Source organism: Homalodisca vitripennis, chromosome 1 (genome assembly GCF_021130785.1).
Source record: "Homalodisca vitripennis isolate AUS2020 chromosome 1, UT_GWSS_2.1, whole genome shotgun sequence".
Lineage (NCBI taxonomy): Eukaryota > Metazoa > Arthropoda > Insecta > Hemiptera > Cicadellidae > Homalodisca > Homalodisca vitripennis.
Genome location: NC_060207.1, coordinates 40661822 through 40806000, shown reverse-complemented (window position 1 = coordinate 40806000; position 144179 = coordinate 40661822). Strand labels below are relative to the sequence as shown.

Genomic DNA, 144179 nt, shown 5'->3' with positions numbered 1-144179 from the left:
ATAAATAAAATATATAGAGATTAAAAACAGTTAAAATACCTAAATTAATAAAAAGTGGTTTACAATTAGCCAGGTAGTGAGACTTGGTAATTATTCGAACAGCCTTCTTCTGTATCAAAAGGATATCTTTAAGGTTGCTGGAATTGCCCCAGAAAATTAAACCATAGCTAATTATTGACTGAAATAGACCATAGTAAACAGTAACAATATAATGTTTAGGAACACAACTAACAAGACGTCTTAATAGATAAATCACACGAGATAGCCTAGTTGATATCTGTTCAATGTGTTTTGCCCATGACAGCTTAAAATCAATGTACACGCCTATAAACTTAACACAATTATCAAACTCAATATCATCTGTAACAGGCATAAGACTAAACAGAACTGATTTAGTTTTGTCATTATTTAAAAGTAAGTTATTAGCTGAAAACCAATTTGAAGCTAGTTCTAAAATATGATTGACTTGTAATTGTAAATCAATGAATTTTTTATCAATAGAAAGAAAATTGGTGTCATCAGCATACATACAAGTTTTAGACTGTAGAATATTAATAGGTAAATCATTTATTGCTATTAAGAACAAAAGAGGGCCCAATATAGACCCCTGTGGAACACCACATCTAAGCTCCCTAGCTGAAGACCACCGGCCATCAAGATAAACAGTTTGACTCCTCTTAGACAGATAAGATCTAAAAAATTGTTTTGCAGATCCACTGACGCCATACTGTTCCATCTTTTCAAGCAACAAGTTATGATCAACACAGTCAAAAGCATGGCTTAGGTCAATAAAAGTGGCCCAGGCATACTCTTTGGACTCAAAAGCATTGAGAATCTCCCTTACTGCAGTATCAATAGCAGATATTGTTGATCTACCTTGCCTAAAGCCAAACTGTTGATCAGACAAAAATCCATGCAATTCCAAGTACAGGCTTACCTGCTTATAGACAATGTGCTCAATTACTTTACCAAAGACTGGAATAAGCGAGATGGGACGGAAACTTGCTGGACTTGTTGTAGGCCCTTTTCTAAATACTGGTATTACTTTGGAAATTTTCAGACTATCAGGAAATACACCCTGCTCCAGGCATAAATTAATACTAATGGTAAGTGGTTCTGCAACATGATCCACTATTTCCTTCAACATATTGCTAGATAGGCCATAGAAATCCTTACTATCTGTTTTTTTCATTTGACTTATAACAGACCTTATTTCAGAAACTGACACTTGATTCCACTTAAAACTATTTGGGTTTGCAAACATTGGGCACATTTCAGTAGCCAATACTGAGCTAGGCTTTTTTTATATTAGACCTTATTTCAGTTATGGAATCAATAAAATAATTGTTAAAACTACCAGGGTTTAAGTCCGAGTTCGACTTATATTTAACTGTATTGTTAATATCATTAACAATGGACCAGGGAATCAATAAAATAATTGTTAAAACTACCAGGGTTTAAGTCCGAGTTCGACTTATATTTAACTGTATTGTTAATATCATTAACAATGGACCAGGCTGCTCTACACTTGTTATTTGATTTTTCTATTAGATCAGCATTGTAATTTATTTTTGCTTCATCAATGGCTGCTTGATAAGACCGTATAAGTCTGGCATAACAATTTTTATCACATATAGACATAGAAACTTTGTACTTGTCATAAGCAACCATTAACAAAGATCTAAGATATTTTAAATCATCATTAAACCAGTTACCCCTGTTTTTAGTTTTATTATTGGGCATACAACTTAATTCCTTAAGAGGAAAAATATTATCAAAGATATACATAAATACCCTAAAGAACCTATTAAAAAAGGCATCAGCATCATTAAAACACTAAAACATAATGTATGATTCCAGTTGATCCTTGAGAGTTCATTCCTTAGTTGAAAGGTTTTGTCCCGTGAGTAAACTCGCTTCTTCACCGGTTGACTCCTTACAGATGCTGGGTGGACAGTTGAGGAATTACTGGTGACATAGACCCTGAACCATAGCGCGTTGTGGTCTGAATATGGGAAATGTTCCACAAAAGATAAATAGTTTTGAAGTGGGATATTTGAAAAAATATTATCCAAACACGCATTAGAACGAGTAGGTTCAGAGTTATGGCAATACATATTGAATTGTCTCAAAAGATTTAGAAATTCTTTGACAGACCTTACATCTTTGGTTACATCAAACTGAGCATTAATGTCACCACCACACACCAGTCTATAATTAGCCCACTTATCCGTCAAGAATGTCAAGAGACTTTCAAGTTTCTCCAAAAACAAACACTCATCACTTGCAGGAGTACGATACAAACTTATAACAATAATCTTGAGTTCGTCAAGCAATAAAGCACATGCCTCAAAATGATTGTCAACACAAAAAGACAAAATATCAATATTACAACATTTTAGCCTATTAGAACCATAAATAAGTGTACCACCAGAATTATTAACTTTTCTCTCATATATTGAAACTAAATTAAAGTGTCTTATGCTACAGGCATTAATTTCAGAACTTCTCAGCCAATGCTCGGATAAACAAATAATATCACAGTTATTATTCATAATCACAGACTCAAGAGCGTTTAGCTTACCAAGCAATCCGCCCTGAATGTTTAAAAATAAAAAGGACAAAGGAAAACAGTTCAAAAAACTAGACTCAGAACTAGTTGTTCCCAAGCCTCCTGACCCAGGGCCTGTGTTAAGCTGCAGATTTCTTATAACATTGGACTCAGTTCTTAATGTAGTCTTAGGTTCTACCGAAGAGGGGATCTTAGAGGACAAAAAGAGTTTCCCAGAGACATACATCCAATGTCTTTTTGTGACTTAAGAGCAGGACTAGAATTGTCCATCGGAATAAACTTAAGTTCAAAATCTTCTACTGCCTTAATTATTTGATTAGACAACCATTTTTTCCCTCTAAGATTAAAATGCATCCCATGTCTTGTATGAAGAGTCCTTTCAGCCTTACTAGCCTCTACTAAAACTAAATTTGGATATTTGCTACATAGTTCCTTAAGAATTGCGTTAGTTTTATTAACTTCCATGTTTACACATGACCATTCCACCAGATCATACCTTCTTGGTAAGTCTACCAAAACTATCTTGCAGGTTCCATTAACTCTCCTGAGAATATCAGAAACTCCATTGATGAGTACCTGTGTCTCATTCTTTGCCACATCGTTCGACCCACATAAGAGAACCAGAGTGTCTTCCTTGTGAAGTTCTTCTAGATTGTTACACATTTATATCACTTGTTTTGAGCCAGCACCGGGTCTGACAAAGCCAAAAGCCTTATGCTTATCCTGTTGCGAGTTTACATACCACGACAAATCCTTGCCATGGCTGTCAGCACAAATCCATATTTTATTTTCAGTATTTTGTCCGGAAGACTCAGGCCCCATACCAATCTGTATACTCTCTTTTTCAACCATATTTTCCTCTTCGACTTCCAATACCTCAAAACGGTTAGTGGAATTAAAACTATAGTTTGACCTTCTAAGCCTACGCTTAGACTGATTTAGTTTTAAATTATTACTTTTGTTTTGTTTCTTCTTAACTATACTAGAATAATGTTTTACAATAGGGCTGGTCATGCCTAACTCACTCATTTTTATTAATTCACCATTATCAATTTTTGGTGTTGAGATTAAAGTGTCAATCAATCTTTCATCATCTTGTTGTTGGTCTAGGCCATTGGCTACTTTGACGTCTTTAACTATTTCAGTTAATTGTTTTAATTTCCCTTCAAGTAATATGATCTTTTCTTCTTTTTCCAATACAAGTATTTCAAGTTGGCTATTATGGTTTCTTAGTTTTTTAATCTCATCATTAGTCAGGAGCAAATCTTCAGACATTGTCTTTATTATTGAGTCTTGATTTCTCAATTGTTCCATTAATTCCTCATTAACTAGATTATGATCTTCATCTTTCTTGTCATCAATTTTGGATGTAGTACAATCTGAACATGCCCATTTAATTTGTTGTTTTTTTTACTTTTTCATAAATGTTATTTGATTCATCAATACATTTACAGTGAATCCACTGTAAACAAACCTTACATAGAACTGCTTTACTGTTCTTAGAGACATTTTTTAAACATTTGCCACAGGAGTATTTGGGTCCTTTCTTCATCATTACCACTATATTATCTGTAACACAAATAATGTCCTGCTGTATAACTAAACAACAGAATATTCAAAACATTTTCACTTAGAATATACAACAATACTTATAATTTATTAAAAAGTGGACGGCTTTTCAATAAATCAATTCATAAATAAGTGTCAGTAATGTTCAAAATTTTCTTGTACAAAAATAAAAAATACTTTTAAAAAATTATTTAAATGGTAGTAAATTGCTAAAAGTTTAGCTAGATTACTGATATTCGGTGTAAAAATAAAAGTCCTCACTAGGATTTGAACTGATGAACTTCAGGTTGGGTGTCTACTACTCTATCAGTTGTGCTATCACTAGCTGATAACAGATAGTATCCTTCTCTTCCACCTGTCAGTTCAAGCATGTGCCATTCCCTGTGAAGTATTGTAGTTCTTAATAAATAATATTATAGTAAACTACATTGATTACAAAGAATTTTTTTTTTCTTTCTTTAATATGATAATAATTTGCCTTTATGGTGCTGAGTACATATAGTGAAAATTACAGAAGTTCAAACATACATTTCTTCAAAAATATTTGCTGATTAATCATAACTTTGGAAGTAACCTTCCGTAATTACATATACACAATATAATTTTCTAATAATTTTCTTTTGGCAATTTATAAATTAACTAGGGAAAAGTAGTTATTTATTTTATTCATTCGTTCAGAAATTATTTTTCTTAATTAGGAAAAAAATAAACAAACACTTTTTAAAAAGTTTTAATTATAAAAAATCTACAGAAGTAACTTTGTACAAACAGTAGAGTGATATGAAAAATACATATAATTTCAAATGGTTATTTTATGCTTAGACTATTCTGGCCTAGAGCCCTTTTTTCAATCCTGAAATAAAAATGTAAAAAATTCATACATCAATAATACAATATAGGCTGCTCACAAAGGAACTTCATTCATTTAAAGTATAATATATACAAGGTGTGTTAAAAGATAACAAGAATTTTAGGTTTCGTGGGTTTGGAGATTTTTTTTTATTACGTTGATACTATGCTAATCAAATATAATAAAATGTCCAGCTGTATTTATTGTTTACTTTTTCAGTGGCAGCTGATAAGGTTAGACATGTTTTATGAACTCCAACAATTTTCGTTTGTTAAAAAAAATTAATCGAAGAATTTGTGTCAAATTTTGGATAAAAATTAAAAAGTGTGGGGAATGTTAACAAAGGCCTATCTGCTATGAGTAAAACAAGGGTTTACGAGTGGTACAAATGTTTCACAGATGGTTGTGAAGACATTGAGCACTCCAGACACCCCAGCACATTAACAACCAATGAAAACGTGAAAAAGTGGAAGATATGGTTATGGTATGGTTATAAGTCGCTAAAGATGTTGGCTCATGCCATGTAATTTGTTGAATGTTTTGGGTATGTTAGGTATGTGTGGCAACAAAGAGAGAAGAGAATGGAAGTTCAGAAGTCACCAAATGAAATCAACAATGATGCAGAGTTACTCAAATGTGTTATAACATATGACGAAACATGGATTTATGAATATGATGTTGTAACTAAGGCTCAATCATCCCAATGGAGATATTCTGGATCGTCAAGACCGAAAAAGGCTGTACAAGTGTAGTTGAACATGAAGGTTATACTTACTGTTCTTCAATTTTAATGGTATACAACATTCATGATGAGCTTGTGCATCATGAATTCTTACCACAAGCTCAATAAGGAGTACTACTTGCAAGTTCAACGCTGTTTGCGTGAAGCAATCTGAAAAAAACGCCCGGATTTGAGACAAAACAATTCATGACTTTTTACCATGATAATGCACCTGCTCACATTCCATTGCTTGTTCGTGAATTATTGGTCAAAACAGTACTGTAATGATGCCCCAGCTTCCATATCATCCAGACATGCTCCATGTGACTTTTTACGCTGTTGTTTTACAAGCAGAGATAACATTAAAAGGACATCATTGAAAGAGCTAAAGGCTATCTCAAAGATCAAGTTTGAGAAGTGTTTCGAGGATTGGAAGAAGTCCTAGCACAACTGCATAATATCTAATGGGGACTAATTTGAAGATGACAATATTAATAAAGACGAATAAATAAATATTTTTTTTTTTCAAAAACAAATTCCCATTACTTCTTGAACATAACTCCCAAAATCAGAAATAATACAAAATAAACCAACATGTTCATTATTTACTGATTCTAAAAATATATATAAGAAATAATACAATGTACGTGTTAAAACCAGGCATTAATTCAAAAGATGTAATTGCTTACAACCAACATTGCAAACATTAATAACAAACCTCATAGATTTTTATAACGTGCTTCTGCTGCATGTGAGATGGTGGATTATTTGAGTTATTTGGAAGGCAGAAAATTTAAGTGATAATATTACAAACACATAGAAAAGAGACAAAAATATAGTGAAAAATCATGTTGTTATAAGTCAATGGCAAATTTAGACTATCATGAATTCATGAGTGTGGCAATTAAAAAAACCCATCTGAAAAAAAGGAATTTCTAAGTTTCCTAGTAGTAGTTATCTCATGGAGCCAGTTTTAAATTAAACACTAGTATACATCTTTCCAAATTATCTTATAATTATTCTACTATCCTTGATGTGACATTACTATCTATTGGGTTTTAATTGCATTTTCTTTAACTACCATACATGCAAAACAAATAATGTTGAAACAATAAAAGGATCATCGTTAATAATTTTTGCAATGTAAATACAGTTTTCTTTACATTAAATAAACTAAGAATAGATATGACAATATGACAGATCACACTAACATTAGTTACACAACAAAAACAAATGTTTTTAGTTCATAAGCTGTAGAACAGTATGCAGGAAACTTATTAATCTTTTCATATAACTAATGCAAAACAGAGATCAATAGATCTACAACAAACAATGCCACAGCCCCCAACTCCGCCTTTGGTAGATTACCTCACCGGCAACAGTTGAAAATGCATTGTAACTAAGGTAATACCATCAATTTAGTATAATAGTAAGTATGAATTTTATACATATTATATATATATATATATATATATATATATATATATATATATATATATACAGGGTGTCAATTAAGTCTGGAACCTCTTTTTTAATTTTTGAACCATAATAGAAAGAAATACCAAAGTTCACACGTGCTTACTGGTGATAGTAATGCACACATCTGCCCAATTACCGACCAGATAATCCCTTTGGGGGACGGTCCACAAGGAGTCAGACAAAATTCTTAAATAGCAGCATAGGTCTAGTTTGGTATCAAATTAAAGGTCTTACTTAGCAGAGTACAATGCCGCAAACCGGATTTCAAAAGGTGGATTCATTCAGTAGTTATGGCTATTTGAATTTTAAAACAATTGAACAATGTAAATTATTAAGTATTACAAGTAAACACCAATTTTTAAGTACCTGTGATCAAAGTAAGTGTTCAAAATGTTCCCCTCCCATCATCTGACAATGTAGTAATCGAAGCCAGGAATCAATAATTATTACCAATAACACAACTACTGTTAGAATGTGAAAGTGGCAGATTGAGTCATACACAGTATCCACAGAAACTTAACCTTTGGGCAGGTATTATAGGAAATCAAATTATGGGCCCATTATTTATCAATGGTAATTTAAATGGTGACTCTTATCTAGCAATGCTCCAAAATGAGATAATTCCTGCACTACAAGCTGGTCTTGGGCGACAATTTCAAAGAATTTATTTCCAACAAGATGGCGCGCCACCACACTTTGCTCTCCTTGTTAGAGAATACTTGGATACAATATTCCTTCACAGATGGATTAGAAGACGTGGTGCAGTAGAGTGGCCTGCTCGTTCCCCTGATTTATCTCCGCTGGATTTTTTTTCTTTGGGGATACCTCAAAGATAAAGTTTATCGTACTAAGCCTCGAGATTTGGCGCACCTAAGAAATCTCATAGTCCAAGAAGCTCAAGATACTCCTCGTGACTACCTTCAAAATGCAGTGGATGGCTTTTACAATCGCCTAGGACATTGCCAGACGATGGTAGGGGAACATTTTGAACACTTACTTTGATCACAGGTACTTAAAAATTGGTGTTTACTTGTAATACTTAATAATTTACATTGTTCAATTGTTTTAAAATTCAAATAGCTATAACTACTGAATGAATCCACCTTTTGAAATCCGGTTTGCGGCATTGTACTCTGCTAAGTAAGACCTTTAATTTGATACCAAACTAGACCTATGCTGCTATTTAAGAATTTTGTCTGACTCCTTGTGGACCGTCCCCCAAAGGGATTATCTGGTCGGTAATTGGGCAGATATGTGCGTTACTATCACCAGTAAGCACGTGTGAACTTTGGTATTTTTTTATATTGTGGTTTAAAAATTAAAAAAGAGGTTCCAGACTTAATTGACACCCTGTATATAATACATACATAGATTATATATATATATATATATATATATATATATATATTATACATATATATATATATAATACATACATATATGATATATATTATACATAAATGTGTGTATATACATATATGCATGTATTTAAGTATATTTGTATAAATGTCGATAGCATAGTTTGATTTTTCATAAACGTAGATCACAAATTAATAAAAAAGGTAATGAGTCATTTGACATCATTGGTTAACTCTTTCAGTTGCAGCTTTGAGAGATTATTTTATCTAAGGGAAGAGTCTAGGACTCTGCTTAACTCTTACTTGTATTTATTCCTCAAATCTGAGGCATTTGCAAAAACCAAATAGATTATGGGGGGGGGCTTCAGTTCTCTAATATCCTTTGGGCTTAAGAAATAAACCCCTCGGAATTTGTCCTGGTTTTACAAACAGCAGAACAGTTCAACCATATGTGCTCCACTGATTATTCTGCCTCCCTACATTCATTATTCTGGCTCATCTTCTGAAGAGGGATACGTCCTGTTAGCTTCCTTGCTTGGATCTAGGAGCATAATACCTCCTTTATCTGAGAATTAAAAGAGTTATAGGCTTCAAATATTGCATGCAACCTTAGCAAAGCTTGTTGCATGACACATGGTGTGGCATACTCTTACTTTGTAATATAATAAAACATCTGTAATTCCAATTTTTTTTTAAATAACATAAAAATGAAATAAACCTAAAATCTGCTAGTGGTCATACAACAGTACACCGGAATTTGACACTCAACATTTGTTCAGTTTGCCACCCGTAAGGACATATATCATGGCACACTACCATCAATTAATGCAGAACCTTGAAAATTGTCTACAAATGTTTGAGCTAAACATCCCCCCTGGATCTTCGACTCATTTTGTTCCCTTCTTTTTCTATGGGGCGGCCTATTGTCATGCACTTAAGCCTCAAGGGCCTTTTACACACCCCGGAAGCACACCATGAGGCCTACCAGTCTATGATTTACCGTCCCCTATACATTGCCATATAGATTGCACAGTTTAGATTTGATTTTGGTGAGATCCCTTTGTACACAGATTTTTCCTTTTATATGTTTAAGATAAACTAAACATATACTGTATTATTTCGTGTTCCACCAAAGAATAAATTTTCATATAATATTGTCAGTGATGGCTTTTACATAACGTCAAGCAATGCTGTGATGCTGAAACAATCCTGTTTGGTCTGGAGTCAACTCCATGGCACTTATCTTACTGAAAAGTGTTCAGTATAGTTGTCTATTGTCTATTGTATAATTTTTTTAAATCATCAGTTTTTAAAATCAAAATGTAATTTATGTCCTTACTTACACTCTATAATACTCTATCTTATCATTACTTCTAAGTATATACTTCTAATTTTTACAATTAAATAATGATGTATCTATATCTTACTAAAGAAAAAGAGCACTGTTTGTTTGCAAACATGTACTTGATACTAAGGCAAAAATACAAACCGTATCAAGGCTTATAACCTAAATCTTATATACAGAAAACAAGCATTTTTAAAACATGTAACTTTAATACTCTACACATTAACACACAAAAATTAACATAACAATTACAAAACCAAAAATCCACTTACCATCTAAAATAAGTAAATAAATACCTGGTATAAGGAAGATTTTCATTTGAACACAGTCGGCATTACAAATAAACAAAACTACTATCGACTTCACAATTTTTTTAATAATGAAATTATGCATAAAGCTAATTTAATCTTGATGAAATAAATTCTAGTGCTAGATAATATGAAAACCAATTAAATTAATAATAGTGTTTATCGTGTGTAGGGTGGAATTCTGGAACAGTTCAATAAACTCTACTCACTTATATTATTATGGGGTTCTTATTCTCATGGTACTTTTATGGTGTCACTTTGGTGTATAGAAGCCCATATGTTTTAGGTTCATGTTCTACATAACAAATATAAAACTTTTTGCTGATTTTTTTTCTAGTCCTGACTGTGTATAAAATATAGCTAAAGTAAAATAGCAAATGATACTTGATCATTGACAAGACGTATCAAATTTTCAGAACACAAATTATCAAATTAATAAGAAACTTTTTTAAAGCGTCATGTTACTTACTGTAGAATATGGAGTTTATGGAAAATATTAAACCTTGGAAAGACAGAAAGAGAGAAGAGTAACTTGTAATATGAGGGATACAAGTTTCTAAACCTAAAAACATTCATCCAAAACTTAATTTAAGCTGTCACACATCATGTAGGTCTGAAAAAGTCACATCACCTGAAAATATTTGTGTTTTCTATGAAATAATAATGTTCAATGATATAAGATCAAAAGTTTAATTCAAAATTAATGAAGATAAGGCTTTTACACATACGTAGCCCTGAAGGTTTCATATTTTCAATAAAAATACAAGTTTTTCCATGAATTCATATTTATAAAATAACACAAAACTTGTATATTTAGTCTTGTTTTAAGTTGATTACTCAAACTCTGAAAAGTTAACTCTAGTCAAAAAAAAGTGATTATGTTCTATGTTCTGCATTACTATTTTGTTATAAACCATCAGGATTAAGAAAAAACATTTCAGATTAAAGTTTATAATTTTTTTAAACCAAACAACATAAATCCATGGTGAAAAATATGAGTTCAAAAAACCAAAATGACTATAAAAACCCATAAAATCCTCATGAGAAGTATAACCACATAACATGAGTGGTAAGTTTGTTCAAACCTTACATTTTTTTTTTAACTTTTTACTCTTAAGTTTGTTCTTGAGGAAATTTAGTGTTGCAGGACGTTTGACTTACCTTGTCTACCTGAAATTAACATAAAATCTTTACATGCAAACATAATATAATTTAAACATTAATAAAAACTATGAAATTGCATCAAACAGAAATAATTGCACCATGGACAAAATTTTAAGTACAATAATAATTAATATTCAACATGCTTAAAATAACATAACAAACTGTAAGATTGCCCAGCTATAATGCACACAATTTAACATAGTGATGGAAGCCCCACATAAAGAAACAACGCTTTAGAATTGTATGTTTTTTAGATACAATTGACCAGCAACTTTTAAGGTGACTTCTGAACCACTACCAATTTGGTAGGGCAAGATGAGCTGCTTGCAATAATGGTTAGGATCATTATCCCAGTGGTTATTAATTTATTTAAAGGACAGTCATGCTCTTTGTTCCTTTACTCGGTTATCTTACAATAACCAATCTACCTACTAAATAGGCCATTTGACAAGTTGATCAAGAAAATTAAACTTTTCAAGCACTTCCTTGGTTATTAAAATACAGGTTCTTCGGTTAAGTGGAGCTCTGGGGAGTTCTGAAAATCTATAAGTTGTGTGGTAACCTGACTGTTCCAGTATAACACTTATGGCAGCACCAGCCTCACTAGTACCCCCTTGGTCTAATTGTGGTAAAATTAACTTGTTAAACTCCCACTCGCTCCTCTCTCTTTTTGCCATGAGAAAAAATTGTTTGTGTATTAAGGAGCTTTTACTTTTGGGCATTTCTTATGGAATGAAAAGTCAGAAGATAAAAAGCGAAGTAAAACAACATTTATTTACTGTTGATTAAAGAGGAATTTTAACCACAAACTTAACTGCAACATACTACATTGCCCTTCTAATTGTATCCAACTTTGTATTAAAAATTGTTCATAAACAATCTTTTTATGTCTATTAAATTATTTTATATTAACAATCAGGGCTTCTCTTATTTTTAATTTCATCTAGAAGATGTATGATATTTTTTTTAATATAGTATCTGTAACAGTAGAACTTTAACAGAAGACTCCTAAAAGCTACATAAAAAGAGAAGCTTACCAGAAAGCTTGCAAGAGTCACATTGCCTTGCCGGATGGAGATAATTAGGAATACTAATGCTTTACTGGTGTAAGAGAAGTAAATATGATAACTACAAAGTTCCACACTGCCTTTGCGTGATTGTGTGATTACGAAAATTAACTGGGTGCTCAATTATCGACTGTAATAAAAAGTGTGAAAAATTTTTGCAAAATGGAAAATTTCTGGTGACAAACAGGCAATCCCAGAGGATCACACACAAGAGGATTTACTTGATCTGGAGTCTGTTGATGAATAGGATGTGTATAGAATGATTTGGCCATTGTGGTCATAGCAATCTCTCTACTGCCCAGTCTTAACCAGTTCAAGTTGTTCAGTGTTTTGACACCGGACTTTCAGCTACCCATGCTGTTATGAAGAGACATCTCTAAATCTATAAATTCCAGTACGTGGTGGATAGCAGCAAAGTCATGATTCCACACAATGAAAATCACTAGAGCTGAACTCAGTAGCCCCGGACACTAATGTAGATCATTAGTTGAGTCGTGGTCTGTACGGAGCCACTAATGCTGCATTTGTGGATGGATACTGTATATGATGTCAGGTATATCAATAAGGTGCATCACAAACTTCCTTCTCAACCCCTCCAGAGAACGATCAGCTAGATAGTGCAGAGTGGAGAGTGGGTTGTAAAAACTTTGCAAACTAATGTACAAGTACTCAATCTAGACCACTCAACAAGGAATTGAAATATTTACATAATTTAAAATTAGGACTCAATATTACTGAAATATGTGATACAAATATTTTAGATTTGCTATATTATACCAGAAATATGTTTATTAAGAATTCAACAGGTCCTTCTTAAATCACATCTGCCTATAGAGTATTGTCACCAAGATGGTTAATACACCATACCAAGGTGTATACAGGTTATTGGTACCAGTAGGATAATGTATGTTAAAATCATGCTCTCTGTCTGTCTGTGCAATAACTCTTAATAGAGAGATCCTAGAAACTTAAAACTTGGTACATAGATTCCTCTTGGTCTAAGGAAGAACCCTATTTTACCCTGACTTTTAGGGTCAGGGTAAAATTTAAAGGTAAAATTAAAATTCTAACATTTTTACATTGGTCTTATAAGATATTGTAACCATGATGGTAATGAGAAAGTCACAGAGTAAACAATAGCTGCATTCAAGGTTTCATATGTAATAGTGAAAAAAAATTAGCTATAATTACTCCTAATCTAAAAGATCATTTCAATTAACAAGTAACAAAATGTCATAACATAAATCCAACAGGTCACACAAGAACAATGTGATTATTTTCTTTACAGAACAATCTGTGTATAAACTAGGGCATACAAAAATAAAGCTAATAACTTCTCTTGAATAATTTAAAACATTTTCATGAAACAATTGGATTATCCGAGATAGCAATGCACTCACGGCGAGGTTTTCCTATACATTTTACGATATGTTTATCACATGTCTGTTTCCACTTGAAAGACTCACCACAGCGAGAACAAGAATATGGCTCCAATCCGGAATGGATACGTTGGTGAGTTTTCAAAGCAGTTTTCTGACCAAAAGAACGACCACACTCTTCACAACTAAAAGCACGTTCTCCTGTATGAACCACCTTATGGTGCTTAAGAGTCTGGCTGGTTTTGAAACCGATTCCACAAACATCACAACAGTACTTTCTCACTTCGGAGTGCACTATCCGCTTGTGCACTCTGACAGCTCTGGGGTGAGGGTAACTCTTACCACAGATGTCACACTGTACTGGGGAACTGGCACTGTGAACCCACTTGTGGGAGTTTAAACAACTTCTGTCCGGAAAAAACTTTCCGCACACTTCACATATTATTTGTTTAACACCATCTGAATGTTTGCTCTTTGTGTGGCCCATCAAGGTCATTTTGTTTTTAAACCGCTTTCCGCACAAGTCACAGTCCACCGGATTCTGTGGAGAGTGATGCCTCAAAATGTGAATGTTAAGGTTATCTTTTTGAGCGAATAGTTTTTCACATTCTGGACATGGAAATGGTTTTTCTCCCGAATGTAAAACTAAATGCTTCATCAAATTACTTTTCTGGGTGAATAATTTTCCACAGACCTCACAACGATGGTATTGATGGCCTGTATGTATTCGCTCATGTCTTTCTAGCTGTTTCTTCAACTTGAAAGCTTTCCCACAATAAGTACAGACATGAGTTTTCTCTGTAAAGTGAGCAATTCGTAAATGAGCATTCAATGCACTTTTATCTGTAAAAGTTTTAGAACAGATAGTACATGCAAACGGTCTTTCTCCAGTGTGTGTACGAATATGTGATTGTAAGTACCAACTTTGTCTGAAAGTTTTATTACAAAAGGAACATTTGTAAGATTCTTTTGTGTGCAGAGATTGGTGTTTTCTCAAACTAACAGGTTTCTCAAAATGTTTATCACACTTATCACAATATGTTATTGTCATAGTTTTAGATTTAGATGATATTTCATCAGACTGTAAAGGATCATTGTCCTCATAGTCTTCTAGATTACCACATTCATCATTGTTGTCTTCCTCTTCATCATCATTATTCTCACCCTCAATTTCATTTGATTCAGGATGCTTGCATGTATCCAAAATTGCAGTTTGATCAATAGTGGTTTCAAGTGTATTATTTTCTTTACCCTGGTCTAGATTGTAAAAATTCTTTACTTTTTCAGACTCTTTGATGCTTTCTAAATCCAAACCATCACTTCGACTAAAAAAGTTATTTATGTAATAGTTCTCAGTATTTTTTCCTCTAACTACAACATTTTTTCCTGTTACACACCCTTCTCCTAGAACAGAATCACTGTTTTGACTTCTCTGATGTTCTCCCTGAGACTCACTTGGTTGTTCAGTAGTTTTATCATCTTGCTGTGTCAAATCTAAAAGTGATTTATCTTCCTCTTTTTCTGCTCTGGCCAACTCAAATGCTGGTTGGGAATCCTCCACCAATACATCTGTTACCTCCTGCAACAAAATAATATATATTTACATACCCCAGGTTCACTGATTAATTTAAAACTATTTATATAATTTAATTACATTTTTCATCATTTATATAAATTAAGAGTTGATTGAAATTTTGGTCTGTTTCATTTTATCTCTTTCAAAAATCAACACAAAAATATATATACGAGGGTAATTCGGAAAGTAAGGTCCGTTTTTTATTTTAAAAAAAACCACAACAGATTTTTTCAAAAAACTTGTTTTATTTGATTCCTGACATCAATCACTATTTTTCTACATAATTTACACTTTTGTTTAAACACTTGTCATAACGATCTACAAGTTTTTGAATGCCGGTGTCATAGAAGTCGCCCGCCTGCAACGATATCCAGTCTTGTACTGCTTGTTTCACCTCGTCATCAGTGTCGAAGCGCTTCCCGCCTAGGAACTCTTTTAGTGGAAGTCGCTTGGCGCCAAGTCTGGGCTGTATGACGGGTGTCCTAGCTGTTTCCAACCAAACGATTTGATGAGATTTTGGGTTTGGTTGGCAGAGTGGGGTCTGGCATTGTCATGCAGTAACGAAACTCCAGCTGTCAATAGGCCACGTTGCTTGTTCTGTATTGCTCGTCTAAGGTTAGTCAGAGTGTTGCAATAAGTGGCCGCATTTATTGTTGTTCCTCACTCCATGAACTCGACTAGCAATATCCCACATCTATCCCAAAACACTGTCGCCATAACCTTGCGTGTGGACAATGTTTGTTTTGCTTTCACTTTAACCGGTGACGTCGAGTGACGCCACTCCATCGACTGGCGTTTCGTTTCTGGGGTTATGTGGGAAACCCATGTCTCGTCACACGTCACAATGTGGTCTTAAAGGTTATCACCTTCCTGATGATATTGGATCAAAAATTCAAGAGCAATACCCATTCTTTTTTTTGTGTTCCTCAGTAAGCAGTCTGGGAACCCAACTTGAGCACAATTTGCGAATATCCAAAATTTCAGAAACAATTTTAAACAATGTGGTTCTACTCACGTTTGGAAATTCTATTGCTAATGAAGAAACAGTGAATCGCCGATCTTCATGAATTTTTTCATCAACGGCTTTCACCAAATCTTCGGTGATCACTGACGGCCGATCAGATCGTGGTTCGTCATGGACATTTTCCCATCCATCTTTAAAAGCTCTCACCCACTTCTGCACTTTGCTGTCACTCATTGCATTTGGACCGTACACTTCATTTATCTGTCGATGAATATCCGCTGCTGAAACATTCCTTGCTGTCAAAAACCGTATTACAGACCGTATTTCACAGTCGGCGGGACGTTCAATAGTTTTAAACATTTTAAAAAGGCACAGACAACAGCAGACTACAACGATTTCACTGCAAATGGCGTTGTTCAGCGCGCAATGCATGCCGTGAGTCAGGGCGCATGCGCATTTCGCTGCTCGCTTACTGTTTGTCTGGTTAACGCAAATCGGACCTTACTTTCCGAATTACCCTAGTGTTTTGAGGCCTGACAGCTAATTTATATGTAAAAGAACACAACCTACCATTTTTCAGGAATTTGAGAGAAATTTCTCATATAAAAGGAACAATTGACAGTCAAGCTTGTTTTGGAAAAAAATATTAAGAGTAGAAAAAGGATTTAAAATGTTTAAAAATGCTAATTTTTCACATCTATGTTTATAGCATTACACTTAAAACTAACTGTCAGATGCGTTAGTTATAGTACAATTTAACAACAAAGTAAAAAACAGTGAAAGTTACTATTTTCAGTCTCTTTGTATCATTAGTGAGTTAATTTATTAAAAATATAAATAATTTATTAATCATTTCAACTCCCTTGCCATTCATAAAGCAATTGGCTCTCACCTACCAGTGTAATGTAATTTATTATTTTTATTAATGGTGGGTGGTCTCTAGTGATTACCTTAAAATTCTAAAACTGACTAGTAGATGAGTCCAATAGTGTCTATTATTAGACAGAAACAACAACTAATAAGCTGAATAAATAATGAAAACACTTTTCTGATGTCTTGCCATGTCCTATCTTGAATAACAGATCATGCCAGACACATCAAAACATGAAATGTGTTACTGATTTCTTGTTTCACTGAACAATGGCAAATGTCCGGAAAATCCTGCTCCTTCACAATCCTTCCATCGTCGAAAATAAACTTCAAACAAAGAACGAGTTTTTTGTTTTTGCCTACTCTTTGATTTGTGAAACATATGTTGTTTTAAGGCCACTATTTTTGGACGTTTTCCTTATTGGGGATAAAATAAATTACATTATTAAAAAGAACAGACTTTCTTTAACCTACTTTGAAATTTACAAATTATTACAACAATCAATGAAAACAAAAACTAAAAGAACAACGATTTATTATTCGATTCATGCGTCTAGGCCTACTTGAAGGGTCTCCAGTGTATGCCTATTTGCAGACGATTTGACGATAGGAAGTATGACTCATCGAGTATTTGATTTATTATGGAAGAAGGAAAGTACTAAGAAACTATAATAAAGTTTATTTTGGTTTCTGATAAGGAAAACTCGTCCAAAATAATGGGCTGCCATAATACCGAAGTACCTCTGCGATGATTTTGTCTTCCAGTCACAACGTATTGAATGAGTACTATGTTGCGAAACGGCCATTCTTGTTGTTTATGTGCCAATATCCAAGCATTTCAGTAAACACAAACTAAAATAGTAACTTATACAGTGTTTTACCATATTTCTTTACAAAAGTAATGTAGTGATTTGAGTTGTGTCCAAGCGAAAAACGTGTGCTTTCAATGTAAAAATAATAGGGTTATTTTAATTTTTACAAAGTTGCTGACACCCATACAAAAGACATGTAAGCAAGTATTTGTCTCTGCATTTACTAATCATTTATTTGTGTTGTCTTGATATTTCATTTGTTGTGAAAACTGCACTATTACAATGTAGTTTCTAAACTCTGACAAATAAAGTACAATTTAAAAAATGTCGGTATCGGGAGCATTCTGTTGATACATATAATTGTAGAATCATGTATTATACATGGGTTTTATTTAAAATTTTGTGGCCGTTATCATGGTATAAAGAAAAAATATCTTAAAAATACTGTATACACTCAAATTAGGTTCAAACATAACTTTTTATAAAAAAGTAAAAAGATTTTTATGTAAAAACTGAAATTTGTATAAAGCAAATTTTGCTTGTAATAATGTCTCATATTCTTCATTTAACAAGAAAAAACCAACACAAAAGTATTAAAATTTGTTAGATAGTTGTTTTGAACAGCTTTTTACCCAAAAACTTACAAATGTGCTAAAAAAAGCCCGGCACTTTATGCACATGACTTGGGAAAATTCCGGTGGCACTCAAAGGATTAATCTTCAATAAACAGTTCTCAATCGAACCCTTTCAATATTTGAAGAAAAGAGGCACGTCAGTGAGTATCAGCTTATCAACTGGCAGACCATGTGAACTGTCCAATACTCCCACACATACCCAGCAGAGAAAGGGTAATTCGATAGGTATAGTCTGCTGCGGAAGATGACTGTTGGAGTTTGTGGGGTTCGTTCCCTAACCTCAGAAGTTCTTGCTAGCCTCAACATAAGGGTGTGCCACCTCCTGCCTACTTTGACTGGAGAGGCTGGTTCAGAGCTGGTATCCCCTTCTTTCGAGGGGACATGACTTGAGATTAGTGCCCTAAATACTTCCTCATACATCTTGATAGGAGGTGGTCCATACCATCAACCTTACCCATCCAGAATATCCTGTCACTCCGGAAGCAGTGCAAAGGTAATAAGACTAGGTGCAATTTATAAGCTTCTTGTCCTAAGAGAATAAAAATGTTTCTCAATGCAGGATCACAATATGATTTTAGGAAGTTCATCTAAAATGAACCGATAAAAGAAAGTATGAGGGCTATCAGACCACACAGCACAACTAGCCACAGTAATCACCAAAAGAACTGCCAAAAACAAAATTAAAGAAAAAAAAACGAATTTTCAACAAAAAAGCAATAGACCTACAATACAACTACAGGTACAAAACTGGGAAAGTGTGATTCTAACTCATGATGCAGATGAAGCCTACAACAAATTCCATAACATAATTCAGTCCATACTAAACTATGCATGCCCACTGAAAACGTCAAGAGCCAGACAACCAAAGAAAACTCAGTGCTGGGATCAAGAATGTACTAATCTTAAGAATAAAAGCCCTGGAAATGGAGCAGACTACAGAACTAGCAAAGTTAGTTAGAACAGCTGCAAAGAAAAAGGAATATGACCAACACCTAAAAATGCTAAGGAAAGAAAATGCTACAGACCACATCAACAGAGCAGAAAATAAATCAAAAGCACTGTGGCATACAATACACTGTGAAGTTAAATGCAGTCCAGACAAACCGCTTCACTTACAAATTAACAATAAAATAGTAGAAGACCCAATAGAAGTTTCAAGCTATCTGAATGACTTTTTCTCAACAATAGCTGAAAGGACACTTCAAAATAGTAATAACACAAGAATTAATATGTTACCAGACTCATCAACGACAAATCATATCTTTCAGCTCAGACCAGTCACGCAAGACGAAGTCCAAACAGCCATTGACTCCCTAAAACCAAAAAACTCAGCCGAAGTTGATGAAATATCAGCCAAAGTGATAAAATCTTGTAAATATGAAATATAAAGGTAAAATACCTTACTTTTTACTGTTTAAATTACAATGTAGAATACTTCAATACGTTTTGGATACTAATTTATTTTAAAAAGAAAGCAAATTCTAGCTGTGATCATAAATAAATCATATGATGTTTTTAAAAAATCTATAATATGTCTACAACTTAGTTGTCAGTTTGAAAATATGTCTCTGATGAAAGACCTCTCAGTATGGAACATGCATTAAGCAAATTGCCTAGTTGCAAAAGGGTTAATATCTAATAAAAAATATTTTATACACATCATATTTTTTTACCTTGACAGACTTAATAAAGTGACCTGTATTCTTCAGTGCAGTTTATAATGATTAGTGATCTTAGAAATTGTATGCATGGAAGTGAAACAAAATATGTATCTTGTGATTTCTAACTTATACCAATGCATGCCATACACTTGTGGTATGGTTTTTAAAATCTAAATTGTAATACGATAATAAACTATCCAACTGAGGAGGAGATCAGATAGCAGATCTTGGAGCACATTTACTAATGTTTTGTATCAATAAATGATGGAAAATGTTTAAAAATTCCTGTTACCTTCACAATCCTCCAATTGTTAAAAACAAACTTTAAATTACATAAGGCGATTAGAGAACTTAACTGTTAATAATGGAATAAACTTTAACCTATTACAGTGATCTTATTGACTCTATTTCTGCTCACCTGAGGAGCTGGTATAGCAATGGTGTCTGTCAGAGACTCACAATTCTGTAGGGAGGTGAAGCTCTGTACACTGTCTGGCCATATGGCATCAGGCATGTATACACCATTCTAAATAGGAAAACTCAAGTTAGGATCCATACAGAATAATAGCTCTCCTATATCTATAGTTTAGATCTCAGATATGACTGCTTCCCTTAGAAAATAATGTGTCTATATCATTTTGCACATACAACAACACTTTCATTACACATTTTTCATTAAAGATATATCTTTTTTTAGGATTGTAGTAAATCTTTCCGTACTGTGACAAGTAAATTAAACTTGTACTTCCAACATCCGGGTGTATGGATATTCACTAAACTAGCCAGTGTAAAATTGGATGTCAGAAATATACGGTTTAACCGTTAGCATTCTTTTTTGTGTTAAAAAATATTTTAAGGTACACTAGCAGTTGCAATTCATTTGGAGCATTGCGTTTAAAATTAAACTTTTTATAATTCCTACGAGCAACTACATTATTTCAGTAATTTAAGTTTTATGTGTGTGTGATATTTGTGGAACAAAATTTACAATTGAAGGATTTGCATTACTTCACAATTATTAAGTACACAAAAATGTTAAATATTTTTGTGTTGGTTCAAAATGTAGTGTGTGTAGACTAACAAGTTTATAAGTAATACTGAGCTAGATCTTCGATATCTGTACAAAGTCCAACTCAGAAACATAATACCACACATATAAAGGTAAAATATCTTACTTTTTACTGTTTAAATTACAATGTAGAATACTTCAATACTTTTTTAATACTAATTTCTTTTAAAAAGAGAGCAAATTCTAGCTGTAATCATAAATAAATTATATGATGTTTTAAAAAATCTATATGTCTAAAACTTGGTTGTCAGTTTGAAAATATGTCTCTGATGAAAGACCTCTCAGTATGGAACATGCATTAAGCAAATTGCCTAGTTGCAAAAGGGTTAATATCTAATAAAAAATATTTTATACATATCATATTTTTTTTACCTTCAAAGCTGGTAATGGTTCACTTTTAACATCTTCAGACGACTTTTCTACAGGAGCTGGAGGTAATGGTTCAGCCTAAAAGAGAAAAGTATTATTATTATTTTTTATTTAAGGTATTGATCTGTATACGTTCACAGGATCAGTACATACCCTCCACTAGAACACCAGTACTTTAACTAACTGAATGATCTGATCCAGATTCCGGGTGTATATGGGAGATGGGGATTCTGGGTATTCTTGAAAGTTTCTACTGCATGAATAAAAGTTTTACACATAAAAACAATGGAGAATGAATTTAATGCCTTAGATATTTTACAGTTTAAATAACCTTAATCCCTACAATAAAAAATACTGAGAATATTCAACTTTTCTTAATCTTTCAAGATATAAAATATCCAAAGTAAATAATGAGGTGATGTTAATTAAGACTCTTAAACTACCACACTTTGACTACTGTAATATCCTGGTGAATGACATGACCGTGAGCGATCGGACAGACTCCCTGAGCGTGCTCAGAACTACTGTACTAGATTTATTTTTAATCTTCGACGTCATGAGCATGTTGCACAATATTTTCAGTAATTGTCGATTCTACATTTAACTATGAAAACCAAATATCCTGTTTGTCTGTCCGATCGTTTAAAATTTATCTCTGATATTAGTGAACAACCTACAAGAAGGGGAGCCACATTACTATCAATTCCAATTCATCAATCAACAATTTTTGATAGGTCCTTTACTGTTCAGGCTTGTTGTCTATGGAACGCTCTCTCTGATGATATTAGATGTATTGAGGACCATGCATGCTTCAGGGCGGGGGTTAGGGGCTTGCTGCTTGGGGGCTTGTGGAGGTGACAGGTGGTGCTGCTTGTTGCAGTCACATGGTCAGTCGATGTATGAGAGTGATTGAATGTATCTTCTTGTTCTTCATTTTAGAATTTTTCATGTTTTAATTACAATATATAAAAACTTTTCTTTTGTATTTTAAGTTTTGAATTCATTTCTATATATAGATTTTTACTTTAAGTTTATTTAATTTTGTATATGTTAAGCAATTTTGATATTTTATATTTAAAGTATAAGTTAATAATTTACAGCAATTGTATCATACTATTGTAAACAAGAGGGCTTGATAGCCCTAACTCCACCTCTTTAATAGAAGACATTTTTCATTTCATTTAGATAAGAACTTCATGTTACATTCCTTTTACATTTAGATTTATACCCACAATTGGCATTCTGACACCTAATATCCATTTAAACAAACAGAGCGATAAGCTCTTAACTCAAACAATGATTTGAGTCCAAAAAACTTAACATACAAACAAAGTGTCAAGGCTATTCACCTTACTTGAGCCCTTATGGTCATTGTGTTTTTAATTCAGATAGTGATGCTCCATCATGCTGGAGTTAGTAAGTTAAAAGTTGTATCCCTAGTCTGTTAAAGAAACAGCAATTTTATAAACCTTTTGAGATGATATTAGCTACAACATTTCCTGTATAAAAAGACCATTAATGTTGTTAAAAAACTCAACCCATGCTTTAAAGCCTATTTAATTTTTCTTCTAGTCTCCAATGGACCTCACTCATTGAACAAAGTATGATTGTACAGTACATAAAAAATAGTATTCTTAAAGATGAACATACAATTTTAGTTTCATAATTTCTTTCATTTGGAGTGAATTTCCATATCTAGACTGTACACATTGCTATGTATATGTATATATAAATAAAATTGTAGTTCCCAATTAAAATACGTAATCTACACTTATTTTACAACATAAGGATAAGCATAAAAATAAACAAATAAATATCTATAGAGCAGGAAATCACAAAAATTTAAATCTAAATTTTTCACATTAATATACAGTATGATTTACCTGGTAAGAACAAACTTGCTGTCTTAAAAAATAGTCTGACTTTTCAACCTGAATTTTAAATTGAAAATATCCTTCTACCCGATTCAAACAGCCTCGACATATCAGTGAAGGTAATCCATCTCCTTCATACACCTAAAACATAAATATGTATCAAATCTTAGACTCAGTGAAAAAATTATATGTTGAAAAAAATACTTATAACTAGAATTGGATTATTTAAATTTCTATTTTCTGTGTTTAGGTAGGAATTTGTTACTCTTGTTTTAAGACATTTTCTCACTTTTATTTAATTAATATTGAGATCCTAGTCACTTATTGGGAACTTTCCCAAAGTAATCCAACACCTTGAATTGTGTCTCTGAGTAAACTAATAGGCTACCCTTAATTCAAATGTTTAGAGATAAACATATATTTTTTTATTTATTTTCAAACTGTTTACGGTGACCATTTTTATTTTATGTCATTTTTAGCATTTTCAAGTATTATCTGTTTTTCAAATCCTTTAAAACTAACAGACTTATAAAGAGATCTAATAAAAAGCTTAAATGTAGAGTGTCATCCAATGTCCAAAAAGTGTGTGTCAAGTGCTTTTGTTTTGTTTTTTAATGTTAGAAGATGCCTAAAGATCAATATTACAAACGATAAAAGATCAGTATTTAGGGTTTTTTCTTTGAGATGTGAATTTCCATCTAAATTTTGGCATAGATGGAGCAAATTTTGGCATATAATTCACTATGTACAATTGCTATTTTTTTAACATTTAAGATCTGTTTTTCGTTATGATAGATATGGTATTTTGCTTTTTAGTACATTAGTCTTTATTAAATTAGTAAAAACTCTACCACCAATTACTAATGACAAAATCTAATTTTTGTCTCTCTGTACAGACGATAACTATCAAACAAATTAACCTAGATGATTGAAATGTTGTGTGAAATTTAACATCGGTATTGAAAATGGTAAACATTATTTCATTAAACATCCCAATTTCTATCAGTCGAGAAAGTGACCCCAATTACATCTAGCTTATGGGTAACCATGTTGTTAACAAGAAAAAAAAATAGGCTAAACAAATTAGTAAACAGAGTTTATTGTGAAGGTTAATCATATACATTTTTTAATAACTTATCAACACGTCATGAAGCCACTTTGTTGGATTTTGGTAGGTTTCATACAACTGTCTATCTATCATTTCCTTTTCAATTCAACTTACCAATCCATGATTATCGTTTGTCTTTCTATATATGAAAATGAATGTTAGCTAAAATCGAACGATCGCAATAAAGCTAAGGAGTTCGAATATCATTATTTACTGCTGTGATGAAGTGGTTCTTCCACGGGAACAATGCTCTAGGTAGTCTGGCGGTTAGCGTGTTTAAACGAGCAGGTGACAGCCTTGGTAAATAAACAAAATCTGTTCAATTAAATCTGTATTAAAAAATAAAATGTTTCATACAAAATTAATCGCACAAGAAAATGGATTGAAAAGCTCCATAATGTGACTTTATCTAATCCCCCGGTTAAGAATAAAAGTTACATTAGTAGTTTAACAACCATTTTTGGGTCATTATATGTCAAATTAACCAATAAAAATTAGTTTTCAACTTGACCATTTCAGATTTGGCTGAAACTTGGGTTATGCACTGAATACCCTCTAAGAGCCTGAACTGAAATAACATTTTTTTAAATTCTATCCCTCGTAGATTTTAATTTACAAATTTTCAAATATCACAATATGCAGTGTTCTTTAATGTGTGCTTAAATCTAAAATTTGCTACAACTAGTTCTATTAGTGCTAGAGAGCTGAGAGATGCTCATTTGAAAAAAGGGTTTATGGGCTTTAACTTGAACACATTGGCTAAAACATAATTCTTTATTAAAACTCAAAAAAATGTAGTTGACAAATCTTTGAGTTGGTGTTTTTTTAATTTTAAAAAATGTATACTTTTTAATTCACGATTTTGTGAATGCACCATACAAATTCCAGAGTGTGCCCATGATAGGATCAGGAGATATGTAAAAAATACATCAGTGATGTCCAAACTTTTTCAGAGTTATTGATATAGCATTTTTTACAGTCTGCTTTTAAGATATAATTACAAGTGGGTAAACTTGTGTCAACTCCATTTTCTTTGTTATAAAACAAAAAATTATGCAAACCAATTTTTTAAAACAATAACAAATATTTGTAACAGTTAACTATATTTAAAAATAAAATAAAAGTGATTTAAATTTAATTTTAAATAATTTAAGTCATGTAATTCTATTGATTTTTTAAATGTTGGTCTTCAATATAGAAATGATATTGATAGTCCATGTGTGAACAATTGTATAAGGATTGATTTTGTTTATCACGCTTGCTTTTTGTTGATCTGCTGATATTGGGTGAAGTGAATAAAAAGTAGTACTTGCTTCGTTACACTGATTTTGAAGCAATTACTTCGTTTCAAGTGAATAAAAAAGAAAGCGCTACCAAAGGGTAGTACTTGCTTCATATTTCCGGACCCCGTAGTATTTGCTCCAGATTCATGTGAATAAAACCTAGCAACTACTACCTTGCTGTAGTAACTGCTTCGTTTTTGTGGAGTCTGGTGTAGGTCAGACTTCGTTTTAGTTCAGTCGGCATCATGGCGATGTTTATGCACGTTCGTGAACGTAAGTTATATCGTGAGCGTCGGCACGTCAGTGACAAACAACTTTTACGGTTTGAGGATGAAAGCATTAATTTTTTGACCGCTGAATTTCTGCCTGAAAGTGATGAGACAAAAGGAGGGGCTTTGACACCAAGGGGGAAAATGGAAATTTTTTTACGCGCTGTGGCTGATCCAGGATTTCAAATTGGAGTGGCTGAAGATGTCGGAGTCGATCGCTCAACGGTTTGTAAAACCTTTCACTATGTTATGGACTGTATTACTGACCGAGCACATCATTGGATTAAATTTCCGAATTCAGTGAGAAAAATAAATGATGCTCAACTCTTGTGGCAGACCCGTTTTAGGCTGCCTTCGGTTATTGGTGCACTTGACTGTACACAGATTGAAATTCTGAAACCTAGATTGTTTGGTGATGAATATGTGTGCCGGAAAGGATACCCGAGTATAAACGTGCAGGCAACTTGTGATGCGACCGAACAATTTACCAGCATCTGTGCAGAATGGCCGGGTAGTGTTCACGACTCGAGAATTTGGAGAAATAGCCAGGTAAGAGAGGTTATCGCCAGATATGATGGGGCTGCTTGTCTGTTGGGAGACTCGGGGTATGGCATTTCACCTTGGCTTATTACTCCCTTCAAACCTCCCCGCAATCAAGACGAAATACAATTTAATCGGCTGCACGCTCAAGAAAGAGTTATTGTTGAAAGAGTTTTCGGTCAAGTTAAAAAAAGGTTTCCTATAATAGCAAACTGTGTGAGGATTTCTCTGGAAAAAATTCCCAAACTCATTGTAAGCTGTGCAGTTCTACATAACATAAGTAAACATTTGAATGATAACTTTGACTACCAGCTTGAAGAAAATCCTGCCCTTGAAGAAGAACAAGAAGAGTTAGCTGCGGAAGAACAAATAGAAAATGCCGTAACAAAAACTCGAGGTGTTGAAAAGCGTCAAGAGATTATCCAAATTCTGTTTTAAATAATACTTGACATTTTTTATGCTGCAAAATGTATATATTAATGTAATTGATGGTTGTTTTTAGTTGATTTTTAAGGCTTGTTTAGGCGTCTGTTATTATTTCATACTTAACTTTAATTTTATCGAGCATATTTGTGAAATCTGAAGTTAATATTTTGCATTATTGATGTACTCTTATGTTAAATGTATGTTGTTCTAAAGTATTATAAAAAAAATAAAAAAATAATATATATATATATGTATGTATTCTTTGTTTAAAGTTTGTTATTGACGATGGATGATTTGAAGGAATAACAGGATTGCGGACATTTGCCATCTTTAAATGTTACAATAAATGATAACACTACGTTTCGAGGAATGGAAATCATCCTCTTTTTCAGGTGTAAAAAACTTAAAACATTAAAATGTGGGCTGTATTTTTGTCACGTTTTATTGTCAAGGAGGTGACATCAGGTTCTATTTACAGGTTAATTCTATGTTTAAAGTTAATTGTTGACGATGGTTGATCTGAAAGGAATAAAAGGAAATTCCGGACATTTGTCATCGTTAAGTGTTACAAATTAAACACGACGTTTCCAGAACTGGAATTTGTTCTCTTCTGCAGGTAAATTAACTAAAAGATTCCAGTTTTCTAAATGTCTTGTTTAATCGACGATCGCAGGCACACATGATTTTTATAGTTTTTTTGTTTTAATTATTATTTTTTATATAATTTTTTTTGTTTTTTAATTTTATTATTTTTTATTTATTTATTTTCTTTTTATATGGGGGGATAGGATTTGGAACTTACAACAAATTATTTATTAATCAAACAAAGAAAATAAGTCTTCCGTGTCAGTTGAAGCATCATTGACAGTCTTCTTCAAATTGTTTAGCAATATTCTTTCTTTTTCTATCTGGATTTTTTGGAGTTCCATTTGTTGCAGCAACACTGCACGCTGTAATTGCGGAGTGGACATATCCCTTGTTTCGTCCGTTTCTAGCATTGACAGCCTTTTCGCTCCTTTTCTCACAGCTACCACAGGCTGCTTTGATGTAATCACTGAACAACTTGGCTGGTGTTCTACTTCCATGTTATCAGCTCCCTTCTGTTTAGATGAGGTTGTGTTTTTAGCAGATTCGCCTTCACAAATTCCTACTGAAGCAGCTCCCGGCACCTTTTTAAAAACAGGATTTTCTTCTTGTGTAAGGAGCAGTAAGAACTCTTTCTCCCAGTCATTAAGTTTAATTTTTTTGTTTCCAGTTGCTGTTCTATCAGTTTTTTTCTTTATTTATGTTTTCATGTTGTTCAGCATTTTTGAGAGTTGCGCCGGAGTAACTATTTTCCCGGTGGCTTTAGAATATTCTGAACATATGATATCCCAAGCTTTCTTCTTAGCACACATGACACTTGGCACTTTAGACTTTTCTATGACAACTGAATTTTCACTCAATAGTCGCACAAAAAGTGTTCTGTTAACAACGTCCCGCTCAACGTCAGCACAGTCACCGGCCTCATCACTTGACGACATAGTCAGCACCCAGAATGGTAAGTGACTGACAGACAGCAGACAAGTGAGTCATGCACCGACGAGCCGGTACATGGATATCCCAGATAAACAGAACTCCGTAGGAACGTTGAGTTTTGTTCACCAACATGCGGTGAGGGGTTATCGATAAGAGAAGGAAAATAAAAGTGAAGTAAGTGCTATAGGGTAGTAAATACTACGGTAGTAAATGCTTCACCAAATCCGGACGGCCCGAAGTACTTACTACCCAGTGGAAGTATATTATTATTCACATCGTTCTGAGAAAATGCTACTACTTCGAAGTATTTACTTGAAGTAAATACTACTTTTTATTCACTTCACCCATTGATACTTGAACAGACATGTCCAAGCAGGAAGAAATGATGATAGTGTTAAAATGAGCTAATAGAACTATAGTTAGAGCAGATTTTAGATTTAAACACACGTTAAAAAGCACTGCACATTACGATATTTGAAAATGTTTAACTAAAGAACTATGAGGGATAGAATTTTTTAAAATTATATTTTAGTTCAGGATCTCAGAGAGTATAAATACACAACGTTTCAACTAAATCTGAAATGGTCAGGTTGAGTGCCTTGTTGGTTTGAAATGGAATGACCCTTTTAATATAATTCTACAATCCTAAAACCACATGTACTCAAAAACAGGCAACTTGAATCTTTTTTAAAAACTAGGTTTTAATCAGATCGCAAGTTTTAGAATTGTTAATTTTGAAAGTTGCATTTTGGTTGAAAAATGTAAAAAAAACTCACTTTTTCATAGTTATCAACATAAAACTGGAAGATATTTTTTTGTTTTTTTTTAATTATTATTAATATTTGCCATATATGACTAAATGCAGAAATAAACAAGCTAAATTAAACATTAGTTAAATAATACTAAATTAAATAAAAATGTAACTCCTGTTATCATATTATCTACATGTTAGATGTGGTTAACTCTCAAACTGAGATATCTCAACATTTTGTTTAGAGAGTAGTTATTTAAACACATTGAAAATAATTTGCATATATTTTGCAGAGAGTAAAATGGGTGTATATTGTTTTTGGTGGATTTGACTTAGGAGTAAATTTGACTTACGGCCTGTAAGGTAGTAACAGAGATTTAGCTGGGTCTAACCATTGCTAACAGAATTTGTTAGTTTTATGTGACTAATTAAATCAGTTTTTGAGTAATAAGATTGTAACACATAGACATAGACACAAAAAAGTCATATACAACCCTATTACTCTCAACAAATAAATTATGACACATTATTTTTTGAACTCATAAAAGGTTTGATGAATGACACTTCATTATATTTATTCTTATGGTACCGTACTTGTTAATCATAAAGATACATGGTTTTTTACTAGGGAAAACGAAAATATACTATAAATTTAGATTATTGTTGGTTGTCTACATTGTTGTAGAGTCAAGTAGTACTAGTCAAGGTAGCTGCCAGGCATAAGCAGATAATGCCAAGCCAGGTCAGATCAGATAACACTGATAAGTCTCATAGCTGCTAGTAGTAACCCTATAAGGATACTGTTTCTGCAGCAGTTGTGTCGCTTAGTGCAATTTATTTCTGTATTCCTATTTGCATTAATTTAACATTTACGAGTACTTATGTTATCTGAGCTTAATTGAGTTACTATGTCACGGGATTTTTTATCACCAGAAGTGCATGGCAGAAGTGCATGGTGGCACCTGGGACGATAGGCGTATAAAATTTCAAACTTTAAAATCTGAATATCTCATAACATAAATAAAGTCGCATACAACCAACTATTCTTGAGCTAGAAATATAATACCTAAACAGATAGAAAATAGAATTTCCAAAAATCACACTTGTTATTCTATAAGTTTTATTTTAAGTTAATCTAATAATTTGTCATCACAAGTAAATTATAGGCTATACTTATTAATTATAATTTGAAATTCAGGTAACATAGTCTCAAAATCTGTAATCCAGCACTGCATGTAATAGTCGTTAAAAAGTTCACTCTATTAACTCACTTTCTAACTTAAACATCCATATGAGTCTGTGCACATGTGTAAGATAATACCCTTTAAAGAGTGGGATTATCTTCAATCACCCCAAAATCATTGTTTATCAATGGATCAATTAGATTTCCGTCTTTGTGTATGTCCTTTGTATGCATGATTATTTTAAAACAAGTTAACTTATTTGGTATGATACTCCACCTCTGCTACTTTTATAACAAAACTGGTAAACAGTGTTCTGTTGGGAACCAGAAGGATATTGTCCACTATGGACAAAGAATTATCCTATACAGACTTGAAGATTGGCATGCGTTTTTACCTTTACAATTCACCTAAGAAAAGGGTGAAAAACATTGGCACCAATGCATTTTCTAAAAGTAAATTGTCCAATATAAAAATACTATAGCTGCAATATAATAAGCAGCCACAATCAGATGTACTTTTATATGTAAAATAAATGTATTTGTTTCAGATTAAATAAAATAACTTAGCTTTATCTAAAGGATGGTTGAACAGCGTATTACTTACGATTACTTTAGCCAATCTAAAATGGTATTTCTGCAGTTACTGAATGCCATCATAAAAGTACTTTCATTAATAAAAAAAAGTAATAGTTTTTATTATTTCAAATAAAATAGAATAAGATTTTTCATTATATTTACAATACCAAATTTAGAATGTCCAAAACAAAGTCTTCTCAAGATCGTTTTTAGATACATTGTGTTTGTTCTTACTTTTCTAGCAGCGAAACACTATTTGATTTCCACCTTTAATTCTAGTTTTCATCTCATCAATAAAAAACTGGACAATTTGGATTTAAAGGAGTAATGTCGTTATCTTGTAACCATTTAGAATATTTCTGTGTTTATAAAAACATTTTGAGCCAATATCTGTAGGTCAAATGTTATATTCAATAGTATTGATATTTAAAATAGATACTCATAATGTAATTGTGTTGGTGGCCGCTTATTATACTGTGTAGCCAATACTATGACGCCACTGTGGCATATAACTTAACACTCCAGTAGTTCACATTTAAAACCCTCACAAATTAAGTTGAATAATGAACTCTAATTAGCCTATATAAGGTAATACCCTAATATAGTTCAGTAATAAATCATTTCTTTTCCAGGCTGAAATTACACCATGGACTTTGTGAAAACAGCAGATATTATATTAAAACTGAGTATAATAAATAGCTAACGGTTTATAAACAAGATATCCCACTTTATAAATCCTCTTTAAGAACACTAATCTGTTAAGCTATTTATTTCTAAAACTAGAACCTTAAAAATATATAATCTCCGTTTGGCTGAAAAAAATAAGTGTTAGCCTTACCTCTTCTCTTAAACATAAGGAAATATGCTTGCATTAAACTGGTACAAGTTTCTTATCAACCAGTCATAACCTATAAAACATACATCAGTAAAATTATAGGTTACACGTTACCTGTACATTAGCAATTTGCATAATTTTGTGAGCCAGATATCCATTTCTATCGGCATCATAGTTTGTAAATATTGACACATTTCCACTAGCATCAAACAAGCATAAACGGCAAATTAAATTATTATAGTTCATATTTCAATATTTATATCTAGAAAACATTAGATACAAAGATAATAGAAATTTTATAATAAATTCACGTCCTAATTGTAAGTAAAGATTTCAAGCCATAAAAGCTTAGGATACAAATATTTTAAAAAATACAACAAATGGAAGAATGTCAAGAATTGTGACGTCCTTGACCTCAACTTCTCTCCAGATCAACTATACTATACAATGATCAGCTGTTCTTGTTCAAAATCCGTTTTTAGAATCTGGTAAACACTCTTTCCAACTACGTTGGGCGTAATGTGTCAGAACTTTGAATATTTGAATATCCACTATTTCGATGGGTTCGATTGGTGGAAAATTTGAAAAATTGATAGTGTGTGTCAACAATGGATGAATTAGGAAAATAAATGCCTTACTATATTATTACCAAATTACTATAATGTTTAGAATATTCAATCGATGTGTAATTTTTGAATATTTGAATATCCACTATTTCGATGGGTTCGATTGGTGGAAAATTTGAAAAATTGATAGTGTGTGTCAACAATGGATGAATTAGGAAAATAAATGCCTTACTATATTATTACCAAATTACTATAATGTTTAGAATATTCAATCGATGTGTAATTTTGTTAGTTTATATCCAAGGTGCTATCAGCCTCTAAATTATATAACTTGAGAGTTTACCAACTATCCCTCCGATTTCAAAAATTCCTATTTTTACTGTTCATCTTCGATTGAATACTGGAAGAATGATTACCCAAAAAAGGGAAGAATAGTTATCAAGATACGAAAAGAATAGCTCTTTCGATGTTTATGATTTATAAAGTACATTTTTCTGTCTAATAATCATCTAATTTGGCTTCATTTAAGTAATTCATTTCGTATTTAAAGATCAATTTACTATGTTTGAAATATATTTTACAAAATTAAATATTCACTTGTATTTAGGCCTATGTTTGGTAGTGAGTACAGATAATATTTTTTTTTTAATTGACAACAATAGTTGTTAATATATACATCAGTGCACAAAAGAAATAACAAACCTCGTTACTATACCGTGGACATGTTACAAGAAAATCACTAGTATAATTTTATACTGTTTTGAAAATATGTATTTATTTAATTATGATTTCCTATTTTACAAAAAAAATTATTTACAATGTGTCTAATGAGGCGTCTGAACATGGGCCTTATTATTTTTTCCAGAATGTTTGGTTCAGATATTTGATTTTGTTGCCCTATAGCACCGCAGAGTACACCAAGAAAGCAATGTTAGATCTACGTCCGTAGTGACAGATTAAAGGCTTACTGAGATTGTTCAGGACAAAAATGTCTTTAGCAAAAGAACCTATACCCAGAGCAACAAAGAAGTCTGTTGGGGTCCGGCTTTAGTCACTGTTTCCATGTCCATTTGCACCCGGCAAAAATCTCTCATATGGTGGCTTAACTTTTTATTAGTGGAATGATATTAGACGATCGGAGAATAAAATGAATGCATGACTTGGCTGTAGGTATTTCAATCGAACGGGTACATCACATTTTACACTAATATTTGGACATGGAAACTCTCCGTGAGATGGGTGCCGCTATTGCTCACACTCGATCGTATTGGTCGACAGCGCAACCGTGTGACCACTTCCAAAGAGTGTTTAGTGATGTTCAGCCGTAGTCTGGACGAGTTTTGGTACCGTTTTCTCAACTGTAGAGGAATCATGGATTCATCACAACGCGCCAGAGACCAAAGAACAATTGAAACAGTGGGTTGCTCTGGATGAGCGTGGACCAAAGAAGGCCAATGTGAGTCTGTCCGTCATCAAGGTCATGCCAAGAAGGGTAAAACAATAACTGGCGGTTATTATTCAGAGCTTTTGGATAGATTCGACGGTGATTTTAAGCAAAAACGGCCGCATTTAATAAAGAAGAAAGTGCTGTTCTGTCAAGACAATGCTCGTGTGCACACTTTAGTTTAGTCACGATGGCCAAAATCCATGAATTTGACTAAGAACTGCTACCAAATCCAGCATATTCTCCAGATCTAGTTCCCTGCGACTATTTCCTCTTTCCAAACCTAAAAATTAATTGCTGGACGGCAAGATATTTAGGTTAAATGAAAAAGTCATTACAGAAACAAACGCATATTTGAAGCCTTGAGAAAACGTATTATTTTTAGGGAATAAAAAGTTATAAAAACGCTGGACTAAATGTATTAAGCTAGAAGGTGATTATATTTAAGAGTAAAATGTTTAATTGCCGAAAAAGATTTGTTTTATTCAAAAAAGTCACTGACTTAACAAACCGCCCTCGTAATCTTTGAATTAATTCCAAAAGCTCGCACTGATACAAACATATTGTAAAAAGGTAAGTTATGTTACTTGGTTTTAAAATAGTTAACTGTCAAGGAAAGAAATCATCATAATTTCTCGCCTGAGACTGAGCCATGTCAGAGTAAACAGTAAGTTATTAGCAATAAAAAATAATGTTACTCCATTATGCACTGTACTTTGGTTGTAGAAGAGACAATTAACCTTGTAGTAATACAATTCCGTAATTCTGAATATGCCAGAATAATAATATCGATTGGTGTAAATCAACTGGAGATGTGTACTTCATGAGAGATCTTATTAGCTGGTGAACTCCCCAACCAGAGTGGATCTGGTTACTGGTAGAGCGTCACTTCTAGACTGGGTTATGAATAATATAGCTCGGCATGTGGATGTTGAGCTTGTTCCGTCGGGGCTTTCAGACCACCCGGCTCATATTGTGAGAATTGACCGGTCGGCGTTGAACGTGCCCATCTTCCGCACTGTTCGGTATTTAAAGACTGAAAATTTGGATTGTTTTAATTATCTTCTAAAAACAAGAGGTGGGGTAATACTTCCAACAATACATTAGTAGATGATCAATTCATAGGTTTCGGAGGTTTTTAATCACCATATAAATGTCGCATATCCATATATAACTATAAACTTTGATAAAAACAAGAACACTTTTAAGAACTGGCTTACGCCTGGAATTATTAAATCTAGTCAAATATTGAAGCCTCTACATGCAAATTTAAAATATAACCCAACTTAAAACAAAATATCTTATTATAAAAACTACAAAAGAATATATAAGAAAGTTATGACATACTAAGGGAAACCACTTCTCTGTAAACATAAGAGTTTCAGATAGTAATGAATCTTGCAAAATAATTGAGCCTAATACCTCCGACCCTGTGGTACCAACAAGTAACATGTCGCTTAAATTGGGAAATATTTTTGTTAACAACGAGCTTGAAATTTGCAATATTCTAAATAAACCGCCCAAATTGCCTGTAGACGTGCCGGCACGGTTGCCTTACCCATCTCTTACACTGACTGTGGTACGGTCTGCTGAAATAATTGAAGCTATCAAACTGCTTAATAATAAAACTCTTCCAGACTCGATAAAATTCGAATATGTTGTTGAAGGCATGTTCACAACACATTTCTCGTCCCTTATTGCAGATTTTAGCGTCTCTTTTTTAACAAGACACTTTCCCTCAATATTGAAAAAAGTTTTAGCCATACCACTCTTCAAAGGAGGACAGAAGGGCTCTTTAGATAACTATCATCCTATTTCAAAGATATCGTCTTTCAGTAAATTATTTGAAATTGGGGTTTTAATAGTTACCATTTATTAGATACCATTTATTAATAAAAAGCATATTATGTCCGATGCAGTTCGGGTTTTGAAAATGAAAATCTATAACCGAAACAGTTGCTGAGTTGGTAACACAGGCAGCGAGTAGTCTGGATAAACGTGATAGCGTGGTAGATGTGATGATGGAGGTTATTTTAAGGTTGTGGCTAGGTGATGGAGCTGTAATATGACTGGACTCGTATCTTTCTCAGCAAGAACAGTGTGGAGGCTATGAACCAACGATCGGACCGGCAGCCAATCTCACATAGAGTACCACAAGGCTCTGTGATTGAACCTATTCTCTACAATGTTTACATTAACAATCAACTGAAATTAGTCAATTATAAAAAAAATCACAAAGTACGCTTATGACATTGCTATAGTCTTTTCAAGAAAAACATTAGAAAATATCGAAGTTAACAGTAATTTAGTTATGTCAGACATATTTCAATGCTTAAATAACAGAAATTGACATTTTAACTTAACAAAACTTTGTTTTATTGAGTTGTCTCACGTTCAAAAGTCAGATTATCCATGCATACATATTCATTAGGAATTGATAGTTCAGGCTTCTGTTGTAAAATATCTTGGAATTCAAATTGATGAATGCTTAAGGTGGGAGACTCATATGAATGTTATGCAACATCTGATGAAACTTATCTACCACGCACTGATCGAGTCTCGGATGAGATACGGTCTGATAATCTGGGTCTCAGCATCACAGGCGCTGTTGAAAAGAGTGTTTGTGTTGCAGAAACGTGCGGTTCAGTTGGTAGTTGGATTCAGGAGAAGTTCATGTAAAAACGTCTTTACAGATTGAAGTATAATGACATTTCCTGCTTTGTACATTTATGAAACAATATTTTTTTCCAAATTCAAAAGCAAAAATACATTGACAGGTAATTACATGCATGAGCACAACACTAGAGCTGGCATTAATTTACTCCAGACTCCTCATCGTTCAGCTTTAGCTGGCAATTTACCGCAAAATGCTGGAGCGAGGTTTTTCTCTTGTTTGCCCCGGAATATAAAAAACGAACCCATAGAAACAAGATTTAAAGATCACCTAAAAGAGTTATTGATCGGTGGGGAGGGGTTTAATCGGTTGGGGAGTTATTTTACACTAGTTTAGAGTTTTAGTGTGTTTTTTGTAGTTGTCTGGATTCTTTTGTTGCTTTATTTCGTCCTGTGTTAAATGGTCCGTAACTTTAATTTTATATTTGACTTAAGATTTTTTTTTAATCTATTTACTTTAAAATGTTTAGATATTTTAAGAATTTTAAAATTTGTTAAGTTTAATTTTAGTTTTAGTACAATATTGTTGTATGTAAAATGTATTAGTTTATAGATATTTGTACCATTGACTCTGTCATACACAACTATGTGTCAGTACGACAATAAAGTAAAGTAAAGTAATATCAGTTAAGTATAAACATTTAAACTATGACATAAAGAATGTTCTCAAAACCAATTATTTGAACATATATAAGGAACTAGCACAATGTTTGTTAGAATAAAATAAAAATGTACATTTGAAAACGATCTTCTTATCCACTCTGTCACATAATTGTTACTTCACCTGGGAGTTCTAAGAAAATAAAAAACCGAGGTCCAAACCTTTTCCGATTAGGAAGTTGGTCTGATGGACCCCTGGACATGATTCTAAACAGAAACCTTGTTCTGTTCTTATTATGTACTTCCTTAGACATCAAAATCCTCTTTTAAACTAACAAAATTACATAACATTTATATAAATCCCACTACTTTAACATTCAATAGGTAAAAATACAAGTTGAAAAAAATTATGGTTGCCTGTAAAGTCGGTTTTACGGGCGAAGATTTTACGTGACAACGTCTTTTTCTCGGTAGAATATTTATTCATATGAATATTATTAAATTGCACAATAGGAACAAGGAATTGAATGAAAATAAGAATTGCACAAATTTTAACTATAGATATATATTTTATTTACTAAAACATTGTACATAATTTGAAATTAATTAAAATTTGTTATTGTAAATGGTAAAGTTGAATAAAACATTTACTAAAATTGGAATTTGAAATTCTTGCTAAACACAGTTAAATTTTAACTCCGCGCGTGGTGATTGGTCGGTTTAGTTCGTTTGTTTGGTCGCACTGTTATGACAGGTTAGAGGTTATAATTTGTTATTTTAAATGTTTGACTAGCAATACGCGCTGTTTCTTCTCAATCGACTGAATTACGATTGATTGCAGAGTGATTTAAACTAATAATTTACTTAACACTATCAACATTTGTCAATAGTATGACATAACCTATAAACTCAGTTTCTCAACTTTTGTGTCAATCTAACAATTAATCAATCAATCATAGTTTACGATAATGAAATATCAGTGTACAATTATTTACCTTTATTGTTGTAGTTGTTGTAAATGACGAATCTAAGCACTCCACATTTTCACGAATAAACATAGTTATCTGCTTTATCCCGTGCGGCGGACCCACTGGACGGGCATCGTAACGTTACCGGGCGTTACACTTTTTCATGAGTGACTCCGAGCCGCAACCTAATTTAAGACGTTGTCACGTCAAAATATATTATCCAACTACAAGACTGCATGTTATTACGAAGCCTGCTCTTTTGAGCAAACCTAGAAGGAAAAAAAGTTAAAACGTGTAGTAAGTAAATTGGAGTGGATATATGTCCGGTCACCGGTCTTGGTTTCAAAGAACGGGAACGACTATGACGTCACAGACTGTGACGCAAAGGTTTTGAAGTAGCTTTAGCACTGTGCATTGTTATTAAAATGGCGGGTTGTAGAAAGTTTAGTTCTATTGACCAGTTCAAAACTTTTATCAATAATAAAGAAAATACGAACCATATTCAATTAAGAATTCGAGGTTTGCTATATACTTTAAACTGTACCAATATCCCTTCTATAAGAACCTACAGTCCTGCTAAAGTCCGATAATACATAATAGATTAATAATAAAACTATTTTTAATCGGTAAATGGGAGAATTTAATTTTCAAATATCTCAAGACGAGAGACTAATTTCCCTCTTACCACTTACATACAATATACTATGAAATCATAACCATTTGAGTGTTATTAGTAAATAAAACAAATATTCCAGTTATTTTAGGCAATTAAATGACACATATTTAATATGACAAAAATTATTTATAATTAATTATGATTTCTCTTAATGACTATTAATTGAAACATTCCAGTAAAATTGCGAGAAACAAAACTATAGAAACTACGAAGTGTAGATTCTGGTACATGGTTAATTTTTTGTTGTATATTTCTTCTTTTTAATTTATTTAAGCTTACGCTTTTATTACATTACCATTCAATACATTAATGGAGCAATACAGTAATAACTGTACAATGTTCAAACATAGATATTACAGTGTTGTTATCTACTCGACTGAATGATAACTTATCAACCAAAGCTATTATATGCTAATATATTCATGCAGATCAATGGAATTTGTTTTGTTATATTTTATTAAAAAAATCAAAAGCTATTACATAATATGCAATTAATAAAATAGTCTACAAATTGTGTTTTTTATATTTCTAAGGCAGTGGTGTAAAGGTGACGGTTATGGCCGCCCTTTCGTTACGTCACGGTTGACGTCACCATTCATCGCCCGTCTGTCTAATTTACGGACGGTAGTCGGCCATATAGCCACAGCGTAAATAAATAGTAACGGAGTGGCTATATGCCCGGTCACCGGTCTTGGTTTCAAAGAACGGGAACGACTATGACGTCACAGACTGTGACGCCAAAGGTTTTGAAGTAGCTCTAGCACTGTGCATTTTCATTTAAATGGCGGGTTGTAGAAAGTTAGTTCTTTTGAACAGTTGAAAACTTTTATCAATAATAAAGAAAATACGGACCATATTCAATTAAGAATAAGTGATTCGAGAACAATTGCGTTACTTTACATCTGTCTGACTCATCCAGACGTGTGTATAACTGACAGTATTTTGCCGAAAACAATAGAAAAGTAAAGTAGTGATGTAGACTGTATGCTATATACTTTAAACTGTACCAAAATCCCTTCTATAAGAACTTACAGTCCTGCTAAAGTCCGATAATACATAAGTGATTAATAATAAAACTATTTTTAATCGGTAAATGGAAGAATTAATTTTCAAATATCTCAAGACGAGAGACTAATTTCCCTCTTACCACTTACATACAATATACAATGAAATCATAACCATTTGAGTGTTATTAGTAAATAAAACAAATGTTCCAGTTATTTTATGTTATTAAATGACATACATATTTAATATGACAAAAGTTATTTATAATTAATTATGATTTCTCTTAATGACTATTTATTGAAACATTCCAGTAAAATTGCGAGAAACAAAACTATATCTTAATAAACTACGAAGTGTAGATTCTGGGTACATGGTTAATTTTTAGTTGTATATTTCTTATTTTTAATTTATTTAAGCGTACATTTTTATTACATTACCGTTCAATACATTAACAATGCATAATATGTAATTAATAAAATAGTCTACAAATTGTATTTTTTATATTTCTAAGGCAGTGGTGGAAAGGTGACAGATATGGCTGCCCTTTCGCTGTCACGGTGACGTCACCACTCATCGCCCGTCTGTCTAATCTACAGACGGTAGCCGGCCATATAGCCACAGCGAAAAGTAAACATAACCTAAACCTGTAGACAACGGTATGGAGTGTGCAATATTTATTTTGATCTAGACGTATTTGATTGATTACTTTGAAAATCGAATTAAAAACAATTGCATGTAATTACATAGATTTATCGCATGACTATTGTGATCATCTAACTAATTGTCAAAGATTACACGCAATTAGATATTTTAAAAATTGAAATTGGTAAAACCTAAACATAAGAAATAAGAATAACCAAGCTCAATGGCAGTTGTAAAAATTAATTTATATAATAACAGGATTCTGTCATGTGTTTTGCTAACTGGTGTTAAGAACACTTCTTATCTCAAGAAACAACTAATCACTGGAAAATTAAAGTGTGCTTTAGTTAAACCCTCTCTTATTGTGGATTTATTTCAACTTAGCATTGCTGCTAATAAATCGGTTTTAGCAGATTCACTAGGAAAACTTACAACCAAGTCAGTTTATACTGAAATATTGTTCAATCTATCCATATCCAAAAATATCAGCCAATCTTTGGTGAAGTTTGGGATTGATGATACAGATTCTGACTTATTAGTTCTCTCATTTGGTGATGATTCTGAAGTTGCAGATATTATAATGCAAATTGAAGGAGATACTATGGACATGGCAAAGTTAAAAGACTTCACAAATGAAAATGTTGTGCGTAAGACATACAAAATAAGTGATAGTGAACTGAGCGCCTCAAGTTTAATAAACCTAGTTGTGAGTAAAATATCAACAAAAGATTTTGTGAATTTCTGAAAAAGGAACATTATGTTGATGTTGTTTGTATGGCACTTAACTTAATTTTAAAATTAATCAATTTTGTTAACGTAAAACTTTTGTATTAATCAATTTAGGGTAGAATAAGATACGCAGATCCGGTTTATATATATCAAAATTATAAACGATATTGAATAATTATACCCATTTATATAATCAACCAATAGTAATTGATTTGAACAATATGTAAATCATCTGCACTAACTGTAAACTCATTTTTAGATTCTAAACACAATTTCTTCCTGGTGACTTATTTCATATAAAAAATTAGTTCCTTTGTTATTTATGACATTAGGCCTACATAATTGTTTATATTATTACAACTAATTTGAAACATTTGACTTTTATTTAGTATTTTAGATACATGATATCAATTGATAGTTCTGGTATTCAATATGTAAGGAATTGATTATTGTGATTAGCAATTTTAAATCTGGATCTGCTTATCATACTCTGCATTTAAATTATTAGTCTGATGATATTTACACATTGCCAGAATTGAACTGTGAAGTAGTCTAGATCTTCTAAATATTACTGTATTTGTTTGGAATAGTCTTCTGTACCTGCATAGGATTGAAAAGTATGTGTATTTTTATCCAAACTATGGTACAATTTAGCCTTTTATTTCAAGGCTACACAAAAATTGATATCCAAGTAGACCTTTAAAATCAAGCACAAAATGCCAAGCCTTTTTCTAAATTAATAATAAGAAAATCTAAATTTTGGGCATATTTTATATAGCCTTGAAACTTTTGTAAAACTACAAGTTCTTATACTGGTCTTTAACCATCTAAAAATATTAGTGACTTTTGAGGATAGGCCTAGTGTTATTTTTTGGAAATAATTTAAATAAATTGGTGTATATATTGAAAGTAAGGTGTTCTTCTTTACATTTTTTATACTTTATAATTTTTCTAAAGAATTAACACTCTGTGAAATGCATTACAGTAATTCCCTCACTTTTTTGCTGCATTATAATAAGTAGCCACTACCACAATCAAGTCATCAATATTCATGACTTTGTGACGTTCAAATTTAAGAAACAGTGAGATATGATTTGGTTGCCTACATCAATAACAATGGATTTGAAAGACTATCTATAAATACTGAAAACAAAATATCTAACCAATTATGTAATGGGCATTTAAAATAAAAATATAGTTCAGCTGGTTTTACATCTTAAAAATTATTATATTAACGATAAATAAAAAGTTATCTAGGCTATGTATATTTACAAAATGTTATAACAAAACAATGTAACCATTCTTTTTACTATTTTCAAAGATAAATGTGTGACTTCTTGTGACACAAGAACACACGTACATTGCCATTATAATTACAGATAGGCAGTATTAGTGCAACAGGTTATTCGGTGGTAAGGTATTACCAGAATACTGATATTGCAGAAACAGCTAGGCTGAATGATTTGGTGTTCTTATTACGACTTTCTGGTTTTAGGTTAATTGGTAACCATAACAGCCGCGGGCATTTCGTGCAAGCTATGAGGCTAGAAATATTACAATATATAAATGTTATTATGCGATATAAGTAGATTTGGATTAGGTTATCGTAAATATGTTACTAGTAGTACCGAAGTTAAAGACAATCTTTGCAAGTGCTCACGTAATCTGAGCTTGAGTTTGAGTACTATCTTGAGGGATGTTTTTTTGCCAGAAGTGTGGGGTGGTGCCTACCGAAGTCCGCACTGATGGCCAGGAGCATTTCCGATCAGTACTTTTCCGTCACACATTGTCCAAATTCTCCGACATCAGATCACGTTCATTAAAACAAGTAACTGGAACTTAATACCTTAACACATTATTTTGTCATTACTCAAATACACTGGATTTAACTTTTGTTTGAATTAATTTGAAACAATAATGTGTAAATGAATTACGTTATAGACTTTTAAGATTGTATTATAGTGAAGCAATATTTTTATACGTAAAAGGAATATACGCATATTAGATTATAGAAAATAATACACCTTTATTTATACAGTACCAAGTTTGAGAAGCATAGAACTTACAATTATAGAGATTAAATACATCTGTCAGCATTTAAGTTTGGGGTGGTAGCCGCTTATTATACTGCAGCCTTTGGTATGTGTACTATTAAGAATTTAAAGGTCTATTTGAATATTAAAATAATTTTTGCTATTACACTATGTTTCATGCAGAAATATATTTAATATAATTATGAAAGCAAGTAAAATTATTGATTAAAATAAACTAACTTACTATGTTATTCTTCATACCATTAGTAACGTAATGAAACAATACACATAAGTGGGTATTCATATCTTTAATATTCTCCGTCAGAATCCTTTCATGTGCTTAAAAAGTGGTAAAAGATTCATAGTTTTCTTACATGTACAGGCCAATATTGATAACTTGTATTGTCATTATGTTTTAAAAAAATAAAACCAATATTTTCTTTGTATATGTATGTATATATGTAATCATTTTTTATTATGTTATCAGCTGTCAAACAATTGTGAGAAATAACAGACATAATAAAAAAAATGTTACACTCTTTTAATCACCAGATATTTATTGGAACTAGGCCTATTACTCAAAGGTGCCTAAGTGGTTTTCAAATAAATCCAAAATTCCTGTTATTTTCAGTTTTCACATAAATTGTAAAAAATTCATAGGTTTGTTAAATTTAGGCTAATAGTTTTCTTGCTTGTATGTTATAAATAAACCACTTTAATTGTGAAGCAGATGATAATTATTTTACTTGACCTTTTATATCCACTTATATTACTGTGCCAACTTAAAACCAGTCACGGATTGATAGTGTAACAACTAGGTACTGAGATTGATTTTCTTTGTAGATTTTTCTTTCCTCTGCACACATATGACTAACAGCATTGTCTTCATGGTATTACATAACATTTTCTACTTCTATATCTAATATACAAGTTAATCATTCATACAATAGATATTCTGTGACAGAGATGCCTGAACTGACAGGCTCTATATAATATTGTGTCTATTTTAAGTTAAAATATAAAGTTTTCAATTTTCCATTTACTTTAACAGTGTTTTACAAGTTTTTAACTCTAGTGATACCTTTTGAAGACATGGACCCCGACCGTAAGACTATTTTGTACTGAAAGTTTTTTATAACCTCTTTAAGTTTTAATATAACATCACTCTTGTAATAAAACATTTTATTGAAGTGTCTCTCAACAATTTTAATAATTCTGACGGTTTCAATAAGGTTTAACAGTAAACATTTTTGAATTTGACAGCTTATCAGTTAACAATAATATTTTGAAAAGCCCCGTGTGTTAGATAAGAAAACCTTTTTTATGTTATCAGTTCTCCAAGCTGAGCTGTCAGTGTTTTTCTGGGCAGTGTTAACATAGCCAGGTAGCTCACTTGATATTGTGGTGGACTTCCAGTGTAGCTGACCTGAGTTCAAACCCTGCCCTAAAGCATATAATTTTTGTGTCCTCAACTCTTCTGTTTATAATTTTGTCTTGTCTGTACATATTAACTGTACTTTAATTTTAAACATTTCTTGCGCGTTAATGGATTTAATCAGCGCAATATAATATCACTTTTATAGACAGTTTCATATTTTCTTACTGCACACTGATAGTAAAAATAAAATATCAGTCTTTTGGAGTCAAATTTGTAGCATACTGAACTTTTTGAGTGTGTTTTTTTATTATCCTTTAAACAATTAATGCTCATTTCGGTGTCACATGTCATTCACAAGACAAGAATAATGAGTAAACTTCCATAATCAACAATAATTCTGTGGTTTAATTTCTTTGTTGTCTATAAAAGTGATTTTCTTCTATAATGTACTCTAATTAGATATCTCATTGTTATAATTTTCTATATCAATAAGTGTGAGCTTAATTGTTTAAATTTGAAATTTTTATAAAATGTTCTAGAAATAAATTAAAATAACCTGAGTTAGTGGTAATGGCTGTTCATTTGGCATAACTTAAATTAAAAATTTAGAAATATTTTAAGTTTAATCCTGGCTAATATTTTGACTGATTAAATTATGGGAAAGAAAACAAATTGAAGCTTTTCGCAATTAAAACCTAGGATGAAGTCCTCATTAAGCAGAATATCTGACTCAAATATTTTTTTCCATAAAAGATTTAGTTTATGCAACAGTTAAAGATACCCTTACTGGCATTACCAGTATTGGCAGAGAAGTTACAAAAATGTGTTTGAATACCATATAAAATTTGTTTCAACATATTAGAAAGCAATCTTAAATAAAACAGATTTATGCCACTTGGTGAAAGTAAATTGAAATTTTCCACACAAATAATGGGGAATAAATACAATAGCTACAAGGCAGCATTGACAGAAATAAACAAAATTTCGGAGATGTTAAATCAATCCCTGAAAATAAGTAAGGTGAACATGGTAGATAATTTGTTGAAAACTCCTTCAAGCACAAGTAAAAGGTTCTCTCTAAATTCTTCACAACAGGTAACTCACACAGTAATAAATCCAGATGTATCTAGGCAGAAAGTTATTGATTACCTCAAGGCCTCACAAGACAAATTAGTTGGTACGCCAAGGGATATGGACTTAAAACACAACTCTTTGGTTGACAAATGCCTTGAACTCGAAAAAACTATCACACAGTATAAAGAGATTATTAAAAATCTCAAAACACAAAGAGATAAAGACTTAACAAAAATACTAATTCAGGAATTAAATTCTGCAAAAACCAAAATAAAAGACTACAACACAGTTGTTGAGATGCTGCAAAATAACAACAAAGTCTTGCAGGAAAAATTTGAAGCACAAGCAAAAACCAGAATGCAGCATTTGCTCATTGTGTGTCTGAAGATTTTCATTTGAATGCTGGGGTAGTTAGAGTCTTTAAGAGAAAGTTTGGCAAACCTTGTTTTGATTACTACTACTGCAGCAACATAACACATCAAAAGAATGCTTGTAGGACTTCGGTCTACAGCTTAGTAATGTTGCTAAGTCTATGTATTACCAGAAATCTAGAAAGGAAGTTTACAAATTGGCTTTTAAGCAAATGACAGAACACTTCAGAAAAAAAAATTTAATCTACTTGTATGCTTGCTGATGGGGTGCACCAGAGATCTTATCTCTATAAACCATTTCATTTTAAATATTGTGAAGTTTCAACATAGCACAGGTGCCTCAGTACTCATCGTAACCTCCAACGAACAGTCCAGAAAAGAGTTAAGGAACGGATTGACATTTTCTGAATTTTGCCAAAACCTTCAACAGGAAATCTTCAACTATGCAGAGAGGATGGGCATAACAACAGATGAAAGTGACCATTCCCAACCTGGCAGAGAGCCGAGTTACCAGAGAGGATCCTACAGTTTCTGCTGCTTCACATCTTCAGCTATTGAATCGGAATAACTACAAAGAAGGAGACAACCAGAGACACTTCAACTGCATCTCCCTCAATGGTGGCTACTAGTGTGGTCTGTTTTACACTATGTGTTGGACTCTTCTACTCCAACTGTGACAGACTGCAAATCTACCAGCAACCAAAGAGACAAGGAAAATAAGGCTCATGAACGACCTGGAGAACCCATGCACATCGCAAACAGACCTCAATGATCCACAAGGAGCAAACTACTTCAGAAATGTACAGCCGGATACTTCATTTTTAAACTCCCAAATAACCACACACATCACAGACAGATAGTCACTCTTAATGTACAACAATTTTTCATCAAAATATTCAAAAACTTAGTCATGTATAGAAACATTAGAAATAACTTTAGCTGAACTGAATCCTGATATCATTGTTTTAACATAGCATAATATGAGTCATGTTAAATTAAAACAATTTAAACTACAAAACTATTTTTATAATTTCACAATATAGTCACTCTACTACAACTGGAGGCAGAGTGACGATTTTGTCAAAGAAGAGTTTGAACATGATTGTTAATGATGGTTAATGTAAAAATAAATAATCTATATTAGGATGAATTGTTTTGAGTGTTGCTTAGCCAAATTTTAATTAAATGGTGTGGATTGGTAGGGATTTACAGAACCGCAAAATATGAAAGCTTAGAATTTTTAAGTAGATTGAACTTGAAGGAATTTTTGATAGACAAACAAAAATATATGGTTATAACGGGAGATTTTAGTACTGGTATTTTAAAAACCTTAACAGAAAGTAAAGAATTAAAAAACACTTTGATTCGTCATGGAATGGACTATCTGATTAACTTCCCAACTAGATTAACATCAACTACTAAGACATGTTTAGATATTTTTTTATAAACTTATACAGAAAAGATACCAAGGCTTGCAGAATTGTCATTGTTCTATCTGATTAAGAAGGGCAGATTTTGGAAATAAATAACATCAATATAAATAATCAAAATTTAAATTGCTCTGGAAGAAAATCTTCAGCAGAAAACATTAAACTATTTATATCGTCATTACAAAAAGAAGATTGGGAATCGGTTTTTTCTCTCCAGTTGAACAGAAATATAATTGTTTTCATAACTTGTTTAAGTTTTATTTCAAATCATTTATATTAAATTTAAAAAATAACGAATTTAAAGTTAAATATTCTATGTATGAGTCAAAGTTAGTAGAAACCAAAAAAAAGATTACTATGTTGATAAAAATAAAAAAAATCTGAAAATGTTTGTAAAACTTACTGGGAAATAATAAACAAAGAAAAGTAATGGTAAACTGGAAAAAAACTCGATCCTAGAATTTGATGATAAAATAGTTTCCCAACATCATAAGGTTAGCAATAGTTTTAATGATAATTTTGTAAGCACAATTGAAAGTATGTTGCAAGAAATTCCAGAGAGACAGTAAAATAATTCACCAAGAGAATTCTAAAAACAGACTTCAAATTTTAGATGCCCCCAATCAGTGAAGAATTATTATATATTTTTAAGAATCTAAAAAATAAAGTGGTTATGATGAGGTTCCAATTAAAATCATAAAATTAGCTTAAATTCCATTAATTACACTGTTACTACAATTGATTAATTCTTCTTTCATCTCCGGTATCTTCCCCAGTAGACTAAAAATTTCAAAAGTTATACCAGTTTTTAAAAAAGGGGGACCAAACTGATATTCAGAATTATTTTCCTGTTAAAATACTACCATCAATTTCAAAATTTCTGAAAGAGCCTTGTATCTTAGGCTTACTGAACACTTAGAAAACAATGATCTTTTTGATAAGGAACAACATAGTTTTTGTAAAAATAAATCAACAACCATAGTTCTTGTAAGCTTTACCAAATCTTTGATTGAATCCATTGATAAAAAAAATAATAAAGTGGCAGGAATTATGGATCTATCAAAAGCGTTCAATATCATTTCACACAGAAAATTAGTTAAGAAATTACAAAAATGGGACTCAAAAATAATTATTTGAATCATACTTAGAACATAGACAGCAGTATGTAGAGCTTTCTCAAACTGAGAATAATAGAATAGTAAAATTTAATTCTAAATTACAAACAATTCAATATGGGGTTCCACTGGGTCAATTTTGGGACCCCTTTTGTTTATTTGTTACATTCAAGATATGCTTGGTTTTCTTAACTCAGGTATTTATGCTCTAAAACGATCATTTCTCTGCAATTTATCACTCTGCATAAAATGCTCATAATCAGTCACATGTATCCTATGGAATAAGTGTCTATAGCAGAACCTCAAATCAAAATCTGAATAAAATTCTCTGCCTTCAAAAAAAGGGGTCTGGGAACAATCTTGCGATTAAGAAGTGATGATACAGTCAAGGAACATTTTACCAACTTAAGAATATTGACAGTTTATATAGCCAGTATATTTTTAATACAATCATTTATGTAAAAAATCACAAGCTCAATTTCAAAACTTTTAAAGAGGTACACTTTTACAATACCAGAAACAAAATCATTATATTCCCTCATCATAACCTAGACAAATTTAAGAAAGGCGCCACATATGCTGGAATAAAATTTTTAAACTATATTCTCAAAGCAATAAGAGGAATAAATTCATTTAAAAAATTCAAACTATTATTAAAAGATTTTCTTTTGCAGCATGCCTTTTATTCACTAGATGAATTATATTCATTAGGACAGTCAGTATAACTCATAAACATACAACCCAGGATGTAGTTAAATTTTAGTATTGTATTTCGAATTAAATTGGTACTTTCAAACAGACAATAATCAGCCTTGCAAGTTTAAGCTGAACTTGATATTTATTAGCAAATATTGAATACACTGATTTATTTATACCATAATAACCTGAATAATTCAGGTTTCCAGAAATTGAGGTTATGAACCAATGAAAGCCAAAACACCAAAATTAGGATCTGGCACTGATTTGTATACTAGGATAATACAATGAAACACTTTGTTACAAAAATCATATATTTTGATTTCTTTGGTAAAAAAGTACTAAAAAATAAATAAATAAGGAACATATTTACAACCTAGTATGAATACATTGTGGTAGAGTAATAACTATAAACTGGACTGTCGGTTAGCTTGAGATCACAGATGAGCACTCTTGCAATCGGACAGGTTTACCAGATACTATAACTTCGTCCTTGGGACACAAGTACAACCTGCAAACATATAATTGACATTTAAAATAGAGAAAACAATAACTAATTAACTAGAACTTTCAATATAATAATTAACATTTCTTAATAAAATCAAAATACCAAGAAATTAAGTTTAATTTTGATTTACAACAATTGAGTTTAGTTTTAATTTTATAATTTAGTTTTTACTCAATGCTGTTGATATTTTTAATAGCATCTCTATGAGAAAATGTTTCAAACATTACAACATTTAATTATAAGAGGTTTTGTAATATTTACACTGCTTTATAGTAAAAAAGAGGTCTTTTATAACAACTAATTTTTTAGTTTTATTACAGTTCTTCACAGTCATCTGCAAGGATCATATCCAGCACAATAAGTGAATTAGTCATTAAAGTACTGATATTTAGTGCTCCATCAAAACTCACACAATTTTCAAGAGGATTTCTAACATAGAGTTTATTGTCCAATGCCTCATACAGTAACCACTGGTCAGCCAACGGTTCTTCCGATTTACAAACAACTTATCTACATTAAATAATTCATTGTGTATTTGTAGAAATTCTTATTTTACGACCGTGACATAAAAATAAACATATTACAAAAATCGTTTGATTAACTTAGGACTTTTTAAAATATAGTTTTGTAAATGCAGGAGAATCGTACTTACGTTTGTTTGTGATCAAGGCTGTCAACACGCACAAACTTGACATGCAGAACGGCTCGTTTGAACCTCCAGCTCAGGATGTTAAATGTTGTGTGGTGTGTCCATCGGAGGATAGCACTGGTGACTGACCCAACATTCGGGCCTGCTACAACTTGTCGATGAGAGCTACCTGGTTTGTAATACTGCTCCCTGCAAACATTATTATACTTAACATATAGAATTTATAGTAAACTAAGCATTTCAATTTAGAGTTATGGTTATTTCAAAATATAAAATTGAAAAACCAGTAGCCAGTTAATTTTCTTGATTTTTTTTCTTACATATACTACACACATATAGGATGTTACAAAAATTAATTTTTTCCCAAAATCTTACACAAGGAATGCAGTACAAATATTTTAACAGTTTTAAAATGATTTATTCATATTTACCTGAAACTTTTTATGAATTGATTAATACATTACTTCATGAAAATTCAGACTATAAAATGTGTTTTGTGAGGTAGAGCAAGGGTGACTGTTACTAGAAGCCAGACTGTATTGTTGGTTGTAACGATGTTTCCATAAATACAACAGTAAATTGTTATGTCTATCAGATATTTATGTTATTTTATAAACTTTCCAACATAACAAAGTTTGAAAGTGCTGTATATACCGATATCTATTACATTGCCTTTATTACGAAATAATTTCATTTTGACTATAAATAGCAAACGTTGATCCTTGTTGTTTCCACGTACTGAGATTCTGCTACTCAGCTATTAGATATAAATAAAAAACGTTAACTCTCGCTGTAGGTCTGTATTGTATGTGGAGCAAACGTTGACCTTCACTATAGGCATGTATTGTGTGTGTGTGTGTGAGATTCCACTGCTTAGTTGTTAGATATAAATAGCGAACGATGACCCTTACTGTAGGCAAGTGTGTGTGAGATTCCACTGCTTAGTTGTTAGATACAAATAGCAAACGATGACCCTCACTGTAGGCATGTACTGTATGTGTGAGATATCGCTGTTCAGTTGTTAGATACAAATAGCGAACGATGACCCTTACTGTAGGCACGTGCATGTGAGATTCCACTGCTCAGTTATTAGATATCAATTCCAACTAATTGATTCGTGGCAGTCAGGCATATCTAAAATTTTGGCGGTCATCCAAAATAGACTTGATTCTAACAAACTTTGGATATTCATGTGTATGGGGAAAATATATTTTTAAGGTTACTTTTCTAATTAATGTAATTCAAATTTTAGTTCATAAAACTAATCCCAAATCTGTGAAGACAAGCACATACATATGTCAAGAAAGGTCTTACTAATTTTTCTTATAGTTCTATAGTTTCTTATAGATCTAGCTAGATTTCAGTTTTAGATATTCTTTTATCCGTGTTTGCAAGCAATAAAAAACTGGTGCAAAGTCAATATTTATTGATTTTTTATTTCTTTGTTTACATTCTATAGTAAATGACATCCATAACAAGAGTAGTAAGTCAATCCTCACAACTGATGTTTCACCAGAAATGCCAAAGAGTAAAAATAAAAATTATTGTATAAATTAATGAAGGTTCAAACTGAAAGGAAATTTTGATTGTAATATAAGTTTATGAATAATTTCACTCCTTTTAAAATTAAATTGATCTATTTCATATATTTCGTCCCACATGTACTGCTAAAGCCAAATGCCTGCAAACCTTAACTAATATTAAACGAGCAGAAAGGTCTTATGATTTAGATGTTTCGATGTCTGAAAGATATGCAGCAGTGTGCGGCACAACATGTGTCTACTGAAAATAACGAGCAACGAGAATACTGATTAGAAAAACAAAAGACATTGGGACAGAAGACGTCGTAGGACTTTAGAACTTATTAATTATTTACCGACAAATAAATGTGCCGTTACTGCAGCTGTGCATATCAAGCCTTGGGACCATTTGAAATTTTGTGTAACCATTGCGGTGCATTGCATTTTCCTGAGGAACGGGTTTCTAATTGCATAAATAGAAATTCTTTTGGTGACTGTTCTTTGCATGGACAAATTGTAATGGAGAAACCAAAATTTTCAAATTAATTAGTAGATCTTTTTTTAAACTGTCATCCATATTCGGAAGAGTTTTATACAAAAATAAAAAAACTTAAATGCAACTTTAGCTCTAGCATCCTTTAATGCAGAAGAAAACAGAACAATAGATAGCCATGGCATTTATAGTTTTATCGTTTGCGGAGAAGTATATCATAAAATGAATTCCAAAACACGATTTACCAGAAAAAATACAGAGCAAAGCTCGGTTTCCTGATATTACTATTTTAAGTACACATAAACCCTCTAACAATTTATTTCTATCTGACTGATAAAAAACAGTAAAAATGCAATTCTCAGGTATTTATCTGATCCCAACAAATAATGAGGTAATAAACATTTTGTATTTTCATTACCTAGTCTTAACAATGTCTTAACAATTTGGTGTTCTTACATCCGTTTATGATGTATCAATATTTTTTTTAAAGCTGCCATTTTACCTACAAATAGGTGTAGCGCATCAATTTTATGAAAGGCTTTTACATACGGATTTTCCCACATTTTGGATAACCAAAAGTTAAGAACTATGTTTGTAATTCAGCAAATGCCTTTTCAGAAACTAAAGTAATTTAAACCAAATCAGAAATAAAAGTTCCACATAAAAAATTCAAGTAAACCAACAATTTCTACACTCATACAGAATATATTTTTATATAATTACTTGTATAGGAGAATTGACTCTGTTTTGCCTGCAGTTCCTTGTATCTGGATGTCAAACTCGCCAATCTCTCCATTGTGTTCCCGACTGGATGTGGAATTTGAGATCTCTATGGTGACACGGTACAATGATCCTGCAGCACATTAAACTTAACATTTAGCTTAGAACACAATTTTTCTATCTTACTTTAACAATTTATATGGATAATTTACTTTTAATGATTAAACAATAAACTTGTTAACAATAAATTTATCCTGTTAAAAAATGTATTTGTAAAGAAAAATTAATAATGTTTTATTAGAATGTTAAAAATACAAAGAATTATTTTCAATGAAATTGGAAATAATTTGTTTTGAAAGTCAAAACAGAAACTGATCCAATATAAAAGTACACAGATAAACAATCTGAGTGTACTTACTGCAATAGGGCCAATCTGCACCAGTGATAGTGAACAATTTTACTAAACTTCTATCAGTCTTTTCCCAGTTCTGAAGAATGGACGTGTGAACTGACTGTACAGAGGTCAGTCCAAAATGAGCACAGACTGTACCATTTTTCTGAAAAATAAATAAAAATATTAATTTTTCAGTTTTAACAAACTATACTGACTGATACTTCCAAGTTATGTAAACATACATTAATATATATCCAAAGGAATTTAGATGTTAGGACTATCAATAAAACTAATAATAATCATATTGAACTGATATTTAATTGTGAACCAATATAGCATTTCATTATTTTTTGTAAATAGCTATTTGTACCTTATCTGACTCGCACTCAAAGCAGTCTCCAGCCAGGAACTTCTCCCAACTTTCACATTCCACCGCCAGAAAGTTGCACTGTGTATTGACGGACTCAATGAAGTACTCGTGGCTCCGGACATGGTCACAGCCCAAGAATGTACGGAGACCTGGTTTTGTCAGACCACAAATTGTGTTAGTTTGTATCAGACAGTTGAAATTATATAGACAGTAAATTATATCTAAACCCACAATTTATAATAGTATAGGGGAACATAGTTGTTTATTTTTTATTTGAAAGAAAATTTGAAGAATATTGGAGAGAAATAGGTATTGTCTTATTCAAATTTGTATAAACAATTTTAGAGTTTATTCAGACATTAGACTTATATTCAGATATGATATCTTAGAAAAGATCAATTAAAATGTTATTGGAGAAAACTATACACACAGCTGACATTTTTAGGCCAAAAAAGGATCAAAATATATGTTTTGGCCATTAAGTGTCCCCATCAAAAGTCATATGACTGAAGTGCCACTTGTTTAGAATTTGTAAATGTCTAGGAAGTATAGCAAAATAACTAGCAAGCCGATATTCAAAAATATTTTGTAAGATAGTGAATAATATAACCAGTATGTAATATTTTATAACACCATTTATTTTATGAAAATAGTAGATCACTTAATAAATATGAACTGTATTTCAACATGATTTATCACACAAGCACATGAATATGGGAACACAAATACAACACCAATGATGCTACATTAGAATAATATGTCAAACTGAAATAAAAAAAATTACAAAACGATTCACAGACCAGAGAGGAAGAAGAAAACTAGCATTAATCTTAATTAAAATATTACAAATCATTTTAGGCACTATTTGTACTGTCATTAATAATGACACACCACGACATTTAAAATGTTAAATTTTAATTAAAATATTTTTCTTAAAAGAAGTAGATTTCATATTTTTAAAAAATAAAAAATGCTTGATCTGTTAAATTTTAACTATGCAATGAGTTTAATGTAAGTACCTTTGAAAAAACTGCCCTTCTCTTCGTTTATGTATTTCATAACACCTTCATTACAACCGGGTTGATCAGCTCCTCCATTGGGATAGAAGTCCAAATGTCCAATTGGCTCTTCCATTCCAAGACCTGAAAACCAGTATTCATATAATTTAGAATAACCTTTCAATACTTTCACTGCAGCACTATACTGAGTGATCTGGAGTACTATGTGTTTCTATGCCATAAAGCGTCTGCTGGTCAATGTGTTTTAATGGAGTAACAAAACAGCTTGATACCATTTTAATATTTCAAACTAAACCGAATTAAATTTCTAATAGTATAGGAAAATTCAATTTGCTATTTAAAATCAAAGAATTATAAAAGTGCTTTTATTACACTCATATGAATATAAAGTTTTATTGGATAGCCTATATATGGCTTTTGATTTTGAGAAAAAAAGTACAAGGATTGAGCTTACATCACCCATCTGAGATTGTTTACAAATAGCTCAATTCAAATTAAGTTAATTTTTAAAAGCCATTTCCGTATTATACTTCAAATTAAAGTCGATCAGCTTCAAACATTCTAAGTATTTAGTAATATTGATAGTAAAATTGAATCTACATTGAAAACAACTTCTAAAAGATGACTTTGAGACAGATATTTTATTTACTATCCAAGTGTTTTAAATTTCAAAAAATATGATTGAGCTAGTCTCATGTACTTTTTACACTATGTTCACTTTTTACAATTTTTAAATTTTGGGCTATTAATTTTAGTATAGGCTTATGGCAAATCACTGCCAACAAAATACGTGGGTTGTCTTTTTTCAACCTCCGATCTGATGCCGTGATGGCCACACACGTGGCAGGTCCGTGGTGTGTGCAGTAGTCAGCAGTAATGTTGTAAGTAAGTGGTGTAAAAAGCCAAAGATGTTGACTGACACCAACAAAAATCGCCAAATGGAAAGCGATTCAGCTTTCACATTTGTTGAATTGATACTTGAATTTGACATTTGGCCTCTTTAAACTTTTGACACGATTACGCACAACACCATCACTCATAATGTTTTCTCTATAAACATGGCACATTCTCTAATGGATTTCTGCTGCACTATTCTCTTCTGCTTGTAGGAAAAGAATATCACTTCTCAATTTACATTTGGCAGGAGAATCAATAGAGGCGGCCATGTTTATGCAACTGCAGCTCACTGCAAACTAACTACTTGAACTAGACAGTGACAAATGTAGCAGGGAAGATGCGCAATCGACTTCCAAATGCACCGAGGACCTGCCACGTGTCTGGCCGTCGTAGTGTGAGATCGGAGGGTGAAATAAACCACTATTGTAGCATATATCAAAATTTTAATAGATTAACAAAATTAAATAAACTCACCTCCTTGAATAAAAGGTGTTGTGTCTGAGTGGATGATATCTACAAATATAGCATCTGAAGGGTCCAAACGTACAATTGGATCCGTCTTGCTGAAATGAGGCTCTGCAGGGTCCAGTCCTGAGGTCATATTCAAATGTGAATATTGTTACTTAATGTAACATTTTTTTATTTATTAAGTATCTTATTTACTAAGGTACATGCTAAAAACTCTATTGAACTGTTTATCTCGCATTATAATTAAATCATGACTAATAATAAAATGGAAGTATGACAGAAAAACTTCAGTAATGAATAAAAATGTCATTTATTTAATGGCTAACATGACATTACCAAATTTATGCTATTAATGAATATAGTGTCCACTAAATACAATACAGCATTTCAAATAGAATAAGTTGTAATATTATTAGCATAATAGATTTATTAAATTAACAATGAATTTTCAACTATAAAAAATAAATGGATAGCCAAACAAATATTTCATGTACTTTTAAGCCTTTACTTAATACAAATATTAAAAAAAAAAAATAATAATTATGTCCACTAAATAAAATACTGCTTTTGTTAACTGTTAGATAAGAGGATTTGCAATCATAGAATAGATCATCCTCTACCACCATCAATGTGTAGTCAGTATGTTTACGAGAAGTAAATACAAGTGAACTCTTGAGTACACAACAAACTAAAGTGAGTGCATCATGCCTAGATAAGAATATTTGACCACACACAACATTTTCTTCTCCAGTTCATTAAGCAAATTTTTGTATTTTTCCGTTACTTTCATATATACAGACACTGGCATGATGTGAAACACAAAAGTCAAACACTTGCCTGTTATCCTTCCTAGAGTTAATCCGAAATTGGTCTTGAGATTGTATCCTACATATCCAGAGAGGTGAGCTCCCAGACTGTGTCCAATCATATGACAGAACTCTGGCTTGACACCAACCTGGTCCTGTGTAAAAATGTTTCATGGTTGTTTACAAACTAGTATGTACACGGTATTCAGTGTTAGTTTAATGTACCAGATAAGGGACATGTACATTTAACAATTAGACTGAAAATTCAAATTTTTACAAAATAACAAGAAAATTTAATAATTGCACTAACTCCTCTCAAACTGATAATGAAAACTTACGTAATCAAGATTGTCTTTCATCAGTTAAAAGTACAATTCACAAAAGACAAACCAAATTGTTTTTCAGTAGTGACCTTCATTTTATCAGTTTCATAACTGATCCTAACTGACCTCTACTTTGTCAATGGAATTCTAAAATTTCCCAAACTGATTATGTTTGCATACTATTGCATTAATAATCATATTATGATTTAATTAAATAAAGATTTATCGATTTAATTACAAACTAAGAGTTTAAATTAATCAATATTACTGTATAATGAATCCATATTTTTTAAACCATATAATTTAAGAGAGGGGAAAGAATACATTAAAAATAAATTACTTGTGTTTGTAAATATACTGAAATGATAAAGTGGTGTATAAGAGTAGCAAAAAATATAATAGAATTAATCAAAATAAACTACTGGTACAATACAACAAGAATAAAAAATGTTTACAAAACATTTTAATATTTGATTTTCTTAAATCACCATAAACATTTTGAGTTTAAAAATTTGTTTTAGCTATCATTTGCATTTCATTGACATTAACCAGTGATTAATAACCAAGTTCATATAATACAAGCAAAACTAAACATAAAAAAGTAGATATTCTATTGTGAGCACAAACGAGAAATATTCCTAGATTTTATCATCCCTAAGTCATTAGTTGACAGAAGTCAGAGACTACTTACAGACATGGCTTTAATGAGCAAAGCTGTGATTGTGCCTACTAGTCGGATATTGGCCACTGCCTGGGTGTAGGGAGGTTCTGATCCTGAGCCCCAGTCCACCACAACTACATTGGCATCATACCGACGCAACAATTCAGCTGTCAACCTCTACAACACACATAATACTTATTATTTTTAGACTTAAGTGACCAGTGTCATAAAAACTAATATAAGTTTTCCGATTGACACCATGTCAAAACATTATTCAAAATGAAATTCTTGAAATATTTTGACCTCGCCTTGGGAGTCATCTACAGTCAAAAGATGCTGAAAGTGGCTCACCACAGCAAAGCCAATATACTTCAAGAATTTAATCATGTAAGCAATATTTTTGACATAGAGTGAACTGGAAAACTTAAATGTTAGATATGGATGTAATAGTTTTATAGAACTATTATCATTGTATTATATTTATTATCTGAAATGTTGTAAATATTAAATAGTAGTGCAGCAGGTCTATGTACTAAAACTAAAATCAAAATATTTAATTAAAATATAAACTGCCAATTTTGTTTGTTTTTTTTTCCTTTTTTGTCTAATTCATAAAGCTTTATAAACTTGGGTGAAAGGAAAATCAATCTATAATTTTGATGCTTCTTAATTTTGTTCTTTTCTAAATACTAAATACTAGATATCCAATGGTAATTCCATATGACACTTATGAATATTTCCATCACAATAGAAAACATTTCCTAATGTGTTTATGCACAAATTTACATAGAATTGGATTCTATTAGTCTAGAAGAATAATGAACTCTCAATCAAGGACACAGCTAGGTTTATAAAAGACTACTTTGCAATGTGATTTTATAACTGCTATCAATGAACAAATATTCTGTTTTAAGTTTTTTTATGATAAATATTTGCATTGTTAATAGACTGAATATTAATTAGGTAAATCTATAGTGATAGACTCTAGATAATATTAAAATAACTCACCCTAATCCAAGGACGGTCACCACCCTCTAAGAATCCATGAGAAATGAAATAAACCCTCTGAGTGGGTATGAGGTACGACTTGTAGATAGTACTTGGAATGGAATATGACAAGTGTTGGCACTGGAGTGGATTTTTCCGTGTAAAAAGACAATAGTTGGGAGCTACCTTCTCTGGACTTTGAGGGAAATTGGAGACAGGTCTAGACACATCTGTCCATGGATAGTTTATCGAGTAGCACCCCAAACCATCATAGCACCGTTCATCACCTTCTGTAAGACATAGGCCAAAGATAAAATAAAATAAAATTAAATTAATTATGTTCTTGTGAGAATTATAAAGAACATTATGTTCTCATTCATGTTCTTGTGAGATATATGAAAAAAGCTCCTGAATTAGAACACTCGATTGATATTATTGTTACAAAAATTTGAACTGTACTGCATCAAATTTTATGGTGACTATGAGTCATTAAACAAGATATTAATAAGTATTGCTTACTTAACCATTTTTTGCAGTATAAAACACAATACTGAAATGGAGTTCAGCACATTTTTCTCAACAGAAAATAAGTTTGTGAAAACAAAAGTCACATTTCAACAAATTTACTTCAACAAATTATAGATAATTTTAAATGTAATTGAAATTTAAATTACTATTATTAATTTAGGATTAAATACCACCAGTCACTAACATTGTTAACATTAATTTTAACCTTTAGTTATTTCACATGATTTTGTAAAATTTACTATATTGTTAACATGTAAATTGTACATCAATTCCTTAATTATGTACCTTATTTCGGCTTCTTAAGACTTTTGTGTGTTCTTATTTAGATTACAAAAACTCCCATTTTTAGTTTTGCAGCTTCATCTATTTATTATTATAGTATAATTAAAATGATAATCACTTAATTTTGAATTTGTATTATAAAATTCAAACGATTCATGTGTTTATCAAAAGAACCTCAGTTTATTTACAATATAAGAACTTATTCCCTAATATTGGATAAATATTAAAAGAGTTGAATTTTTCAATAACTTTTTTTATACATTAGAAATAAAATGTTCAAAAACAAAATCAATTTTTTAGTATATTCTACTTTTACACAACGTCACAAAATGACCCAAGTGATCTCTAGTGGACTGTAGACCAAGTTTTGGTAGATTAACTTGGAATAACAATTCTTATTTACGTCATAACTGCAAGTGAAGTGTGACTGATAACGCAGTTTAGCCTTTCCCTATCACTTGGGTACAAAGTACAGAAATTTTATGAACCAGTAAATGAATTTGATAGTAAAGTTTTTAAAGAGTGTTTATCATCCAAAATGATTTCTAAATGTTATCCTTATTAGAGAATATACAAATTAGGAAGTATTCTTGAGTTCTTATCAACATGCTTATTTTATCACAAGACTCAATTACAAGATCTGTGCTGACCATTACTTCTCAGCACTAGAGTGAGGGGTGCTAGCTCATATAATTGTGATGTCCAATAAAAAGCACTGTTTCTATCGTGACAAGACACTAAAAATAAATAAGCTTAAAAGCAGAAACATTTTCACGTTAAAAGTTATTATGAGAAGAAAAGTATTTTTTCTAACAAAATAACCATTTCTTGAAGCCTTATTATTTTACATACTTATTTGTAATGAGAATGTCTATATTAACACTTCCTTACCTTCACCACTGTTTACTTTATACAGTGTGTTTGATTCAATTTCTGAACTTGGATAATTCCATTTTGTATCATTAGGTGTGTTTGTATTTGCCAGATATAAAATTGTCTGAAGGAGAACTGCGTTTGTTCCGTTCAGCATAGTTTTAAAATTTATACTATGTTTCTATGTCAAAACAAAATTTATAGTGAAACAGCTTTTTGTATTCTGAAACAAAACAATTTCATAATATTATGAGTTACATAAAGAGATAAGATATAAACAGTGTACTTAAAATAGTATTTAACATAACTTTATTGTCAAAATTTACGTTTTATACTAATTTATTTTTGTAGCATTAATGAATTCAAAACTTAAAAGTTTTAAAATATAACAAAGATTTCTTATTAATGTTACACAATTCTATACATATTTCTACCCAATGTTTATATAAATTTATCTATATAAACTATAACGATACTAATATAAGTTTTGAATAAAATAGCAGAGCATAAAAGTAACATTTTCAAAATAGTTTCACTACTATAAAGGTTACATTTTACTTTTAATGTTTTTGATTACGGTAAAAAAATGTAATAACATATTTTGGGAAATTTGGTGATGCAGATTTAAGCAAGCATTGGAAGGTAATGTAATAATGAATAGAAATTATTTAACCAAAAATTATATATATAAAAAGAAAGTTAAATTATGTTTAAGGTCCATTATTCTCAATGATCATTAAAAAAGGTAACGTAATTAATGACATTTTCCATCAATGGATGGTAAATGTTTGCCAAAAAATTAGATGACGAAATTTGAACGTTTCATATACAGCGAATAATTTATGTATTAATAGTAAAGTTGTTGTTGAAAGTTATTTGACCGCTGCAGGAAATTTATATACTCATCTGTACTTGACTTCACAACAAAATGTCAGCTACGTATTAAAAACCTACAAATATGAAAAAGCTTTACATGTTACAACCACTATAAAATAACTTGGTTTGCTTAATAAAAGACATTTACTTTTTTTGAAGTCAATTCATGGAAAAAAATGTCTTACTTGTATTACAATGCAAGACCAGAAACTACATTAAGATGACTAAGCTTTTGAGAATTATAATAATCAAATTTTCTTAAATCCATTATCTATTATATCTTATTATTTATTTTAGAATGAAATATAAGGAGTTGGTAAGTTTAAGTTACCACAGTATATTTAAATGTGAGTAGATTTATAACAAAATTGGGTTAAACCATCTCAAATTTACAAAACATAGGAGAACTGGTTTTCAAGGTAGCTTGGGTGTTAGTCATTGACCTCCAAGAATTAATGACAACGCAGGTTTCATTCCTGACTGACGTCAATACAACTCTTATCTGCCCAGCACTGAATCTGCACACCATCTGGCTCACCTTTCATATGTGTGAGCTAATATATCTGTATTACATATGCCCACAAATATATGCCAGACATCAACAAATTTTAAAACTTATCACAATCTCAGATACAAGGGTTAATTGATTATTTTTATATTTATGTACAATTAGAACAAAATTTCCCATTTTTATAAAAATAATCATTCAAGTTTTGAAACAAAATACAAATTTTCTTAAATAAAAGTGAAAAATTTTCTTTGCTTGCTCAAGTACTACTATGGTGGTACCCATATAATAAGTTTTATGTAACAATATATAAAGCACATTATGTTCTTTAAATTTATGCAAACAAAATTTAATGTCTGTAATCTTAAATTTTGCATAGACCAGTTTAGGATTATAGATTGTGCATTTACTAATAAAAAACAATTTTCAAATACGGTACTTTCAAGAGTTAGCTATACGGTATAACAGCAGTTCAGTTAATGCAAAACACTATGTTAAAAATTGCCTACAAATGTACTTCAGTTAGGTATTGATAGGCTCAAATATAGCCCACCAACAACTAGTGGGTCAGGAATGTCATGTGATAGATCAGGTGTCCAGCCCACATCGTTTTTAACACACATCTATTCTCAACAACTGTTAGGAACTTCAACAAGCACAGTATTGTACATTGCTTACAACAAGTAAAATCATAAACTAAAATTAAGAAGTAAATTTCTGGTACGCACCACAAAATTAATGTTATTGTAAGATATTTACCTAAACACGTTTATAATGTAAATGTGTATGTAATGGTATTTCAGCCAATAATATATAATATATTTCTTCATCATATATATTATAATATATATATCATAATATATTTAATTTTATATTTAGTTATATGTTAGAACTTCACTATCTAATAGGACTACTATAACTAATATATTAAGAAAATAAGTAACCTTCAATCACTTTTATTGCCACTAATTATTGCACACACATGCCATGATCATATATCATAATATACGTATGTCTGTATGGAGTGGTATTTCAGCCAATAATATATAATATATTTCATCATATATATATTATTATATATATATATATATAATATATTTAATTTATATATTGTTTGAAATTCACACTGAATAGGACTACTATAACTAATATATTAAGAAAATAAGTAACCTTCAATCACTTTTATTGCCACTAATTATGCCATGATCACAGTCATAATATACATATATACAAGTCTGTATGGAGTGGTATTTCAGCCAATAATATATAATATATTTCATCATATATATTATAATATATATATCATAATATATTTAATTTTATATTTAGTTTGAAATTCACTGAATAGGACTACTATAACTAATATATTAAGAAAATAAGTAACCTTCAATCACTTTTATTGCCACTAATTATGCCATGATCACAGTCATAATATACATATATACAAGTCTGTATGGAGTGGTATTTCAGCCAATAATATATAATATATTTCATCATATATATTATAATATATATATCATAATATATTTAATTTTATATTTAGTTTGAAATTCACTGAATAGGACTACTATAACTAATATATTAAGAAAATAAGTAACCTTCAATCACTTTTATTGCCACTAATTATGCCATGATCACAGTCATAATATACATATATACAAGTCTGTATGGAGTGGTATTGAATATGTCCTGAAAAAGCCAATCCCATTCAATGAAATTTTAAGTACAGACGCAGTTTATATTAATTATCAGCTATTTTTCAATGTAGACAAACTTGTGTGTGTGTTTTTTTTTTAACTTACACAATGTCAGGTATATTCATGTCCATAATGGTGCTCTGCACATGGAGAGATATTTGTGATTAAGTCAATATTGTTTTTATTTCAAATTTACTGGCCTTTTAAGATAATTTCCTTGAAGGCTCCATAAGGAATTGTGAAATTTAATAAATGTGGTTAGTGCAAAATTAGTGGAATTGTACATATTGGACTATTATGTTATTACATACTAATCCAATATTATGAGAATCAGAGAAATTCAACTAAAGATTTAGTGATATGAATTATTTATTTAAATGGGATTTGAAACAAAAGACATATAATATGACAGTAAGTTGTTAAATATTGTATGTACTAACATGCATACAAAGAGCATATATCAAGATGTTATAATTAATAAGTACTATAATTATATTAAAATATTGTACAAATTCAACTAAACATAAAAAACACAATATTTAATGGTTAACACTTTTAACTCCTCAGATTTGGACGGCTCGAAAATATGCTCCTCCAAATTGGCACTGACTGAAATAATGTATATTAGGCATCTAACGTAATAGTAATATAAAAAATCCTGTTTCAAAATTATATAAGTATTTTCATAGCCTATTCATATTTATAAAAGATACATATTTTTATATTTACATTAAATATACTTACAATGCTGAAAAATAAGACGCAAATGTTATAACAGAAAAATTGCTTAGTATTAAAAACAACAAACAAAACTACTGTACACAATAACTGGTGCACTTTAAGTACCTCCTCCCAACCTACTGAATGTTGTGATGAGGGAAGCTCTTTTAAAAGGAATGCGTGACGTAAAAAAAACTAACAGATAGCGTGGGTAGTAATAACATTGCCCAATCAATCCACATCTATAACTTGAACTTCAGCCTGTTCAAAGTCTCTCTTTCAGTTAATAATACAATCAAAATTTTGCACACTGACCTTTATTATCAGCAATAATTTTACGAAAGAATTTGTGATAGTATTTGCTTAAAAACAATACAGTACAATAATATTGAAGATTAATTTTATAAACAACAAATTTATTTTATCGAATCGTATGTACAAACCAGATTATATCAAAATTGATCTTTGTTTGAGATTTTTACACAAATATTTTTAAAAGTACATTGGTACTGTAATTTAAGGATAATTACAGTCACTATTTATTCGAAACAGAAATAAAATTGTTTGGTAATAATTTTGTCATTCCAAGTAGATAAAATTAGAAAGTATTAACTTACATAGTTGTTTATATTTTATCAGATAAAGCATGACATTGGTGTAAGCATTCAACAAAACCATAACTTTTTAAAAGATCATTAAAACCCATAACCTACATAAAATTTTGACAATTAAGGCAGAATAATTTAATATCAAAGTGTTGTTACAACAGGCTAAAACAACTGCCAAATCTGTCACAACTTCTTACCCTTTACATATGTATATAAAAGTACTATAGGACCTAAATTTAAAAATCCTAAATAATACATTTTTTGGGTTAAAATGTTTTTAAATTAATCCTGTATAGATTGATGTTTAAATTTTTTAAGTATGGGATATATTTGTAAATTTTAAATATTATATTGTGTTTTTTACAGATTGGGTGTCATATAGGTGATGAAATGTAGATCTAACATTTATTTCAATCCATTTCATGAAATATACACCTGTTTAAAGTTGAAAAATTAAGTGTCAAGAAAGATTTTAATGTTTTCTTATTTTGATATCCTAAACTAATTTCTGTTATATTGGTTACTCATCCTGTACACAAAATTACATGATATTAAAAATAAATTAACTACCTGTAATTTATTGGTAATTTGTTTTACTTTATTTTATTTTACAATTGAATACTTGATTTTCATCAGCTGTTTACAACAGAAATAAATATTTCATAAACACTGCAATTTTCAACTTTTCAGTTACACAAGTCTAGTAATCTATTCTCAGAAATCAGACAAATACTTTTTCTAATTTAGGTTTACTAGATTCTCGAAATCAATCTGTGTTACAATATTATTGAAATCAAACGTCTGAATGATGTCAGGACAAGTAATGTTAGATGTGTCTGACCTCACAGTAAGTAAACATGTCACACTATTACAGTTACACACTACTGTTAAGAATGATTTTGAATTAATGGATTAAACTGACTAGGACACTTCAAAAACCATAACAGATTAAAACAAAACTTTAACAGAGGGAAAATATTACTTGATCACAAAAATACTGAAATCCTTATTATTAGAGAACACTTATGAAGACATAAACACCAAATACTTTAATGATTATTATAAAACTCTTGCATTTTCACTTCCCTTAGAGTTTTTAACCTTCAAAAGGCATACATATATTTTTTCCTTCAACAAGTACACAGGGATCTACTTGACCCAATTTTAAAAACACACTTAAAAATATAAATAAATTGTATTTATAAAAGTTTTGTTTGTTTTCTTAGACTATTAGTGTGTGCGAGCTTTAATATATTAGTTAAACACATTAAATATAACAATTATAAGTTTTTTTTTCTAAAAAATGCTGTTATTTTGAGGGAAAAATGTAAACTCTTTAAATACAGCCACGTATATGAGTTTTTTAAAAGTTTTAGATGCAAAGCTACACAGTAAATAACACTTTATTATATATAGAAACAATGTATAGATGTACTTATTCCATTGCAGTTATGACCTATCTTACACAAAATCACAAACATAAGCATCACTTTACCATACCAATATAGGCCATAAATTTCAAAACACTGGTTTTATAATTTTTTTTTTATTGGCTATTGATTAAAAATTGTCTTTGTTGAATAAGGAAAATTATATAAATTATTCAAAAAAATAACCACAAAAAGAACATTACAACCAATATAGTCAAATACAGACAATGAGGAAAAACATCCTTAAATTGCACACAGGGGCCACCAGACCCCAAGACAAGTAAAACTGTTGGTATTTATTTACAATACCGTGACCATGAAAAATGGACTTTTTTTCATGGATTGGGCATTTATAGCCAAGTATTATTATCACAGGTGCATATAAACTGGGGGGAAAGTATATCATTGTATTATATTGATGCCTTTCGGGCATTATTGCATTAAAGATGGAAAATAACCGACAAAATTTTGTCGAACAACACTTGGAGGGTTAAGGGTCAGGGGCATCACGTGATCTGGGATTCGAATTTTGCAAGCTCGAGTTAATTTTTTTTCTAAAAGAGCAAGCAGTGCGCAGCACTGCGCAGCGGGCAGGCATCGTTGACAGGATTAACGTCATAATTTCAGTAAAATTGCCAGAGGTACTATCAAAAACAGAGTTTTCAGAGGATTTCAAAAAATCGTAACTCCTTTAATTTTCATTGCCGACGAATTTTTTCTTCACTATTGTTTTCAGGGAAACTTGTAACTTAGTTTTCAGGAAAAAAAAATGAACATACCTTTCCATGGTCACGATATTGTAAATTGATACCAAACTGTTTATTACTCAGCTGATAGCCGGCAAGTTAGGGGGCCTAGTGATGCCAAATAAAATTACATGAGTATCAAAATTTTCCATGACAAACTTAAACTGAGATATATGAAAACAAAATTTATGTGGGGTCCTGTGGATCTCAGTGTGATTTTTAAAGGTTGAGGGACAGTGACTAGCCTATGCTGTTTTAATACTTTTGTACTTTCATTTAAATTACGTGTTCACAACAAATTTATAAATTTGGGTAACCCCTATTCGAATATTACACAAATTTATAGCTGATATCCCAACTAGCGAAGTGAGTTATACAATAGGTGAGTTATTTACTGTGGTCTAATATAAATTTCTTATTTTACTAAACAATAATACCTCAAACTCTTGACAGAAAAGAAAGAAATTAAAATGACAATACTTAATAATTAATCCACAACCGTGTTGAAGAATCTCTTAAGATGTTCACAACAGCGGCTTATTTCCGGACATTTTTATTTGCTGTAGAATTTTTCAATAATGATGACAAAAAACTGTAATAAAAAAAATCTAAATACGAGATAAATAACAAGAAATGTATGTAGGCTTCACAATTTTACACAAAAAACAATTATTTCAATATGTTTTTTTTTTCAATTTTTCTCTGTGTACCCTAAACAAGGGCACCTAAACAAATAATTTAACTCAAAAATTAAGCAATCGTGTTGCTGGAATGGGATACACGATAGTCTACGTTATTTATTTAAGCGCGGGACACATTTAACAAACAACCAAGACAGGCAAATGATATAACACAATAAGAAAATGCGTAGCAATGTCTACCCCCCAATGCGTTTTACAAAACTGAAAATTATGAACAAGGCAACTGATATCTGAGACTTACGAGGACGAGGAGTAAGTCTCAAACTTAATATCAAACCTAAGGAGGAGTTTGTGTATTAATGAAATATAAGCAAGATTCCCCTTCAACTTGATAGCCACCCTCAGTATTGTCTAACCTATACTAATCACTTCCTTATGCAAACCACTTTTAAAAGCAAGTTCATTCTAGCCATAAATGTAAAAGTATCTTTACCATTGAAAATAAAATAAATGAAATATTACTCTGAACATTGCTGGTGATGTAACCACTGGACTTATAATAAGAGTATGATAAGCGGACCCGGTTTTTTTAATCAAATGATATTTAATCATTATACCCATCAACCAATAGTAATTAATTTGAACAATAACTACATTATCTACACCAACTGTACACGCATTTTCATATTCTAAACACAATTTGTTTTATAAGTAGACCTAGGCCTAACTTCTTTTATATAAAAAAAATTAGAAAACTATAGAAAATAACACTAACACATGAGTGAACTGTTTCTTCCTTAGTTTCAAAATGTTTCTTTTATTGTTGTTTTCCTTATTATTTAAATGCCATTTTGTAATGTCTTAATTTTTTGTTTGATTTATTATATGGTTATGGTTTATTTATCATTTATAAATAATTCATTTTACGTAATTGTTTAAACTATTCCTTTTGTGCACAATTTGAAAAATGTCACTTTAATTTAGTTATTATATATATTCGATTTATGGTTATGTTATTTGATACAAGTATCAGTGATTGTAATAAGCGATATAAAACCAGGTCCGCTTATCGTACTCTACCCCTTATGTCTAACATTCTGTATTTGAACTGAAGATTGCAGAACACCTTCCCTGCTACATGAGACACATATACTACTGCCTAGTGGATAGTTGGAACATCTATTTTACTACCTGGTAGTCACTGTTTTTAATGAACTACACTATTGTTGAATTAAAATAAGGTCTATTTGAATCCAACGCAAGCAATGAGAAGATCTAAGAATTAAAGGCACAAGATTGGGATGTTGGTTAAAGACTAACAAATAACAATTAGTGATTTGTATCTTTTCATAGAACTATGCTGTAGCAAAACCAAACTTTGCAAAAGTTAAAAATAAATTTACAAGTAATAGGAAACATTTTGGTATTTTGCTTTATCAAATAAAATAAATCAACAAAACAAAACATTACACTCACCCAAAATAGCAGCCACGATCGTTCTAAAATATTAAGGTAACTAACTCTTGCCACTAGGAACTTATTTTCTTTATAAAAAGAATAAACATACTTTAATTACTAACACTAAATAACAAAATAACAACCTCAGTTCAGTTATAATAGGACGAAGACTAGTAACTCCTGAAGATTGAAGACTGAGCGGAATTGAAAGTTTTTAGTTTTGATTCAAGTTCCCCATCCCACCCGTCTGCCTTTCCACCAATAAGAGTGGCGCATTCTTTACATCACCTGATGTACAGTCACGACCAGTAGAGCGCCAAACCATTCAAATCAATCGGATTGGATAACCTTGAGCTGAATTGGAATGTACCTGAGGGAATGACGAACTAATCATGAATGATGACGTTAATTCACCTGATCATTAACTATTTCCAACCAGGTAAATTAACCATTGATACTGCTATTTGAAACAGATAATAATCCTTTCCATTCTTACGAAATGGAGAAAATTATAATATCAGAGGCAATTGATTGATAATATAAAGAAGAATTTATATTATTCATGTATTAGAATATGTTTTTATATTATAATAGCAAATGTCTGGAATTTTTCTGTAATTTCTTTAAGGTCAACTAGATTGTTTGTATGATGAAATTGTACTACAATTTTGTACAATATGGTGAGTAGTGATTTTTTTAATGCGCTCGAACATTATTAAGTCTATTACGTTGCCTATCTCCTTACTCATTCCTCTTCTCAAAATATAGTTGTATTAAAAATCGTATTTTCAATCATCGGTCATTGGTATTCAAATTTCCGAATTGGATCATTTTTCACTCATTGCACTTAGCAGGCTAACTGATATGTTTTATTCTTTACTCTATATGATAATCGTAAATTTTCATACTCTGTTATACCGTTATAACCTTTTCTCTTTACAATATCTGATTGTGCAAATACTTTAATACGAGTATTTGTATATGGATCGTTGTAATAGTACTTTTTAAATAGAATGGTTTGCGAGTACGTGAAATAACTTTTTATAGACTCGGATTCGGCCTATTTAGGAACTATATTCAATTTAAATTGAGTAAAAACATATTTTAAATGTGAACACAAAAAGTAGCAGAATAAAAGAAGGAAATGATTATTTTTCCTTCTTTGCTCTATAGTCTATGATAGTGATTTTTTATGTTGTACTTGTTAACAAATTTTCCAACTTGGTATACAGGTTAATGTTTTAAATAAATAAGAAGATACACAACACATATCGAGGTTAGCCTATTGGCTCCCATGACATAGTTTATACGACAGTGGTACGGTATTACATATTATACGGTTTAACCAACAATACAATGCAAGGATAGGTAATCTAGTTGAATTATTTATACCCATTACATAGACTTAATACAATAAAACTTAACAAACATAACAGGTTCAAACTTGGGAACAATTATTTATATTCATGTGCAACAAAGTAATCCATAACAACCTAAAGAGAAGCTAAAATGCATATAGTAATTAACAATACAATTTTGATAAACAAACATATAGGTGTGGAGCCGCTATAATTTAATCAAAACTAATGTATGCAATAACACAGGTTTAAATTATTGCAATAAATTAATAAATGAATAGCAGAAGTATTCTAAGAAAACAACTATAATATAAAAAACTGGAAACAATAAATATAAATTAGGTAACAACAACAATAACGCAACAAAAACAACGAGCAAAAATACAGTATTGAATATGGAATTTATGTGATTCATCTCACTTTAACAAAGGAGAGGACAACTTTGCAAAACATAAAGAGGAAGAATGAAAAACAACATTAAGCTCTCTGGTGGCCCATGAGACGTTCCCTGTAGGCTCCTATCGACTGGCTAAAGATGTCAGCACCGCTCCCAAGTTTATATAGAGAACACATCTTGAGTTAATCTAATAAGTTCGTTTAATTTATTTTTAACATATCAATGGTGTGCAAATTATACTGTTAACATCGCATACTATTCAATAAAGTTTATAAATAACTGCGTTGTTGAGATGTAGCAAATTATACGCAACAAATACAAATAAAAGAATATATTTTACCAACAAAAGTGGTATTTAGGAACAACCATAGACAATAAAACAATAAGACCTATATTTACAAAAACAAATATAAGTGAAGTAACAACAAATTAATATACTTAACAGTATAACAGAAACTATCCATAAGGGCAAAAATACCACTATGAACTTTGGCAAGAAACACAACAATGTGTACACTTTGAGCAATGCCGGTATGGCACATGGTACGTACAGTATGTATGTATGCATGTATAAAAAGATAATGATGGTATCTAAATATGTATAGTACCGTACTACAATTAAAGCTTCGATAAAGGAAAAATAAGAAGCACATACAAAGCCTATGTGATCTGGAAGCAGAGGTCCTCGTCTTGAGTCATTATCACAGAACAGTTATTTGCGTAGAAACTAAATACTGACGATCGTGCAAACACAGCTTTAGATCCTATGCAGAAGGAATGTTGAAGTTTATTCTTTGCAGAAAAGCCGAACAGTTGACTATTCCATTAATTTAGCTTGTATAGAAAGTTCCTTAATGGAAATCAGAAAGTGTCTTGATTCAAAAGAAAGCCGGTTTTGTTGACGAAATTTCATGTTAAGGAAAATCTAGGTACCCAAATCCAAGATGCGCGTCTTGAAATAGTTTGTTTACCTCTTCAATATTATATGTGTAACTGGTGAGGGAAACCATACCACATAACAATACGTAGGGCGTGGTTTGAACAGGCAACAGTATAATGTCTTCAAAGCACGAATGTCGGTAAAAGCCATACAGACTCTAAAAATAAGACGTAGAAGCCAAAAATCTTTCCTACATATTTTCACGACGTGCTGCTCCAAAATCAAGTGAGCCACGTAAAAGTAACACCAAAGTTTAATCTGGCCAATGATGAATCTATCACAGAAAAGCCAAATTTGCTTCAGTCTGTGTTGTGGTAAACAGTAACCGAAGAATATTTATTGTAGTTGTGAGACGTTTTACTCATACCACAACAAAATACAGCCAAGTTGATAACCACCAGGAGAAGAGCAGCTTCATGTTCAATTTAAATATTCAAGTGATCCCTGTGGGACGCCTGGTTTAGTAAGGAAGCCACGGGGAAAGGATTTCTTATATCTAACTTGAAGCCTACGCCCTTGTAGATCAATTTAAATTCGATTTAGAAATGATCACATAACGGATAAGCCTCAAGGATCAAACTGGAGTGGCTCAACCGGCTATAGGCTTTTGATAAGTCAAATTTAATTTAATTTATTGCTGTACTTGCTGTTTTGGTGTAAAATCTTCAATAATGTCGTTCTTATTTTAAGCCTTATTCTGGTACGTCCTCATACTGGCCTATTTAATACGGGTTTTGAAAATACAAGATTATTAGTAATACTTTTATTTGACAAGGAGCCAAGCTGACTTACGTGAGGCATTTTCTTCACTTTGAAAATAATTGTATTCAGTGCATCCTCTGAAAATTTTGGTCAGGATTTGTAAGATGGTTATAGGTCTAAAATTTCTGAGATCGCTGGCCGAGCCAGTCTTGCGACTAGGCACTTTGTGGCCAATCTTGAAGATTTTAGGGGTAAGTCCGATAGGTAACGATGTACTGAATAAGTAGGTGATGAGCTGTCTAAGCAGTTCCGTATAGTATTTGAGAACTGGTGTTAGAATTGAAGGTACTTTGGTATTATCCGGAGGCTGCTATTTGTGTATTGTTTTCGCGTTGGACGAACTGGCACGTGATCTGAGGTTGGGATTGCAAAGATCGGAAATGCCTCCTGGCCATCAGTGCGGGTTCTGGTGGTGCCTTTGACAACACCCCGTACTTCTGGCGAAAAATGAAAAACATCTCTCGAAATAGTTCCTAAATTTAAACTCAGATCACGTGAGTGCTTGTAAATGTTGACTTTAACTGTTTATTTATAATACATACGAATGTAGCCTAATAAAAATTAATAGCTGGTGTTAGGGTTGCCTCTTTCTCGCCGACATTGCTTCCTTTCGGGAGGCAGAAATCAAGAACTGATCATCAACATTACTTGTACTGTAAGCAAGTAAGGTCTGTTTTTCTAATAATGTAATATTTTAGGTTCTCGGTAAAAAAACTGTTAAAAATAGTGGGCTCCGGATAATACCTAAGTACCGAATTAAATGCTATAGTGAAGGTCTTTGGTAACGGATTGTAATTCCAATTGTCTCTAAATTTGTGACAGGTGGATGTCACATCATTAGAAGAAACATTAGAACATTCTATTCATAAAGTGTCATCACAACGAGAATATACTGATGTGAACAAGGCCGCAAGCATGTTGTCTGTATCCAGAGATGCATGGTTTTTGGAATTGATGTGATGGCACTTACATTTCATTAGATAGCTCCAAAAGTTTTCAATACATACTTAAGATTATTCTGGATATAAATTTACAGCACATTAATATAATACGGTAAACATGTTGCATTGTGTTAACTATGGCGAATTGATTGTAGCGTGCCCTAGATAAAGAGATTAATACTGTGTATAACGATTCTTTTGTAAATAATAATATTATTAAGCTCCTTGGAGACTCGAGTAGGTCCCTACCATACTTTGTAACAGATAAGTTTCGCACTATACCGTTATATATAGTAATAGCCAACACATAGAAACATATATGTCTTCATAACTGGTGATGTTATAGTATCCCAATCCAAGGCCTGAAGTTCTTGTGAGACCTTTTTTTGTCACCACCTTTCAGATTGTTGTGATAAGTAACGTTTGGATAACACAATGTCGGTAGTGATGTATACAGCGACATCAAAGAATGGTGGCCGTCCTTGGGAAGCATAGGTAAAGGAGCATAGGTCTCATGGGCATGGGAAGCATAGGTCTCAACAAGTCATATCTTGACAAGAGGAGAAAACAAGATCTAGTGTTACACCTATGTTGCTTACAACACAATTTAATTGTGTGAGACCAAATATGGTCACGTTACTTCACCATATCTTGGTTTTAGAAGGTCTTCTAATATCGAGTGGGATGTCTTGTAGCAAAGTGTTGAACTCCACTTAATTATGGTAGTTTAGAAAAGAAGTTATAAACTTATTTACAATGACATTCATTTGTAGCCATTCCTTGTGCATTGTGGATTTGAGTGCAAAGGTCACTTGAGACTGATCGTGAACATTATATTTGTCAAAGTCAGTATTTTTACTTCATTGATAAAGCAGTACTCCATAGCAGGCATACAACAGCTGATGTAGCATTGTTTTAAACATAACTAGCTGTATCCCGCGGCTTCGCACGCTGTTCGTAAGCTTTGCCCGTGTATGTGCACTTCTGGTTCAAGTGAATTATATTTCCAGTGCAGATGTCGAGTTTGCCTTGTTGCCACGATCAAGAAAATCTGTGTATGTTTATAGCCATTATACACTTACATATGTAATTTATTATAAAGTGGTCTAACACTCAAACTTTAAGTTCAATCAGAAATTTATCTTCAAGAAAAATATACATCATAACTTCAATATAGTGTTTGGTTATTTAATATACATAACTGTCTCGTAATTGCAGTCTTTTGTGTGCAGGCGCTTTGAAAACTTGTATCTTTTGCAGCACTGCCTGGTGGCGAATTACATCAATGGGCATAGTATATAAACCTTCTCTGTGGAAAAAATACATATACATACAAATTTTCATAATGGTCGGTTAAATAGTTTACGATTCCATAAAGGACAAACACACAAACATTCATTTATGTATATATGTATATAGATTTACTTTTTACAGATAAAGAAAATTCCTCGATGAGTACAGGGAACAATTATTTTTTATGGTGTTCCATTTGCTAAATCAATGTAAATCATGTGAAATTTGCAATTGCATTTTCTGTCAAAATAAACCTTCCAATACTTGATTCCCTAGTCTGAAAGGTTCCATTGTGTTTTATAGTTTTCTTGTCTGTGAAAGGTAAAAATCTTCACTTCACTCTTGATTTGGTTTAACGCCATTCTCCATTTTGTAAACAAAATTATGAGATTATTTAAGGATTATTGGACGTTCATCGTACAAGCTTGAATATGGTATTAAGTAGAGCAAAGAAAAATATCGTCGGAAAATACAAATGTGTATTTGTTAGACAGAGGATGAGATAAAATGGGTCTTGTAATACCTTGCTTGTATTGGTCTGGTTGAAGATAAAACTCTTTCAACTTTGACTGAAAATGTTCTGTCTTAAGAAACTCAATATAATTCTGACAAAATAATAAGGTGTATCGAGCTGTTTAAATTTAAATAACAATCCAACTGCCAATCATGATAAAAAAAAATTGTCTTTGTCAAGAAATAAGGCTGTGATACGATACGACTTTTCAAATCCTCTTATAACATAATCAGATACTCCCAATAGTTGATGAATCATACAAAAATGATGAGATCGGAAATTAAATTGATGATTAAGAATGAGTAAGGCATTATTTAGATATACATCTAGACCTTTTCAGCAACCTTTCTATTCAGTTTCGACAGAAGCTTGATTGTTCGATAACTGTTTACTTAAAACGAGAATCTACTAGGTTTACGAATCACAATAATTTGGAAACCTTTTTGTAGTCGTTCAAAAGATTGAGGTACTTAGGCAAGCGTTAACAGACACGCGAGGAAAGCGCTGATGTACATAAACGTGCAGTAATATGTTAGTTATATACAATATATAATATTACGTATATAGTAGCCTGAATAAATAAATTCCCAGTTTAAACAACAATCCTCATTTCATAGAAGTTGCATCCAATATCTAAAACCTAAGTGTATATGGTGACAATGTTAAAATCAACGAATTCCGACATTCTTGGCATGTCTCGGCAGCACAACACGAATAGTATAATAGGACCATTGATTTGGATTTGTGATACATTGGTTGTTCTGATAGAGAATTTTGAGTTAAATCTGAAGTCTTGGGGTGAGTTAAATGAGTACAGTTAATTTTTTTTTGAAACAGTAGCTAGTGTATATAGGATTGACGATGCTGGGTATTATGATTGATCTCTTAGATGATGTTACTACTTTTTATTCTAACGAAATTCTTATTTGTAACTATTAATGAGCTAGATTCAATATTTTTATCTGGTTTAGAGTTTATTTTTGATCCATTCGCGATTTTAGTCATATATAGAATGAACAGATACTGTGTAGTTCTATCTGCCTTTGAAACAATTGACCCATTTTGCACACCAAAAATTAAGTTTATATGAGTTTTTTGTGACATCAAAACGTTGATAACATGTTTAAGGATGATTATACATATCTGCATATCTAACCTAGGTTTTCATTTAAGGCCAATAATTATAACTTTGGGTGAAAACAAAATCCAGATAAAATATTTATACCAAGTTTAATATCTGGTAGTTTAACATATTCACAGCGACAAGGAAGAGTCATCTTTTCTTTACGGATAGGAAACTTTACGGGGTATTTATAGCTTTGTAATCCATATAATTTTTGCTTAATATGTGAGGGAACGTGAGATGTCAAGCATAAAAACTGAGATACATTTTTTTAATCAAATGGAATAATATTACATTTAAGAATTTAAATCATCGTTAGACAGCCCTATAAAGATCGACTTTTGTTGCTAGAAGTTGCAGTTTTTAGCATCTTTATCTCGTAGTCCGGATACTGGTATAGGCTAAGTATTACTTATGCGTTTATCTTTGTAAACACTAAACAAAGCTGCTAAAGGCCGATCTCCTTCTTAGGAGAAATTCCAGCATTATTAAAGAAACATTTGTATTACGGTTATTCAAAGGAAATTGGCTCTCGGCCCTAAGAGCATTATTCTTCCATAATTCAAATAAAATCATAATTTGATAATCAGTACCTTTGAAGTCGTTACCGCGATTTCTTCAAGTGCTAACATATAGCATTGTTTGATAGTGTTGGGTCTATGTACAGTTTTGTAGCTTTGGTGACATTCAGTGATCTTGAAGTTTGAAATGGATGTTCTAGAATGCAATGAGTATATATTATTAATTTGTGATTAAGTGAGCAGAACTATTTCGTTATAAATAGCACAATAATTTTCAAATAAAAATGGAACTAATGCAAGGAGTCTTAGAAAATAAAACTAATGAAAACTATGAATTTTCAATGAAGACACACAATTTAAATGATGATTACATCAACAGGTCGACAGTCAGTACCCGTTATTGTTCCCAACAATTCTGTACATGCGCAAACATGCTGCAAGGAGTTTCATTAATTCTAGGAACAACTTCGTTTGTTTGGTGCGGTTCGATTTGTGACTGGTTTAGAAACAGGAACAGGAACGTCAGAACAGCTAAGAAACACCAGTAATGATTAACAGCTGTGAGTCATCAATTTAGTATTTTTGTTTAGTTCCTGAATGTGTGCGTTTGTTTTCGTATTGTGAATTGAGAAGAGATTGTTGTCGTTTATTTATGTTAAAGTTTTTGTTTACCAAAATATACAAGACTTTGCTATGTGCTGTATTAGGGAGGAATTTTTTAATTCATAACATTTATTTTTATTTATAAGGGAAGAAAGTTTCTTGTTAGCTGTATCAGCAGATAGTTTTTGGAATTTAATACTCAACAGGAAGAAAATGATATCAGCATCGTTTGTTATCTTTTTGTCAAGTGGTGAGAAGAATCAGTGAATATGTAAGTAGTGACTCATTTTGTTCTGAGTTATTAATGCAAACTCAGAATTAATTTTGTTATAATTTATTGACAATACTATAGGGTTCAAGATTTAAATGGATACTTTGAATTGGTTATAAATATGTTTTAAGACCCAATATTTGTGATAGGACTATTCCAATTTCCATAATATTTAACCCTAGAAGGGGCAACAATGGGATTTCCAATGGGGTAGGGTCCAATAAGCAGACCCGGTTTTTTATATCGAATATAATCATCGATACCTAATATTCGCATATCGAATCATAGACTATCAATCGATATAAAAGTAATAACAATCATATGTTATATTAAAATGTGAATTTAATGATGTAACAAATAACCTTTACCATTACCTTCTTTTTTGCATCTGAAGACGACCATGTTAGCTCCTCTGACAGTTACATTTGTTACCTTTCCACAAATATCACATAATGGATTCTTAGGTACTAACCCAACATTCTGAAGCCATAAAAAACATGTTTTATCGTCTTTTAAAGCAATTTCGTGAAGCTTCCTAAGATTGACAGCCATTTTTAATACACAATGTTACTTATGTGAAATTTAAAATATTAATTAATCAGTATCGATTGATTATATCGATGGTTATGATTAAATAATATCGTTTGCCAATTTCGATATAAAAAACCGGGTCCGCTTATTGGACCCTACCCTTCCAATGTAATTCATTGTTCATGAGATGTCAGCCATCCGATTTCAGAAGATCCTGTACTGTTTTACTATACCTCATGATTTAATGCTGAAGGCTACTTTGTACCCTAACATAGCATAGGCATAGCATAGCATATATCAACGTAAAGACAAGATTCTAAAATTTCATTTTCATATATAAATCATAACCTAACTGTCCGTTCTTTATTTGGCTTTGAACCTAGTGCATGAAAAACAACAATATGTCAAAGTCTAAATTTACGGCAGTTGACCGGGTAGGGTACGATAAGCGGACCCGGTTTTTTATATTGAAGAATGTAGTCTTCGATACCTAATATTTGCATCTCAAATCCTAGACTATCAATCGATATAAAAGTATCTATAGTCCTCAATAACAATCATATGTTTTAAATTAAAATATGAATGTAATATTTACAGTGATCAAACAAATTATTATAACAAAAATTAGGAAAACTGAAGACGACCATATTTGCTACTCTCACAGTTACAGTTGTTTCTTTCCCACAAATTTCACATAATGGGTTTTCGTTACGAGTCCAACATGTTGAAGCCACAAAAACAATATATTTTATTTATGTCTTATCATCTTTCAAAGCAATGTCGTACGTAGTTTTCTAAAATTGACTGCTTTTTAATAATTGAAATTACTTATGTAAAATTGAAATATTACCCTACGTGTATTATTTTAAAGTGTTTACAGCTGTTGATATTGACTATTTAAGTTAATAATTCAAAATAATTAATCAGTATCGATTGATTATATCGATGGTTATGATTAAGTAATATTGTTTGCCAATTTCGATATAAAAAACCGGGTCCGCTTATCGTACCCTACCCCAGTTGACCAGTTGCATTGAAATAATTCAGAAAACGGAAAATTCCACAGGAGTTGTTTTTTAAGAAACCAGAGTGGCAACACTGAAAAGTTTAATTTCTGTAGCAATTAGACTATGGTCAATTGATTAATTTTTATATAGTATTTATAGTTTTCATGCAACAGATTTTAGAAATTGTCCTTATTTTTAACTATAAGCAAACAAGGCTAAGTAGAGTAAGCAGCCACCTCCAACATCAAATCAGGGAACCAAGTTATAGATTAGAAATACCTTAACTATCGAAAACAAAAACATTCTAATTATAGTTATTTACAATTTTAGGTACTTTTGTAGGATGCAGTATAATAAGTGGCCACTAACACAATTGAATCATGATTATCGATTATAAATATCGTTATTGTTGAATACATCATTTAACATATAGATATTCATAATTAATCAAAATTGCCAACTAAGCATAGTGGTGTAATTGCCAGCTGTTTTTATTTCATTTATGTTGTGAGAAGGCTATTGACTCCGGCAAGAACAATGGCGATGAATATGGAGTTATTGTTTTGAAATGTATTTTTAAACATTAAACAATGTTTTAAATAGTTGCGAGATAACGACCTTGCTCCTTTAAATCCTAGTGTCCAATTTGTAATAAGGAGATGAAAACTAGAATCAAAGGTGGAAATCAAATAGTGTTTCACTTCAAGAAAAGTCGGAACAAACACTTCGTATCAAAATTCGCATTTGAGAAGACTTTTTGAACATTCTAAATTTGGTATTTGAATGTATTGAAAATCGTGTACTACTTTAGTTAGAATTAAAAAAACTATGACTTTTTAATTAATGGATATAGTTGTGTACTTTACTAAAGATGAGAATTATAACATACAAACGAATACGGGATAGTTCCTTTCCCATTTTTTGTCAATTAAAGATATTGCCACTACAGCATTTATTTATTTTTAAGGTTCTGAGACTATTTTACATTAAAAGTGGTAACTTGGGAACAACGGACCTTAATTATGCCACCAGAAGCATAGATCGTCATATGTTCAGAGCACCAAAAGTTAATAAATCCATTTTTAAAAGATCATTTCTTTATAAGGGTCCGAGTTTTTTCAACAAATTGCCTTTCGAAGTCAAATTATCTGTAAATAGTAGAAATTTTTGTAACAAGCTTAGAACTTTATTATTTTTAAATGAAAACTGTAACTCATTTTACGAATAGTATACTACATAATTAGGTATAGGCTATATTTATATAAATTTCCAATAATGTAGGTAATGTTTTATTTCACTATTCATATGTATATAGCTTCTGTAGTCTTTAGTATATATAAGTATAATAATTTTTTTATTAACCATTTGCTCTTGTAAATAATATTAAGCATAGCAGTTGTGTGCAGTGAAAAGTTTCTGTTGAAACCATATCCAAGTGATAAGTGTTTAGACGCCACGGAGAGCAGCCAGGCTGATAACAACTTGTACTGTCTTTCTGGACTCAGATAAAAATCATGTATTGTTGTCCACTGACCACATTACTTGTAGAAGTGGTCAGTTAATTCCAAGTCAGTCTTATGTTTTGTACAATGTACTATTATGATGGAATAAATTCATTTATCATTTATCATATCATTTATCAGATATGTATACTAAATTAAAGCCTAAGATCTAAATTCTAGTTTATGACTACCTTTGTAATCATTGTAATTCAGGAATCATCAAGACATAGCTATTTCAAAAGCAGCTGTTTTGTAGGTTGTTGCATCAGCTGATACAAGTCAGTCAGAGGTCTAAAATTCTAACCAAAATATAGTTATATTTTCTCTTTGTTGTATACTTTGCTGTGTTATATCTTTTTTAGTTTGTTTTTGTAACCAATTAAAAAATTGTATTTCTTGGAAATTACAGTTTTTTTAGTCCTGTTTTATGCACACAGAAGGCAAAGAAATACTAAGGTAATGCTTATTAATTCTTTACAATTATTGTATCAACTGCAATTTTTATCTATTGAAATATATAACAAAGCGAACATTTTTAATAACATTGAAACGAGTTCATTGAGTTTGCATGTGTTTTAATCATATCTTCAATATGAGACCTAGACCATAATTCTACAACTAAAACTAAGAACATAAAAATATTTAATGTGTAAAATTGTTATCTTGGGACTAAAATCGAAGTGCCTGGCAGTACAAGTAATTTAATGTACATTTTGGAAACTATTGTAGACATTTTTAAGAAAAGTAGTTGTAATGACATGGAGGAAAGAAATTTAAATCAAACAATAAAAAGGCCTAAAATATAAAGCATTAGCAATTGTACTAAAAACATTATAAAATATATAGCTAAATTATTTGTTAAGTTTAATCAACTAAAAGATCTTTTATAAAGCAGTTTTTACTTTATGTTATTAAACTTATTGAGTTACCTTATGATATATACCACACATAGTTAAATGATTGTTCACCTATTATGCACATTCTAACTACGAAGGAACAGGAAGATGTCTTAACTGTGTTTGATTGTAAGTAAAGAGTTTTACGGTATTTTCATTTGTTTTTCATTATTTTGGCTCAGTTTCTACCTCTATGGTGAAGTTTATTCATAATTAATTCCTCTGTTTTTCATTATTGTCCCCTCCTCAACTTCATTGCGCATCCCAGTGTTGCTTTATTTTTTGCATTTCTTGATTTGTTACAGTTAATTTCAAGAGGCAGGTGCTGTTCTTTCTCTTTTGTGGTGATAACAACTAGTACAAGATTGTCAATTGTAAAGAAATGTAATCACAATACACATGCACGCACACACATGCTCTCTCTCACACACACGCACACACGCACACACACACACGCATGCGCACACACACACACACAAACAACACACACACACACACACACACACACACACACACACTTGGGTTTTCTTAACTAAATTTTCCAAATTTTTACGTTGAGGTCTAGATTACTTGCTACATTTTCCTCAATGATATTGTTAGTTCCACCCACAGTTATTAATAAGTCCTGTTCATTAAAATTTAGTATATGTTTATCCATTCCGTCCATTACTGATTCCTACTTAGCATGGCTTGACTACGGTCAGTATACTGATGGTTTTCCGAGGGTATCCTGCAGCTGAGATCCATATTGCCAACTGTGGCTGTCCGCTACTAGTAGAACTCCATAAATTATGTTTTAGTGGTAGAGTGCCAAAGTGTTTTAAGGTAAATTCTTGTAACTATTGGGTTTTTTCCTCTTTACTGGTGACTAATAAATACCATTTGATGATTTATTTATCAATATTATCTTTATAAAACCTTATGTATTTTAGCTTGACAGTACTATTTTCATATAAAAATTTTACTAATAAAACGTACCTGTCAGGCCAATATATATGATGGCTTATAGTTAGGAAATTTAGTTTTATTTGTTGGCAGCACGAATATTTCATATGTTTCTTGCTCTCTGGCTGCTATAGACGCATCAGCTGTCATGTCATGTGACTATTCCACTACAAGAAAGTTGATAGTCATTCTCAAAAATATTTTCCCGCCGTTTTATGGAAATCTCACTTTGTGTTTCTTTCTGCTAAGTGATGTTTCGCTGATTGTACTTAGTGCTTAGTTACTTAGTAAAATGAATGATCAACTGTGTTCATCTGAAATTTATCGAATGATTGTAATCCTTTGTCACTGGGTGATTTATATGCCGGTATAAGTGACGATGGTAGTATCGAGTCAATGATAGTTAGTGATATACACGATAATAGGGAGTGTGAACCAGACTTTATTCCCAGTACAGACTCTGACGACCTCACTGATGTTAATACTCAATACTTTTATTGACACAGTTAAATTTTAGTTTTTTGGTGCAAGTAAGAACACATGCAAGTTGCTTTAGATAAATAAAATACATTTAAAAATGAAGTAAAGCTAAAAATAATTTTTATACGAGGTATGTCCAAAAAGTATCCAACCTTGACGTCTGGCAGAACTGATGTTACTCGGCGGCAACGGCAATCTGGTCCCCTTCAAAGTACTCCCCTCCATAAGCCACTACCTTATTCCAAAGCTCCTCCCACTTCCGGAAACACTCCTTAAATTCATTTTGCGGAATGGCTAACAGGTCCTTCGTTGCATTTTGTTTTATTTGTTCAACATCGTAAAATCTTTTTCCTTTCAAAAGAATTTTTAATTTCGGAAATAGCCAGAAGTCACAAGGAGCTATGTCAGGACTGTAGGGAGGCTGTCGTAGTTGGTTGATGTTGTGTTTGACCAAAAAACGCTGAATAAGATTTGAGGAATGAGCTGGCGCATTGTCGTGTTGCAGGATCCAGTCACGGCTTGTCCACAGTTCAGGTCATTTCCTTCGCACTGCATCTCGTAGCCGCCTTAGGACCTCAAGATAATACTCTTTATTCACTGTCTGGCCTCTTGGAGCATATTCGTGATGAACAACGCCGTCCTGGTTAAAAAAAACTGTCAGCATTGTCTTGACATTGCTTCGACTTTGTCTTGCTTTTTTCGGCCGTTGCTCTTCGCGAGTGTGAAGATTGAGCCTTTGTTTCAGGGTCGTAGCCATAAATCCATGACTCATCACCAGTAATAACTTTTTAAATAGCCCTGGGTTACTTTTTATCAAATCCAGATTGTCCTGTGCGATTTCAAGTCGACAGTTCTTTTGGTTTTCTGTCAGCAGCCGAGGAACAAATTTTGCCAAAACACGGTTCATTTTTCAAATCTTCGTGTAAAATGTCACAAACTGACGATTTTGGTACTCCTAAATCTTCTTCCAGCTCTCGGACAGTCAATCGACGGTTTTCATTAATTGCTGCACGAACACGTTCAACATTTTCAGTGTTTCTGGCCGTTGAAGGCGTGCCAGATCAGTCATCACTCTCCACTTATATTCGGCCATTTTTGAACCGCCTAAACCACTCTTTTATTTGTGTATCGCCCATAGACACGTCACCATAACCTTTCCGTATCATAGTAATCGTCTCTGATGCTGAATGGCCGAGTTTTTGGCAAAATTTAATGCAAATGCGCTGCTCAACACGTTCAGTCATATTGAAATGTGACACACACACACACACACACACACACACACAGCAGTATTGTACGGAACAGAGCGCTGTGACTCACAGAGTGACCGGATCATATTCAATGCCTAATATGGGAAGGAGTAGGCTCGCCTTTCCCCTCCAATAACCGTTCGAGCCGGTCGGTTACGCCGCGGCTGCCTACTGGTTGGCAGTCGGATACTTTTTGGATAGACCTTGTATGCATGTACAGTTTATTTACAGTTTGATCAGCTGAGAATAGCTCATCAAGGACGTCCTAAAGACTGCAGAAAGCCTTTCTGACCAAGTGGGCTCTCAAGTGGAACTTGAACAGACTCGTATTTTTTACATGCATTGGTATTAAGTTAAACAATTTTGGTCCAAAGTAAAATATTGAATTTTTAAACAGAGTAAATCTAAATTTGTCTATCATAAGGTTTGTTTTGTGTCTAGTGTGATATTTGTGATAGGAACTGAAAATCTTTCTTTATGTTTATTAACAAATATTACTGTACATGATAAAATAAGAGACTAGCCAATGTAAGAATTCCACTTAATCGGAAATGTCCCTTACAACTGGTCTGCTGCTCCAAGGGCCAGATGACTCTGAGAGCCCTCTTTGGAAGGAAGAAAATTCTATTAAACAATACAGTATTGCAATAGCCCCAGAATTGAATGCTATATCTAAGCCTTGATTCAAAAAAGCCAAGATAATCCAGTTTGAGAACTTTGTTTGATGAAAACAAGGAAAGGGGCACCTCAGGGCAAATGTAGCTGAATTCAACTGTATAACCAATTTGGTTACATGAGAGTCCCATCTCAGATCAGAATCGATGAGGAGTCCAGAAAATTTAGTTGAAGGTACTCAGTCAAGATGATGGTTATTCAAATAAACTAGCAGAGATAAATTTAATGTCCTCTGAGTGTGAAATTCAATTATGTGCGTTATTGATACATTGAAGAATAGTTTATTAAAGGAGAAACAGACTGAGAGTCTTGATGAGGCTGTGAAAAAGTGCTGGGAAAAAGAATAGAGTCAGTGTGATTAAACAAGGGTCAAAATCAAATCAAAATTTTTATTGTCTTTAGGCATATAGCAATCGACATGGTCATCATTTTATGTTACAAATCATAACTTGTCATAGTTAATGTTTATACTACTTAGGTAGGACTAACTAGTGTAAATTGATAATATAAAACATCATTTTTGCTATACCTAATTCTTGAATTAAAATAACATTGATAAATAATATCAAATAAAATATTAAACTAAAATAAATAGTCAATAAATAAAATAAAATAAATAAATCTTACATATGTCACAAACTTACAAAACATTTATTTCTGAATGTGGCATGTTTAAAAATTCATCGATACTATAGAAGGGATGAGCAGCCAGCCATCTATGTAACTTACATTTAAAAAGACTAAAAGATAAATCTTTGGTTGAGAGTGGTAACTTATTATATAGTCTAATACACATTATAGTATGGCTAGATCTAATTTTTTCCAATCTTGTGAAGGGTACATCAAGACGATTACTATGCCTTGAGAGGTAATCAGCAAAGAGAGATAACTTAAGTGAATCTTCCGGGGTGCGCAAAAGGCCCTTGAGGATTAAGTGCATGGCAATAGGCCGCCCCATAGAAGAAGAAGAAGTGAATGTTTATTGTGATTATTAATGAGATAGTCTGGGAGATCTCATTAATAATCAAAAGAAACAAAAAGGGTCCCAGACAGAGACCTGAGGTACTCTGGTTTTTACAGCTGCAAAGTTTGATTGGTAGGTGTTTTCACAATTTTTGATTTGAAGATACTGAACTCTGCCAACAAGGTATGAGTGGAACCAGTTCAGCAAGAATCCACAAAACGTATTGAGCAGAAACAGATTCCAGTTACTTTTACGTTTCTGGCATTTCAATTACAACAAGAACCTAGGAAAAGATGGCCGAATTGGCAAAGTTAAACCCCTGCTGGTTACACTGAATAATTTATTTAGCAATTTGAAGGTAGCTGAGAAAGATTTACTAATGGACGAGATAATGATAACATTTTGTGGCAAGCTAGGTTTCTGGCAATACATTCCTGAAAAGGCGCATAAGTACAGCAACAAAATATTCAAGCTGTGTGATAAATCTGGGTATGCATATAAGGACAATAAAAATAAACATGTGGACAGGTACTGTATGAAATACCAAAGACAGCTCTGTTGCTACCAAAGTGGTACACGAGCTTATGACAAACAGTTTGAATAAAGATCATAATCTATATGTTGACAACTATTACACCTCTGTTGAATTTACCAATGTGATATTGTCAAATTAAACCTAAACTTTATGGAAAACAGTGTAATTGTATAAGGAATAATATTATTTTTAACTTAGAAAAAACATTGAGTAACATGTTATTAATTATATTAATGTATAATATACTAAATTTTACAGAAATGATCACACTAAATGTGGATTACACTTTAACAGAGGTGGTAAATCTGAATTTTGTACCATTTTAGCAGAGGGCATTAAGAAAAATGTTAGTCACAGAAAGAGATTGGTTACTTCTAAACCTTCCCTCAACATATCACTAGATTCAAATCTGTCCTGTCCGGGATCGCACATCTCTGTTTGTTTAAACATGTACTAAGTAGGCTATGTTAATTCTTCAATACAACTTAAGTATAAGTCCAAGAAAGTGAATGCTTTTTGATATCATGAATGCCTTGTGATAATCAAGCATGAGTTGGATAGCATATATTATCTCATTCAGGATACAAGCTTAGATAAAAATCAAGTTATTAGGAATAGTTACAGAAACTTAAAAGTTTTTTATAAATATGAGATAAAAAAGGTAGAGTTGAATCAAACAATAGTATAATTGAAAAAGCTGCAAATAAAACTAAAGCTGCTTGAACATAATCAAGAAATCAAGTTCATAAGGATGGTGTTCCCATTAGGCCTCTCGTAGATTACAAATTAGCGCCAACTTCCAAATTAGCTAAAAAGCTGGAATCAATCTTGAGAACTTACATTAAATAGATAATAATTTCAGTTTAGAAACTCCTTTGACCTCATAGAAAAAAAAAAAAAAAAAAAAATAACATATTTTAGCATTATTTGATGTAACAAATTTATACACCGATGTACCGATTCAAGAATTGTTAAATATAATAAATAACCATTTAAAGACTTCTGATTTGTTGCCAGAAGCAATATTTGAACTAATGATTTTTCTGAAAGAGGTTATGAAACAAAACTATTTTGAGTTTAGCCAAAGATTAAAAGAGCATTGCCCGAAACCTAAATTACATAACCGACTTCATCATTTGCTCAATACTAAATGGATTAGAACCACACAATAAACTGAATTAATGAATAAGTGTTACATCAGTGTTACAAAGGAAGCAAATTAAACATGCTTGAAGAATATGACATTTATAAACATTCTAAAAGAAATTTATTAGGTGAACCCATGTTAAACGAGAAGCTAAAATTCAGCTTCCATTATTTTTTCAACACATTACTCCATCACAACAGCGTCTTGTCAACCGTCCATCAGCTGATAATGTCGATTCACTAGGAACTGGAATCACCTAGTGTCATATGTCCTATCTTCTGCCGGCTGTGATGTTCTATCATGTTTAATATTCACGTGTAATAGACCTATCAAATGTTGTGTTTCTCAGTCTATTTATTTTTTTATCTATTGTGTTTAGACTGTGTTCGTGAATTTTAAACCATGACGACTCCAGATGGATAATCCTCGCTTTTAATATTTATTGACACCTACATCAGAAGATGATTTATTTTAAGTTGAAACTACAGTAGTTTATGACTACAGTTTGAATTGTTTGACGAAGGTACGTAGTTATTATTATTAGGCATTCCGCAGTTCAGGGCTATATAATATAGAAATTAATTATTCCTATGCATAACAAAGGTGCTAGAGATCAATTGTGTAATTATAGATTATTCTATATACATTATTCCTATAGTATCTAAGGTTTTGAACGCATGGTCCATAAACAAATTGTTTGGCACCTTTAAGGCAACATCTTGCTTAGCTGTCAGTTTGGTTATCACGCTAGGCTCAGTGCTGAGAATACTTTCCAGGCCTTTGTTGATGATTGTTTTGATGGGCTTGATAAGAAAAAAAATGTCAATTTTAGGTCTTATGATTTTTCTGAGGCATTTTACACGGTCGAGCACAGCATACTTCTGAGTAAACTATTTATTTGATGGTTTTAGCAGATTATATGTGAATTGTATTCGTTCTTAACAGTCCAACAGAAGAAATGTTTGTATCTGAATGGCTCATTTTCATAAATTTGTCCTGTCAGCTTATGTGTTCCTCAGGACTTAGTTTTAGGACCTGTACTATTTATTATTTATGTTAATTATATCTCCCATCTACAATCACTGTAACCTACATTTGATGTATATATTATGATCTCTCTACTGATTGCCGGAGTTAGAGAGCATTTAGCTTTTCAAGTGGTCTTTGATATAATATTGCCCAACATCAAAACTACAAATAAAACAGTAATACTTTTAAAACTAAATCCACTTCCTTTTTCCATGTGATAGGTCAAGAGAGAAAGTATATTGCTTGATATTCTAAAACAGGGTGGCGCATATGTCACTTTCCCCATAAATTGGGGTATCTTGTTTCGATAGGAACACTGAGTAAGATCATTGTTATCTGTTCCAGTGGCTAGTTTAAATTGACGCTCTTTGCATCTGTTATTTGTTTGTGTGTGTTTAAAATGTTTACAACCCAACAAGTTTACATCCTTCAGTTGTGTGGAAGTATAATAAAAATACCGCTATAATTGAAGAATTAAGTGGTAAATATACAGGTGTTGCGATACCCACTTGAAAGCATATGTGGAAGTTAAATAAGAAACTTGAAAACAGGAAGTGTTTTAAATGACCCGAAGTGTGGTCGTCCACGATCAATTTGCTACGAAGAAAATCTGCAGACAGTTGTTCAAGCTTTTGTAGCCAGTCCAGGTAAATCGACTCTTAAGGCATCTGCTGAACTAGAAATATCAAGAAGAGGCATGCAGATAATGTTAAAGCAATTAAAATTTAAGCCATACCATCCATCTTTACTCCAAACGCTTCACAAGGATGATGCCGATAGGTGATTGGAATTCTGTGAGACAATAATAAATTATCCACTCAGAGGCTGATCCAAATTTCTTGCGATCAATTTTGTGGTGTGATGATGAGGCATGTTTCTAACTAAATGGACGTGTTAATCAGCATAACTGCATGTACTGGTCGGATGTAAATCCTCATAACGTAATCCAAGCAGAATTCAATGTGCCTGGTGTTATGGTATGGGGATGTATTTCGAGTACTGCACTGATTTTTCCTTATTTTCTTCAAGGAAATCAGGACAACTCAGAAAGTTACTTATAGTTGCTGCAAGAACTAGTAGTTCCTATGCTCAGAAACAATCCTGCTTTCAATATGCATTCACTCATTTGGCAACAAAATGTTGCCTCAGCACATTTCGGTATCCAAGTTCAAGATTTTTAAATAACACATTTAATGAATGGATTGGTCGCCATGGTACAATCGATTGGCTCGCCAGACCTGACCCCATGTGATTTTTTACTGTAGGGTAAAAAAAATAATAAAGGAGACTGTATGCTTCAAAACCGCAAAATCTTGACGAACTTAGAAACCTAACTAGAAATGCATTTGAACTTGTTAATAACAATAAACCTTTATTGCTAAAAATGTGTGATTCTGTTCTCAGTCGTTGTATGAAGTGTATAAAATCAAGGTGGACATTTTGAAGAACTGCTATAACATTGTATGGTAATATGTAAGTAATTTCATATAATGAATTTGTTTTCTTGCCTAAAAGTTTTTTATTCAATGAACCTATAATGCCTATAACTGTCTTCTCTGGGAAAACTGGCATATTCCACCCTCCAGATTCCAAGGTGATCTCCATTGAACACATAAGCAATATTTTTTTTGAAATCTTAAAAGAAACTTTGTCTTATAAAATTTTCTTGGTCTATATATCTTTGATATGTAGTCACCTTGAGTAAGCAATTAAATAGAACAGGGTTTGGAATTTTACAAATGTAACAGTCAAGGCTATAAAGTAAACATGTTTTGTGCATTTTCTGGATGTTTCTGAGACTGATTGCAGTAGGAGCATAAAATGAGCTTGTTCTACAGATTTTTATTTTTCTACAGAGTTCCCCATGGTCATAAGTGTAAAATATAGGTATAAAATTTCCAGAATATATCTTTTGTACAACTGTCTATTTCATTTAAATTTACTTCTGATGTATGACCCAGTTATTAGACTTTCAAAAGATTAGATTGTCTTTGTTAATGACATAGGATAAATTAGTACATAATGTGAGAATAGCTGTGAATTATGTCTGTCTGATTGATGGTCACATTTAACTTGTTTTGTGACCTCATTTTTCATGTGTTATTTTGATTCTTCAGTAATTTTAAATGTTGGATGTTATTGCAACCATTGACAGGATTGCTGATGTGTTAGGATGGGCACATGTACATACACACTTATATAATATTTAAAATTTACATGGAAAATAATATTAAATTATCAGGAAACTACTCATAGAAAATACATCATTCAGGTATACATGTAAATGATAAACAATAAAGGGAGGGGTGGGGGAAACAGTATGAGGTAGATTCTCTGTTCATTTTTAAAATTGACCAATAATACATCTTAATTAAACAAAATAAATTCAAAGATATATTTTTTTTTGTTTTTTTTTTTTGTATTTGTTTTAGCTTTGAGTGATCTAGGTTTCGTTGTATCGGGTACTAACTTGTAAGAATTGAAATACCAAAGATTCAATTCCAGATTATAGAAATTATTTTTTTGAATCTACAAAATATATGTAGGAAATAAAATAATTCTTTGTTTATTTTGATATGTAATGTATTAACAATAACATGTTTAATAAATTTTGAAATTTGTGTTTCTTAATGTTTGCTACTGCTGCGAATTAATTTTACCTGACGATTGTTATAATGATGTGTTTTGTTTCAGAGTTTACTTTTTGGAAATTATGGAAGAACTACATTCAAAACCCATACCTCTTCCAAGGTCAAGTCCAGTGGTTAATTATCAGCAGGATGTGAATGGCAGTGGACAAATAAAGAAACCCGTGCCATTACCAAGATCACCAGCTGTGCCAATGGCAAGTTCCTCTAGGGCAACTGAAGATGAGAAGACCAATTCTGAAAGCAGTTCTTTTGAGGATGTTATCACTAAAGGTTATAATACTCTAACAAAAAAAATTAAAAATAAACTAAAATCAACAAGTGATAATGTTCAAGGAAAAAGCAAATCTGTGATAGAAACTACAAAAAGTGTGGGCTTAAAAACAGAACGCTCTGTCAGGGGTATCCTCCAAAAACGTCAATCAGCCTCTCCAGTTGTAAATTCCAATAATGAAGGTGATTCTGCAAAAAATAGAACCAATAGGTGTCAATCATTACCTTCAGAGGATATTTTTAGCTCAATAAAATTTGGATCCCCAATCCAGCAGGAAAAAAGTGATTATGTTTATGAATCTGATGATGGTGAAACCAGTCTGCCTCCTCCTGAATATCCCCCACCACCTTTACCTGATGAGTCATTGTACGATGAAGTTTCCACTAAGTCGAGCCATTCAGGAAGCCATGGTGATTACTACACATGTCCAAGCTTAGTGAGCTCATTGCCGGATATTGAAAGTATTAGAGGATATGAAGATGTGCCTGATTTGAAACATCTAAGTTTGTGTGGAGGGAGTGATTCTAATTCTTCGCAAAGTGGTGATATTGTGTTTGATATGAAATCAAGAAATAACTTATGTGAAGATGATTCTGAAATTTCTCATAATCTGAATTCTCTACAAACACCTGATGACAAACGAGTAATGGTTTCCAGGTCTGACTCATGGAATTTTTATGATTCAGTAAATATTTTTAAAAAACCAATGGGTGAACAATATGTTAATGTCACAATTCAAGATAGTGCTATGAGTCAGTTAAGGGACACACAAAAGGGAGAACAATATGTCAATGTTACAATATGTGAAAGTAATCAAAGTGCAAGATCGCCTATGTCTGGAGATCATTCAGACAAAAAGGTGGCTATAGGAGATTATAAAACTACCCCATTGAAACCATTACAACCTGTGAAAGTAGCTGACGATTTTAGTGATCTGAATAAAAATACTTCAATACAGAGACAAAACTCTGTACTCTCAAGTGTAGGAAGTGACTGCAGTTCTGTATCGATACCCAACGAACTTTATCTAAACTGGCAACCTGTAATGATGAGAGGTTTGAATCAAGATATATCATCACGTGCATCAGACCAGACAAAAACTAATGTATTTGCTTCAAAATCATTTTTCTCTGAATTTGACCCTTTGTATTTAGCTGCCGATAACAAACCAGTAGATAGATCAGCCAAAGCAGAAAGTCTGCCAGCTATCAAGACAGACAAAAACATTTGTGAATTTGTAGATGACTTTGACATTGTTTCACTTCCAGTACCTCCAACAAGATATGATTCAATAACAGAAGAAACAAAAGAACAACCAGATATTCCTAATGATGTTGAGTACTTTTTGTATCATAGACCCACAACTGGTCATCATGTAAGCAATGAAACTTTGACTGTTGATTCTAAAGAAAACCTAGCTGAAAATTATAATGCTACCTCAACGCTAGAAAATTCTCCATCAGAATCGCCAGAAAAAGAAATGTTTCCAGAGAAAAGGAAATCGAATTTGGTGAGATGGACTAGTATGAAAAAAGCTATTAAAAAAGTGGCTGAAAGTAGTAATTGGTCTCCCGGAGTGATGAGAAAATCTGCAAAAATAAAAGATGGGGAAGAAGCTGCAGTTACTTGTAATGAAGCTTCTTCTGGAGTGGTTGAACGACCTTATATTAATTCTTCCTCTGGACCTTTACATAGTGGTTTCCTCTTTAGATCACCTTCGGGTGGGGAGAAACAAAAAGATTTTGTTCAGAAGTGGTGCCAACTTTCAGAAGGACGCTTAACGTACTCAACTGAACGAACAAGTTCAAATAAAGATTTTATTCTTATTGAACATATATACAGTATTCAAATTGGGAGAGAAAATAAACAAAGGTGTGTATTATTAACCATTTTTAAGACTTAATCTACTCAAGTTATTTGTATACATTTAATAGATTAGTGTTATGAATCTCATATTAGTGCTTGTTAAAGAAATATAAAAGTTTAAATGGAGATGTCTATTGTAAAATTAAGAAAAATAATAAGAACTACTTGTGCACAATGAAAAATATTTTACAGTAAAGCAAACTTCTGCAACTAAACCTTTTATTGTTATTTCTTATAAACATACAGTAATGATTAGGCTGGTTTACTATTTAAAAGTAATCCAAGTACTTATTATTTTAAATTACAGTTTCACTTAATGTATCATGTGTCATTTCTAAAGCACTGAAGGTGAGGACATATATTGTATGGAAATCAGCTGTTCACTCAGAGATAAGCCACATCTTGTGGGATCTCCTGGTACCACGGAGAGACGTATATGGATGCAAAAACTCCTGGAGAGCTTAACACTTGTATTTCCCCCTCGTCTGACCGCAGATTACACTCGAGCAGGATGGTGTTATTTAAAGGTAACTTGGCGTTATTACAGTTGTGTCCTGTGATTGATTGAATGAATGTGATTGAAAAATAACCTTCATTATGTGTGAATAAACATTCATATATAATGAGGAGAAAACTTCCGGTAAATATGGCAGCTCTTGTTACAATTGTATTTTAAGTTTCTTCTACAAACCAATAAAATACATTTTATTTAAATGAAAACTTTTAATAATAATATTAACCCTTTAAGCGTCATGAAAAATTGGACCTGATCTTTGATAAAGTTACAATTTTTTTTAATTTCCAATGTGTAAAGTTAAATTTATTTTCGTTTCTGTATGTCAAAATAGAGTTATTTAACGGTAAATAAAATTTGTTTAGCCCTTTTTGGATTTCCTAGGCTAATTTTTAACTTTTGAGAATATCGTAGTATATAGCAGTATAGTTGTCACTAATATCTTTATCATTTATTTAGTAAGTAGGGGAATGAAACACAGTTTTATAGATAAACATATACTATATTACAAACCAATAAAATTAGAAAAATACGAAAGTAGACAAAGAGTGTTTATTTGGTGGCGGGCTGTCACAACTGACATTCCGCGCGTCTCCCGCAAGCCACTGTTATCGCGTGGACTTTGAACCTTCTTATCGCTCGGCAACCTGTAGGACGGCCTTGCGGGGCTTGAATTATGTTTCTTGCTTTCTGAGAACATCCTTATAACCGTAGTAAAATATTAAAAAGTTTGGGGTTGACCAAGTAATTGCTCAGAATTACCAAATCTTCAAATTCCGAATCGTCTGGATTCGCCATTCACACGAATAATGGTAAAAAAACACTAAATAAATAATGGAATCTGCTGTATATAATATGAATAATTTACTTTGAAAATAATAGGACACAACAGAAAATTTGCGATAACCGAAATACATATGCGTGTACCGGACGCTTCTCACTAACTAACTGACTAGATGCCTTGACGGGAGCTCCCGTCAATGACTTTGTGAAAGGCGCGGGGCCACGCCCTCTAGACAGTGTTTGGCCAATTAGAAGCAACTGCCACTCCCATTGTAACAGAATTCGAGGCAGGGCAACCCATCTGTATGTCGCATGACTACTAGAACCATCTAGCAGCAAAATATTCAACTAACATAGCAGTAAGAAAATAAATAATGCAAAAAACGCGGATCCACGGCAATAACGTTTTGAGCTTGTAGTGGCCCTCCGCGGATCCGCGTCAATAACGCTGGAAAGGTTAATGCTATGATAAAATAAAAGTAGAAACCAAATTAAAACTCCAATATTTTTTAAGAATTTTCTAGAAATCTTTCAAGGTCACAGTCTCTATGGGTTTAGCCATGGTTTGAAGACATGCAAGTCAGCTTGCCCTGCAGCTAACCTTATTTGGAGAATTTCATTACAACTGTACTATATTATGTTATTGTTATGACTCTCCCCCTTATTCTGTTTGATAAGATCCTCGCACAGGCCAGTGGCCTATGAGGACGGGCAGAATAAGGCTTAAAAGGGGATCGGCTTCTCCTTAAAAAAAAAAAAAATTGTATTGTTTTATTTAAAATTAAAAAAAAGTGTCTGAAACATTGGATATTTCATAACACGGGGAGAGCAGTGTTTGTTATAATAGTATTTATAATCGTTGTACACTCTATACAATTTTTCAGGGTTTTTGTACAAATAGTACACCATAAAGTATTAAGATGGAAAAGAAAAATAATTACCTCATTTTAAAATATAAAAATCCAAGAGCTTCTTTTCATTGTATTTGTCAACACTCAATTATCAGAAAATTTGTGTAACTGGAAATAACAAGATTTTGAAAAAAATAAGCATTGAAAAAATACGGTTTTATTTTTTAAATAATAATAGAATGGTAATATAAAGTCAGGTAGAAGTAATTGGGTGTTTTAAAGGTTAAATTGTATTATGAATAATAGAAAAGTACTACAATGTAAAAAACTTTTGCTAAAATAGTAGTAAATGTTAATAAAACAATACTTTTCCAATATAGTTTATTTTTTGGACAAGGCCTTTCAAAACCAAAGATTTCATTTTCAGGTGACTCCACAAAAAAAGTTTATAAAATAACTTCAATAAAATAGTGTATGTAAATGTTCCCACAGGTATAATTTCATCAAAGTAACTCTAATTGCTAAGATTTTTCATTACAACATATTTGAAAGTTATTTTAACACTACTATTTTGATCAATAAACATTTTGTAAATTTAGAGGGTTTTGTTTGTAATTCGCTGTAGCATTCTGTTTATTTTTATATTCAGGAAGGAATTAATGGGGCTTGGTTAGCAGCATGGATTTTACTGCACAAGAGGACATTATTTTTCAGCCCTTGTAGTGGTGAAATTGACCTTCGCAAAGCAAGATCCATTGGTAAGCTATATAATAGAAACAACTTTCTTTGTATAGAAACTAAAAATTCAAATTACTACTTGGTTAGTGAGATGAAGTTTACTTCTTAACTATTAAGTCTCTTAAAAGTTTAGTTTAACTTTTCAAGATTAAATCATACGTAAATTTTACTGTGATTTAGTGAAAGAACTTGGCATGTGAATTCTCGACCTCAACAGCAAACAACACAATAAGAGAAAACAGTAAAATTTGTCTTTACTTGAGAATAAACTTATACCTCTTCCCAAGAGATTTTTAGATCCAATCTTTGGAAAGGTTAATTAAAATATTTTAATAGATCCATATCATATTTTCTTAAAAGTTTCTAGTTAACAAATCAAAAAAGGTCCCCAGCGGTGAATTAATCTTAAAAATTGAAATTAATTTGTCATTTAATCATATTTATTAGTAAACATATAATGTGGTTACTAAACACCTATACAGTATATTGAAATATTGCCAATAAGAATAAGTATAAAAAGCCAAATGCCATTTTAAAATAGATTTAGGTGTTAAAATAATTGTTTGTACATCACTATTTCATCAAATATAACAACTTCACACTATTAGTGATAGCTAATACTTATCAGATACTACACTAATTAAAATGATATCACCGATATAAGGGAACTTATTCACTATTGGACATTGTTGAAATCTCAAGTGGAAGATAAATTATTTTAATTCCCAACATTAACAAATACTGTAAAAGTTTTTGAGTATCTTTGTGATGCCAGTAGAAGTGTCACTTAACAGTAAACTTAATCTAGACCCATTACAGAAAATGAGGTCGGTATTTATGGGCAGTGATTCATTGACTAATTTATAGTTCTACTACTCAGTGTAAGAATTCCTCCAACTACTTCAATCGTCAATTGTTTTTCATTTAAGGTCACGGCCTCAGTGAGATATGAGTCATTAAACCTGCATTGATTATTACAATTTGTCGTTTCCCAATTTCTATTAAAACAAAGTATGCCTTTGAGGTCTGCCAGGGCAGGGCAAAATTAGGATGTGTGTGGTAATATCATGTTAATTTATTACGCTAAATATATATATATATATATATATATATATATATAAATAACTCAAACCAATAAATAATACAACCCAAAAATAGTTATAAACAAATGAATACCAAAAACAAGTTTCAATAATCTGCAGTGTAGAATATTTGTAAATTTTGACACATAAATTTAAACAAGGGAAAAGAGAATCATCTTATTGTTTAACCTGTCTGGTTGCCTTCATTTTAAATTAACTTATATGCGATTTCACCATTTCTTAAATTAATCAGACTAGTGCTTAGGTTCAGATTTGAGTCTAAATGATAAATTTCTTTTAGATTAATAGAATTTTTAAGGTCATTTTGATTATGTTGAGTTAATGTGCAGATAATGGTCTCTCAGAAGTTAGATGTAGCCATTGAAATTGAAGGTGCTGAGTGCCTAGTACTTTTCAAGTCTTTCGTAAGTCTCGATGATGGATTTTTTACGTAAAAAGTAATGCTTAATCAGCACACAAAATTAACTTTTTATCCGTTTTCGTGCAAATTCATGAGGTTGTCTGCCTTGAACGGCTATTAAACACCAACTGCACGACACAGCTTGCTCAAAATTAGAAAGTTGTCCACTGATAGATTACAGTTGACTGCAGCACTTTTACATTTATAGTTACTGCACAGGAAATTCAATAAGTCACTGATTTATCAAACCAGCTTGTAGTAAATTGTTGAGGCTTTTTATCTTCAATACATGCATTTAGTAGAAAAAGAAAACATGGCGCTTCTTTCATATACACTCAAAAAGTATTCTAGCATTGTTTCCCTTGGTGTCACTTGTTAACTATAATCTTTGTTGAATTTAAATAATAGAAAACAAATCATTGCCCATTTTATTTGAGTTATGATTCCTATGAGACAATGAAAGAAAGTAACCACAGACCATTTCCTGTGTCAAATTTTCCTAGCTAAAGGAGTAGCCAGTTGTTGCAGTGTCAAGTACTTACCTAGCTCACTAGCATTCTTAGCTGCTGTGAGTTACTAACTCTCTTATATTACAGGTTAAATCTATATTGTGTAAGTCTACTAGTGTATGCTGTGTCATTTTGTTCACAATATTTTAATTAGACGATTGTACTACTGAAATCATCATCACACTTTTTAAACAAAAATTACAATTAGTTTTTTTTTTCATTATAGAAATTATTAGTGAAGTTGGTTTGTAGTGTTACAGGATGGAGAAGATGGTTGTGGCCGTGTGATAGAAAAGGGTCCCCTAATGCGCATTGACAGTCCGAATTGTGCATATTACCTACAGATGAATGAACAGAGAGAGACAAAAGCTTGGTGTCGTGCGATACAGCAGGCTGCACTGAATAATGGAGCACTTCTACATGAGCAACAGCTCACTAAAGATGATATGCCTACAATCATAGATAAGTGTATCAACTTCGTTTATGCCCATGGTATGTATCTTCTGTCTGCTCTGGAATTTAAAATATTTTAGACTCTCATATATCCGTATATATGTTTATTGATTTTGAGAACTGTTGTGTGGGGTATTTAACTTGGTTTTCATCTTGTAAACTTTTATAATTGTTTAAATTATACTAGAAAAAGTACTGTGTAGTTTTATTTTGTTTGTAACTAGAAGTTTTAGTGACACTAATATGTTTTACAGGAAGTATGTCTGAAGGTATTTATAGACGCAATGGAAGCAACACAAATGTGATGAAACTCCTTGCAGCGTTCCAGAAAGATGCCTGGGCAGTTCAGATCACCAGGAACGAGTACACGGAACATGATGTAGCAAGTGTACTTAAACGGTTTTTCAGAGACATGTCAGAACCCTTACTTACAACTCAGTTACACAAAGTGCTTTGCAATGCTGCAGGTTAGTTGATGTGGATTATTCTTTTTACTAATTAATTTTAGAAGGTTCATTAGAATTCTTGTTGGATATTTTAAAATTAAGACAGACATATGTTGTAACAGACAGTAGTGGGGGACAGACAACTTTTCTGTTAACTTATGTTGAAACTACTTAGTTTCCTGTTTGTTCCTTTGTTTGTGTATTTTAATTTTAATTCATATCTTGTACGTAAGTGCTTTTTTCGTCATAACTAGATAAAAATGGCTTCTGTTGTTGAAAATCATGCAATCTGTGAATTATATGTTGTAATTCATTTTCTGTTTGCGCAAACAAAAAGCTGTAGACACCATTGTGAACTTTGTGAAATAGACAAAAAAGAAAATTTTAAATGATAGTGATGTTGATCCTACACTGTTACAGCAGCCGATATGTCACTTATTGTCTGGGCAATTTCATGGATGTCCAGGAGTGGCATCACTAACTGCAAATGCTGTGATATTTGGGTGAAAGGGTTGATTGATAAGTCAACTATACTACGGAGGATGTCTTTTGGGGTGGATGGGGCTCCCTTAGTTTTAAATGTCTTTACAATCCTTTATTAATATAAGGGCATGTCCCTGCCCACTTTGACTGCAAAAGACTGGAACAGAGTGAGTCTGCCTTCTTCCAAGGTCACAAGACAGGTATAGTGCCCACCTCCTCATGATGGAACTTTGAAATGAGGTACTTACCACTCGTACCCCTCCTTAATATCATTTCACTGAATATTTGAATTAGCCTTATAGAAAAGGTCCTTATAGATGTGCAGTGGAAGGTTCTCTTACCTTCTTGTACTAAGTGGGATAATGCTGCTGTTTTGTTTCCAGAACCTTTACTATTAGTGTTACTTATTATTAGCCCATAAATATGTTTTAATTATCTCATATCCACACACACACACACACACACACACACACACACACACACACACACACAAAACACCCTTGGAAAGGAAAATATTAGTTGTTTTGAGATAGTTGAAGATAAGCTTTTATGTCCAGTGCTGGAATGCAATGAAGAGGAGAAGGTATCTCTGTACCGGAGTTTGTTGGAGCAGTTACCACCAGTAAACTATGTGACAACACGACGACTGATGGGTCACTTGCACCACATACACCAACAGTGCGAGCGCAACCTCATGCCTGTGGAGAACCTGGCGGCCATCTGGGGCCCTACGCTCATGCATGTTGAGGTAATGCCATGTGATATTCAGAGCCTAATTGTTTATTTGATGGATTCTCTTTAAGATTGTAATGCATTCATCTATGAACTTGTAACTGTTTTCATTATATACTTACATTATAGCACTCAGAAGTTTTAGTCTCTTGGTACGAATTAATAAAACAGTATGTGATTTGTAGTTGAATCATCAGATGGGGAAGAAAGACTCGGATTATCAAATAATATATTCTTCTTTATTTATATTGTGTGATGCCTTAAATGTGTGTGTACAGGTATTATATTTATAACATACTCTTACATTATCCAGTATATAGCTCAAAAAGATTAAGTAGGATTAGTATTTTGGATTGGGTTTCTTATGTTGCTTAACTTAGTTTTAAATATTTTGTAATCTATCAACCACAACTAGAAAAAATAATTGATATATTTTTAGTTTAAATACTATAACTTATTAGTATATAATTCATAAGTTCATATTAAATTTATTTATTCATAATTTCAATTTGCTCTTATCACCAATAAAAAAAGTTATCTGTATTTAAAATAAGATAGTTGTGGCATAAATCATATTGTTGTGTAATCCTAGAAAATGTTTGTTTTGTCTATAAAACCGACACTAACATTGAGTTTTGATTTTAATGCTTAGTGTTGAGGACATGCATAATTTCAATACACAGGTAAGTGTTACAAATTTATAAATGATTATTTATATATTTCTTATTGGATATACATTATACAGTATATCCTCTAAAGCAGTAATTTAAGATTAAATTTATTATCGATACAATAATTTGTTAAGGCTTTAGAACACCTGTTAAAGCTGTATAATACACAAAAACAATAATCATTTGTACACATAAATAATCTTCACTGACACAAGACTTACAAACATTGGCTAAGACTGTACATTGCAGCAACTATTACCTAGTTATTATACAACTAGTCAGTTCTCTAGTGTACATAACGAAATCATTTATTAAAGTTCTATTAATTAAATTGTATCGTCAGGAGTTATCTGTCTAATAGCTTATTGTACTGTCTAATGAGTATTTAGTAAAACAAGAAAACAGCTTGTGAACTTAGACTGTGTGACAAATTCTTACACTCTGCTTTTTTTAAGTAAGCTCTAGTATTTGTTACTAAAGAGCAAAATAAAACGTAATTTCTTGACTCACTCCTGATGTTTTCCATTGAAGAAAATGTCTTTTATTACACATGGAAATTATGATTTTCACTATTTAAAGACAATAAAGTCATTTTATTTATCCTTCAGCATGTTCTTATTCTATGGGATGGCCTATTGCCATGCACTTAAGCCTCAAGAGCCTTTTGCACCTTGTAGAACTGCTGAAACCATAGACTAGTCGGCCTCATGGTGTGCTTTGAGGGTGCGCAAAAGGTCCTTGAGACTTAAGTGCATGGCAATAGGCCGCCCCAAATAAGTAAATGAGAAAAATTAATAGTTTGGCCTCAGAGAATGCCTTAAAGTAAATGATTAGCTAAAAAAAATGTAATATATCAAATAATAATAAAATATAAATTATAGATTCCAACAATGTATGCATATTCTATATTATCTACTATTTAAATGCTGCGGCTCTGAAAGGGCTAAGGCCCCATCCTAGCTAGATGGCAAAATCAATGCAACCAACAAGGGTGACAGACGCTGCTGTCAGCGTCAAATGTGTGTCCATACTGGGCAGCACGACAAGGTAGAAAACATTAGGAAAATGTTATCCTCATACTTTGTGCGCGAAGGTGTAATGCAGCTCCAGGAGCTTGTGTAGGACATTGTAAAATCTTGTTTATATAAACAATAGAGATTAATCGTACTTTGATTTCTTTAAATTTATAATTTTTTTCATTAAGTAATCACTTATGATTTAAGTGTATATACAATAAATTGAGTATGATTTTTTTTCATAATCAGTCTTTGTTATTCAATCAATATTTTAGTAGACACTTCAAGGTGAGTAAAACAACTTGTACAACATATAGCGTTGTTTATATGCATGAGTTTGAAATTTACATTTTAAAATATAGACTATGTTATTAAAATGTTGGTTATTGTTCATTTGAAACTTGTTTTACTAAAAATAAATATTCTTCATTGTTATGTCATTTATAAATGCTGTAATTTGCAGTAAACATTAGATTCTAAACAATAAGTAGTATAATTTTATGTCATATTGTTTTTAGACAATCTCAGTGTTTATTTACATCATACATTCAAGGGAAAAAATAAGTAATACCCTGGTGACCCAATGATCAAACTATACAACCTTATCTGATTTGTAATAAAATCAAATAACTTACTTGGTAAATTCACTACCTTTCCCACTGGAGCCCACAATCGATCAATCATCAGACTGTGTTGTGTGGTAGTTTACGTTGTTCAAATTTCACAAACTAATGTGCTTCTACACCTTTGATACGAATAATTCACCAAACATCACCAGAACAATCACAAAATGACTCACACCAAAGATAACCTGACTAAGACTGAAGAAGAAGGAAAATGCTCTGTCACGTCGCTGATGTACTGCTACCAAATACAAACCTGTTTGCATCTGAAGCACTTGTAGCGCAACTGACAATAGCGATGGGCATTCTTGCTGCTCAGCTAGAACACATTACTTACTATGTGTTTGTGTCTGTCGTGCTTGTCTGTCACGATGCTCTTGCCATCCAGCTAAGACAGGACCTTTCTACACAGCCTCGATAGTATGAACATCAACTACACGAATCCTTTGATAAACAAGAATATTTCACAAATACCCTTGAGACTCTTGTTATCAACATTCTACTGTAAAATAAAATGTTAAGAATTGTGTTTACTTGTTTGTAAAATTGTTTCTGTCTTCTCCTCTCTGAGGACTGCTGTACTTTATTTAGATGAAAAACATGAACACACATAAAGCTGTTAATTCATAATACCAATCAATTCTTTCAGAGTGGAATGGACCCAAACTGGTCGAAGAAGGAGTCACAGGTGGTGAATGACTTGATCTCCCTGTACCCTCGATTGTTCCATGTGGATGGTGCAGAGTTGGCTCGGGAGCAGCGGATACAAGAGGTCTTGGAGCGCTACCATAATAGTGTTCAGCAAACTCCTCACACCACTAAACCCTCAGGTGACATCAAGGTGTGGGTTTACATCGGCTCACGGGATAGTGACTGTGTTAGCGTCACGGTAAGTTTTACTTGCTTTGTTTTACCATATTAATGATACTGTATTGTAATAACATTGTTATGTGAACTTAATAATTTATATTTACAAGAGCTGTTCAGAGAAACTAGAAAATACTCAATAATTATACAACTATAAACACCTTTCAAATTCCAACATGATATGTACAAGTTTTAAATTACTGAAATCACTCAGTTTTGCCATATTATTCTTAATTGTATTTTATGTGTACTAGTTTCAAATTTATAGTGGACTATTTGCAGAGTTGCCTATGGTCTATTTATTAGTTATGATATGATTAATTTATTATAAAACTTGTTTTTATAGGATTGTTGTAATTATCATGGATATTTTATCTACTAAATAACTTGACACTTTTAATACATTTTGTTTTTTAGTGATTATTTGTATATATTTACTTGACAAATTTGGAAGTGAATACAGTTTAAATAGCATCAGGAATACTTAATTATATCTAACTTTAAAAAAATTAACTGTATATTTATTTGCCATAATTCTTTTTCTATGAGTTCATCAAGGCAGAGTTGATAAGTTTGTGGGTGTACAGGTGAACCCGCAGCGGGAGGCCCTGGATGTGTGTAACGAACTGTGTCCAAAGATGAACGTGTACGGACACGAGCTGTGTCTGCTGGAGTCTGTGCTAGGAGGGGCTCTGTTGCGGCCGTTGCACCATACAGAGCGTGTACTGGACACTGTACTACGCTGGGGATATTGGGATGATCAAGACTGTCGGGATAACTGTCTTATCCTAGTCATCAATACCATTATCCGTGACATCCAGCCTCTCGTGAGTACCGGGCTGCAACACTTGTGCAAGAAACTCAATTCTGAGACTTGTGGGACATTATTCAGTCCAAATTCCACTATAATATAAGACATCATTGCAAGCCTGGCCATTTAGCTTTATTATTTACCAATAATATAAAGAGATCTCAATTAATAATTTTAACACTAATGTTATTGCAAGGAGATAATCTTCCCTACTCAGGACTAAGTGCATTAAGCAGCAATTTACCTGCCACGATCAAAGCTCATAATGTTTTGTACTATAGTATCAGAAAATATTCATATGGGAATATACATCATATGATACCTCATTTTGAAGGTCTATGTACCCTGAGAATGTTGGTACCAAAAACTCAATATTATGTTTATTTGTATGTACACAGTGTGACAAAATGTCTTTAATTTAGGTTTTAACGGTAAATTCTGCTTTCAGCTCCACTTAAAACGTAGGTTAAGTAATATAAAGTAATTAAATAATATAAAGTAATATGGAGTGGCATAACTTTTTCTTCTTTTTCTAATAAAAAAATATTAATAAATTAAAAAATGAAAAAAGTTCAAAATTTTAAATAGCAACTAATGTTGAAAAGTAAAACATTAAAAAATTCTATTAAAGGCAAACATTTTTGTATTTTAATTTTTATCTATCTTGCGCTGTTTAATAATAGCACTTAATAAACTTATTTTACTATATTAGTTAATTTGAATTTTGTCACAGCAAATAACCTACCATCACAAAAATTAAAACTAGATGTTACAAAAGCTATAACTCACTGGAGAATACCTTAGCTATAGATGTTCAAAGTAGCTATATTTATGCAATAACAAAATTAAAATTTTGGACCAGAAAAGTGCATTTTCTTCCTCAAAACAAAGTGTGCGCATGCCAGATTATTGCTACGTTTTAACAAATAAATGTGTGTTGTTTTGTAGCCTTTCTTAACAAAGCTAGTACTATATATACTATTCTATTAGCATACTTTTGGTTAGAAATTGATTATATTCTATGTCTATAACTAGTGCCAGTCCTTAGTGCAGATCATGTGTGTGATCCAGCTGCTCAGTGTTAGATATCAATACTAACTGGAAAAACAAATTAATGGTGGTCTGCCTTATCAGAAATGTTTATCAAAAATATGTTTGGTCTCATTAACTTCTTATAATCGCATCTCTGGTATAGGCATTTTAACTGTTCTATTAATTAAGTTCTTGATTATAACTATTGATTTAGTTGGTCTGTTGCTTAATTGATTACTAATAAATATTCTATATTAACAAAAGTAATTTAAATGAAGTTAAATAATGTTATACTTTTTGTTTAAAATGTTATTTGATGATGTTTCTTTACAGGCCAAACCACCAGTGGCTCAGTGTGGTGAGCTTCGATTTGCTGACTTGAAGTCAAAAACCTTTAAAGTTTACCTATTTGAGTTCAGTCAAGCCAAACTGTGTTATTACAAGGATAAACTGGTTTGTACAAATTTTCATATTTTATATTTAAAAGAAAGTAGACATATCTATTTTAGTCATTACAAAAATTATAAGGCATTTCAATCTGTCCTATTGTTTGTCATACCATGCAATAGATATGAGAAGAAATGCACGGTGCTTTCTAAAAGTTCCTAGACTGGTTTCCTATTACAAGTGATGCCATCTCTTGAAAAATAATTAACTACATAGTTTTAAACTTTTATACTAATCTGAATGGACAGCAATTAGTAAGTAAGAGTTTATTTGCTTACTGAGATCAGTGTCAGGATTAGAAAATGGAGCATACAGCTATGATTGTGTTGTTTGAAATACAGCAATACTGCATTAGACACGTATACTATGATACAGGCTGCGTTGGTGATGAGTTTTGAGGCGTTACAGTGGTTATACCATTATAATTGTGGTTATGAGTCTCTTTAGAAGAGAATATTGAATGTGAGAGAGCATTTCTTGCTGGAATCAGTGACAGCATCAAATTAATAGCTGAACAGGTTGGTATGAGAGTTGGCAATTTACACAATTGTTGTTAAGACTGAGGAAGTGTGTGTAAATTTTGTTCCACATTTTTTACAAAAGAGCAGAAGAAGCAATGAGTTGAATAATTAAGGTACGTTATAGAATGGACCGACACAAACCCAGAATTTTAAAAAGCATTGTTACTGGTTTACTGGGGATAAAATGTGTTGTTTTCACTATAATCCATCCATTAAATTCTAAAAAAGAAGCTTCGTGGAGGTAGTCAACTAATGGATGCACTTTGATGCTGATAATGTGCATCAAAGGTGAAGACCATGCTGATCACATTCTTTTATTCTTAAGGAATTATACACCTAGAATTTCTGTCCTCTGTTCTGGCCAGAGAGAGACATGAACATTCTACAAAGAGGTGTTACAATGTCAATTGGAATGGATTCATTGAGTACACAGGGAAATGTGGGAAAGGGAGACTCGTGTACAGTGGGAGACTGTACTTTGTAATGTGTACTGGTACACAAGGTGTTCATTGTCAGACAGTTTGTGGGAAAAAAATATTACTGTCATTATCCTCCTAATTCTCCTGATCTTGCCTCAGCAGAGTTCATGTTGTTCCCCAAGCTTAAGAGCCAGCTGTAGGGGAGTGGAGCTGTATCTTGATGTTAGTTCAATAAGAAAAATGTTAAACCTCAAGCACGTTTACGACCTTATTTTTAATTGTAAAATTATGCAATATGTCTTATTTTAAAAATATATCTAAGAAGCATCCTAACCCTTTTTTTTAGTTTTTTTTCTATATTTTTATTGGTTATTCAGAAAAAACTCAAATCTTTTTTAAACTTCATTGTTTATTTATTCACAAGGTATTTACTTAACAAGAAAAACTTAAAAGCTTTTGGATGCGTTATTGTTACCTTCAAAATTATATTAAGATCGTTTTATTACAGCCGACTCTTAAAGCTGCCTTGAGAGGTGAGTGTTTCGAAGATGCGAATGACATTTAAAGAAATGTTATATTATCAAATTTTAAATAAAATATCTACTGAGGAGTTTGAGAGTGCCTTTCAAATTCTATATAATCGTTTCTGTCATGAGTGTATAGCAAGAAAAGGAGTGTTTTTCAGTACTGTACAATATTTTTTTAGTATACTTGGAAATTGTAACAAATGGTCTACATAGGACCAACTTTTGACAGTGAAAGTGTTACTTAAATATATGTTAACATTTATAACTTGTTCTTTTTTTACATCAAAACAAAGTATATATTAAATTGGATGAATTTTTCAGGGATGTGTTAAACTTGGAGAATGGAAAATAGAAGATATTGTGTGGTACATTGGTCATGAGCCAAAGAGAAATCCTCATACAAGGTAACATATTGTCTTAATTAGTAAAAAAAAAAATACTTGGAAATATATTTTTCTATTAAATGTGTCTTGAATGACACTTTTCTCAAATTGGAGGACAGAAAATTTACTATGCTTGTTAGTTTTTATGCCTTATACACTGAATGTTTTTATTATAATGAGCTATTAAACCATAGTGTTATTTTAAAATGTCATAAACATTGAATCATGGATATTAAATTTCAAGGTATTAATTTAATTAATATATTTTCCAATATAATATACGTTAAAACAAGTTATACTGAAAGAACTCTCTTAATTGATTTCCTATACAACAAAAGCATGGTCTAAAACTATTATAGAATCTCTAGACTAGAAAATACAATCATATTATTTCAGCCATTAATGTTTTTTTTTATTTACATTCACTACAAGTCTATGTCAATAAACTCCACTCTTTGTCAATGAATCATAAAAAAGTACGATATTTACAAAAGAGATTGACAACAAACTATAAATAATAATGTACACAGTAGTGCACAAGAGATGACTCGTAACTAAACCTGTAGAAACATCAACTTAATTTATTGTTATTGCACTAATTACAGAAAAAAATTGATGTGACTCATTTCCTGGAACTTTGACAATAAAGCCGATCAGTGAATGATCTGAGGATGGTTAAGAGGGCGTTTACTGTATAGTAGTAATTGTAAAAATTGGTTTAATTAATGATTTCTCTTAGCTTACATGTACTTTAATGGTAGCTTTGTTACATAGACGATGCACATATCACTCTAATTTAGGATTATACTTTATTAGATACATTGTTGTCTGATGAGGTATTATTGAAGTAACTAAGTTGTAGTTGACACTATTTATTGTTCATAATACAAATAAAGATAATTTGACTTGGACTGTTAATTTAATATTAATTGAACTTTTCAATTGCATTCTGGTAACAAACATTTTAAAAATTGAAATTCAATTTTTGAGTCTTTTTAACTTGTAAAATAATTGTTGTACTAAACTGACAATATATGTACCAATTTGATTATGTATCTTTGTGTTACATCTCAATTTGAAACCAGCAGTCGTGGTACTTTATAAACTTAATTAACAGTAAAAATATTACATTTTTTAAGTATTTATAATCTAATCCCATGAGTGACTTTTTAAGCCATTATTTCATTAACATACATTTATCCATTTTAACATTTTCTCTTTTCTAAAGTTGTACATATATTATTTTTCTCTGCTGAAGATGTTTTATTAAATGCCATGAAATGATTTCAGATGGTCTCTTACATTCATTAATAAAAATAACAGAAATAAAAGGTAAGAAGAAGTTTGATTTTTTTATATTTAATTTAGTGTGTTTACCCATTTATAAAAATCTTGTAATAATGTAGTAATAATGATAGTTATTTGAACTAAATGGGGAATCCCATCATCTTTTCAATGCAGATTGTGAAGTGTATAAATCAATGTCCAAATCGATACAGTATTTTAATGCCACATACTGTATGTGAGGTTGCGCGCACCTGTAGTTAAAAGTGTTATCTGAAACAACCAATAGATTTTTATTAATTTTAATTCTCAACAAAGAGCTTCTCACTCTACTTTTTTTATACAGGGTTTGTCCGGAAAGTAATAGGACTGAGTCGATTTAAAAAATGTATTGAGCCAATCGTTACAATTCTTTAAAAACATTCAAAATAGGCTCCTTATGCGTCGATGCAGCGCTGCCAGCGCAATTTCCAAGCATTGAAGGCGTCACAGAAGGCATTCTCCGGAATAGCCTTGAGAGCCGCGGTGCATGCTGCTTGGATCCCCTCTGTCGTCTCAAAATGCTTGCCTTTCATCGGCCTTTTCAGGTGAGAAAACAAAAAAAAGTCCGGGGGAGCCACATCTGGGCTGTAGGGCGGCTGTGGAAGAGTTGGGATGCCGGCCTTGGTCAAGTAGCTGTTCACAAGAAAGGCGGTGTGAGCCGGGGCATTGTCATGGTGCAACTTCCAGTCGGCTGCGATGTCTGGTCGGACCTGATTGACCCTTTGTTTGAGTCTCTTGAGCACTTCCACGTAAAACTTGGCGTTGACAGTTTGTCCAGGAGGAACAAATTCATGGTGAACGATGCCTTTGATGTCAAAAAAGACAATGAACATCGTTTTCACTTTGGATTTGCTCATTATTGCCTCTTTTGGGCAAGGAGACGCCGGCGTGTGCCACTCGGAAGATTGCCTCTTTGTTTCGGGATCGTACTCAAAGATCCACGACTCGTCACCTGTGATTACATTATGCAAAAATTGGGGGTCACTTTCACACATGTTCAAATTTTCTTGGCACATTTCCACTCGCCGCAATTTCTGGTCGTCAGTGAGCACTTTTGGGACCATCTTCGCGCACACCTTGCGCATGTTCAAATGCTCCCTCACAATTTCATGAACCACAGATTTCGGTAAATTTAACATCTGGGCAATTAAACGAATACTTAGTCGACGGTCTGAGTTCAAAACATTGCGCACACGAGTCACATTGTCAGTGTTTGTCGAAGTCGAGGGTCTTCCAGCACGATCTTCATCAGCGACCTCTTCCCGGCCCTCCAAAAAGGCCTGGTGCCACCGAAACACACTACTTCTTGCTAAAGCAACATCTGGGTAAGCCTGCTTGATCATATCAAATGTCTCTGTTGCACATTTACCGAGTTTCACACTGAATTTAATCGCGTACCTCTGCTCTAACGAACACTGCATTTTCGGCTTGTACCACTCACAGAAACACGTCACGCGAAAATGCCTGTCCTGACTCTCCAGGTGCTCGGAGACAACTGACCAGCCGCTTGTTCGTTCGGCAGGAATGCCCTCTACCGAATCCAGTCGGTGCGTGCATGCTCCGAAGTACAGTCGCGGCGGAAGAAAATCAGTCCTATTACTTTCCGGACAAACCCTGTATACTACTAAAGACTTTCCCCTTAGAGATAGCTCATGAGAAATTGCTAAATGATTTTAAGAATTTTTATTGTTAAAAAACTTAGAAATGAAAATGGAGAATCCACTAATTATTTCAGAGTTATTTTGCATTTAACCCTTTGCATGCCAATGATCTTTTGCATCCATTAACTTTCCTATAAAGCCAAGACAAGTAAAAAATTTTGTTTCTTTAAGTTCAAAGCTAATTTTTATTATAACTAAATTAAAAAAGGTAAAAGCAAAAAAATATAAAACAAAACATTTTACTTAAAATTAGCATATTTATTTATAAGAATAAAAAAGAACTATTTAAAAAATGGTTTATATAAAATAAATTTTAATTTAATTGTAATTAACGTCAAAAGTTTAATTAAATTTTACTATAAAACAAAATAAATATTTCAAACTAATCACAAAACTACCACATGATGAACAATAATAACAAGATACATAGTAGACGCTCACTCGTGACAACCGAGAAAGCAGTAATACATGCCACGGATAAGTTAGGTTACGGCTTTGTAGGAGACGCAGAACTGATGAACAGGTGGTCGGAGTTAGACAAAGGGCACTCCCGTCCCCCTGCCGCAGAGTCATGTATAAATACTTCCTTGGTAACCACGATGAGCATGGAGCATGCACCTGTATTTCAAAGGCCTTTTGTGAACTAAAAAACTCTCAAAGTGACATAGTCTATATTATCAGGTATAACTGCATTTTGTGTTTTGGTCAAAGCCTACCATTCTAATATATCCATCTGTGGAGTGGGAAGGGTTAAATTTGGTAATTAACGTGACAAGAAACTCAACTAGACAGGTTTTACCATTGTGTTGTTGTGCTTTTGATCGCATGACCATGTGTATTTAGTTTTTGAAATGCTAAATTATGAACAACGCGAGTATTTGTTACGTAGTGCTATGATTGTTCTGAAGTTCATCAATTAAGATGTTTTTAATAATTGTATTATACAGAACATGTTGACATTTGAATTATTTTGCCCTTAATAAAACTTGTTATTAAATAGGTTTAACAATATGGTTTTCTTTTTTAGATCAAAAGATAACCCTTTCTTCGGGTACACGATAGCAGGAACTACACGAGATGAACAATTGCGGTGGATGGCGGCCATGTTGGTGGGAGAGTTTCCGCATGTTGATCTCTTGCCCAAACCTCAACTGAACTTTCTGGAATGAGGCTTGGATATGATATTATTGACTAACCTGTGCCATCACGATGTAGATATGCGTGTAAATGAAAAGTCTGAGTGTATTGCCAGTGTTGCCACTAAAAGTGATTTAAATTCTGTTCATCAATTTTAGTCAAATATGAAATACTATTTCGGTATTCCTTAAAGGGATACTCATTTATAACTTTTCTTGCTACTAAGTAGAAATGTGTATAAATAATAATTACTTTAATTTGATAAAAAAAGCTTTATTTGAGTAATTTGTTGGGCCAATTGTGTAAAATATATGTAGATGGAGATTTAATTTTAGTTAAAGTATCTCATTTAAAATATTTTAAAATTGAAATAGTATAACTTGCCTCCTTGGTAATTTAATAAAAAAGGTAATTTTCTGTAACATTAGATATGAGAAAATTTTTACATATTTTAAAACATTGATAGATTTTTAAACATGAACATGATTAATAAGATATTAATTTTTTGATCCCATTGAAAAATCTTGTTTTATACTTGAATCTTATTAAATATCACTAATGAAGATAAATATGTTAAGTAGTGAAATAAAACTGTAATTTTTATTGAATGATAAGAATAACTGTATAAGGTGTATTTAGTTTTCAAGAACATAGCTCAACTTTACAATATTGTGTTAAATAAGAATCTGTTTGAACTATTCTATGATTATTATTACAAATTTATGATTATGTATATTATTAAGGTATTGTATGCCTCTTTAGTTAACCATGTAAACTATTATACCTAGTGGTACTGTTTTGTTGCGACCTTTAAAGTATTTAACATATTGTTTTAGGTGGTTTTTAGCCATTTGATATTATATCATTTTTATTCCTAATTTAAGAAAGTTTAGTAGCATGAAAATAAAATTCTGCATGCAATGATTTGAAAATTATACATAAATATTTTATACAATTTATTTTTATATATGAGTTGTTTTTATCTACTGTTATGTATTAAACAAACTTATAGTTTTACTTCAATCTTAGCTGAGCTCTAATTAATTTTTCTTTAACTGGATTTCATAACTGTTGTCATAATTAGATACATTGAATTTAAACAAGCATGATCAAATAAAATAGTGTATAATTTAGTGATGGGCGAATACAGGATTTTCTAATCCTGAATTCGATTCTGAATCTTAAAAAATCTATCCTCAAATCCTAATAGTTTTTTTAAGACTAGTATAATTTCAACAATATCATTAAATCATACTATTCTTGTTTTTGCCATTCTTAAATATTTTGAGGCTGTCAGATAGTATAAAAAATTATCCAAGAATACCACTCTATTTTAAAGGGATTTGCAGGCGTTCAGAAAATTAGCTATTCTTTAAGGCCAGAATCATACGTTATGCTCCTACGTTATGCTTTAGTGTGATAGATTATAATGTGGGTGTCCAGAATTTATGCCTATAATCTTAAAACATATGGGCCTTTATTTGTATCACTTTTAAAACATGTTTTAAACTAAATTACAAGTTATAATAAAAAGATAACAAAATATATTTAGTATAGAAAATATTTGAATAACCACAAAAATTGATAAGTAAATACATTTGTGATCGTCTGCTTCTTGTCAAGCAGCTGACGTTCATGCATAGATACAGTTGATGAATGGCGATGCATATATATAAATATAGAAAATACAAACTGTTAACAAAAAAACTATTCATAAAAGCACAATAATCTATTAATTAGCTTATTTATCCATGGATTTTCTTAAACAAAGTACAGTGGAACTTGGATAATTCGAATCTCAAGGGACCAATAAAAAAATTCGAATTAAAAAAGTTAAGAATTAAAGGCTTAAAATAATGACACTTCACAGCTTTGCTGAAAACCTTTATTGAAAATAACATGAGTGGTTGTAAATGTATGTTTTTCTACTAAACAGTGCAAAATTGAATCATGAATTATCTAAAAAATACACAATTACAGCATATGTTTATCAATAAAAGAAAATAAGTTGAATGGTGATAAGGAACATTATTCAGTACAATATTATTTTTTCGAAAGAAGTCGGAAATCTTCACTTGTTTTCTAAAGTTAAGTCTCTCAAAGATTCTGCCATATTCAATGAATTGAAAATAGACTCATTTACGTCATTTTTTACTTGAAAAAAAAAAAAACGTCTAAGTTCCATGATGTGATGTGCTGCTGCGGCCGCACTCGGAACGTTTATTTCCGCCCCAACTGATGACTCGCCTTCTTCATCACCCGATGCCATGTCGCCATCTTGTTTATTGTTGAGCATTTCAACGATGATCTCCGCGTCCGTTATCTCACCACATACTGCAACATCTTCATCCACGTTGATAAAATCTTCAAACAAGATGGCAGGGTCAGTAATGACGTCCTCCCAGCCGTCAACTGAAGGTACCGCTTCCGCTATAATGTCGTTGGCTTTTTCAGCGTCGTCCTCCTTTTTTACAAAACCAGCTTTTTTAAAGCAATGTTTGATCGTTTCGGGCGCTACTTTGTCCCAAGCTTTCTTGCACATGCGAGAGGCTAGAAGAATGTCTAACTTGGTTTTTAGGGCGTTACAATCTTCAGTCAGTATGTACTCAACCAATAAACGTCTGTAAAACTGTTTTAGATTTTTTATGATTCCCTGGTCCATAGGCTGGACAACCGAAGTCATATTGGCAGGGAAAAAAATCACTAACATTTTCCATTACTGGAATCGTGTTGTGCGCAGTACAGTTGTCTATAAACAAGATAACTTTTCGTTTTTCTTTTATGAAATTTTTGTTTAAGTTCAACAACCATTTCTCAAAAAGGTGACTGGTCATCCCAGCTCTTGCGCTGTTCACATACTCCACTGGTTTTGATTTGACGTTCTTCAAAAAACAGGGACTAGCCGACGTGCCAATCATTAGTAAAGGCAGCTTTTCTGATCCATCCATGTTTGCACCAACCAGGAGAGTAATTCTCTCTTTACTCAGTTTTCCTCCGTCGCATTTTTCTTCTTTAAATGCGAGTGTTTTGTCAGGGTGCATTTAAAAAAAAGTCTCGTTTCATCAACATTGAAGATGTCCCTTTCGTCCTGATCCTGAATCATCTCCTCCAAATCTGTTTTCCATTGGTTGGCTTCTTGCTGATTAACGCTTCCACTTTCACCATAAATGGATTTCAACGAAATTTTGTTGCGATCTTTGAAGCCGTCAAGCCACACTGAACTAGCCTTAAAATCTTGTTTCTCCAATTCAGTAGCAAATTGTTCAGCTTTGCTTCTTATGAGAGGACCACTCACTGGAATCTTCTGATCCCTAGTTTGTTTGTCCAAATCTGGATTTTCTGGCTCCCTTAACCTTTTCCGGTCTTTAATGTTCTCACTTTCACTCCCGAGAATTTTTTCTTTATTCTTTAAGTAGGTGGACAATGTGTTAGGAGGAATTCCAAAGTCCTAGGCAATCCCAGATTTTTTCTTAACCCCCTTCTCTACTTCTTTGATTGCCGCTATTTTTTGAGCCAAAGGCAGTTTTGTATGTTCGAGGATTACGAGGCGACGACATGGGAGTGGAGTGGGTGGGGTTGGAGTGATCTTGCAGTGCCAGTCGCGATGAGTCATGTCTACAAAACAATAGGCGCAGAAGCATAGGGCCGAGCCGGGCGGGAGGGTGGCTAGATCTGTGTCCAATGGCCTTGAAGCAAGTGCCTTGCGATTAGAAAGAGTGCAATGTCTTTTCACGAATCTTTCCACTTTAAAATCGGCATCGGGTTCGAATAAAAAGTTCGAATTATCCAAAATAAACTTTGAATTAACCACGATATTGTTGCATTATTTATGTAGAAAATGCTAGGGACCAATATAAATATTCGAATTAAAGAAGATTTCGAATTATAGAAGTTCGAATTAGCCAGGTTCCACTGTACAACAAAATCTAGTTATAGCAGTTGATAATTTGCATACCGCCGACCAGCAGTCAGACATAGCAGACTTTCTGTGATGCACGAACGTAAATATAGAAAATACTAAGTGTACAAAAATATGATAAATATGTTACTTTGTTAATTCAGTTTATATAAGGTCGTCTGTGAAAAATGCAGCAACTCATAGTGCTACATGAGTAAATGTTGAAAATACTAATTGGAAGAAAAATATTTTCAAAGGCACGTTAATTTGTCAATTAGGTTATCTATGTGCGGTTCTTAAAACACAATATACGGTGAAAACTTGTAACAATTGATAATTTTTCTACTGTCTCATCTGATAATAACTGATGATGAGGCGGATCTCTGTTTATCGATTCTCGAATCCGAATCTTTATCTAAGATACATGGATTTTAGATTCTGCTATGACACATCAGTTTGATCCTTAACATATAACTTAGAATACTCATCAGAGAAAAGAAACAAAATTAGTCTATTATGTGCAAGAACACACCACACAATATGGTATATATGATATGTATGAAGCGTTTACTAAATACATTGTCTAAAGTGTAATAGGAAGTATTTTTGGTTTTTATGATTCTTTGTGTTGAAAAGACAAATGTATTTTTATAAAACAGATTTTTCACAAGCTTGTTAACTTTTAATTTTGGATAAACATCATAAATAGCTATTTTAAAATACATTATCACTGTAACACTAGATATAATTGAGAGAATAGACTGCTACTCCTAACTCTCAACTGACTGAGATTGGAAAATGTATTATATATATCCAAAGTTTTACTCAAAATGTTATCTGTGTTCTCCCCCAACAGTTATCCAAATTTAACTTTTTAATTAAAAGAAATTTATTAAAAAGAAACAAAAGAAGGTGTCGATCAGATTTTATGATACTATCATATAATTAAATAATACTAAATCCTCATGTATTTCAACCAAGCAATAGAAGTCTAATAACATGGAAAATGTACAAATTAATTATTGTGATTTTAATTCAGACTGTAAGTTAGTAAAGAAATACTACAATTAATTTTTTTTTAATTAAGAATATTCTGTTGTAAATATTGTAGATGTATTATATTTTATGTACTTATAATCAATAAAGGTTTAATAGAAACAGTTTTTAACTTGCTGAGATGCTGTTTGGTCATTTAGTTATTCAGTTAGTTTGTATTTTAGAAAATGATCTGAGTTTTCAATTTTTCAAGATTTTAATTTTTACATTGTTTTCATTCTTTATACATATTTGAAAATATAATAGTTTTAAGTCAACTTTCTGGTAAGATAAGATCCCCATTAAACTACTAAATCTTTCTAATTTCTTTCAAACATTGAATCCTCAAATATGGTTTTGAGTGGTCAATATTCACTGAAAATGGTAACAAAATAATACGTGTATGAAGGTAGCCTCCAGGTGAAAATTCATTGTTTATTTCCTGGAGCCATTTAAATTGATATCTCTTTCACTCCTGTGTTATACTTCCTTTGCTATAAAAATGTGTTCTTTAAAAAATGTGTACTTGAAGGAACTTGAACTGGAACATACATTTATGATTGTCTATAAATATATTTGAAACAAATTACAAATAGATTATGGGCTAATGTTAAGTGATAAGTAAAAAACCAAGGAATTTATTTAAGTAAAAATGTTGTCATAATATGAAGAGTGTGTTATCAGAGATATAATTTTACTCTAATAACACAATGTAAAATTGTTTAAAAACCTTATTTTATCTTTCCATTGCAATTTAACAGCTATACACATAAAGTTGATAACAATATTTTTATTAGATATGGATAAATTCAGTATGTACAATGACTTTTGTTACAGCTTTCATCAGAAGTAAATGATAATTATTGTATGAATATCTAATGTTTTAGATATGTCGAGTGTTTGTAATAATATTTTGAAATTGGACTTGCCAATAGTTTCATCTTGTTATCGATAAAAGCTTTAACCAAAGACTTGCCAGAAGTATATTTTTTAAGGCTTGGTTTGTTTTATATTCTGCGAGAGTTACTAATTTTATAAAATAAAGTTACCATAACTAAAAACATATATATGATTAATTACATAATATTAATAGAAGTAATAAGTTTGTTTCATTGTGAAATTATTTCTAGAAGCGATTTTCAGGGGAATGATTTCTTTTGTACTCTTGGACAAAAGAAATACTAGGGACATATTAAATAAGAAAAATATTGTACATTAAAAATTTGGGGTATATATCCTGATATCAAGCCTCTTTCCGTGTATGCCACTCTTTTATTAACGGAATTAGTTCTGTAGATATTTTTATTTGTTTAGTTAAACAGTAAATAAGATTGGTAATGTTGTATTACTAACATATCTATAAATAACAATTGGTTAATTAAATAAAATGAAGATCAATTCAATAAATTAGGTAATTATGCAAATCCGTTATTAGACATTCCCATATTGTAATTGTTTGATTTTGTTAAGTTTCTATATTTTATTAATAGGTGTAATTTTAATTTTAGAATTCTAAATATAGCTTGAACAATTAAATAATAATATTATTATTTTACTTATGAATAATGTTTAAAATATATTATCATAATAATCAATGGAGAGTCTGAGTAATTGTTAATATTTTGTAAAGAATCTAAATAATATTCAGTAATTATTCCCCTTCTTTAGTTCAAAGTCAGCTTTATTCTTGATGGATGACAAGGTTAATCAACAACAAAAATTCTATATTAAAATACTGTATATTAATACAAACTATTAATATGTATATACCAATATCTGTATACAATACAGCACTTTATGTACAACCACTGTACATTATTCAGGTGATTACCTCAAAGAGCGTTAATCCCGTTGCTCTATATTCTCCATATACAATATAACTATCCACTTGCTACTGCAGAAAAACTCTTACATGGTAAACAGTCTATTTTTTTAACATTAATAGACTATTTTATTGTCACTCTCCCAATTTTATTTGATGAAGTTATGTGAATTTTTAGTAATTTGAAATTATGTTCCTAAAATCTGAAATTACAACTGGTTTTTTATCACTGCAATAATAAAACAGTTTATATTCATCTTAACTAAGGTAACAATGAACTTTGGTTCAGTACTGGTGTGACTATAAAGTACTTTATTTTTGTTTAATGTAATGTATGGATCATAATATATATATGATCATATTATAATGCACTGAGAAATGGGAAAATGTATTATTTAAAAAATTAATTGTTTATAAACAATCAAACATAGTACTATTTAAGCACATTTTTTTTATTCACCAAGTGTTTTTCAATAGTTACGCCATAGTCATACGTAGTAACTATAAACAGTAAATAATAAATAAAAATAAGAATGTATGTGTTATTTGTTTTACTTGTAAATTTATCTGTATATTGGATTTGTGTATTAATTTTCATAGTATTTAACATATTGTTCGGACCTGCTTTTTAATTTAAATGTATGTATAATTCTTTTGAAAATAATTGTTCCCTTGTTTTCTCAATGTCAATCATTTTTATATTATCTTTCATACTTGTATAATGATAAGCTTGTAAAATATTATTTACAAAATTTGATTTCACAGTTGTTATGTTATTGATTTTAAAGTTTGTGTGTGTTCTTTGAACCTGAATTTGAAAATATATTTGTAATAATCACCGCAATTAATTTGGTAAACTCCAAAATTGGTATATGAACCAATTTGTTTTCCTATTATTTTATTTATATTTTTGTTAAAACATCTAAAACAATTGTCTCTTGTTTTTTTATATATTTATACTCATGTAAAATTTTTGGATTTTCAAATGTTTTTGATTTTCTGAGAGTTATATTAAAAATAAGGCATGTGTATTCTTTATCTTGTTTGTTTAATATTTATAATTTTGCTTAGTTTTGTTAAATATTTCTTTTTATTTAAAAATCAGTCATACTTCTAAGTATTTTTGTTAATCTATTTACTACAGAATAAAATGCTGCTTTAATTATTATTTATTTGTTTATAGTTACATGAGTTTTCATGGGGTGAGTAACCATTGATTACCACAAAGAGAATGAAGTCACAGTTTTAGGATTCTGCATTGAAAGTCGCAAATTCAAGGGAAGGGATGTGTTTATTATGTATGTATTATTTAGAAAAGTTACCACAGCATTAAAAAAACTTCAATGAGTTATTAGGATAATAAATTTTTATTGTCAAATTTTCATAAACAGTGTCTCTTAATTATTTTTAAAATACTACAATTAAAAGTTGCTCTAAAATTATTATGTTCTAAACCAACGCTTAGTTTCGGGTTAATGCTAAGAAGATAGTTATATCTATGGTATTTGTATTCATTAGTTTATGTGCATTATTTTAGGAACATTTTCAGACTTCAACATTAAGCATATTTCTCTTCCTACCTTATTGAACTAAATTACCAAGCCATTTCTATACTCAGATTACTGTGCATTGTTACATTATGAATTTTGCATTTGATATAGTTTTAATTATGCATTTATTTCAGGCAATGTAACATGTAACTATTGTGTATTTTACTTATATTTTAAGAAGAAAATAAATAACATTTTCAACGTGTTGTGTATATTATAATCCAGGGGTATATCATTATTATCAAGTAACCTAAAATTGGCTTTGGAAATTCACATATTTTCAATGATGATGTATTTTTATGGGAAATAAAAATTATAAATAATAATTTTTTCTTCCATGCTCTTATGTTATAGACACATTTTTATGGTTAAAGCTCTGTACTAGGAAGTAAGAAAGTTGATCAATGTAAAATCTAGAGCAAATATTTCTTCTAAACAGTTCAAAACTTTAATCAAATGTCAAATCTGTAATGGAGATTGATAAATACTAATTATTAAAGAAGATAAAACATATAATTTGAAATATTTTATAGGCAGCCACAGGCAGTTTTTGTATACAAAATTGGCCTATTGAAATTGTAGCACTTGTAGGCAATGTATACATAACTTTACAGATGACCCCAGAGCCCAATAATTGCTCCCAGTTCCAAAGTTGACATATCTATGCTATACACCGCGGTTTGTGAAAATTATAACTGTTGCACTAAAAGTCCAAGCAAGTTGAAACTTGGTATGAAAATATTGATGTTATAAATATTTCAGTAATGTTTATTAGTCAGCTTGGTATGTCATTTGTTCCAATATGGCGCCCGTTCAAACTTTTAGGAATTTAAAACCCCAATATTTATGGACTTAGAGAAAACAATAAAAAGTTATCTGAATTGTGTACATTTTCTGCACCTTTTTAATGGACGGTTCTCAAGATGTTGATTAGACGTACATGTAAATCCCTTAAGAATTTTTTGAAGACCAAAAACTGATGAAAGAAATGCTAAAACTTGTACAAACTTAATTAAAAAATAAATCTTATAAATATCTTGGTTAAATTCGTTGGTCAGTTTAGTAAGCCATTTCGTTCCAATATGGTGGTCATTCAAATTTTTGTGTAATTCACAAATTTGTTATGTATAAATATAGAGAAAAAATAGTGTTCTTGAATATTTCTAACATATCTTAACATTTTCTTATGAAAAATTTTTTATATCTTGGAATAATTTTTAATACATCGCGTACATGTAAATCCTCGAAGAAATAAATTATATTAATATTTCAATTGTTACAAAATTTACTTGATTCTTATCGCGTACATGTAAATCCTCGAAGAAATAAATTATATTAATATTTCAATTGTTACAAAATTTACTTGATTCTTAAAACCAATATAAGAAACAGTGGTATAACTAAAAAGGTAAGTTATGATTTATCATAAGATTCACATATGTGATATATCTCGAGGCTGCACCCAAAATGTAATACAAAGTGAAGAATAGGAACTATTTAATACCTCACCCTTAAATGGTTATACTTATGAGAAAAGTTCCAAGACACTTTAGTACTTTTCCCATGAAAACGCTGTGTCAATAACCGGCAAAGGCAATCAAAATAATTTAAAGTAAAACCTAATCTCTATAAGGATAGCTGAAGATGGTTAATCAAATTTTATATAAACCCCTTCACAAATAAAATCTGCTTACATTTTCATACCATAGAAGATCCTTACAATAGTAATTTGAAAATTTATTTTGAATTATAAAGCAAACACATACATGAATTTATGTGAAATAAAACGAAAAAGTGTAGTTTCTAATACAAATAATAATCTCAAATGTTATTGCTCTAAAAGATAAAAATCATTTTTCATAAATATGTGAAGCGCATACCATACATGACTGATTCTATTATATTCTCTGTGCCATTACTCTGATCTCATCTTCCTTTTAAACTCATTGCTTCTAGATTTAAGCACTTTCATTTTACATCTTGGGATACATAAAAACATTGATATTGTTGATTTGGTTGTATTTGTCTTACTTGGTGTTAAACTAATAAAATAAAAAAGGAGGAAGGTTGGTGTTATGGGATACACCTACACAAGAGAAGGGTTAGGTTTCCTTCTTCAGAACAACTTTCAACGCTCAGTGTCTAACGTGTTGGTCCTACTCGTACAAGTATTTTAGCTATCAATATATGCTGTTTTGAAATTCTGCTGCTGTAACGCTGAGGTTGGCATCTGGTGTATGAACACGGCTAACCTGCATAAGAGCCATAAAATCTGGAAATACTGACCAGATGTGCAATAGATGAAATACAGGTTGGGGCAGATCAACCTGCTTCTTAGAATTGGGTGCCGTAAAATATGGGTGTTTCGAGGAGGTAAGGGGTAGGCATATTCGAAATTGGGACTGTGAGGTTGTTGATCTGCTCAATTTAGTCTGTATTGTGGATTGAACAATGGTAGAGCGTGCATTCGCCGCTTAAGCGTACTTTTCAAAGGGCCGCCATAAAAGGCTGTGTAAAATGCATACAATATGTCAATGGCAGTTTTGCAGCAGCACTTCCCAGTCCACCTTGTCTCCATATTATAAGGATTGATCTGCACTAGCCAGTACAGTTGTCTGATTTAGCCCCTTGCGATTATTTTGTTATGAGCTATCTCAAATGACTAGTTTATGTTGTTCGTTCCAGGAGCCTGGCTCACTGTAGAACAACACTTGTCAAGCTATCTACAACATACTGGGTAGATATGCTGGAAAAAGGTGAACGAAACTTCAGAGTCCAATTATCGCATTGTATAGACAGCAATGCACGCCATCTGCCTGGTGTCGTTCATTTAAAAAGAAATAAAATTTAAATATTGTATTTGATGATATAAAAAGAATTAAATATATATTTATTATTTTAATTTCTAAATAAGCAAATTCCTTTGCCCCACCTTGTATTTAGGCAATGTAATGAGTTTCCTTCAGCAGAATTATAATAAAGGTTGTAGGTAGGTTGTGAAACCAGTTTGTCACAGTAACACAATTATTAGGATACTGCAAATCTGAATTGCATTACAGAACATTAGGTTTTATGAGTTTTCAAGTACCTATAAAATATTGTAAAAATAAACAAATTAATGCTAACAGCATCACATTTTAACAATTAGAATGCTGCAAAAACGCGAATAAGAAAACATAAACACAAGAGATAGAATGCTAAATTTTTCATTAGACAATTTCTAGTTGTTTTATAAATTTATACATTTTTTAATACATTTAATTTGATTATTTATGAACATGATATTGTAATGTTCAAATGAGATTCCAAGTGTATATTTTATTTCAAGTGGTAAGTGTTATGTATAAAACTGATAGTATAAAGACATGTGTATCTGTCAACTACAGCCAGCAAGTAGCAGTCAGCTGGTGTGATAACAAGTCTTCATGTTTCAGTAAGCGGGATGGTGCGGTGAGTGTAAGAAGGTGGTAGTGAGGGAGGAAGGACCGCAATTGGGACCATGCTGAACTAGCTCCACTGTAGTTTTTATCATAAATGTAACTGTGCACTCTTCTTTCATTAGCGTAAATTATTGGCTTTAATAGCGAATACTATTATTTTAGGGGCGGGAAAAATCTATTTGTCCCTCTGCATGATATCTCAAGAATGAACTGACCTATAGGCTTGAAATTTTGCATAAAGCTTCATTTCTATACTGGCAATATTGAGTTTTTATTTAAAAATTTTGTGGTTGTTTATAAATTTGCTGTCATGAGCCAGTTTTGAGGCAAATTTTGCCCTAACATTAAGTAGTAGTTTAGCAACCAGTGTAGGGTCTACTTGAGCTGAAGTATTACAGCTAAGAAGTGCTAAATTATTTTGTGTAAACTCACTAAGCTTTGTAAAAGATAGTTTCATAAATTTATATTGATACTAATGTTATTTTATAATTTTTAAATAAAGTTCAACATGAATGTCTGCCTCGTAGTCCCACCATATGTGTAGAGAGCTTGCTTTTGCAGAGATACAATATTTCATAACTGCACCTACTTTGATATTTAGTCGTTTCCCGATACTTGAAAGCTTATGGCAGAGGGCATCCAACATAATGTTGCCATGTCATCAATGGTAATTCCTGAAGATTGGTAAAGTCTTGAAGATTTTGTAGAAAAGCGGTCTGTCAAGATTGATCAAATTCTAAAAATATTGTTTTGTTTAAATTAATATACAGATTTTGATCATTTAAATATTTGAAACAAAACTTTTTACTTCCAGATCATTCGAATTTGTGACAGAGAATGACAAGGCAATACCATCAAAATACATTAGAATGTTTTCACTCACGCCTAATTTTCAGGTTATTAATATAAATGTTGGTCACAATACCAAACCCCGAGGAACTCTAAAAAAAAGCACCTTGCCGAGTCAGACTGGCGCTGTTATTGGTTTTAATATATTGTTTCATACCAATTAAATAAGTGGAAACCCACTGTAGAGGAGTGTAAGATAGACCTAAATGCTGTGTACATTTAAAAGACGTTTATGGTCAATACAGCCGAAAGCTTACTATACGTCCATCAACCCCAAGCCTGGATCCATACCAACAAATAACATGATTGATAAATTTACTGATTAATGTTATTAGATAGGAGTAATTAACATATTTTTGTTTGTAATTTGGATGTTTTGTATCTAAGAGGCACATTAAGAGACACAGTTTCGTAGTAATCTTCAACTGTGAATGAAAACCCATACCTCAAGTAATCATCAAAATATTTTCTTTTCTTTACTTGTGCAGCGCTGCTGTCTTTAGCTCTTTTAACAGAGCTCGTGTTATCTGTTGCCAGCAAAATACTGTTTTTTAAAGCAAACTGCAATTTATTGTAGATTAGTTTGCATTGAACTGCAAAAAAAATGAATCTTTGCACTAGTACAAGGATTTTTAGTATTTCAGTTTTCAGCCACATCCATTTTTGGATATAAATACTATTATAACAAATATTTAATACACACCAAACACATTTTAACTGGAAACAGAAGATTATGTAATAAAACAAGACACTATAATAAACATGCTTTCATGCTCCATTGATAGCCCGTCACACATGTTGACAGATCGGCAGTTCGTTGTGATTCAATATAGTAACTTTAAAATATTGAATTCTGTCATTACTGATATTTTTCACATCTCTAAAAGCCCTCTTGCATACCTCTAAGGGTATGCATACCACATGTTGTAAAGTCAGCACATGAAATAAAAGTACGGTTGAAGGTTAGTGCATTTGCACAATTGATCCATCAGCTCAGAACCGCTGACACGGCACTACTGTGCTGATGTTACTTGCAACTTCTCATATATTTCCCAAAGTATAATAAGGACATAAAAGGCAACCCATTCTAATGACACTCCTATGGAACAAGTGATAGTCATTGAAGATATCAGAAAATAGTTCTTAATTATTGATGGTTAAACTTTAAACGAGTCTTAAAGTCGGAAGAGAATAAGTCTCTTTGTAAACACTTAAGAAGTAAACAGGGTCTGTTCAATAGGTATCAGGTCTGGTTCCAAAAATCAAAATTTATTGCAGATATTAATACATTTAGTTTGACACATCTCTCATCAAAAGCACGCAGGAAGTTGGTTTCCAGAATACTATTGAGAACCTTTGTCATCGCCTCTTGAACTGCCTTGATAGAGTCGAACTGATGTCCTTTGAGCTTCCTTTTCATTTGTGGAAACAAGAACAAATCTAATGGAGCCAGGATTGGGCTATAGGGGGGTGAGGCAATGTTGCCACACTGAATTTTGCAAGCAACTGCCACACAAAAATCGCACTGTGGCACGTCGCATTGTTATGGTGAAGTTTCCAATGGTTGGTTGCACACGCATTACACGATTTCGCAGGCATATCAGTACTTGCACATACAATGCAGCATTTACAGTTGTTCCAGTAGGCAGGAACTACTTGTAAACAATGCCACTTCGGTTGGAAAAAAATTATAAGCATGGTTTTGATTTTGACATACAAGCTTTTTTCAGACATTTAGACCTCTGCTTGTACCATTCTCAACTTTGACGTTTTGTTTCTGGGTCATACTGGAAAACCCACAATTCATCGCTGGTAATATAGCTGTCCTGGACGCAGTTTCTTGTGAAATTTCCACCTTTGATAGTTTTTGTTCCTCATCTAAGATTTTCGGCACCAGCTTCATGCACACTTTCCTCATCTCAAGATCCTCTGTTAAAATGGTGTGGATGGTTCTGCGCTCCTCTCTAATAAGGGAAATGGTTAAATATTTGTCAGAGTCCAAAACTGATTTCACTTTGGCCACCTGAGCATCGTGAGGTCTTTCTTAAACATTTTGTGCCACTCAAAACATTTTGTGCCACTCAAAAAATCTTGTGTGGCTTAAGGTATCATCCCCATAACCCTGTTTAATGAGTTCAAGGGTCTTGGACGCAGATTTCCCGAGTTTAAAGCAAAACTTAATAGCATAATGTTGCACAACGGTCTGTTTAATGCTGGTGCAATGACACCATAAAACATCACAGGTCACAAAAATCCATCTTCTGTCTTAAAGCATGCTCACAGGGACTGAATTAAAGTGCGGAGCTTGAGTGGTGGGGGACTCCTCTACCATGGTCGACCAGGCGGACCCCTCCCCCCACCACTCCGTTAAGGATAAAGCGAACAGTCCCGATACTTATTAAACAGATCCTGTACATTCCAGTATCAACAATATAAACACATATTCACCTTCTCTACCCAATGCATATTTTTTACCTGTACATTACATAACTTAATGTGTTTGTCTGTTGGTATGGATTAAAAATGTCTAAAGAAAATCCTGTTTCATTGAAAAATCATCTATATTTTTAAAATACACCTTAAAGTACCTTTAGCCTAGAAAAAGATTACATACAGATAATCATAGTTAGCAGCTTTGGCATGGATGTCATTTGCTCAGTCAACCAAACGTAGATTCCATGGACTGACCGCGTTAGTCTTAAGGCTTGTGCTGTACAAATATCAGTCTAATCAGAACAATCACTCCAAACTATTATCACTCATTTAAATTTGAATGTTCATTTTGGAAGATGTTAAAGAAACTTTATTTGACCATGTTCATATCACTTCCATCGCACTTTGGCTGCAACTGTTCTCATTGAACCCCACATTGACTGTTGGCTGTTCTTGTTGCTGCTGCTCTTCCTCAGTTGACGTCTTCATCTGTGTCTCAGAGTCATCCCAGTTTATCTTGAAACGAGTTACTCGGGGTTCAGATCCAAGAATGTTTCTCACTACCTGATAACAGAATAAACAGCTTATTTACCACTGAAACCAGCTTCTTCTCTCTGATCAGGTGGATAAACACATTCACACAAATTATGTATGATGCTTTTTATAATGCTGTAAAAAAACATATAACAATTTTTTTAACCAAACTGGTAGTACAACAATGAATAAACCTATTACGTAATCTCCATAGATTTTTGTACATATTAAATGACTTTCACTACTAAAGTAGAACATTTTTAGTCGGATCATCGGGAACGTGGGCAACCTGACATATAAAAAGTTTAGCTTTCGGAAAAAGAATATATTTCCATTTCTTTAATTACAGAAAAACAACTTTTTTAACATATTTCAACCTTTAAGTAGTAATAGTAATCCCACAACAAAGTCAGGAGCGCAGCACTACATGCCACTTGCAGTAATTCCGATATCCATGTGGGAAGAGCTATAATGGTAAATAGTTTCATTGTTGTTTCGTGATGAATAATTTCTTATCTGAATATGTATGCGATCTAGCGGAATGAATAAAAAACACTTTAAGTAGTTTCCATCGTTACCACTAGATTGAAGTTACTATTTTGTTAATTTCTTTTGTTCCAATTTAACGCTTTATGCCAGTGTTCAATCAGTTGTTACAAGAAATCAGCTGATTCCATTACTGTATAATTCTGTTGATATATGATCTGATATAATTATATTGTAACCTTATTTTAATGTTGCCAGTAGACCTGATAGTTTGTAAATGTTTTATTGTGTTTACCATGAGTAAATAAATGTGGGTTTTTGTGCAATTACTGACCATGTAAAATGTGTGAATGTAGTTTGTACGAGTGTTTGTGTACAATGTGTACACAAGTGTGTTAAATGGTAAAAGAAAGACTTTCAGACGAATGTTTAGTTGAGATTTTTAAGAACAAGGAAATTGACTCTGACTATAATCAAATTAGCTGGATAATAACTCACTTTTTAGGGCAGTCTTACAGAGAAAAGCCCCCACTAGTCAAAGGGTTAAACGTAAAAAAATCACAAGTACGAATCCTGGAAGTTTCGGGTGTGCCAGCCTCAAGTTCCATTATTTATGTGCCACTAGGTAACGTTATTTTTCTACATGGGAAGCTTTTGTGGTACTTCCGCTCAATCAGACCATCAATTAACTATAATTCCAGTGAGATGTTGAACTATTGTTACTAATCAGTCCTAGTTTCCTAGAGATTCAAATTAAAGATGCCCACCTTAAGGTTATAATGTATTGTAAACTGTAAAGCAAAGTTGAAATCTTTGTAAGACATTATATGTTCATGGCTACAAAATATTATTTCATTAACTAAATTGACAAGAACAGCTTGATTATAAATACAACACTTACTACTGATAGGAGTAACATGCTGCTTGCTAGTAGGACTGGTGTTAGAATTCTTACGATTAATAAAAACAGGCTGACAATTTACTAATGAAACTACTTTTGGTGCTTTGTAAAAAAAGGAAATTAAAACGTGATGTATTAAAATAGGAGCATTTTAAAGACATGAAGATAAATTACCCTCTGACATAGGGTACTAAACAAGCAACTGATGAGATTTGACTGTGTGATTAACACACTGACTGCAGTTTGCACTTTCACCACTTTCCTAGCTTACCCAACATGTTCCATGATCCAGGTCCTCGTTTAATGTGTTAATTTTTGCCAAAATATAAAATCTACCAACCGAGCTATATATAAATTAGAATACTCAGCTATTGAATTTCAACACTAGATGTCCACCAGAGTTCCAGATGCTGAATAGAAGCAGATTTGGTGGCTAATTACATTACAATAAAAAAATGTAATTTTCCTCTTAAACCAACCTGGTTTTTTCTCAACATATTTTAGTCTATTTTGCTGCTGGCACGCATTTAAAATAAAATTCTTTTTAACTAGAAAGGCAATAGTTGATTAACGGATGATCCTAACCATGTAAGGTACGTGAGGTGGTAGCTTACTGTTAACCAACAATAAAGTTGTACTAACAATACACTTTAATGCAACAACGAAACTAAGATAAATCCAAACAAACGTTATACCAATCAAAATATGAGAATTCAAGATTTCTTTTTCATATATAAGACATATCACAATAATGTTAGTGTTTTTACAAAATGAAATACTAAAGACAAATTAAGGTACTTTGGGATTATACCGACCACACCCAGACATGAATCGTTATTTCACATTTCGTTTCTACTGATTACTAGATTAGCGTAGAACAATATTTCGTCAGTATAAAACAGGAATTGTCTTATCGCAAACCCCTCCCCATCCTCAGACAGAGGTCAAAGTCGAGCGTCTAGTAGATAACGTGATTGCAGAGCCTCGCCGCCCGTTCAGCTGGTGCATCGCTTTGTTGTACTTTCGTGTTTTACCTCTACATTTCTCCAAACACAAAAATTTAACAAAAACAAACATTTACCAAACTAAACTCTTTATTAAAAAAAACACTCAAAACTTGTTTTTATTCTTGATCACATTCCGCCACCCAAAATGCGAGTGCCTCCGGCCATCAGCGCGGGCTTCGACAGCACCTTCGGTGCTGCCCCGCGCTGATGTCGACGAAAGAAAAACATCCCTCGAGATAGTACCTATCAGTAAAATATCAAATTCTAGAGGGGCTAATCAGAAATATAAATTGAATTGTAATGGAAAGGCAATTATGTACCGTGCAAATCACGTGATGCCGCGCGGCCTGCCGTAATCAGGATTCTCGAGAAAGATAAGATAACAGCGACAACAATACCGATCACAATACCTGGAAATGCTTGTAAGTTTGTAATTTTGTAATTGAAGAGTTGTTTTTTTCGTTCTATCATGTTTGTTTCTATAAATTTCTATTTTTGTGTTCTTCATACTAGTGTGGTCGGTATAATCCCAAAGTACCCAAATTAATTTGCAGAACACGATTCTCACCCATTGAATTTTTAAGGTGACAAATTCATCTAACTTTGAAGACCTCAAAAGGTTATCATTTGGTCCATTAATTTAAACATCTACCTGTAGAAAAGGCATTTTTTATAGCTTAGCATTGTAATAAAATTTATGGTATTAAACACATTTTTCCTCTTCAACATGAGCATTTTTGTAGTTTTTATGTTACTTATATAGTATATTACTATCCCATTTTTGTACCCAATTTAAAAAGTTAAAAAAAAAATAGATTAAAAAGTATTTTACATCTATTTTGGTTTTCAATATGCCTTTGAAACGTTAAGTATAGCTTTTTGTAAATTTTAAATGGCTACTATAGATTTTGACAGTACACAAACTTAAAGACCACTTCAAAGTCATTTCATGTATGAGATAAATTGTAAAATTTTCACTCATTTTGAAATTGTTACAAATAAAATTGTAATACTTTTCTCCAGACATCTACTCTTCAAATATTTAAATATGAAAATATAAATGAGCATCTAAACATCACTCAATAATTTGTAGTAATCAATCATTGTTCTTTTACTAGAATTAAACAATAAGTGATTGTTGTCTGTGAATGACCTTGTCAAACTGTGGGACAGCCGGAGGGTTCTCTCTTAGTTCAGGATCTGTGTACTCATTGTTGATGAAGTACCCGACTCTGACAAACTCCTGTCCTCTATAACTACATGTGAGAAGAACCACTGTCACACCCAAAGCATCTGCCACAGGGATTTTGGAGACATCTGGTGGATCTGCCTGCAATTAAACAACATACTGAATCCCAAGTGCAATATAATGTTATTAAACAAACTATATATAATTTTTTATATTTTTAAATAAGAAGGTATTTTTCCTGAATCTGAAATACAATAAAACAATTTTAAGAAGTCAAAAGTGTAGTTGTTCAGCCCAAAAATTATAAATACGCCTAATATGATTTAAAAAATGAAATGGCTAAAAACATTCTTAAATAGTAGGCCTATATAATGCTATATGCCCTTTATTTATAATAAACTAACTTCTTCCTTTGATAACAAATACTCATCAGGATGTGATCAAATTCCAATTGCTATCATCAGACATGTTAAGCTAGATACTGAAACCCTTGTTTCATGTAATTAAATTTCCGGTACTTTTTCAAAAAAATCTAAAAATTGTTCTGATTAAACCACTTCATAAAAGGATGTCACGTTGATCCAACGAATTACAGACAATTACTACCATCTTTCTCTAAAATAATTCAATGAGTAATAACTTCTAACTTAAAAACAAACAATATAATTGATCCAGCTCACCACGGTTATCGTAAGAATAAATTAGTGGTTACTGTGGTAACTTTCTATTTTAAATTAGAATCACCATGTAAAAAACCTTTTAAAACAGTTTATTCTGGAATTTATGCATAAATATATATATAATTTCAATAAACGTTGAATCACAAAAAGTACTGGCTCCGCCGCAACTCAAACCCGGATCTCTCACTTGCCATGTGATGTGCTACCATTACACCACAGAGTCCTTACTTTTACGATTAAATTATTTTGTATTTGGCTGTTTCTTACACATATGTGTTTAAATAACCAAACTAACATATGATCGGAAGACCATATATACGTAAAACATATATTTCAATAACAGATATAAAGATAAAAAAACAGTAAAAATGTTAAACTTTCAAACAGTGTTATTTTATTAGTTCCGTATGGGTTACTAAAATATGTAAGCAAATATATGTGTATTCAGCTGTATACCTGTATGTAAAAAACACAAACAGTCAAGAACATCAATAATTTCCAGAAATAATTAAAATGTTTGATTTATTTGATTGTGCAATATCAATAAAATCGAGACATTCTAGAAAATGAAATCCAGTTGGGCTACATTAATAGCTTTACTGATACTAAAACTACCACACAATGTATCCTTACTTGAAAAACAAACATATGTCTTCCTTCTGGTATCGGTCCAACATAGATTGTATCTAGAATTTGATCATAGTCTTCGCTCTCAGCAGATCCAACATAAATCATCTTCCATTCTAAATCTGGAATAGTGAATTGCAAATCATTCATTTAAAATTATCTAATACAAATAAAGCAACGTTTATTGCAACATGTATAAGTGTATTACAATGAACAAACACCAATATACAGGGTGACAATTAAGTCTGGAACCTCTTTTTTAATTTTTGAACCACAATAGAAAGAAATACCAAAGTTCACACGTGCTTACTGGTGATAGTAATGCACACATCTGCCCAATTACCGACCGGATAATCTCTTTGGGGGACGGTCTACAAGGAGTCATACAAAATTCAAATAGCAGCATAGGTCAAGTTTGGTATCAAATTAAAGGTCTTACTTAGCAGAGTACAATGCCGCAAACCGGACTTCAAAAGGTGGATTCATTCAGTAGTTATAGCTATTTGAATTTTAAAACAATTTAACAATGTAAATTATACCATACTTGACCTATGCTGCTATTTAAGAATGTTGTCTGACTCCTTGTGGACCGTCCCCCAAAGGGATTATCTGGTCTGTAATTGGGCAGATGTGTGCGTTACTATCACCAGTAAGCACGTGTGAACTTTGGTATTTCTTTCTATTGTGGTTCAAAAATTAAAAAAGAGGTTCCAGACTTAATTGTCACCCTGTATACTTATCTAAAACTTTTCTTATATAAAAATGAACAAGCTGTATTTGTTGCAAATACTTAATATTAACTATTTTAGTGCTGAAGCATAATAAAAAGTTTGTCCAAACAATGTCAGAGATTTCTTTAAAGATACTGCTGAAAAATGCTAAGCCTATTTCTGTGATATTGTAACATTTTACTAAAACGTCCATAAAATCAAAACTGTTTTAGATAGGTTTTTTTTACAAATACATTATTTGATTAAAAACACATACAAAATGCTTATACAATATTTATATCACAACAAAATGTTTCAACACTTGAGGTCACTGAAACTATTGGGGTGAATTCATTTTACTAATGTATACCAAATATCTTCCTTTTTTCCTCTGCCCCCACACTGAGTGCTTTGAATGCTACACACACATTCCTTAATTCCTTTTCATTCTTCCTGGTAAGTATTGTAGTCCACCACTCCAATCTGTTGTCCCCACTGCTAACGGGTCTTCTCACTCTTGACTCAAATCTTCTATTACAGATATCATTATATCGGAAATGTAACATTGTAGTCAAGAGCAGTTTTGGCTGTACAAAATATAAGTATTCAAAACCATTCGAGTCATTATATTGAAGGTAGCTTTCTTCCAGTTCTTTACTTTACTGTGCGCCTTTTGTCTACATAATTGTACAACATATGGTCTTTAAAATCTATGCTGCCCATATATATTATAACTATAAACAACTTCGGTTATTTTGCTTATAAATATCTAGCAACTGGTATTGATATAAGTGTAGTGTTTGTCCATTTCCACACTTTAGATTGAGGTAGACAACAAATTTATAGTAAAAAGAGATTGAAGTGGTCAGGCAGGCTTCATGTCACCTGGAGACCAGGGTTTTCAAAGTAAGGAAACTGATTGCTGATTCCAGCATTATTTGCTTAATCTATTGTTCTCCATAACACAGGTTTAAGTCTTGATCTGGTGGTGTACTAGACCCACTTTGGGGCACATCATTGTAAGAAACATTAGTACTAGGCCTACATCTACGAGTAAGTCTCTGTGGAATAGTAGGCCTACCAGGTGAAGTTTCTGGTTGAGCAATGTCATCATCTGATGAACTTTCAAAGGGTTTATAAGTTGCATCTTCCATGACATCTAAATAAGTCTCACCTAATTCATTCTCACTTTTCTCAAGATAGCCATCACTGAAATCGCCGTCAATGCCCACATCCCTTGCAACTAACCTACTAATAATTGCAATTTCACTTAGGAGAGACTTTGAACAATTCTCTTTACTCATTTTTAAACCAAACAAAAAACCAACTAAAAATTAACTACTGTACTTTATACTGTTTTAACTAAAAATAAAAAATAAAACATGAAGCAAGACAGAATATATTTACAAAGTTGTGAAATACAGCTTTCTGCATGCAACAAGCAGTGAGCATTCAACTGAGATTAATTGCAATTTCTCAGACACAGACTGACAAAATACAAAGTCAAAACTTTACAAACTAATATATTTTGATGCAATACATCTATGTACACAAATTTGTGGAATTTCAAAGCATTTGGTAAAACAAGTGGCCGTTAAAATAATAAAACATGCACTATATGGACATTGGGGTTAAAGGGTTATGTTTTGATGCGATGTAAACTAGAAATCTTAAGATGATAACTTTTGTATTTATATAACTTAAGTTTATATTCTCACCTTCTTTCAGTTCTTCAATGCACTCAAATGTTAGTTCAAATTGAAATGGATTCAAAAATGGTGATGGATTATCCAAAACAACAACATTTCCCAGCTGAACTTTAGCCATGTTCAAAATAGAAACCTGAAACAAATAAAAAACAATGTAACCTAAACATTTAGATTTATTGCAAACATACAGGCACAATACAAACAAACAAAGTATTTGGCCATATAGATTTAGTAATCTTCACATTGTTGGATGGACAAGTGACAGAGACCAGTGTTAAAAATACATCAACAGAGATCTCAAATTATTTCCTTCATATATTACAAAAACCTTCAGTGTATTTTGTAAGTCTTAGATGCTGGAGAATTCTATAAACTGGGTAATCCAAGGAGCTGGAGGATTATATATGCCTAGGCCTAGAAATTGATGATGAGGTATAATATGACCGTAATCAGGAAAAAGAAAAATATTTCAACCAGGAACACAGTACCAAAGAATAAATATTGACAATAAGTTATTCACTCCTTGTATGCCTAACCCTCCTTATCACTCCCCCTACCCCAAAAAACTTGATGTGGTAATTAATTGTAAAGTTAACAGGCGGTATTGCAAAATGCAACAAAATATAAGTTTCGCGTTATTATAGTCCTCCTGATCAAAACAATATAAGATTTCAATGAGTGGAAACGACAAATAACGAAGTTATAGAACATTAAAAGTGGGACTACTTTTCTCGCAAAGAGTAATATTTCATTGTTTACGGGCATCATATTATGTACTTGTTATGATTGTAAATCAACCTCCTATTGGTTACATCTTATGTCAGCCGTTTGGGTATGTTAACTAACAATAATGCTAAAATGAGGGGAATTTGAGGGTAGGGTACGATAAGCGGACCCAGTTTTTTATATCGAAATTGGTAAACGATATTATTTAATCATAACCATCAATATAATCAATCGATACTGATTAATTATTTTGAACTATTAACTTAAATAATCTATATCAACAGCTATAAACACTTTCAAATAATACTCGTAATGTAATATTTCAATTTTATATAAGTAACATTTGATTGTTAAAAATGGCAGTCAATTTTGGAAAACTACACAACATTGCTTTGAAAGATGATAAGGCATGTTTTTTGTGACTTCAACATGTTGGACTCGTACCGAAAAACCCATTATGTGAAATTTGTGGGGAAGAAATAACTGTAACTGTGAGAGGAACAAATATGGTCGTCTTCAGTTTTCCTAATTTTGGTTATAATAAGTTATTTGATCACTGTAAATATTAAATTCACTGATGGTAACACCCCTCAAGGTAGTACCTATCAATAAAAATCACATTCTAATTGGTCTAATCAAGAATGCCTCCATTACTGCTTTATAGAAAACACAACTTGAAAAAAAAAAAAATATTGTAAATTCAACTAAACATAAGTTCCTACTATCTTGCAAGAAAAGTAGTGTTTATGTTCTAAAATTCATTATTTTTTATTTTAAAACCCTAAAACCTTATACTGTTTTCAGTACAATAATAAGAACAGGTTAATAACGAAAATCTCATTTCCAGTGAGGACAAATATAAGTTTGAAAATAATGATCCAATTATTTATTATTCATAAAAATTTAATCAAACTTTCAACAATCAGAATCAGAAATTTATTGTCACATAACATTACATAATTGTAGTAGATAAGATCTACAATGAACAGGTGACTCGTCAATATAGTTTAAAATGTACTAATCCTAATAAAAAAAATGTTATAATCATAATTAATAATTCATTGATAAATAATCAATATTAATCGCACAAACAACGATCCAGTATGTATACAAAACATTAAATTCTAATGGTACAGGTACAGGTTATAATTCACACTAAAATTAAATAAAGATAGATGTAGCTATTATTATCCTAAAATAAAATAATTTACAAAACATAAAACACATTTAAAAATAATTAGTGATAAAATAAATACAGTGGAATTAATATATATATTAAAATGTTTTGATATGGTTGGGGGGTAATTTAATTAATGAAGGTAATCATTTAGAAAATCAGTTTCTGAATAATATTCTTTCTCTATTAAGATATGTTTTAATTTTATAGAGAACTTTTCTGGAGGCAAAGAGAATAGAGATATTGGAATTTTATTGTAAAATTGTAGTCCTTTGTAATAAGGGGACATTTCAAATAATGTAGTTTTTGGATTGGGTACGTAAGTCTATCAGTCTTGTATTATAATCATGATCTTTGTTTTTGGTGATATTATTAAGTAAGTTTTTATGGGTATAGATTAAGACCTCATAGATATAAAGTGATGGAATGGTCAATAAATTTAGCTGTTTAAATATAGACCTACAGGATGATCTAAAATTTAATTTTGTAATAATTCTCAAAGCTCTTTTTTGGAATTTAAAAATAGAAATTGCTTTGGAGGAAGAACCCCATGCCAATATGCCATATTTCATGTGAGGAAAAAAATAAACATAATACACCGTCATCATCACTTGAAAACTCACAATATTTTATAAAACTTTTAAGGCAAAACACGCAAAGCTCAGCTTACTTTCTAATTTTTCAATATGATGTTTCCAATTAATGTTTTCGTCAATGTATAATCCTAAAAACTTTACTGTATTAGAAACACCTACCGATTCATCATTGAAATTTACGGTCTGAAGAATAGATTTATTTTGGTGTGTATTAAAATGAAGAATTTCTGATTTTTTGTTGTTTAAAGATAAACCATTTAGATTGAAACAATTATTTAATTTTAAGATAAGTGATGAGATTTTACAATGCAAACTTACAGTGTTTAGGTCTTTTACTATTGCTGTTGTATCGTCAGCATACAATATTAAACCTTCATCTGTTACTTCCTGTAGGTCATTTATATAAATTAAAAATAATGTTAGGCCTAAAATAGATCCCCGAGGCACCCCCTTACTTACAGACTTCCATTCAGATTCATATTTTATGCTTCCAATTAGAATAAAAGTTTTTTGTTTCCTAGATTGGAAATAAGAATTAAACCAGTTTAATTCTCTCACACCATAAAATTCCAATTTTTTAATAAGATTGTTATGCATAACACAATCAAAAGCGCTAGATAAATCGCAGAACACACCAGCAGTGGCCCACGACTCACCCAGGGCTTGATAAACCTCATTTACCAAATGAGCCAGGGTCCCTTCAGTGCCATGACCTCTCCTAAAGCCAAATTGATTTTTATGAAATATGTCATATTGTTCCAAATATCCAGTCAACTGAGAATTTACAACACTTTCAAAAATCTTTGAAAAAAAAAAAAAATGGGAACTGAAATTGGGCGATAGTTTTCAATGTAAGCTCTGTTTCCTTTTTTAAAGATAGGTGTTATCACAGAATATTTCAGTCTGTCAGGAAATTCGCTCTTCATAAAAGAGAAATTAATTATAGTACATAGTTGGGTGCAGATGTAGGGATTCACTTTTTTATAAGGAAGACGTAGGAACATCATCCCATCCTGTGGAATTTGTATTTTTTAATTTCATTATGGCTTTTGATACATCTTTGTTTTTTACAGTTAAAAATTTGAATTCATGAGGCGTTTGTTTCATATTATGAAAAATCATATGCTCATTATAGGGTATACTTTTGGAAGTTTGTTTAAGTTTCTCTGCAGCTAAAGTAAAATGTTCATTGAATTCTTGAACAATTCTATTTGGATCAGATATTGTATCACTGTCAATAACTAATTGTCCAAGACTTTTGTCCTTTTGACTGAATCCGAATTCAGACTTAAAGACTGACCAGACAGCCTTAGATTTATTTCTCGACTTGGAAATTAGTTCGTCATTAAACATTTGTTTTGCATTGCTAACAACTTTTCTAAATATCCCTCTGTATGTTCTATAATATTTAAAAAGCAATGGTGATTTGTTCGTTTTGACTAAGCTGTGTAACTCTCTTTTTTTATACTTGAAATTTTTATCCCCGTAGTAGACCAGGAGTTTTTAGTAATTCTCGTCTTTCCACTAATGGTTTTCATTGGAAAACATTCATTAAATATTAATAAGAATTCTGACAAAAAAGCATTAAAGTTATTGTTTACATTATCAGATGGGTCCAAAGTCCAATTTAGTGTTTTTATTCTTAATTTAAAATTGAAAACATTTATTGTAGAAAAAAATCTTTTACTTATTAAAATTTATTCTCTTTTACTGTAGTTTTCTCAGGTAACTGGATGGAAATAAACAAAGAATTGTTGGAAATAAACAAAACCAATAAATAGTGTAAAAAACAAAAATAAGTTTAATAAATAACAAAACTAACGTAACCATAACTTCATATGTAAGTTAGCCTACGTACTAATTACTTACATACCATGCAATAACTTCCAATCACATAAAAACAGCTTTTCTTGATTTAAAATAACATACGATATCACAATGAACTTATAGCCTACTCTCACTCTGAAAAAAAAAAAAAAACACGATAAAAGGAATAAACTAATTGCATAAATATTTTAACTGCTCATACAATCCGCAATCAAACATTCCAAACTGATTAACTGTATTAGAGTTAATCCGCCTCGATTGAAATAATATACACCATTATTAAAGAACAGCATTGAAGTGTACTGCACTGGCGGCTGATGCTGCTTAACTCAGCTGTTCTGGCCACAGAACACTCAGATAAGCTATCGGGAGCAAATAATCTGAAAATTATTGAGAACAAGATGCAGAGTACACAAATATAACCACAAATTTACATTTCAATTATATATTTAAAAAAATTGTGATTTCCACACCCCTAATAATACCATTGATACCTTCGTTTTCCTTCAGTACCTAAAGATTAATGAACTATTTTAGAAATAAAATTTCATTATTACTAATATATGGTATTTATTTACAACTATAAGGTTTGTGACTACATAACATATTTTGTCTGGGGATACAAATAGCCTATACTATTTTAAGAAATATTTAAAAGTGGTTTTAGGTGACTTGGTTCAACACCAGAACATAACCATATTCTCCGAACATCAGACGTGGGTCTTTCAAACAATTACATTACTTTTGAAGCAAATATGTTAAAAATATTACAAAAACAGGACAGTCATATTACATCTATACTGATATGGGTAGGCTACAATAGATCTAATATAAAATATGCACTTGATAATATGAGTGAGACAAGTTATCAACCTTCAGGGTGTTCAAATATTGCTCCAGGATATTGTTTATGTCACATCATACTCTTGTGAAATACTAAAGTGTTAAAATATAGGCTACATATAAAGGACTGTAAGTTAGTTTTAATGGGTATAAAATCTTAGCACAATAATCTTAAGACAATATGAATGTTATCAATAACAAAATAAAGACAAAAAAAGTAACTCCTTTTACACATTCTAAAAACATTTGATTGTTTTAAATTAAAAGTAGACATAATGTAACTTTATTAAAAATGGCAAATTTTAATGACACAGACATAAGCCTATAGATTATTCGGAATTTCTTCATGTTGCAACTTACCACTCACGGTAACCTTAAAAGTAGGATGCTGACGTTTTCCTCCACAAACAGTGCAACAAGTAAATGACTGAATTTACCAAGTAATTAATGAATATCCAAACAAATTACTGTATTTGATCACCATACAACTAAATTATGATAATTTAGTTCAATCTATTCTATTCTTCAAAACTCTGATTCTTACCAGCCGCGCCAAAATGAACTCACTTTCGACTTCACAAAAATACAAAACCCAACACTTCTTTACTCTATGCAACCCATACAAAATCAAAACACAACTGTCAACAATAAAACTCTTTGGAATACGAAATAGCGGAAGCTAGGAGTAGTAATAAACTTTTTTTATTCTGCGCCATATTGATTTTAAGCGAGAAAGAAATGTAATAGTCCAAGAAAATGTCAAAATTTAAATATTTTTATCTTTAGAATGGAAATCTTTAAGAACGTGAAATATTTCTGATTACGTGTAAGCCCATGTATTTAAAAGCATCGACGTAGACCAAACGTAAGGGTAAACATTAAAAAAATGACACTCATGCGTTGAAGAGAATATCTACACATAAGCATTCTATTTGTTGATATTTACTGTTTCTCAAATTTTCCCCTAAAATCGATATAAGACATAGGATTATCATAGGACAGTTGACTCCAAAAATTGTAATCAAATATTTGCCGTTAATAGTCAGTTGCCATTAGATCCTTAATAAAATTCATAAACAGATTTTATTTGAATTTTTAGATACTTATAAAATATATCATTCTAATTTTAAGTAAACTATAATTCAAACAACTGTAGAGGCCATAATATGTATGATTGAAATGGAAATTTGAAGATTACAGTTAACAAGTTTCTGACATTTACAATGTAAAAAAATTTACTATGTAAAAAAAATTGAAACTCTACTTTCAAAAACTAGTACTTTTCTCTTTTTTCAAGTTTCAAACCCTAATATATTGGGTTGAGGGTACACAAAAACATTTTTATTACAAAAAAAATATGGTTGTCTGTAAAGTCGGTTTTACGGGCGAAGATTTTACGTGACAACGTCTTTTTCTCTCGGTAGAATATTTATTGATATGAATATTATTAAATTGCACAATAGGAACAAGGAATTGAATGAAAATAAGAATTGCACAAATTTTAACTATAGAAATATATTTTGTTTACTAAAACATTGTACATAATTTGAAATTAATTAAAATTTGTTATTGTAAATGGTAAAGTTGAATAAAACATTTACTAAAATTGGAATTTGAAATTCTTGCTAAACACAGTTAAATTCTAACTCCGCGCGTGGTGATTGGTCGGTTTAGTTCGTTTGTTTGGTCGCACTGTTATGACAGGTTAGAGGTTATAATTTGTTATTTTAAATGTTTGACTAGCAATACGCGCTGTTTCTTCTCAATCGACTGAATTACGATTGATTGCAGAGTGATTTAAACTAATAACTTACTTAACACTATCAACATTTGTCAATAGTATGACATAACCTATAAACTCAGTTTCTCAACTTTTGTGTCAATCTAACAATTAATCAATCAATCATAGTTTACGATAATGAAATATCAGTGTACAATTATTTACCTTTATTGTTGTAGTTGTTGTAAATGACGAATCTAAGCACTCCACATTTTCACGAATAAACATAGTTATCTGCTTTATCCCGTGCGGCGGACCCACAGTTATCTGCTTTATCCCGTGCGGATCCCGTGCGGCGGACCCACTGGACGGGCATCGTAACGTTACCGGGCGTTACAATTTTTCATGAGTGACTCCGAGCCGCAACCTAATTTAAGACGTTGTCACGTCATAAGGCTAACCATATTAGCAAGTATTCTTAATCTATGGTCTAGGTATTCGACATGTATTAGGGTGTATTTTCTGATGTTTTAATTAAAAGAAACCTATATCCTCCTCAATTGGTAAGGTTATTATGACCAGAGTTCAGCAATGTAATATTAAAATCACCTGATAAGAGCAGCTAAAATTAAAACAGCTGATTGTTACAAACCACACTCAATGCTGTCACATAATAAAATGAATGCGGATATTGTTTAGTAAACGGTTTTTAAAAACCAATTATCTTTCTTATTTCACAACCGATTCTCTTAAACCTGGTATCGTTGGGATTTGAATTAAATTGTGTTACTAGAATGTAATAACTGGGACCTTATTATTATATGTCGTTTTTTAGACGTTTAAGCTTAGAGATTTTAAGAAGCCGCTATTTTTAAAATAAGACTTGTACGAAATTAAAATTATTATATGATTTGGCCTTAAGGTTGTAAAGGTATATACAAAAGTTGAACCTATTAAAACAATCCGTTATCAAATATAAATACTTAAGTGGAAATAAAACAAAATGGTAACTATTTGAGAGATTATTAATTTGAGAAGTTTTAGAAAGTTCGAAAGAATATAATAATTTGGTAACTTGGTTTGCCTTTGGTCCAGGAATAATACCTGTAAATATTGGTATAAGGTTCTGGGACACAGATAATTTTATATACAGAATGCCCTGTACCTCTTTTAATATCTCCTGTTTTAGGATATACTTATTTATTAAACTAGTCATGCGACAAGATGTATTTCCAATAAAACAGCTTAATGTATGATGTTGTCATTTATAAAAGCATTATTGCCTGAATATTGCTGTGAAATTGTAATTATTGGTTATTATTTTTAATATACAACAATCAACCTAGTCACTTTTATTTGGTATTTAACAAGTATTGTGAATAACAAGCTTTATGGTAAATAAAGCAGTATCCCGTTTTAAGTCTTATACTGCCCGTCCTCATGGGCCATTGGCCTGTGCAATTGACTTTTATCTGCACTAAAACATAATTTCTAGTCTTTATTTTACTACGACATGGGGATGACGTTTAACTTATTTTATATTTTTAACATTTTGTCACTTGACTGATTTCTGAAATAAACAATTAAATTCTGAACGAGGTTTACTATGGAATTCTCTTGCAAATGGAAAAATATTAATTTAGTTACTTATGTAGCAGAAAAATTGTACCACTTTCCAATTACAACTTAATAAAGATTGAATGTTATAACTGCGCACTATAATTGGCCACACGTGCCTGACGAGCTGAATGTACGGCAATACAGTGAGGGACACAACACGTG

The 144179-nt window shown here is 31.8% G+C and overlaps 4 protein-coding genes across 8 annotated transcripts; 1 reads left to right on the top strand and 3 right to left on the bottom strand.

Moving 5' to 3' along the window:
- Positions 1-13574: 13574 nt before the first annotated feature.
- LOC124360281 (zinc finger protein 260-like) lies at positions 13575-32557 on the bottom strand. The gene is made up of 5 exons (XM_046813764.1): positions 32246-32557; positions 23652-23783; positions 21772-21846; positions 20749-20856; positions 13575-15391 (listed from the first exon to the last, which is right to left on the bottom strand). Exons 1-5 carry the CDS (start codon positions 32375-32377, stop codon positions 13793-13795), a joined length of 2046 nt encoding a protein of 681 aa, XP_046669720.1. The 5' UTR covers positions 32378-32557; the 3' UTR covers positions 13575-13792.
- Positions 32558-49827: 17270 nt separating this feature from the next.
- LOC124360275 (pancreatic lipase-related protein 2) lies at positions 49828-69942 on the bottom strand. 2 transcript variants are annotated; one of them, XM_046813739.1, is made up of 12 exons: positions 69732-69942; positions 61048-61252; positions 59368-59636; positions 58390-58536; positions 57407-57530; positions 56576-56692; positions 55205-55327; positions 54186-54334; positions 53840-53978; positions 53425-53554; positions 50692-50877; positions 49828-50042 (listed from the first exon to the last, which is right to left on the bottom strand). In XM_046813739.1, exons 2-12 carry the CDS (start codon positions 61184-61186, stop codon positions 49958-49960), a joined length of 1608 nt encoding a protein of 535 aa, XP_046669695.1. In that variant the 5' UTR covers positions 61187-61252; positions 69732-69942; the 3' UTR covers positions 49828-49957. The 2 variants fall into 2 exon arrangements, with proteins under 2 accessions (XP_046669695.1, XP_046669704.1); XM_046813748.1 differs by lacking the exon at positions 69732-69942 and adding an exon at positions 64855-64997.
- An 8062-nt stretch (positions 69943-78004) lies between these two features.
- Positions 78005-121144, top strand: LOC124360268. The gene is made up of 13 exons (XM_046813727.1): positions 78005-78436; positions 92092-94191; positions 94526-94712; positions 96983-97091; positions 99336-99575; positions 99791-100003; positions 101023-101213; positions 104157-104396; positions 104962-105201; positions 106551-106670; positions 108453-108535; positions 109805-109846; positions 112529-121144. The coding sequence occupies exons 2-13, from the start codon at positions 92111-92113 to the stop codon at positions 112668-112670; spliced, it is 3888 nt and encodes a 1295-aa protein (XP_046669683.1). The 5' UTR covers positions 78005-78436; positions 92092-92110; the 3' UTR covers positions 112671-121144.
- Positions 121145-127774: 6630 nt separating this feature from the next.
- LOC124360244 (histone chaperone asf1) lies at positions 127775-141298 on the bottom strand. 4 transcript variants are annotated; one of them, XM_046813689.1, is made up of 6 exons: positions 141038-141274; positions 139881-139969; positions 135518-135641; positions 133096-133211; positions 131747-131923; positions 127775-128229 (listed from the first exon to the last, which is right to left on the bottom strand). In XM_046813689.1, the coding sequence occupies exons 2-6, from the start codon at positions 139881-139883 to the stop codon at positions 128050-128052; spliced, it is 600 nt and encodes a 199-aa protein (XP_046669645.1). In that variant the 5' UTR covers positions 139884-139969; positions 141038-141274; the 3' UTR covers positions 127775-128049. The 4 variants fall into 4 exon arrangements, with proteins under 4 accessions (XP_046669645.1, XP_046669660.1, XP_046669652.1 ...); XM_046813704.1 differs by lacking the exon at positions 139881-139969 and having other exon boundaries at positions 141222-141298; XM_046813696.1 differs by lacking the exon at positions 139881-139969.
- Between the last annotated feature and the right edge of the window lie 2881 nt (positions 141299-144179).

What these genes read in the sequence shown, in the direction of transcription:
- LOC124360281 (XM_046813764.1), bottom strand. Translation starts at nt 32,377, where the DNA reads ATGAACTATAATAATTTAATTTGCCGTTTATGCTTGTTTGATGCTAGT. An exon ending in TGCAAATTGCTAATGTACAG is followed by an intron (nt 23,784 to 32,245) that starts GTAACGTGTAAC and finishes TTTATGTTTTAG; the next exon opens with GTGTATGAAGGAGATGGATT. An exon ending in TTGCTATACCAGCTCCTCAG is followed by an intron (nt 15,392 to 20,748) that starts GTGAGCAGAAAT and finishes ATTTTGTTGCAG; the next exon opens with GAGGTAACAGATGTATTGGT.
- LOC124360275 (XM_046813739.1), bottom strand. Translation starts at nt 61,186, where the DNA reads ATGCTGAACGGAACAAACGCAGTTCTCCTTCAGACAATTTTATATCTG. An exon ending in TGCTCATTAAAGCCATGTCT is followed by an intron (nt 57,531 to 58,389) that starts GTAAGTAGTCTC and finishes ATTTTTACACAG; the next exon opens with GACCAGGTTGGTGTCAAGCC. An exon ending in TTGAGTGCGAGTCAGATAAG is followed by an intron (nt 53,979 to 54,185) that starts GTACAAATAGCT and finishes TTTATTTTTCAG; the next exon opens with AAAAATGGTACAGTCTGTGC.
- LOC124360268 (XM_046813727.1), top strand. Translation starts at nt 92,111, where the DNA reads ATGGAAGAACTACATTCAAAACCCATACCTCTTCCAAGGTCAAGTCCA. An exon ending in GGGAGAGAAAATAAACAAAG is followed by an intron (nt 94,192 to 94,525) that starts GTGTGTATTATT and finishes TCATTTCTAAAG; the next exon opens with CACTGAAGGTGAGGACATAT. An exon ending in GTTATTACAAGGATAAACTG is followed by an intron (nt 106,671 to 108,452) that starts GTTTGTACAAAT and finishes TGAATTTTTCAG; the next exon opens with GGATGTGTTAAACTTGGAGA.
- LOC124360244 (XM_046813689.1), bottom strand. An exon ending in CATTGAAGAACTGAAAGAAG is followed by an intron (nt 133,212 to 135,517) that starts GTGAGAATATAA and finishes TCACTATTCCAG; the next exon opens with ATTTAGAATGGAAGATGATT. An exon ending in CTGTCCCACAGTTTGACAAG is followed by an intron (nt 128,230 to 131,746) that starts GTCATTCACAGA and finishes TTCTGTTATCAG; the next exon opens with GTAGTGAGAAACATTCTTGG.